The 142,817-nt window shown below is 38.5% G+C and overlaps 9 protein-coding genes and 1 pseudogene across 11 annotated transcripts; 6 read left to right on the top strand and 4 right to left on the bottom strand.

Annotated features, from left to right (window-relative positions):
* Positions 1-6,754: 6,754 nt before the first annotated feature.
* On the top strand, positions 6,755-11,487 carry LOC146332002 (elastase-1-like). The gene is made up of 8 exons (XM_084737965.1): positions 6,755-6,893; positions 7,145-7,239; positions 8,397-8,497; positions 8,926-9,051; positions 9,947-10,083; positions 10,177-10,319; positions 11,065-11,214; positions 11,351-11,487. The coding sequence occupies exons 1-8, from the start codon at positions 6,854-6,856 to the stop codon at positions 11,360-11,362; spliced, it is 804 nt and encodes a 267-aa protein (XP_084594091.1). The 5' UTR covers positions 6,755-6,853; the 3' UTR covers positions 11,363-11,487.
* Positions 11,488-12,741: 1,254 nt separating this feature from the next.
* LOC146332001 (elastase-1-like) lies at positions 12,742-17,919 on the top strand (annotated as a pseudogene). Its single transcript, XR_014772387.1, has 8 exons — positions 12,742-12,781; positions 12,928-13,031; positions 14,149-14,246; positions 14,456-14,581; positions 15,463-15,603; positions 15,661-15,800; positions 17,340-17,489; positions 17,902-17,919. The product of XR_014772387.1 is annotated as an elastase-1-like (transcript).
* A 4,100-nt stretch (positions 17,920-22,019) lies between these two features.
* LOC146332000 (elastase-1-like) lies at positions 22,020-27,227 on the top strand. The gene is made up of 8 exons (XM_084737955.1): positions 22,020-22,127; positions 22,234-22,337; positions 23,842-23,942; positions 24,291-24,416; positions 24,939-25,075; positions 25,251-25,393; positions 26,831-26,980; positions 27,122-27,227. The coding sequence occupies exons 1-8, from the start codon at positions 22,088-22,090 to the stop codon at positions 27,131-27,133; spliced, it is 813 nt and encodes a 270-aa protein (XP_084594081.1). The 5' UTR covers positions 22,020-22,087; the 3' UTR covers positions 27,134-27,227.
* Positions 27,228-38,818: 11,591 nt separating this feature from the next.
* gls2b (glutaminase 2b (liver, mitochondrial)) lies at positions 38,819-57,657 on the bottom strand. The gene is made up of 18 exons (XM_084737945.1): positions 57,231-57,657; positions 54,989-55,088; positions 54,765-54,886; positions 51,689-51,818; positions 51,278-51,357; positions 50,515-50,678; positions 50,176-50,234; positions 49,237-49,269; positions 49,043-49,101; positions 48,808-48,874; positions 47,345-47,395; positions 47,030-47,206; positions 46,742-46,873; positions 45,379-45,471; positions 45,232-45,293; positions 44,577-44,653; positions 41,650-41,713; positions 38,819-40,286 (listed from the first exon to the last, which is right to left on the bottom strand). Exons 1-18 carry the CDS (start codon positions 57,413-57,415, stop codon positions 40,130-40,132), a joined length of 1,812 nt encoding a protein of 603 aa, XP_084594071.1. The 5' UTR covers positions 57,416-57,657; the 3' UTR covers positions 38,819-40,129.
* A 1,677-nt stretch (positions 57,658-59,334) lies between these two features.
* rdh5 (retinol dehydrogenase 5 (11-cis/9-cis)) lies at positions 59,335-64,633 on the bottom strand. Of its 2 annotated transcripts, none has more exons than XM_084737933.1 (6): positions 64,125-64,633; positions 63,143-63,230; positions 62,681-63,003; positions 62,319-62,577; positions 60,841-61,004; positions 59,335-60,092 (listed from the first exon to the last, which is right to left on the bottom strand). In XM_084737933.1, the coding sequence occupies exons 2-6, from the start codon at positions 63,172-63,174 to the stop codon at positions 59,872-59,874; spliced, it is 999 nt and encodes a 332-aa protein (XP_084594059.1). In that variant the 5' UTR covers positions 63,175-63,230; positions 64,125-64,633; the 3' UTR covers positions 59,335-59,871. The 2 variants fall into 2 exon arrangements, with proteins under 2 accessions (XP_084594059.1, XP_084594051.1); XM_084737925.1 differs by having other exon boundaries at positions 63,143-63,233; positions 64,125-64,632.
* A 1,461-nt stretch (positions 64,634-66,094) lies between these two features.
* bloc1s1 (biogenesis of lysosomal organelles complex-1, subunit 1) lies at positions 66,095-69,316 on the bottom strand. Its single transcript, XM_084737912.1, has 4 exons — positions 69,123-69,316; positions 68,930-69,002; positions 67,682-67,814; positions 66,095-67,098 (listed from the first exon to the last, which is right to left on the bottom strand). Exons 1-4 carry the CDS (start codon positions 69,181-69,183, stop codon positions 66,988-66,990), a joined length of 378 nt encoding a protein of 125 aa, XP_084594038.1. The 5' UTR covers positions 69,184-69,316; the 3' UTR covers positions 66,095-66,987.
* Positions 69,317-70,554: 1,238 nt separating this feature from the next.
* itcha (itchy E3 ubiquitin protein ligase a) lies at positions 70,555-88,118 on the top strand. Its single transcript, XM_084737900.1, has 24 exons — positions 70,555-70,682; positions 72,555-72,634; positions 72,881-73,022; positions 73,528-73,652; positions 75,163-75,294; positions 76,335-76,383; positions 76,516-76,694; positions 76,901-77,138; positions 77,428-77,523; positions 77,790-77,964; positions 79,928-79,997; positions 80,144-80,228; positions 82,081-82,209; positions 82,324-82,396; positions 82,599-82,670; positions 82,780-82,868; positions 83,003-83,162; positions 83,353-83,486; positions 84,999-85,139; positions 85,570-85,690; positions 85,822-85,926; positions 86,542-86,638; positions 86,741-86,813; positions 87,998-88,118. Exons 2-24 carry the CDS (start codon positions 72,610-72,612, stop codon positions 88,095-88,097), a joined length of 2,610 nt encoding a protein of 869 aa, XP_084594026.1. The 5' UTR covers positions 70,555-70,682; positions 72,555-72,609; the 3' UTR covers positions 88,098-88,118.
* Positions 88,119-93,486: 5,368 nt separating this feature from the next.
* On the top strand, positions 93,487-96,394 carry pxmp4 (peroxisomal membrane protein 4). Its single transcript, XM_084745438.1, has 4 exons — positions 93,487-93,668; positions 94,072-94,134; positions 95,231-95,429; positions 95,750-96,394. Exons 1-4 carry the CDS (start codon positions 93,556-93,558, stop codon positions 96,017-96,019), a joined length of 645 nt encoding a protein of 214 aa, XP_084601564.1. The 5' UTR covers positions 93,487-93,555; the 3' UTR covers positions 96,020-96,394.
* A 4,023-nt stretch (positions 96,395-100,417) lies between these two features.
* Positions 100,418-107,310, top strand: tgm5l (transglutaminase 5, like). The gene is made up of 14 exons (XM_084737888.1): positions 100,418-100,565; positions 100,737-100,919; positions 101,025-101,261; positions 101,674-101,792; positions 102,709-102,837; positions 103,304-103,481; positions 103,708-103,843; positions 104,529-104,632; positions 104,725-104,964; positions 105,061-105,123; positions 105,216-105,428; positions 105,517-105,674; positions 106,146-106,282; positions 106,759-107,310. Exons 1-14 carry the CDS (start codon positions 100,559-100,561, stop codon positions 106,910-106,912), a joined length of 2,058 nt encoding a protein of 685 aa, XP_084594014.1. The 5' UTR covers positions 100,418-100,558; the 3' UTR covers positions 106,913-107,310.
* A 1,306-nt stretch (positions 107,311-108,616) lies between these two features.
* On the bottom strand, positions 108,617-134,941 carry eya2 (EYA transcriptional coactivator and phosphatase 2). The gene is made up of 15 exons (XM_084737876.1): positions 134,819-134,941; positions 133,981-134,022; positions 133,135-133,259; positions 130,631-130,747; positions 125,835-125,911; positions 125,392-125,575; positions 124,083-124,219; positions 123,882-123,965; positions 118,404-118,493; positions 114,605-114,663; positions 113,670-113,830; positions 111,399-111,513; positions 110,487-110,608; positions 110,199-110,299; positions 108,617-109,816 (listed from the first exon to the last, which is right to left on the bottom strand). Exons 3-15 carry the CDS (start codon positions 133,235-133,237, stop codon positions 109,736-109,738), a joined length of 1,431 nt encoding a protein of 476 aa, XP_084594002.1. The 5' UTR covers positions 133,238-133,259; positions 133,981-134,022; positions 134,819-134,941; the 3' UTR covers positions 108,617-109,735.
* Positions 134,942-142,817: the final 7,876 nt, after the last annotated feature.

Below are 142,817 nucleotides of genomic sequence, written 5' to 3'. Positions count from 1 at the left end.
TCCTGGAGGAATGGTGTTTTGTTTCACTGTGCGCTGAGCCGTATATGGTTGAAATCACAATTACAGTCTGCAGACTAATAATTAATCAGATCACAATATCTTAGTTCCTAAATAAACAGAGTACTGCTACATGTTGCTATTTAATATTTTTTTTTATCTTAGGTTGACAAAAGTTCTAAAAATTTGAGCTAACTAACTGACTAATGATTAGCTAGCTAGTTAGTCTGCATTTTGCTAACGCTTGGCTGTCACATGTAACTGGCTAGCTAATGACTGATGTAAATTAGCTAACATCAGCCATCAGCGTTAAACGGCTAGTTAACAGTTGATGTAGACTAGCTAAGCTTGCTCAACTGTTACTGGAGCGCAGAGCAAAAAGAGGTGGTGCTAAGGAAGGATCAATTTGGCGTTCTGAACCGTTGAACCTGAAGGCAACAGCTGGAATTCTGTGTTTAGAATGTACAAAAGTGTCTACTTTTAAGAATCTTTTAATCTTTCTACTTTTAAGAGATAGTTGTTGCCAGAGGGTGAAGTAGAAGACTTAGGAAGAAGACTCAGGTTATTCAGGTGAACAAAAAAGATTTAATTAAAAAAAAATCTATGATATGGAAAGTAACAAAAAATAAATTCTGTTAATTTAACAACAAACAATAAATACACCTAATAAAACTTGTCCATGTGTTACTTGAACATGTTCATGTACATGAACTGTAACCAAATATAATGCAAAACACCAACAAATCAAGGTACAAGTGAACGATGGAAATATGGCTGAAGCAGATTTATGTAAGTAATACAGCAGTGCGATATAAATAGGGACCCACTTTGTAGCCTTTGAACACAAATCAGAAGTTTTCTTAATGTCAGGACTGTGTCGTAAAACTCCCATTATCTTCAGACATCAAACAGCCCAGTTTCCCCTCATTAATTCTTCGCTCTAACATATCTGACTCATATGTTACCTATGATGTTTTATTATATTGTGAAAAAATGTGTCAGTGGTATGAAAGAATTTAACAATTCATGCAGTGACGCATTAGTCCTCACATTAACAAGTTATGTTATCACAGCATACTCACTCAAACTGACTGACTGCTCGTTCCGTTAAACTGTGCTAATTGACGTATAGTTATTTTCTCTCCGTTCCCTAGGGGAATAATTATGCTGACAGCCAGTGACAGGTATAAATGTGCAGTGCAATAAAAACATGCTTGACAAAACAGCTGCACAAGCTCCCATCACTGTTGTATGTGGTTGTTTTAATTAGATTCCTGTAACACTGACACCACTTCACATTGCCTTTTACTTACTGTATCACTTAATGTTTTATATACAGTTCAGAGTAAAGATCATTTGCTTATTTCTCATTGGGTTAAGTAATGTATTCCTGTTTTTTCAATCAGGAATTTTAATGAGCATTTGTAGTTTAAGTGTGAGTTTCTGATCCTGAAGGCCCTCCAATGGTCCAACCACCGTCACACACAGGATGAGACAACACGGTATGTCAGTTTTTAATCACTTTCTTCCTTCCTCTACCGCTCAGTGAGGGAAGGCCGGAGCAGCAGCCTCCTTTTCCACTCCAGCAGACCCTATCACTGCTGCAACCGAGGGCGAGGACCCAGCAGCACAGCGGCAGCTGAGACCAGGGCAGAGGGGGGAACAGGCAAGCAGCCGCAGGAGGACGGAGATGGATGAACAGTCCTCCGCAGGATCAATCAGGCACTCGTAGCCACAGCGGATCATCTTTCTCCAGCAGCACGTTAGTTAACACCACCTCATCCCTGCCCCCCATAAACCACATCACCTCACAGCCTATATGGCACCTTTTTCTTTGCCACATATAGAGATGAGTGAGGAGGGAAACACGAGAGGGAAAGTAAGCTGATGAGGGAGATCCAGAGAGGTGGGGGGTAGTGGGAGGATGTATTGATTGTTTTCACTGTGGTATAATTGCAATTAAAGGTTGCAAACAGGCCAGTGGATCAGTTTCGCTGCTGTCACCCAGCAGGACGCATGGCAGCATCGATGCATCCCTACACATTTCCTCAGCCAGCAGGGAAAGTGCTAATACACTGCTGGTCCCTGCAGACTGTGTGTAGATTAGTGCCACTGTTGTGCAGCAATTTAGTACTGCAACTTTGTACATGTAAAGAAAGTATTTTGCACAAACAGATGAAAGAAGAGCAAGTGGTTTCTGGATCAAGAAAAGTGCATTTCAATGAGAATTTTGCCCTCAAGTGAACATCCACATATGCCTTTTTCCTTATGTTTTTCTGATGTTGAAATTGTTGAATGCTGTATTGTAACCCTTCACCTCATATTTATTGTCTGTATGTATTTTGTCTCTGTGGTTTTGTCTGGTGAACAGAACAAATGCATACCGAGGGCAAGAGAGTGCTGCGAACAAAGGGCCTTTTGTTAGTGCTTAAGGTTTCAGGATATTTCTTGTTTTCTCTGGCAGTCTACTCAACTGTCTTGTGCAATTTTGGCTCATGAAGAAAGAAAGAAGAGAACAGATCATCTTCAAAATGACCAAAGTAACAATGTAGAGGCCTTATGAGAAACAGCTGGCTCATTTCTGGAAAAAAATAACTTTATTCTGTGATCTACAAATACAAAATGTGTAGCTTAAAGCTTCAATGTGTAAGATTTAGAACAGGGTTTCTTAAACTTCTAACACCATGTACCACCTCAGAAAATATAAGGCCCTCCAAGGACCCTTATGGTTGTCATTAAAGGGATAGTCAGCCCAAAAATGTAAATTCAGCCATTATCCACTCATCCTCATGCTGACTGAAGGCTGCTCATCTGGCATCTCATAAGCCACTTGCACATGCACACCATCAAACCACACACACCCAAGCTATGGATCTGCAGGGAAAATTTAGGCTAAAGTAAATAGCATCTTGGATTCTACCAGATGAGCAGTATGTACTTAAATTTTTAGATTTAGATTTTTTTAGATTCTGCAACATTGTTTTCCTGTGAAACTGCAGTTTTGTCGACTAAAAAACTAAATCTGACCTTCAGTCGGCATGTAGAAAATTAAAATGAGTGAATTTTCATTTTTGGGTGAACTATCCCTTTAAATTACCTACTCTACCTACCTACCTAGGATGAGTTATTGTTAACTGTTGTCAGGCACAGCTACACTGTCTTCACAGTAAGGCAGTGGCCTCTGCTATCACAGTTTACTTTAAGTATGTTTTCAATAGTGTAAAGTCACCTGAAAGTAGGAACTGTTTTGTTTTAATTGTCTTACAACAAGACATTTATGTCCAGAGGATGCAGGTTGTCTTCTTAACAACTGATCAAATGACTAAGGGCAACGCGCATGGAGTCGTCTGTAGAGATGAACCCACAGATATTTATCACCCGACTCTGCAGTTTCTTCATCGCTACAGATTATTTTAGTGTTTTGTTTTTTTTTTTATTTTACAGCCAGCAACTTTACTGTTTTGTGTCAGTCTCACTGCTCTCATCAATGTTATTTCTAGCAGCAGCAGGCAGAAGTTTTCAGTGAAATCTGATAAAAGTTTTCTAAAAAAGTTTGGCATGTCAACTTTAAAAGACGAGAAGTAAGTGTTGTATTAAAGACTCCCTCTGGGGAAAACCACATTTTTAACCTTGTTAACATGCTCTTGTGGTTTTCATATAGCAGCAAAAACACCAGTTAACACCATGTCTGAGTATTTCTTACTTTGAAGTGAGCAAGGGCCGTCTCAACCCCCCCCCCCCAAAAAAAAACGGATTCAGTCAGGCTGGGCATATGACGGCCTAAGGAACCAATTCCGTTAATCGAGGTTGTGGTGCTATACATACCATTAACAGTGATGTCCAGCCCACGGGGGACTATTGGCATAATTATGAATATGTGAATACTAAATGAAGGCAAGGTGTAGAGTTATATGTAAGCCATTATTACACAGTATTTGAACTTATTTTGAAAAAAAAAAATCAGACAATTTATTTCTTCTTGCAGATCATTTCACATTATTTAAAACATGACTGGAGAGGGACTTTAACAGCTTTTTCTGTTGCCTCTAAGTGGCTAAAAATCAATTAATACTGCTTTAAAGGCACACTTACCTGGATTCCTGATGGTAACGACACCACATGGCAGCACTAATGACAAATTTTGCTGGAATGAATGACTGGATACTAACAGCAGTGGTAGTTCCTAATTTTAATGAGGTTTAAATCTTGTCGCTCCACTCTGGCAACAGTTTGAGCTTTTCAAATAGTGTCACATTGACATAATCAACAGTTACGCAGTGATAACCCTCCCTGACTTTCTATCAAACACCCAATCAGTGCATCCCATTCATTTTTTTTTTTTTTTTTTTTTTTTTTGGAACCTCAATTTCCTGCCCATGTGTGTGAGACATCTTTATGGGAACCAAATCGACTATTCATTAACGAGGGGAAGCTGTATCAAGAGCAAACATCTTTAATTAACACATCCCCAGCACTTCCTGTCTTTGATCTCCCCATTTGATTTATGCTTCTGCAAGAAAAGGTTGGGGTGGCGGCGGCGGAGGGGTACACGAGGAGTTTGGAGGGGACGAAGACGCTCTATGAGAAAACAGTGAAATGGTGGAGCCCCTATTGATCAGAAAGTCTTGCAGCATTAGGACCTTTTCCCCGTGTGTCATGGGGCCAGCTCAATTACCAGTCAGCTTGGCTATCTCTTTAATAGCCTGATAAGGCAATAATCCAAAATCCACACAGTCTTAATGACTTTCTGTCTAATTAAGGACTGTTTTATAAAAGACAGACACATCAGAGGCCTTCCCATTGTCCAGAAACCTATTGTTGGAAATATCAGCGTGACCAGTTAAGAACAAGTAAAAGGCTTTTAAAAACTATTTAAAAAAAAAAATTTTACTCAGAGACTCGCTGTGCATAAATCATCAAGTAAGCCATCTACGATATAACTGTTCAAAGTCAAAGGGGTCAGAGTCAAGAAGAGGAGAGAAATCCTCTTCAACTCAGTTCTCACACTGAATTTAAATCTTTCCAGTTGGGAATGCAGATTTTGACTTTGTCTTCAAGTGTTATTCTTTTTCTTAATGTCACTTAAGTACTACACCAAAATCTGTATTTAAAACTGACGTGTATTAAGATTTGGGTGTTGAAACGGAAATCCCAGGACTGTGTCATCTGTCTGTCTTTATAAAGCGTGTGTCCCTTTATGGCACAGTAGAGACTCAGTGTGTTTGTTAGTCTTCAGCACCATCTAGTGTTGGGCTGTAATCCTGTAGCAGAGGTGCTCTCCTTTTTTTCAGCCAAGGACTCCTAGGAAGAAAGAAAATATACAGGGGACTCCTTCATGTATGGAATGATTTTAAATAGGCTATCTTCTTTTCAGTAAGACTTAAATGAAATTAGCATTTTCTTTGTCTTTTCTTCCTTTCAGAGATCCACTTGAGACAACAGATGGCACACAAACATGTTTCCTCACTCTTGCTTCGTAAATCATGCTGGTTCAGATGGACATTTTGTGACGTAAGGATCACAAGGACTTGCACTCTGTTACATCAGATAATTCATTTTAAAGGGATAGTTTGTATTTTTTGAAGTGGGGTTATATGAGCAATAGTCAGTGTATTACATACAGTAGATGGCAGTCGACACGCCCCCAGTTTGGAGAAGCAGAGAGGAGCACCAGCATGGCAGCTGTGGACAGGGTCAGCAACAAAAAGCATTTTAGCATTTTAGAAAATAGGTCAACCTAAGAAAATCTGTGCCAGTTTGAATACATGCTATAATTAGAATATTTTCACTGCTTTACCTTCACCATCACCACCACCTTTACCATCAGACAGCCTCTTCCGACAGGAAATGGCTGTTATATAAGCAAAACGCCACTTTCTCCAAACCAACCAAACTCCATGGGTAAAATCAGTAACCTAAACTCACAGAACACAGGAGATGCTGGTATACCTCTGCCTCGATCTAATAGTTTGTTTGTATGACTTTGGTGTTGTAAAAGCTTAGTTAAGATTCACCTAAATCACAAAATAAGACAAACTAACAAATTGAGGCAGCAGCACTCCTGCAACCTTTGTAATTTGTTAAGTAAATTTACTGATTTTATCCATGGAGTTTGGTTGGTTTTGAAAGCGTGATACCTGGCTTGTATAATGTCAGTTTTCTATTACAAAAGGCTGTCTGATGGCATATACTATATAAAGCATATACTTAAGTTGATAATGTTTTTCTAGGTGGACCAGTTTTACAGCAATACATTTCTTAGCTTCCGTGCTGGTGCCTCTCTGCCCTCTCCAAATTGGGATTGAAATCTACTGTAGGTAATATACTGACTATTGATAAGTACCTCTAAATAACCCAAACTGTCCCTTTGAAGTATTTTTAGTGTGTGTAAATAGTGTAAATAAATAACATTCACTGAATTACCCTTTTGCCATCTTTGGGTGAGAATAAAGTTAAAAATCCATATGTCCAAAAACAAAATTATGCTGTCTGACCGTTTATAATTTGGTTTGCACAAACATCAGTATCATTCAAAAAAATTGTTCTGGACTTTATCAAACATGATAAATACATAAATACCCTTCCAAGTCCTTTGAATCACTGTGACTCATGTCTTCCAGTGATATACTTCTCAGTCTACGTGTCAGTCTTCATTGTGGACCATTTTCTACTGGTCAAAGTAGAAGGTGTGTGTGGTGAACAACTGATAACACAGTGTGAGACAGACCACAGGTGCATACTTCACAGGGGGAAAGAACAGCCACAGTTTTTTCCACACCAGCAAAGGTCAAATAGAGGTATAAAAGAAGGAGGGAAGCATTAGCTCCTTGTAGAGACGTCCTGACGTACTGCAGACATGCTCAGGTTTCTGGTGTTGACAACTCTCGCAGCCGTGGGTAAGAAAATGACAGTGCTGTATAACCAGTCATTATTGATCTCTTTCTGTCTCATTCACTCTCCTACTCTTTATCAGTCAGTCATTCTCTCTGTCATCAGTCAGTCACTCCAGATACGCTGCTGAACCGGCACACTCTCGCTGCCCTTATTTCTCATTTTCGCTTTCTGTAGGTGGACAGCAAATGATATCATGAGGCTTTTGGGAAATAAATGTATAAATCGCAGCCCCTCTCTTTATGTTTTTAACCAGTGCTGGCCCTGGAGCCCCAGCCCAGGTACCTGGAGGACAGCAGTATGAGGGTTGTGGGAGGTGAGGTGGCCAGTCCCAACTCCTGGCCCTGGCAGGTAATCTACCTTGGCTCAATATCAAAAATTAGAGGGATAGTTTTTTTTTTGTTTGTTTGTTTTTTTACTTACCATAGTCAGTGTATTATCTACAGTAGGTGGCGGCTGACACATCCTCAGTTTGGAGAAGCTGCAGGAGTTCCAGTGTAGGACGCTAAACAATGTACTATTTTGCAAAGGGTCAGCAGCAAAATGTATTTTAGTCACCAAAAAGAAAAGCCCGCATAAAAAAAACATCATTAGTTCAAGTGACTGCTATTTTTAAATTATTTTCCCTGCTTTAGTTTGTGATCAGACAGCTTTTTCCTGCAGGATACTGGAGTTACATAAGCCAAATATTGCTCTTTCCAAAGCCATCAGACTACATTTTAAGTCACAGAACACAGGAGTTGCTGGTCTACTGCTGCTTCAAATCTGTTAGTTTGTTTGTGTTATTGGGTGATCTTGCTATTTGGGCTCACCTTACAGCTTTTTTTACATTCTTATGTTTTAATTTTTTTTAATTTAAAAGAAAAATAATCCTACCAATCACAACATAACAGAGCGACACCATACAAATATGATACAAAACTTACACGCTTTATTTTTTTCTCTCAACTCATCCGCCACATTCTATCATGAAAAATATTTTTATTTTTCTGATTTATTATTTGAGTAAATTAACCTTGTGAAAAATTAAAAGTAGGGTACATACAATAGAAAACAAAACACATTTAAAGATACCCATCAAACAGCTGGTTCAAACTAAGGTCCCACCTCTCAATGGATAGATAACCAATTATACTTAATTTTGCCAGTGGAGTCGGGTGGCTTTGGAGAGAGCAATATTTGACATTTATGTTGAGGGGATGTGAGGCTGTCTGATAGCAAGGTAAAAAATATTCTTAATATAGCGTACACCTGAACTGATATCACTCTTTTTTACCCTAAACTGGGGACATGTCAGCCACCATCTACTGTAGGTAACACGCTGACTATGGACCGGTACCTCAAACAAATCCACTTCAAAAAATCCAAACTGTCCCTTAAAGTGCACTCTGTTAGAGGAAACTTAATCAATGTTTAGGGATCTTCCGACATCAGATTGATTAATTCCATACAACCAATTCATTAATTTCTTTCCACATATACAGAACTCTGGTCTTTTCCCCCCTTAGATCTCTCTTCAGTACCAATCTGGCAGCAGATTCTACCACACATGCGGAGGCACCCTGATTGAGAGAGGCTGGGTGATGACCGCTGCTCACTGTGTGGACAGGTAAGATAATGATTAACCAGAGCAAAGACTCAGAATTCTTTGAGTTTTAGGTGTATTTGTGCACATTTTTTTGGATTACTTTGACTTGAATATCTGTAGGCTGCTCTTATCACAGCACTGAGGTATGATTTATTTCAGTGTTTCTAAATGTCACCAGTATGAGTAAACATCTCACAGCCACATATGTATATCTGTCACATAGCAGCCACTTATTTGATTCAGAAGAAAATAAAATCTCCAAACAAAGGAAATGAAACATATAGAACACCAGGGTTCATTTGATGTCTTGTTGTGTTCTTTACTTTTGTTACATCAGTCTACTGCAATAAGAATACCAAACTTGCAGTGAGTCATTTGACTCACCGCTGTATCCAGTCATCGATTGTTAACAATCTCATCTTTTTGCCTCTTTTTCTGAAATATTGCAGAAATATGGTATTCCGTGTCGTTCTCGGCGAACATGACCTCAACAGTGACAGTGGCAGGGAGCAGATCATCCCTGTCAGCCAAAAATACATCCATTCCAGATGGAACCCCGGCAGTGTGGCTGCTGGGTGAGGATCACATATTTTCTTAAATTCATAAGCTTTTAAGGATCTTTAGTTGGTGTTGAGCTCAAGTACCACCAGTGGTACTCGTACCACAGTTTGTAATCTGACTCAGTGGATGCACACTGCGGGTATAAGTTCTGCCAATGGTTGCTTGCTTCAAGCAGCAGTGTGGTATGATTTATTTACTCTGTCTATGTTTTCAAAGTCCCTGGGAAGCAATGACAACCTCTTAGTTGGTAACCTACATGCTGAAAACAGTAAATTAGCTCCTGAGACGCTATTAGTACAAATGTAAATAAGATATTATAGATTATAGATGATTTATGAACTAATGAACCACTGATGAAGTGTTTACCTCTGTTAAATTATGACCTTTCGTTATGTCTCTGTCTATGTAATGATTTTTTAAAGGTTTACAAATTATTTGGTATTGATAAATACTTAATATAGTGTATGTCGCTGCCTAGTGAAAAGAATATATCTTCAGCTCAGCTTCTCAGGATCTACACTAATAGAAATAGACATGTTTTAAACTTTGTGGAAATGGACTTTTGAGATGATGGCTTTGAATTTTTTTTTTTTTTGGCTTAAGAAACACAAGAATTGTCATAACAAAGGATGCCCTCTTTCAGTGTTATCAAAAAAGTTGAAAATCACCAGTTGGGAGATAAATGGTTTTCACAGGACAGCGATGTTGTGTGCAGCTATAAACTGTTAGTTTACTTATTAATCAGAATGTAATTGTGATTGTCTATTATCTGCTATGGCACAATATATAATTTATATTTATAATTATTTTACATTACACTGTAACTAAATAATATAACTCTAATAATGATAGCCATTATAAAGTGTTATTTTTGGTTCCTCCTGTTTGATTTGTGAATTGCCACCTCAGGTATGACATTGCTCTGCTGCGTCTGGCCCATGAGGCTACCCTGAACTCCTACGTCCAGCTGGGCTCTCTGCCTCCCTCCGGCCAGACCTTGCCCAACAACAACCTCTGCTACATCACCGGATGGGGACGCACTTCCAGTGAGTTGATCGCATGATCCTTCTGAGCACCTGTCGGCTTAAATGTCTTTTCTGTAAAGCTCAGTCTTACCTTTTCAATTTCATCCTGTCTAGCTGGTGGACCCCTGTCTGCCCAGCTGAAGCAGGCCTACCTTCCTCTGGTTGACCACAGGACTTGCTCCAGCAGCAGCTGGTGGGGCAGCACTGTCAAGGACACCATGGTGTGCGGTGGTGGTGGCTCTGAGTCTGGATGCAATGTGAGCAAAAGAGAAATGTTTGCACACTCTGTAACTAATATTATGTAAGGAATAATGTACACTGAGCGGGTTGTTATTGTGAAATAAACCCTGACATGGTGGTGCAGGAGCAATAGCAACACACTTAATGTCCATTACCCCGCCTATTACACAGCCTCTTACTTAAAATCAATGATGTCATGCAAAATATTTAAGATTTTATTGATTTAAAAATTGGTTTGCTATTGCTATGATCAGAACAACATCCATAGCAATGGTCTGTCAGAAATAACAGACTGTAGAACGCTGTAATCGACGAATTAGAACCAAGTGTTTAAGAAAGCCATGCAACAAGTGGGATAATGCACAGTGAGCAGGCCAATATTATGAAATAAACTCTGGCAGGGTGATTTGAGTCCTACACCAGCCTGTCCAGATTTATTTTGCAATAATGATCCACTCGCTGTACATTATAATGCTTAATATATGGCTGTTTACTTAAAAAATCAAAAATCTCACACAAAATATCAATTTACAAATTATTTTATTGCTCCTCTAGAGTCTATGATCAAAATTGTGTCCATAGGTATAGTCTGTTCCTTAAAGCAATGATCTGTTATACAGAAATAACAGACCTTAAAATGCTGACCAATTGAATATTTAAGAAAGCCGTCTAATAAATAAATAAATATGTCTCATCTATTTGTGTTTTCACTGAATCATTAAGTTCACTATACTGATGATATTCTCTTTTATCTCCGCTCAGGGTGACTCTGGTGGTCCTCTGAACTGCCTTGTTAATGGACGGTACTACGTCCATGGCATTGCCAGCTTTGTGTCTGGTTGGGGATGTAACTATCCCAAGAAGCCCACCGTCTTCACCCGTGTGTCTGCCTACATCGAATGGATGGACTCTGTTAGTATTATCAGTCATACATAACAGAATAAGCAGTAACGCCTTCTTCATAAGTGTGTGAATGCCACTATGGGTTTTATGGACTTTATTGAATCTTTGAGATGTGTAATCATCATTTGCTTCTCTTCTTTTCTAGATCATGATGTAAAGAGAAGACTCACCTGTGTTGCAGCACACAAAGACAGAGACTGAGTTCAACCATGTCTTCGTCTGCTGTACTGCCTCACTTGTCTGGTTTCATTCAACCAAAAATAAACTCAATTAAAACTCTGAGTGATGACTAATTTCTCTTCAGACAGTGCGCAGCTTGCAACCCAGGTTATGTACGTCATTATGAAGGTTTAATTTCTTTTTTTTTTTTTTTGCTATATCCTCCCATTCTGCAACAAAACTTGTATAAAGGACACCTTAAGGTAGCATAGGAGGACCAGGAGGACCTGTGTGAAAGATTTAGGGGAGGTATTAGTAGAACATAGCAGAAGTGGAATATAGTATTCATAAATATGTTTTCATTTGTGTATAACAAATCACCTGAAAATAAGAATTATTTGGTTTGTGGAGCATGATTTTTTTGTTCTGCTAGATCTTTGATGCTTGCCAGCTGTGTTTTCTGAGACTCAAAGTAGGACAGATGATAGATGATAGGCTTCACTTTGTGCATATTGAGTTTTGCCAAGTGATATTACACGTTACGGTTGTGCAGGGTTTTGAAGTATAGGCTATTAACTGATACAGAAATAATTAACACGGTCATTTTAACCACAGGATTGTGGATACACTTGGTTTAATTGATTTGCAGTGTAAAAACTCCCAAAAGGTTGCTCTGCTGCATCACATCGCCTCTGGTACAATGAGGTATTAATTTTAATCATTTTTAAACAGATTACACTTGTTTTCTTTTTTGTTGTTGTTTTTGTTTTTACACAGAAATATGTAGTTTACAGCTGTTGGAGGATCACACAGCCTTGTGTAGATATAAAAGAAAATGGACTAGTAGACCAGACCTTAAAAAGCACAGATGAGCTGCACAATGCCTGCAGCGGGTCAACTTTAGCTAATTATAATGCATGAGTTCTGCTGTAACGTGGTGTGTCAGTGTCCCACGTATTTTTCGTTGTTAGATTGAGCTGGCGTGGGCTCTCTTCCGTGGAGGCCGCCATGCTGTACCTCCATGTTTCGACAGTAGCTCAGGATGTTTTTCACAAGTTTCACCGCCACTCTAGGTTCTCCCAAATGGAGAGGCAAGATATTTCCAATCTGCAATCTGCTCCTTTGAAGTGTGGCCCCAGACTGGAAATAAATTTTCAGCACTTAAAGATTGTTGCCGATTCCTAGAAAAACTTTTTCTATTTCAGTAAAGCCAGTGTGATGTGGCAGCGCGCTATCACAAACTGTGATAAAGTCTGAGACGGACCACAGGTGCCTTTCTGACACTGCCAAGCTCAACAGAGGGTCCACAAATGAAGGTCAGCTCAGGATATTTAAAGAATGAAACCTGATTTTTACAAATGTTGAAATGCTGCAGACATGCTCGTGTTCCTGCTCTTCACCACACTCACAGCCACAGGTAAGAAATATTACTGCTGTAAATAATCCACTGCTGAAAAATGGGAATTTTCTCGCTTAGAAACTAAAAAAAATACTGTGGTTAGAATTAACACAAGAGGAAACCATGTGTAAACGGCATTTTAATGAGTTTCCTCTATGCCTCAGTGCAGGCTGAGCTGGAGCTTCGGTCCAGCGACACGCTGAGCAGCACAGCAGGAAGAGTTGTAGGAGGTGAAGAAGTGCCTTCACACACCTCCTGGCCTTGGCAGGTACAATATCACGTAGCCAGAAATAACATGTAAAAATAGTTGTGTAAATGCAGCTCTGCATGTGCCAGATCTGTTTTTGAGATGGTTATAGGTCAATCCTATTTCTGACAATATAGCCTTTCTTATGTTATCCCCGGGAGAATGATGATACAAAATTGTTCTAACCGGAATAATTTGGTATTCTGGGAAAAATGATTTCTTGCTGAGAGTTAGTAGAGAAGATTGGTACGCCTCAGATGTCTGTCCATTAAATATGAAGCTACAGCCGGCAGCTGGTTAGTTAGCTGGAAAAGGGGGAAACAGTTTGCCTAGAGCTGTCAGAAGGCAACAAAATCTGTCATATTATCGTTATGAGCAGATTAAACAAGGTGATATAAGGTGATCTGTAATGAGATGCATAGGCTGAGTTGCACTAACATGACTTTTTAATCATGATTTAACTTTAAATTATGCTACCCCAAACTTTAAAACTAGCTTAAAATGAAGGAAGATTTCCTTTATTTAAACCTCAGTTTAGTTTTTATTCTAAACCCCGGATTAATTCAAATTCTGTTTATTTTAATCAAAGATAAGAAATTGGAGCTTCTCTTTCAAGCCATCATGAGCAGGCTAACTAACTACCAAATAATGCGAGAGTTCTGTTAACTTTTTATCTAGCAAACAATACAATGTTTTGTTGTTATATTTAGGCCCTAAAAGCACTCAGATTTATTTTTTTATTTAGCCCTTTTTTTGTTTTTTTAATTTAGATAAGCAAGCATCTGTGTACTAAAACTCTTAGTTATGGTGTACATCAATAAAATCTGGTCTTTTGGAGCTAACAACAGCCAAGATGTTGCCTGTAGCCTCATATTCAGCACAAATATGAGCAGTATTGATCTTCTTATCTAATTGCAAGCAAAAAGCACATTTCCCAAATGTCAAGCGTAAAAATCACCTCCTTAAGGCCATTAAGTGCATCAGCATGCACTGCATTTTTTTGTAATTTTCAAAACTACACTTATCATCTGCTTCATTATATTTCGAAGATTTAAGAACTTTCCTTTTTTTCCTTGTTTTTTTACGCTGGAAGAAAAGGCTTTTTCTTGATAAGAATATTTTGTGATTCCTATTTCAGGTCTCTCTCCAGTACTACTCTGATGGCTATCACCATTTCTGTGGAGGAACACTGATCAGGAGAGGATGGGTCATGACTGCTGCTCACTGTGTGTACAGGTAACAGATTTTGTAAACCTTGTGTTATTCTAATCTGCTGTACTGCACTGTTACAGGCCCCCACACTTTTTTTTCCATCACATTACACACCACCTGCACAAAAAAGTGTTTTCTGTTTCCTTTCTTGTTTTTGTGTCCTACCTCTCTTGTAATGCTTTTTTTTCTCTTTCTTTCTGTGGAAACAAATGCACTAATCCAAGCTAAAACAGTTCCAGGTCCATGCATGTGGTCCTCGGTGATCTTGTCCTGCACCGCAGCCATGGAACCGAGCAGTTCAGGACTGTCGTCAATGTTTATATCCACCCTGAATGGAACAATAACAGCATCTCCTCTGGGTGGGTCTGTCTGTTATTGCACTTTAGTATCTGTCCAGTTCTCACAGACCACATGCAGCAAACATTTTGGGTAAATATTTTGACAGATCTTTATTTGACAGTATTCAACCATTTGTTAGACCCTTTTTAGACTTGAGGATATTCCTATTAAAAGGCTGCTGTGGGTCATGTAAAAGGTGTCACTTCTTCTCAACCTTGTCTTCCCTTCCGACTGCTTTGATGAGGGGAAACTGTGAAACTTTGCTGAATCAGAGCCAGGGTGAGCAATTTTTCAAGCAGTCGACACATTACTCAGCCTGTACACTGACATATGGAGCAGGTTAGGATATCCTCATTTAGGAAAACCGAAGCAATCAGATGTTCACTTGCTCGCTTGTTCGCATCACCTCCGGTTAGGAAGTGGTGTGAGCTTGGTGGTGTGGTAATTACAATTAGGCCAAACTATGTGTGTGTTAAATTGTAATAATGGTAATGGTATAAAAACACTTTAGTTTACAGTAGAGTTATGTTGTAATGTGTGCCTAATTACCCTCTAATGAAGTATAATAAGGCTCTAATAAAGGCTTTAATAATGTCTGATAAGTTTTTTTTTTCTAATTTAAAGTGTGGATTGTTACATCTTATTAGTGTACTGTAAAATGAAGCGTGACCAACATTTTTATCTCATTTAACATATTAGGTTCACAGTAGTTTACACTTGCTTTTGCATTAGAGTTAATGTTGGATTTTGATGGATTTGATGAGCCTTAGAACTGCCTTTAAATTAAATTATGACTGCATGATGTCTTCTATTTGCATCATTATTTAAAAGTCATCATTACAATAGGACCATTTTGTGTTGCGACTAAATGATAATTATAGTCCCATTCTTCGACCTGTAGTAATGACATCGCTCTGCTGCGGCTCTCATCTGAGGTCTCATTGACCTCTTACGTGAAGCTGGCCTCTCTGCCTCCTTTTGGCGAGATCCTGCCCCATAACAACCCCTGCTACATCACTGGATATGGGAGTACCTCCAGTGAGTCAGATGTGACCGGCCACGCTCATCATTTTGACTGTAAATTGTGCAGTCGTCACAGTCTCGCTTTACACGTTTGTCTCGTCTCTGCGTACCTTCAGCTGGTGGGGGCATGAGACCTGCATCAGCTCCGGCTGGTGGGGCAGCACTGTCAAGACCACCATGATCTGTGCTGGAGGAGGCGCTCAGTCAGGATGCAACGTGAGTCTGCTCATATCAAACATATGAAAATACAACAAATACACTGGAGAATAGATTTCTAACTGAGCATGATAGTACAAACAATTCCATCCTGTTTTCTATCAGCAGCTGAACAAAATTTTCCCAAACTGAATCAATCCTGTGGGCGAAAACAAAACACATTACATCTTTATACGCCTGTTCAAACAGATACAACTGAGACCAGTGTTCATCATTCTACATTTAAATATAATATTTTATCAAATTTTATTTGTGGTCAAGATTGAAGAACAACCACCGTCTTTGTGCGAACACAACCAAAGTTCAATTGTGCCACCTCATATTGTGCTTTGTTTTAAGATTCACACAATTTACAAGGAATAAATAGATGGGAATAAGCTCTGGGAATAAAATTGTAGCAATAAAAATGACAGAAAAGCACAAAAATAAATAATATAAAGCATACAAATACAACTGACAATAAAATACAAGGTGCAAAAGCATTCAGCAGGAAATATTTTATAAGGTGCTGTGTGACAGATATGGAGTGATGGTGAGCTTTGTGGGATGTTGATGATGTGTGGTTAGTGTAGAAATATCACTCATATTCAGTGTTTAAAGTGACACGTGAGAAGATATTGCACAGTACATCGGTCTTGTCGGACTGAGGAGATGTCTGAGCTCAGCAGCTTTGGGGAAAAGCTGTTTTTCCACACAATTCATTAAGGAAACCGGAGCTTTTTAATGGTTTTTGTTGACATGTAAATGGATTCAATTCCCAATTAGGGGTCGCCACAATGAATCATCTGTCAAACCGAGCCCTGCCCAACTCAGCATTAGAAACTCATTGTATGATCTGCGTATTTAATTTGGCATAGGCTTTTACAACGGATGGCCTTCTTGACACAACCCTCATCATTTATCTGAGCTTGGGACTGACAGTTAGGAAATACACTTGCTTGTGTGTCCACAGTGGCTGGGCAACAACCTGGATTTCAGTGTCTTGCACAAGAAAACTTTGATATGGAACAGGGGGAGTCGGGGATCAAACTGGAAACCCTGCAATAGATGGCCTGTCCTACCTCCTGAGCAGGCAGATTAAAGTGTTAGAATTGAATACAGTAAAATTAGAAGTGTTTTCAGTGTATTTTTTAAAGGTTTTATATATATGTATATGAGATTTTGAACATTCTTTTAGTTTTATTCGACCAAAACAGAGGTAGTAATTGTTGGAATGGTGGAAAAACAGACCAAGCTTTTTCTAGTGAGTTATTATTTTGTTTCTGTTGAGTTTGAAATATGTTTTACAATAATCCGTGAGGCAAAATTACTGTATTTGTCGATATAGTCTGGCAAGCCAACGCTGCTTTTAATTTTGGTCTGAGATTGATGAGCCTTTAACCATTGTAAAAAAAAAAAAAAAGTCACAAAGTGAGGCTGCAATAGAGAAGGGCAACCACAAAATATCTGCAAATCATTCACCAACCTTGTTACAACAGAAGTCTATAAGGTAAAAAGATGTATTATATTTGACAAAGAGTTGTTTTTGTTTCATCCTAGGGTGACTTTGGTGGCCCCCTGAGCTGCAGAGTTAACAACAGTTGGTATGTCCATGGGATAGCCAGCTTTGTGTCTGGTATGGGATGCAACGCGCCCCAGAAGCCCACTGTGTTCACCCGCGTCTCTGCCTACATCACATGGATGAACGAGGTCAGAGAAACTAAAGGAAAAGATCAGATACTATAAAGTCTCGCTTGATATATGAGTTGAATTCACTTTTAAAACACTGTAGTTCAGCAAGTCAGTTAATTTGAAATAAAAGGGATAGGTTGGATTTTTTAAGTGGGGTCCTATGAGGTATGCAGTCAGTGGATTACCTACGGTAGATAGTGGTTTGCATGCCTCCCAAGTTGTAGAAAGCTAAGCAATGCACTGCTGTGGACAGGGTCAGCAACAAAACATATTTTAGCTGCCTAAAAAAGGCCCAATTAAAAAAATTGAACGCAGAACGCCATCTACAGGTAATACGCCGATTAAGGAAAATCCCACTTCAAAAAGTCTGAACTATTCCTTTAATGTGCAGTTGATAATATACTGAATATGTGTATGTTTGCTCTTCCAGGTCATGAGCAGTCCGTGAAATTGATTATTTTATTGCTACAGAAACTTCCCTGAATTGAGCTTGCTCTCCATCTGGTGAAATCTTCTACAAATAAACATCTTCAAAGTCAATATGTGTGTTTTCAACTATTTTTAAATGCCTCATGTTTGCATTTCTCAGGGTTGACCACTTTTGAGGTCATCTCTTAATATTTCTCTGCACTGATGCATAGATTGTGCACCAGCATCAAGACAAACCCTGAGATTCAGAGATACACCTGACAAACCTCTGTCTCATCTGGCCTCCTAAAACTTCACATTTGCCATTTTCTCATTCAGAGGCATGTGAGCATTGTCAGCACTCAGCAAAGTTAACTCAGTGACAGAAATGGGACGAATACAGAGGCGAGCAGCAGACGGTGCACTGAGGGGACGTACCGGGGACATGAGGGTACACTTTTTTTTTTTTTTTTTTGACATAATGCAAATTTGATTTGATTCGTCTCAGTCCTGACAGCCAGCAGTCCTGAGGAAATGCTGACATTCATTTTGCAGCCTTTTTGTCTTTTGGTTGACTTGTCCTTTAGCATTATTCCTGTTATTTTTTCCAAATTAAACTCTTGTCCTCTTCTCACTTTTTGGTCAGATAAAATTGGTCGGAATGGTGTTTAATAAACAGGAGGTTTGTGTTACCCTTTCTGTGGCCTCTCTGGGGGTTTTGTGACATTTTCGGAGGAAATGGCTGCAGCGAGCATGGAGGCACTAATGGAGGGTACATTAAATGCATGATAAGTCTATCTATGATGGGAACCACACACATGTCACAGCTGTGCTATAATCAGAATGGAAACAGTTCTGACGTATAGAAAAGTGTGGAGAAGAAACTGATTGCACTTTGTGTTTTATGTCCTTTTCCTTCAGACTTTTATTCCCACAGCTTTTGATGTAAAATCTGGTAAATGCCAGTGAACGTAAAGAATTTATATTACTAAATGTTTCATTTTGACCTTGAAATGCTGGAGTTTCACCCACAAATAAGTTTAAAGTAGGGCCTAAGGGAAGGTTAGAATCGCCATTATTTAAGCAGACGTATCAGTTAAATCCTCCCAGCTATACTTTTGCTAATGTAGGATTGCTGTAGTGGATGTTGAAACTCTTTAGAGCTGAAATAAAGACATTTCACACTACAGTGTGCTCCATAAACTAAATAGACACTCTTTTTTGCAGCTAAATTTAATCAAAGAAACTGTGCAATGAGTTTTTGAATGAAAAATCTTGTTATGCAACAAATAAGAGTTAACACGCCTATAACAATTGTGTAGAAATTTAATTTAAAAGAATAACAAACAAGATAATACATGTTAATTAGTGAGCTGTAGGACTGCTGGTAGGTGGATTTTGTTACATTTGGATGAAGCCTGGTTCCAGTCCAGCTGAGCTAAACTAAGCTGAGCAGCTGCTGTATATGCATGTACACAGGTGTATGTAAAGTAAATGCAGTGTTCGGGATTTATATTGACAGTGACAGTGCATGATGATATATGTATATATGTTAAAAATGGTGCATTTTAAACTGTGATGGCCTGTGATGGCCTATGGGAATAAACTGTTCTTGTATCTGGTTGTTGTTGAAGCACCTACGAGAGAGGAGAAATTGAAACAGGTTGTGTCCAGGGTGTGATGGATCTGCAGCGAGGTTTCCTGCCAGTTTCCTGACTCTGTACACATATAAGTCCTGAGTGGAGGGCAGGTTGGCACCGTTGCGGGGGTTCCTGCCCTGTTCGGCGGCTGATCCAAACCAGACTGCATGTCCAAACACGGACATGCAGAGAACAGACTGGAGATTTTTCCGATGATAAATGGCGATATTGCAGACAGAATGATTCATTGTGAGGCGGACGTCTGTGGATGCACAAAAACCTTTTCAAAGGTCATGTCTACATGGCTACCCCGCTGTGATATTGTCAGAGAAGAACAGATAACAGGGCTCAGATCATACGGCATGTCATAGATAAGTTGTCAAAGTGTTGCTCAGCAACTGCGGGATGTGTAGTTGGTATGTGCAGCCTGAATAGTTGAGCCATTCAGAGCAGCACTGTTAATCATGTCTACATCCTTGAGCCACAGTAATACTGGCACACAGATGGTGAAGTAAAGCTACTGTATGCCACCACACAATACACACTGGGACACAGAGTTATAATAATACCTCAACTGCACCTCATGAATACTTATTAAAGGCTTCAAGTGGAATACTGTATTGTAGACTCAGGGTTATTACTGCATCAGCTTAAAGACTGATCTTAATCTACCTTTGCTGTATATACATTCAGCAACTTGCAACTTCAAACACCACAGTAGGAGTGATAACAAAATGCTGCAAAAGTCCTCTCTTTGATACCCCCATTGTAGATAAAACATGATAAAATTTCCTTTTCACATCAATGATCCTCACAGTGGATGCACATTTAAAAATTCCATCTGAGTTTTTTTTTTAATTTATTTTATTTTTAGGTGTGAAGATAATAAAGTTTTCATAGTCAATCAATGATCAAACACGGATTAATTTGAATTACAGAAAACGACCAATCAAATTTCTTCCCTTGTTCCAACTTCCAGAAAATGGGATTAAAGTTAAAATATTCTATTTCTCCTTTTGCTATTTTTATGTAGCCCACTCTGGGGATTATATCCAGAACTGTTCTACCTACCAATGATCCATCTAGAGCCCATCCAGGGGGATCTAAGACCAGAGCAGAGATGCAAGGAGCAGCACACTCTGCTCCACCTAATATCGTACGTAAGCATGAAATGATGGTAAAGATATCAACTATGGCAGAACACAAGTAAAATGAATTTATTACAGATACATGTGCATTAAAAAAAATATATACCATGATGATCTTTTAACACACATTCAATAAATAATCTTTCTTGCACAAAGGGTTCCTTGGATGAAAAGCACCCTAAGGTAAAAATCAGTAGGATTTGTTAGAGCTGTCATAAAAGCACCAGAACATAATACAAATACAGACGTTTTGAGCGGGTAAAGCATCCCGAGCACGGCAGATACAGTGACCAAAACACACTTTAATGAGTCACTCACTCACTCACTCCTGACTGTAGTTTTTTAAAAACAACTTTGTTTAAATTATACAAAACAAGACGGGGACCAAACACACAAAAGCTGAAGCCAAATATCAAATGGTGAAAATGATCCTGCAGCAAAGCCGAATACAAACCGCATACAACAGATGAATCATTCTGATCCTGTAACTCCAGACCTCCACATTCAGCCCACTGGCTACCTGTTGTGTCCAGAATTAAATTTAAAAGTTTACTTCTGGTCTACAACACACTCTGGGCCAGGTAAGCCTCACAATACATCTCAGACATGTTGTCAGCTTATATCCACAGTAGATCTCTCCGGTCACAAGGTGGAAATCTCCTCCATGTGCCAAGAGCTCTGTCAAAGTCCGCTGAGATGGCTTTCAGTATTTATGCACCCAAAGAATGAGTGTTTGCCTGCTGATGTTAGATTTCCTCCAACACTGGTTTCTTTTAAAACCAAACTAAATACTTTCCTTTTCACTGGTGCATTTTCTTAAATAAACACCCAGTTTGCTTGCATATATATACATGGATGTGCTTGTTTATTTGCACATTTTACTGTTTTATGTAATCTTATGTAAAGAACTGCTTTTGTTTGAGACAGTGCTGTGCAAATAAATTTTGAATTTGAATTTTGACCGTGAAAATAAGAAAGAGATATATGAAAATAAAAACAAAACAAAAGAAGCAAAAACAGAAAGCACAACTGAGGAAAGTAAGAATGGACCAAATAACAAAATATGTATAGTTTTTTTTAGTATTTCTTTTAATTTTCCCTTAATCTTTAGCAACTTAAAGTAGTTTGCAAAATTCTATACATACACTGTGTATGAGGGAGACATACCTGACTGTATATAGAGGCCAACACACATGGAAAAAATGGATTCAGTTGCTGAATCAGCTATTCCATGTATGAATTCCCCCGTGTCTACTGTGCTGATAACAGTGAGACAGACGCAGGTGGACATTTGCTGTTATTGAACAAGTCTCTCACATACACACTAACATACAGACACTATCAGCAGCGGGGGCCCTCAGGATATAAAAGAGCGGTGGGCGGACGTGGTGAGTTCAGAAAGTTTCAGGAGACTGCAGATATGCTCAGGTTTCTCGTGTTGACCTCTCTCGCAGCCCTCGGTAAGAACTGTGCGATTCTTCCTCTCTTTTGACATTCTGCACACATACAAGATTCCAAACACCCGATGTCTGACTGAAACGCTTCCTGTGTCTCCGCTTCGCTCAGTGCTGGCTGAGCTGGAGCCTCAGCCCAGGTACCTGGAAGATGACAGTGTCGAGGGGAGAGTTGTGGGAGGTGAGGTGGCCAGACCCAACTCTTGGCCCTGGCAGGTACGGTAGGCTTTGTTTGGCTCAACAGCAACGGTGGCTAAAGTGCTCATCCTTAACTTGAAGCTACTAGATGGAACTTTCACTGGAAAAAATGGGAGTGTTTCCATCAACATATCCACAAAATATAATGTCAAATATAAAATTATCTAAATAAAAATCTCCTCCTGCTTCCCTGTAACTGTACTCACTGTAAATTTGTCTGGGAAAATGTAAACACAAGCTCATTTCAACCAATGTCAAAGAGAAGACATTAGAGTACATATCAACATTTAACACTTATTCATATGGATAATTACCAGTGAGGTCAGTTGTCAAACAATATTTATCTTTGTAATATTCTTAAAGCTTTTATCAATATTTTTATTTTTATCTGCTTGTTCATCATATTGACAACAACTTTTAACAATAATATTCAGCTGTACAGCACTATTTATATTCAAATCTATATTTAACTGTTACACTGTGCAGATTCTCTTAGATCTACTCTGCCGCTCATATTCTTACTGTTTTATAATTCATTTTACTTCATTATTTATGATTTCTTTATCTATTCTCCCAACTTTTCAAAAGAACTGTTGCACGGATCATTGTTCTGACTTTTCTGAACTGTGTGTTTTACTCTGAACACTGCTCTCATTCCACTGCTCTGTCTACACTGCATTTTAAATGGCAGCCATCAAAGACCTTGTAGTTCTGTTGTCATCTGTTAATTACTATCTTTGGTAACATCTAGATTTATTCTGCTGTTTCATATCAAAATGCACTGTAAAAAAAAGTTGGGAAAACTTGTTGACTTTTGACTTAAAGTCAGACATTTTAAGTTTTGAAATAATCTATAATCTTGTTGAGATCATTAACTTTTCTTTTTTAGATAAACTTTAGATCTCTTGTTTTAGAGACCCCCCAAAAAATAGTATTTCAAGTGAGCTGTGAACCTGATTTGTCATTATTTGTGTGCTTGAAAATTAAATGCTTGCAGCTGAAGATTTTCGCCATTATTCACTTTCACTTCAGTGAATTTACTCAACAATTTTTGAAATATAATTTTATAGCTTTTAATCCAAATTTAGAAACGTAAAATATCTCAGCAAAGCATTATTATTTGATTAAGATTAAATTAAGATTTAGAGTTAGGCACTCAAAACTTTGAAGTTAGTTGTCTTGATATTTTTCTCATTTTTTTTATTATTTACAGTGTGACCACTGTGAAAATGATCTATTCTAAGTACAGCACTTTAGTGAATGTGTGTCGCTTCTTTCCACCTCTTCTCCTCAGCCACTTATGTCACATTTATTGAAACTTTTAAAATGTAAAATAAGTCAGTGCAACATGTAGGCCTGTTCTGCATACACAACAATATAGTTAAATTTACAGGTTAAGAGTGTCCTTGTGATGCCTTTAAGCATCTGTCAGTGTCAGGATCGCTGCCAAGAAGCATTTGGGAAAAAAGGTGAGTGCTTCAGTTTTTTGTAGCTGTAATGCTCTCTGCTGTCGTTTTATCAGATCTCTCTTCAGTACAAATCTGGCAGCAACTTCTACCACACCTGTGGAGGAACCCTGATCAAGAGACGATGGGTCATGACCGCTGCTCACTGTGTCGACAGGTAGGAGTTTCATTAATCACAGAAGAGCTGCTGAGCCTAACATGAACAGAAATATGGATGAAGTAGCAGGATACGTGTTCTGACAGAGCTGAATATTTACATAAATGTATTTCATTACTTATTTCCTGGTGGGTTAAGTGCATAGCCAAGATGTCTTAGGTTTAGGTTTGACAGGGAATGTTTCAATCCAACATTAAGTATTAAATAAAATCCACAATTCCCCTCCATAATATAGTTTCCATGTGAAATATTCAGCAGACGTCCTTGTCTTACTAGTTAGGACTAACTGCAAGGCAGGAAAAGCGTGAGCGGAGGAATGAAAATCTTCATGTTGTTGTACGTTCACAGTTCCAGGACTTGGCGTGTTGTTCTTGGAGATCACAACATCAACTCCCACGAGGGCAGAGAGCAGTACATGAGCGTGAGCCGCGTCTACATCCACCCCAACTGGAACCCCAGCAACGTCGCTGGAGGGTTAGTGATTTCTGCTCATGCTTTGACCCATTTCTGAATACAGAAATAGAATGAATAAGTATACAAAATTTTAGAAAACAGAATGCATTTAGTTATTTGAAAACATATTAAAGTTATGAAAAATGCCAAAAGGACAAAATGATAAATAATAAGATAAAAAAAAACAAAAAAAAAAAACGGACAAATTCTCTTTAGATTTATGAGTCTGAGTACAGTCTGTGAAAACATCCAATCATACTGCATAACACGTATAAAGCTGAAACAGGAATTTTAAAATGCCTATATGAAGATTTGATACTTTGCACTATATAAAAAACAGAAATATTTTTGGGTTTTGGACTGAAAAATTAAAGAAATCACCTTGGGCTTTAGCAAACTTAGTTGCATCCCCTAATATTAAAACTCCCATTAAGAAAGACAAACAGGACTCCACTTAAATAAAACCAATATTACAAGCTTTTATGAGTGCAGGAAAAAGATTTATTCCTCACTGACTTAAGGGCATGTTGTTGTGACCCTCAGGTGGGATATTGCTCTCCTGCTTCTGTCCTCTGATGCTTCTCTCAACAACTACGTCCAGCTCGGCGCCCTGCCTCCCTCTGGCCAGGTCCTGCCCCACAACAACCCCTGCTACATCACTGGATGGGGTCGCACCCAGAGTGAGTCTGACAGAATTAACATTTGCTGGATAAATGTAATGCCAGTATAGATTACAGCATTTAAATACAGACTGAAAGTAATCTGTAAGTAACTTAACATTTTAAAGAGATGGTAGTGTTTGATGTTGGTGTTACAGGCTTTATTTCAGCTGGATGATTTTTCTTGTTGCCCCAGCTGGAGGTCAGCTGTCTGCCCAGCTGAAGCAGGCCTACCTGCCTGTTGTTGACCACAAAACCTGCTCCAGCTACGGATGGTGGGGCAGCACCGTGAAGTCCTCCATGGTCTGTGCTGGTGGTGGCAGCGAGTCTGGTTGCCAGGTGAGTTTCTGAGGTCTTAAAAAGGACAGTGCATGCCCTCACATTCAATATTTAGACTTAGAGTTGTTGTTGTTAAAAAGATAGGATCTTTTTTCTATTTCACATTTCTTCTTCCTTGTCAAAAACTGGTGCCTACATTACCCACAATGCAACTGTGTGGTGCAATGCTACACTAATCACTAGGGTCAAATTATCAGACTTCTGCAGCAACAAAAGGCTTTATTCTATAGAGATTTTTTCACATATGCAGTAGTACTCCCCAATACCCGTAAACAGACCTTGATGTGTAAATTGGTGGAGTTTTCTGATTTACTGATCCTAGTAAAAGTCCATGCACAACAACAATGATAGCTAACAAATAAAATAACTGCATGATAAATAATAATTAAACATTCTAGCCCAAGGCAATAGCAGATTTATCACCACAACAATACTAACAAAGACAGTAGCAAATGATATAGTTCACTTTCAGAGCGATTTGATGAATAACTGAAACACTGACATCCAAATCCATCCAGTTTTTTAGCCTACAACTTTTTTAAGGCTAAGATAAAGTGATATTAGGCTGCATAGTAAACACAAACACAAACACTGGCAAGCAATATTCCTCAACCTGCCAAATCAATTTGCTCTTGTTGAAGATGTGTTAGGTATTATATTTTTGGTGTCAATGGGCCAAAACTTCCATAGTAGCCTGCATTTTGTAATTCAAGTGGTCTGAGACAGAAGTAGACTTTTGTACTTCCTCTTGTCTCTGTTTTCAGGCTTTAGAAAATCTGGCCTGTGTGACAGAGTTTGGTAAATCACAGAAAGTGATTCTGTTGATAGTTGAGTCTCATTCCCAGGTAATCAAACACAGACATTTTAGGTCTGTGGCAGTGGCAGTATTTGACAACCTGGGAATGAGATTCAACAATCAACTATCTTTCTCCAGAATCGATCGCTGCTCCTTTAATGGCTTTCACTGAACTCATTTTCTCCAATTGTCTCCCAAACCACGGTGTCACCCTGCGATAAGGACAGCAGGAGCAATGTTTGGGTGTAAGCAGACTGAAGGAAACAATGAACAGAACTTGTCGGGACCAAGTCCCCCTCCACCATGACAAAGTGAAATTGAGCATCTCCCACTGAGCTGAGGGCTGACCCCTTCCTGTCAAAGGAGATATTTCGAAGAGGACACTGGCGGGATTTCTTGCTGCATCAGCAGGGGCATAAGTCAGATACAATGATCCAGGCTAGTGCTTAAGCTGCACAAAGTGTCAAACTCTTGCAACTTCATGTTTTGAACAAACTTACTTGAGGCTGTCTGAGATGAGAAGGGGATACGAGAAGGAAGCGGGAAGGAGTTAAGTTCATTGTAAAAATGGGCCATTTGCTGTGAACTCTATGAATTTTTGGCTCTGAGGTTTGTCTGTGATGTGTTTTCTCTGAATCCAGGGTGACTCCGGCGGCCCCCTAAACTGCAGCGTCAATGGCCGGTGGGTTGTCCATGGTGTGACCAGCTTTGTGTCCTCCTCTGGCTGCAACGCCTACAGGAAGCCCACCGTCTTCACCCGCGTCTCTGCCTACATCAGCTGGATGAACGGCGTCAGTATCACACATTTGCCCACATGAGAGTCACATAAAAGAGTTCAATATATCTTGTAATTTTTGCCTCACATTCAGTCGTCCTTTGTTGCGATCTTTGAGGATAATCATGTAATGATCGATTTGTCCTTGCTTTGCCAGATCATGGGCTGAGAAGAAGGATGATCTCCATGGAGACAAGAGAACACTCGAAATCCATCTCAGTTTCTGCACAACTCCATCAGAATAAAATGTCATATTATGTGCATTCAGCGTGCTTCATTGTTTGTGTTGTATTTTGCGTGGGAGACAAAAGGCATTTGTCATCTTGATTTATATGAAGTCATAAGTGAGTGGAGCTGAAATGTAATTTAGGTACAAGAGTCGCTCTGCAAATATATAATAAAGTAGATCTTGTCAGACAGCAGGGTTAATGAGAAATTTTTCATATCAGAATTTGCATGCAATGACCTTCATATACTACATTAATAAAGTAAAACAGTTGTCACAAATAGGGATAATTAAATTTTAGTGGACTTTCTGTAATGCTGCTTTTTATTGGGAAGGGTAAACAAAAGGATGTGATTAGACTGTGATCCAGGGTTCCCGAGAGTCTAAAATGAGCTGACTTCAAGTGATTAAAAGAGGCTCTAAAACAATTAAGAAAAGCACATTACCCTACTAACAGTTAAGAAGTTGTAAGTAGTAGTTTAATGTGGAATACGGAGTCTCCTGGGCCCAGCTTTTCAAGCTCCAGGTCGCTTATCAGGGTGTCCGATGTCTTCAACATGACTGAGTTGTTTTTTAAGCTTGAGAGCTGTGTTAAGTTTGTGAATAAACTTAGACTGAATTGAACTCGAACTGGATGGAAAAGGCTTTAAATGTAAGTTTAACACTAACTCAAATTAAGACTAATTAGACTAAATTGAAACTGATTCTATGTTAGAGAGAAATTTTAGCTAACAAACTCAGCACCCACTTACAATGTCAACTGCATAAAAAGGTAAAAATCCAGCAACACTTGCAACATGCTTTGTTTTGTTTTATTCTTATTTTGGGACTAGCTGTCACCAGGATCATCATGAAACACATTACAAACAAGACTTAAATTGGCTATGAAGCAGAAAAAAACACCACGAGAAAAAAAAAAGAAGAAGAAGAAGAAGAAAGAAAAAACAACCAATTATACAAACCCGTACACATCAGCCTGCAGGGCACATTTGAGTATAGGTTGGACATAATGTCATGTGGCTAAAGGCTGATCAGTCCAATTAGAGACATGGCTGATACCATATTTGCTCCATAAACTGGGGCATCTTCTATCTGAATAACAGTGTGCACCACACTGCGAGGGTTTCCAGACTGAATGGTGCACAAAAATGGTGCAGCATGTATACATGTCAGATTAAAAAGCGACTGCAGTGCAGTCTGCTTGTGTACACAGCAGGGTCTTCAGTGCACCACTGTATCTGTTTAAATTAATGTTTTGGTGCCTTTTTATAGGGTCGAACTGGCAGAAGTATAACCAATGGGTGGTATCAAGTTTGTACAGGAAAGACTGTAAGGAAGCAATGTGTCTGTTCGATGTTCAGTGGCATATTTATATAACAGTTTAATTTACAGACTGTTATATAGTGTCACAGAGACTAAAAAGAGTAGAAAGATAAATCTTAAAAGAATAAATGCATCAAAAACAATATAACAAAAAAACACCATAAAGAACCCCAACAAAACCTCATAAATGAGGGATATTTAGGAGCCTCCATAAAAAACTCATGAATTGAAAAGTCCTGATTTGTGCCCAAAAGCAACGATATGACAAAACTAATAACAACCTGATGAGTTTCAGTATCTGCATACCCAGGTGCTGTGTGGATACAAACAATAAACAGGATAAATTCATTTACACACGTGAATTAAGTCAAATTAGATGATTGAAAATCAGAAATAGTTTGTACAGCTCTAATATTTCAGACTGCATGCAAATATACAATTAATAATATTTCTTTAGAGCAGTGGATCCCAACTTTTTTCCTTAAGTGAGACTTTTTCTGTGATTGAGTAAACTGGGTAAACCCCTGACTAAGTGGCATATTTTAAGGTTGTTATTATTATCATATGATGACATACATGTGTGGATGTGTGTATGTATGTGTGATCAACAGACCTGTAGCTTGTCTGCAGTTAATCTTGAATACTACTGGTACAATCAGCCTAGTTTTTACTGTGCATTCATGACTGTGCGCTGAAGGGCCTCTGCAATTCACAATTTTCAAAAACCTTTCAAAAGAAAACTTTTTATGGCTCCACAGCAGCAATGCATATGGCCAGAGGCATCATGTTTTCAGCTCATCCCATCCTCATGAATAAAATATCTCAAGAAGTCTCTGAGGAAATTTCTTTAAGCTTGGCATAAAGGATCACTTGGACTGAAGGGTGAATGGATTCAATTTGGGGGTCGAAGGTCAAGGTCACAGTGACCTCACTAAACACATTTTAGCCATAACTCAAGATTTCATACATTAATTATGACAAAATCTTACAAGAATGTCCAATAGGATAAAATGATGAGGTGTAACATCAAAGGTCAGCTTCACTGTGACATCATAATGTACTACTCTGTAAAAATAGTCGGTATGTGAAAACATCATGTTTCTCGCAGGAAATTATTCACTGGAATCTTACATGTATAGGGATTACTTCCATTTTGCCAAAAAGAAAAGAAAAACACTCAATACCTTTTATTGAATTCCTTCTAAGTTACAGGTCAATATAGTGGTAAGTTCCATATCAAATTCGTTCACTGCATATATTATATGAATCTGGACAGATACTTCTACTTTTGACTGCGTCCTTTTCTAATGCAGGATGAGGCTGTTTAGCAGGGAGTGAAGGCTCTGTGAATATAATTTGTGTTTAGGTTCCCACCATGTCCTTATCCTGTGAGATTTAAAAAGAAAAAGCCCTGGAATCTCCAGTTTAGGGAGAAAACTTCACATTCTCATGTTTAACTGAGAGGAGTCTCTGCAGGAAACTCACGAAAATGCAAACATTCAGACGCACTGCTCTCCCTCATTACAGAGCAGATTCAGAGTACTGTGCCACCTCTCAGATGGATGCTTCATTCAAAACAAAAAATACGCCTTTATCGTCTCAAAATCAAAACCTAGAGAATCCCCTCAGCTGCCAAAAAATGATTTCAATCTGAAGTTATAAAATACATCAACTATAGTCACAGAGGGAGGAAATGGCTGTCACAGAAGATGAACTGGATATCAGATGAAAAACAAAGAATATCAAACAATGAAAAGAAGCACAATATTTCTTTGAAGGTATACTCACATAAACATGCACATAAAGGAACAGAATAATAATAAGATACTTCATGCAATATTACATATACTTCAGGATATATCTGCAGTTAATCTTAGGTGCATACCGATTCCCTGATTAGATAGTATTCAGTGCCATATTGTGTGTGTGTGTGTGTATATGTGTGTGTATCTGTGAAAAAAATGTTATTACGTCTCAACAGCAGTGTGGCCATATGGTGGCGATGATGGGTTTACATACTACAGTAAATGGCTGTCATGTTGTCCTGCTGTAACACAGGCATCTGGTGTAAAAATCTAAGCTAATTGAAACACCAACTGCATGTCTAATGAGAGAAAGGAACATCCAAAACATTTAAGTCCTTTAAGATTTTGGGCATTGTGTTGGGAATTGTGATTGATTATTTGCCATTTTTGTAAATTCGTCATGTGAAAACAGTCCAACAATTTCATTATCAGCATGAAAAATCAACTGATGATGATGTTCTCAGGGACAGCAGTAATTTCATTGTTAATGCTTGGTCTCAAGCACACACAGTTGTAAGCAAAACAGAGCAAAAAAAGAAAAAGCATTATCATTGCAAGAGAACACATCATGTTACTTAATTTATCAGGCTTGTATCTTAATTAAAATAGATAAGTTTGGGAATTTATTACATGTTAATTTAGTCAGTGCAAGCTACAAATCAAGGTCATAAACTTATTGTAGCATAATTGTGGATCTGAGCCACTGTGTAAAACAGTTTTGTCAAAATGGAGGCTGTTGGGTAAAATGTGCCAGTGATATTGGAAAAAGTTGAGTCAATCTGCTCAATTCATCACCAAAAATTTAAACAGGCCACGTAAGTGTAAGGAGGAAAAGGAGAAGAAAAGGCTGGATTTTTTTTAAAAGGGGGTTCTTTTAAATGAGCAAACACAAAAACATTAATATAACCAAACAAATGAAACCGATACATCTGGTGTGTGACATCCCCCAACTATTTGACGCTGGCAGTCTGTGCATCATTAAATCAGTATGTTAGTTTCTCTAGCACACTGGGGGTTGGAGTCCGCTCTCACGAAGAAAATACAAAACGATTTCTCAACTTGGTTCCTCTCATTGTCCTATACACACTGAGCTGGTGCTTAGCTTTTCCTGCAAGCAGTACCCAACACAATTTAAACTGTCCGTGCGTTGTCCTAACTATCCTCGAACACGGCTGCTCACAAAACCCAGTCCTGCTGACAACACCAAAGGGAAGAAGGAAAGGGGAGGTTGTTTTTTTTTTTTTTTTCAAAAACCAATACTTCTGCTCTGTGACACCCCCCATTGATTTGTTGTTGGCAGTCCCTGCAACAACAAATCAGTACATCAGTCTCTGTAACGTGCTTTGGTTGGAGTCCACTCCACCTAAGAAAATCTAAATACCTGGGTCCTTCTATTGTCTGCTAATCACTGAGCTGGCACTTAGCCTCTCCTGCTAGCCCTACCCAACACAACTTCAACTGTTTTGGCTATGTATCCTTCCTGGTTCGTACAACTGCTCACAAAACCCAACCATGCTGACAACGCCAAAGTGTATGTATGGTTGAAAGTGAGGAGAAAAAAGGGATGTTAGATTCTTTTAAAGGGGTTCTTTTAAATCTGGTGGAGAACAAACACTAAAACACAAACATAACTGAGCAAACAAAACCGATACGTCTGGCGTCTGACATCTCCCCACTCTTTAAAAGTTGGCAGTCCCTGCAACATTAAATCCGTGCATTAGTCTCTGTAGCACACTGGTGGTAGGAGTCTGCTTTCCCTATGAAAATCTAAATAGATTTTTTTTTTTTTGCAAACTTGGTTCTTCTCATTGTCGTCTAAACACTGAGCTGGCACTTAGCTTCTCCTGTTAGCACGACCCAAGGGATTTTAAACTGCTCTCGCCTTGGCCTAACTATCCTCCTACACAGGTGCTCACAAAACACAATCCTGCTGACGACACCAACTTTTATGTAAGGTAGAGAGGGAAGAAGAAAAGGGGAGGTCAGATTTTTATAAAGCAGTACTTCTGTTGTGTGATATCCCCCTACTCTTTAATGTTGGCAGCCCCTGCAACATTAAATCAGTCAATTAGCCTCTGCAGCACACTGGTGGTTAGAGTCTGCTCTCCCTAAGAAAATCTAATTACAACAAAATGAAACCAATCCAACTTGATTCCTCTCATTGTCCTCTATAACACAGTGATGGTGCTGCCCTTCTCCTGCTATCACTACCCAGCATAATTTAAAATGTTCTGGCCTAACTCCTACACAGCTGCTCACAAAACAAATCCTGCTGACAACACCACATTTTACATAAGGTGGAGAGGGAGGAGGAAAAGGGGTTCTTTTAAATTGGGTGGGGGAAAACCAATACTTCTGTCGTGTGACGTGCACAGAAAGTACAGAGTAATCTGTTTATTTAAGCATTATTTTCTGATATTCTACAGATAAAATCAAGATGGCAAGGCAGTGCACAGGAGGCTCATCTTCCTCGGATCGTCTAAAGAGAGCAGCAAGGCGAGTGTCAGAGGTGAACTCCATTTGGCCTGTGGCAAAGGGCCACAAGATAGACAGAATGACACTGAAGAGGTATGCCAACAAAAAAAAAAAGTGAAGGAGAAGTTCTTAGAAAAGGATATGCTGGGCTGGCAAAAGCTCGGCCAATCTTAGATGATAACATGGAGTTTGAACTTGCCAACTGCATCAAGAAACTTGAAGACCAGGACTAACTCCTTTAAAATCCAGGGAACCTTGAGGTCACGAGCAAGAATTATGTTTCTGTTCCTGACAACTGGAATGAGCTTACAAGTTCATTTTCAACTTCGACTTTATTTGACCCTGAAGGGCGATTGTTTTTATTTTACCCTTACCGTCACCTCCTTACCTTTTTTAAAACTTTTTTTTTTTTTAATAGTCCAGCTCTGTTCCGACCGTCGTGTTCTCTGACCACAATCCTCTCGTGTTCAGTAATCAACACCTTATCCAAGACTTAAATATTGAGATTCCCTGTAAGAATGGACATGAAAACATGACTACTGATACAACCCTGTGAGTTATTTGTGTCATTTTGCTTCAGTTTCTTCTCTCCCCTCAGTATGTGTGTGAGCGATCTCTCTCTCCCGAGTGACTGAAATTGTGAACGGGTGGTGCCACGCGATTGGCTGATCCAGCGTGATTGCTGACGTGGGATTGGTCACGGGGAGGGCATCAGCATATTTGAACCTCCAGCTGGCAGCACTCTGTCTCCCTTCAGCCTTCCCATCTCAGAAAAGTGCCAGCTCTTCGTTGTGGTTTGTTTAGTCATGTGCAAGCTGAGTAGAAAGCCTCTTAGGAGAGTTTTGAGGGGGCAATTTGTTGTGCTCTGCAAATTTTGGTAGAAATGTCAGAACTGTACCTTAAGTAGATGTTCTTACTTAATTTCCACACTGTCTGCAATAAGAAAACAAATAGAAGTTAGATATTTAGTGTCAGAGTGTAGTGCCTCTGACCTCACACCATATTTTGGATGCAAACTCTTAAAGGTAAATTATTGATTCTATGTTGTAAAAAGGTATTTTTTAATATAATGCATACCTTGAAGGAAGCTCTAACTGTTGTCAGATGCTCTTTGAATTCTCATGTTCTTTCCAAAACAACACAATGAATATTTAATCATCTCTGCACATCACTTTGAGATATCCAGTCAAGATTGCGAAACTAATTACTCATTGTTACATGAGTTAATCAGCACAAAATTAATGGCTAACAACATTTTTACTGCTTTCTTGGCTGATGGAACTAAATCAAAATGTTAATGTGTCTGTAATATCTCTATGAGGAGGTTATGTTCTCTATTTAAATGAGAAACAGTTCACTTGTAGGACTAATTACAACTCATTCATCATGTTTTCTGCCTGATTAATCATATTCTTGTGATGAAAAATGTTCATCTCTCAATAACACACTGTCAGGGGTAAGCTAGTGAGAATACAAATTCTGCCTAATATTCTAAGGAATGCTCTCACAGACTTTGATGATACCTTGATACTGTTATACTGAGTTTTGACATTTTCCGTTTGGCTCCTGGGTGCCCACCGAAGCCATCCTTAACTCCTCCAACAGCTGGGCTCCCTGCCAGTTGACCACATCTTGTCCCACAACAACCTTCACTAAATCACTGTACACACCTCCAGTTAACCAAATAAATCATCACCACTGTCAGGGAACTGGCAGACAAAACACTAACAAGTTTTGGGCTGTGAGCTGGGAAATGTGCTGGTTGATTACCTGCTGCTTTTTTCTTTTTCTTTTTTTTGTAAAATCTTCATGTGAAAATAATTTCATTATCAGCATGAAGCATCACTTCCTGAGGCTGTACTGAGGCACAATGATGATTGATGCTGAATGTTAATGTCAGCCTGCTAAAATGCTCAAAATGTTAATGCTGATGTTTGACAAGTATAACCTAAGTTTAGTGTGATAACACAGTGGTTGCCAACCTTCAGAAAAATCAGGTTTGTGTTCACGACGCCTTTTGTTCTGGTTGACAGGTTTAACCATCAACGAGTTGGCTGTTACATTTCTGGAGGCCAGATGTATTTTGCATATTTTTAATCACTTATCCCTTGTGTTGAATGTCTTTGCTGTGACCTCATCAGCCATCCGCCAGTGTTTTGTCCATATATATATATATATATATCATATTACACACTTTATTTAGGACAGTTTATTTTCTATTTTGGGTGCACGCAATTTAGTTACCATTCTGCCACATGGTCTTTTGAGATGCAATAATACTTATCTTTTCATTTGTCCTTGAGCTTCACTGGCAAAAGATCTGAAGTTTGGTAAAATGGCTTTTTAAAGAGCTCAAAGGAAATGGAAGTTAACCCTTTTTTGTACAGTTTCTTTTGATAAGTTTATGTTTAGATATCTTTTAGTTTGATACATGTTTAATGTTACTGTTAGTCAGTCTTTCCCTTTGTGTTTGTTTGTAGTCTACTTCTCTATAACCCTCCCTTGTGTCATTTGTAGTTCAGGTCTGTTCAGTTATGCTAAGGCTTTATTTTCCTTATTGCTTAGTTGACCTCCTTTCAGTTCTGGACCATATTTTTGTGGCACATTTTTGGGTTATTTTGGATCCAATTCATTTGTCATTTGTTATCAACTTTTTTTGGGGGCTTTATTGAAAGAAATTAAGCTTTTTTGCACCTTTGTCCCTAACAATTTAGGGACATCTGATATCGCTGAGAGGTTACTGGCTCTCACTCCATGCTTCTTGCCACATTATGCTGAGTATATATATTATACTTTATTCTAATTTCTACAATTTTCTGATGACCCCTGGAAATCATCTTGCAATATCTTTGGGGTCCTAAGCTTGAGAACCACAGTGTTGATGTGCTTTTATTTGCTGATTACACTAAACAAAAAGTACAGTTCATGCTGATGGAAATGTTATGAGCTTTTCAGGTATCTGATCATTACATAACAGGAATAAATGTAATTTTGGACTTGAAGATGGCGTCTATCAAAAAAGTCAGTGCATCATTAACATTATTAGAGTTCATCCAGGTGAAGGAGAGATATATGTGCACCAAATTTCTTTCATGGCCTGCTTGGCAGACCGTCTTTTGGCTCTATATGAAAGCTCCCTGAACATAAGTAAAACCAGGGATGTGTGTTGCAGGGGGATGCCATGCACCTGACATCCTGTGCACTCTCCCTGGACCACTCAGGCTGGAGGGGCAGATGGAGGAACAGGTCAAGATCGATCATCACCGGTCCTTCACACAACACGAGGCTGAAAGTACTTCAAGTCAGGAAAGGCATGTTAACAGCAGCGCAATGGTCACTCGTTGAATCAGTCCACATTCAACGTTGGATCCTGGTACAACTTCCTCACAAACACACTTAAAAAAAAAGAAAAAAAAAACAACTCACAAGAATCATCAGTAGAGCATCCAAAATCACTAAGTCTCAGGCGTTTACAGACATGCAGTAAAAAGGAAAGGCAGACACCATCACTCAGGACTCCTCACACCCTCGTCACTGCTCCTTTCAACTACTCCCATCAGGCAGCTGCTTCAGAGCACCTCTGGCCAAAAACACAACAATTTCATTCCCACTGCTTTAACCATTTTAAACAAAGCCAAATAGACTGTCACTTCTTTCTTATTGCAGCTTTGCACACCCACTCTTATTTATTTATATGTTTTAATGTGTTTTTGTGATTTGTGTGTTTTGAATGTTTGTGATGGTGCCGGAGGAAAAGTCGAGGGATCATTAAAGTCATTATAGGATTCTTCCTCTGGGGATCATGACTGTCTTTACAAAATGTCATGGCAATCTATCAGATATATAAATACTTCAGTCTGGTCCAAAGCGATGGACCCCCGAATTTTACAGACTGAACCTTTAAGGCAATAACAAGTTTGCTTAATCTCAGAGTTCTGCTTTTTTTTTTCTACTCAAGAGCTTGAAAATTTAGTTAAAAAAATGTGGGGTTCAATTACTTTCCAAATTCAGCTCATTAAGGTTGTTTTTTTCTCATTAAACCTCCCACACACCCACCCAAATCTACACCTGTCTGCCAGGGTGGAAGAATTTATTTTGTCTAAGAGGAGTACAGGGTCCAAGTCTGTCATTATGGTGGAAAGCAACACACATCAGCAAACAGCTAACTGCCTCCCCGTCAGATGGCACAGATTGATCCCTCAGCTGCTGTTTTCCTTCAGGCAGACAGCTGCATTAGCTTCTATAACGCAGTAATTACCCACTAATGGTCGATTTTTATTGAATTCTTTTAAGAATACTGCACCATATACGTTCTTATCAGTCGGCTCACATCATTAATGAGGAAATGAGTGGTAGATTCCCCTTTAATGTCTAAATGCTGGGCCATACTGGACAACAACACTGGCCTTTCCTGCATTTGTGTGTGAATCCATGTAGCTGATGTGTTTTAATATGTGCACTTAGTGAACACGCCTGAACATGTGTGTTAATTTTTATATTGATGTGTCATTGCTGTCATGAGTTATTACAATTTTTTGAAAATTAACTGTCTTGATAAAAAATTGATTGGCTAGTAAAATCCAAGATTGACAAGTCAAAATTTCTTTGATAACTTTTGATCAGCACTGTCAATAGATGATGCTGACTTATTTTCAGGATGATTGGCCCAACAGTCTGAGACAAGTTCACAAAAATAGGATTTTGATTCCCTTGGAATAATTTGAATATTTTTTTACACTTAGTTATGTAATTCTTTTTTTTTTTTGCTTGTAGACAAGATTATTTTAAGATAACAAATACTGTTTTTGTTTTCATACATTTTAATAAAAACCTTTATTTATTTATTGTTTTTCCATTATCAAGTATTTAAATCAAAATGTGAGCATTTGTTGAAAAATTGCGGCTTAAAATGTAGGACATGGCTACTAAAATGTTCACAGTGAATTCAAGGCTCATTGTGGAGCTGAGAGAGCAAAAATTAATTTGCAAAACAATTAACAATTAATTATTTATCTTCCAACAATTCAACACATACAAAAACAAATATATTACTAAAATAACTGGAAGAATTTGCCTGATAATACTCTGAGTTTTGTAAGCAGTATCTCTATTTAAAATGAACATAAAATCTGTAGCAATGTTGTCAGAATTATGTAGTAAAGATTTAATGTGGGCCTGTTCATAAGTATGTTTTCCTCACTCACCTGAAAATAAGATTTGGGATGCCAGGGATGCTTGGGGATCCCAATGACATTTATCAAAAAATGTGAAGTTGAGAGCAGTTTGAAAGACTTTATTTGACAATGTTTTCTTATTATCTGCTGGTGTCTTGACAGCTGCAGCAGGACGTCCTGCCTGTCGCTACAGCGGAGAGATATGAAGGATCTGTCAGGACCACCCCGGTCTGTACAGGTGACCACAGTCTCTCTGGACATCAGGTGGGTCTTATATAACCTCTTGGCTGCTTCATAATGTTCTTTTTCTACAGAGATCTACAGCTTCCACCAATGATGCTCTGCCTTTACCAGCTGAGATTACAGACACTTCTTTGATGGTGGCACAGTGCCATCTGGTGGAAGTCAGGGAAACTGAAGCACGCGTGTTCGCCTTCATCTTAGCCTGTATCAGCTACACGAAGCAGGTCACAAAAGGGACAGTCTGTCAACACTGATTAACTCTTAAATCTATAAATAAAGTAGAGGGAAAGTCTTTTAAAATGAGCTGCTGGGACTCTGCATATAAAGGTTCATCCTCTCACTGCTGAATGTCTCTTACATTATGTTTTTCACTGTTTCCTAAAAAAAAAATAATAATAATTATGCGGCACACACTCTTACACTAATAGAATTTAAAACAATTCTATTCCAACCACATCCTGACAACCCCAGACCTCGCCTGCTGCTTCTTCATTATGTATTCCTACATTCGGCTGATTTAGTACGTGCTGCTTAAAATTTTATAACAAATTACTGGCTGCATGACGCATCCGCTACCAAATAAAATCAAAACAAAATGAAGCAATGGGTGGCAGATAAATAAAACATGTTTTAATGAATGTCTTCAAAAATGTCAAAATATTTCACATAATAAATCACTCTTTGGAATTTCTTGTTTATACAGAGTTAAAAATGCATACATGTGATGATGCTGTGTGTAAGAATGTATTTATGTATCAGGAATCCAGTGCACTTGTATTTACAGCTGAAACACATGATATATACAATGTATCTGATGTTACGGTTGTTGGGATCGGGACAGTTCACTAAGTTTTATGCCAAAACTGGGATTTTGCATCCAAACATAAATGTTGGTTTGACACAGTTAAAGGTTTCAACAAGGCACAATAGAATAATACAAGGCAGATGCTATTTGCACCCAGAGTAGAATACCAAATGTGTCTATTTGCACCTGTGCTGGAATAGCCACTGTTGCTATTTAAACTCAGGGTGGCATAGCCAATATGGCTAGTCGCAACCAGGATGGAATATCCAATATGGCTATTTACATCCGGCTGTATATAGCTGGGTAAAGCAGAGACAAGCACACAGACGTCTGTAACCAACAATCCTATTTGCACCCAGGGTGTAAATCAATGTGGTTATTTGCAGCCACATGGCACAGACAAACCATGATCCTAAAGCCAAGTAGTGTTGTTGCCTAAACCTGACAAATCAGCAACTGTGGATTGGATAATAATATTAAAAAAAAAACAAATGTCTAAAACTAAAAAGTTAACTCTGCCTTCAAATTTCTGACCAGCAGGAAGTCCTGTGCATAAGCCACTGACCCACCACAAACTTACTGCTCTTTAGAGCTAAACCAAGGGGGTTGAGTGTGAATAGGCAAATAGCTGCTATATAACTATTCTCACCCAAGTGCAAATAGACACTCATATAAGATAGGCAGATAACAGTAAATGTACTGTTTAGTGTTTTGTGAGTTTATCAAATCTGCTCTGCTATATATAAGCCCACAAGAATCTTCTATAACATGACTGTGTCCAGGTTAATGGTGTATCAGCAGGACTGATCTGACTCACAAATGTTGTATTCTCTTGGCTTGTTGTGTTTTTTTTATTTCTTCTCTGCCTATAGTCTGTATTACATTTTCTTGCCTACTTTATATTCTATTTGTGTGTTCCTACCATTTTCCTTTTAGTTATAAATATCTTCCTTTACTGCAGTTTGCATAGCTCATTTATATTTATATAGTCATTTTCTGTTCTTTGTTTGGCAGTTATTTTATGTGCTGCAGAAGGCGCTTCATATTTCAGAACTTGACAGATTGCACAAAAACCCTGACATGTTAAAGTCTGGGGATTCTGTTTACAGAGACATCACACCATGCCCTCGATGGTGTCCAGCTTCGGGGGATGCTCAGCCTCAGTGTGTGGTGTTTCCTGCTGCCTGAAGACCTGCTGGTAGTCTTTAAGCACCTTCACTATCTCGTCATGTCCGAACTGCAAGGCATCATCGACCGGTAAGTTCCCCCACCTGTACAGCAACGGGTAAAGGTGAACATGGAGAGAGAAATCGGCAGATAAATTATGGAGGAGAACTCTCAGCGGTGCACCTTTAAATATTTATTTAAGGATTCACAATATGTGTTTTCTTCTTAGGATGTATTAATACATTCAGACTCTTGGGCTCATCTGTTATTAAAGGAAAATTCTGGTTTATTTTCAGCTCGTGCATTTCCTATAAATGCTCCAAGCTCCACTTGGAAAAATACCAAAGACATGTACAAAAACTTTGTGCTGTTCAACATGAAACAAACTGCAGTAAGCAGAACAAGGGGGTTGAAAATTACAGGCAGATGCAACAACTTACAAAATTGTTCAACAACTGAAATTGCACGAAGAATGGTGAGTCGAGGGTCTGCTGTTAAAATGACATTACATTTGGTATAGAGAACATTATGACTTGACTGGGACTTGAAACTCATATTTTAGGACTTGGGGCTTAACTTGGAACTAGCCTGACTAGGAACTTGACTCAGGACTTGAGACTTAGACCACCTCTGCTCCAGAGGTCAGGCTAACTTTGCACTTGCAACCTCCATTGGACAGATTTGAAGAAACAAGTAGTTAACTCTCCAAAAAACACGATTTTTACATAAATAATAAAAAACATTTATGGCAAATATGCCATGTTGAAATATACTCAGATCCATTATTTTTCATTCTGTAGTTTCCAAGTAGTGCTCCTCATATATTCAAATCAGAACAATCATTTTTTTTTTGGTAGACGCACATATGTTTTAGTGTCAAAATGGTATTTTCCCTAGCCCTCCTATTTTCCCATCTGGCTTGATGTAGCTTTCTACATAATGACACAAACGGAGTCACCCTTTAATAGCATTATTTAGTATGATTCAGGGTAGATATAAAAAAACATTGCTTTTTAATATCATCCCTATCGTTTTATCCCTCCGAGAACCTTGTTAAAATAAAATTAATACCACCAAAAAGATGCAGATGCAGTCAACCTTAAAGTACCTACTCTGTGTAGCTGAGGTTATGTTTGTACATTTTTTTTCTAAGAGATAAATTGTACATTTTCAGTTGAAGGTAAAACCTTTTACTTTCATTCAAACATTTTTTTTAAACCAGGTAGTTCCACTAGGAAATCACAATCTCAGGGGACAGATGGAAAAGAAGAACTTCTCCGTGTTGGTTATTCTGAGCAAAAAGAGCTTGCAACAAAAGGACAGGAAAAAAAACAGTTTTATCTGAAAACAACAAAAACCGACAAGAAGTTACAACATTTGATCGTGATCAAAGGCCAATCATATGGATCTGTGAAGAAATTCAAAGCCAAAGAATGAAAAGACTGAAGTTACAGATGCCGATCTCACCTGTCTTCTACAAATGGATCGACCTTACAGGTTTCAGTGAGGAACTTCACCACCTCTATGTGACCTGAGAACAGACAGAAACAACAACAGTTTCCCCCCAGAGAATCAGACAGAGACAGTCTTCTTCTGATAACTCAGACAACACAGTTTACACTTTGCGCATGATTCACGATTTACAAGTTTATCTAATAGCACGACACACTGTGGGTGGAGAAAATATAAAAATGAACGACAGGGGAAAAAAAAACTGATGTATGATTAATCCCTCCAGAGCGCAGAAGCTCTGCCTCTTGCATTAGGATGAAAACAGTTATTACTCCCATTTTTATCCTGTAAACAAATGACTTGCTTACAAGGCTCTTTTTGAAAAATGTTACTGTTGAAGACGCTGCAGTGGAGCATTAAATCTGTGCTGTGAATAAACTCAAAGACCACAGCAGAAGAGAAATAATCGACCATATGGTGCTCTGTAAGGGTGTGCGAGCTGATTCATTAGTGGTTTTGTATAATGGGAGCCAAAGGTACTGTGTCTCTACAGTTAATCACAAAAACAAATGAAGTGAAAACTAACTTAGCACTAATTACTGCTGCAAGTGTTGAAACAAATAATTTAACAAGCCCAAATATTTCTCTGTGTCAGTCACAGATAAACACAAGAGCTCTAGTATTTTTTCTTATTTTACAAATTGAGATAAAAAATAAAAGTTAGGAGCAGAAAATATGTGTTTTTTCTACATAACTCCTGACAGACTGAATGAAACAATGTGGACATAAAGGACAGCAACATACAGAAGTGTCGACCTGCTGTACAACACAAATAAAATACGGTCATCCTTTCAAGTAGGTTTAGGCCTAATAGAGGTTTGTGGGTTTATGATAGAGGTGCTCTTCAGTTGCCATGTCAACCAATCCTCATTGTTTTAAGGCTGAAGTCTGTAACTTTGCTGTCATCTTAGAACCACAGCGACCATGTTGGAGCATGTAGTGACAGTGTTGCCTCACCTTGTCACTGTTGGTATCCAGCTGTCAACCAGAATGAAATGTAGGTGTTTTATCATGTGTTCCATTAGCCGGGGCAGGATGGCACATGTGTGACAAGCCATCAGTATTTCCAGCAGAATTTAAAGTGGCAGTCTTGAAGATTTCCGTTTCAATAAATGTCTGTTAAGCCACTATCGCTGATTGATGTAACACCATGCTGACTGGGCCTATGGCTCACTGATGAAAGTACTGCAATATTCATATGGCTGCAGCACTATGAACTTAGTGTCTGTGCTAACATTCCTACAAGAAAAATGCTGTATAAAATTACTGATAATGTAATGTATATAAACAGATATTTACATATAAATGAAGAATGCTAAATCATTGCCAGATGGTAGTCGATGAATGCTGACATTGCTGCAAATGCAAACAGCACTTTTCCTACCAGTGCAGCTTCACATTAAAAGCATTTAAAACTCCAGCGAAGTCAAAATCAACATTTAAGTATTTTTACTCACATATGTATTGTGCAAATACGTCACCTATAAGCCAGAATCTAGCCCAACAATGACAAAAAAGTCATTTTGTAGATATTCTTGGGTATAACAGAGGAGAACGAGGCTCACTGAACAGAACCACACCTGTGAAACTTCATTCACTGAATTGTGTGAAACTGGATCATATTTTATGGAAAAAAAATCTGATTTTAATGTCTAACGTTCTCTATGAAACAAATCAGAGTCATAAAGATTTTGAGCTTGTAAAACAATGGGCCTCATGCAAGAACATTTTTGTATTTTTCGTACGAAGGGCTTGTACAAACACACCACATCAGATTCAACAAATACTTGTAACTTCAGAAAACCGTGTGTTTATGTAAAACCGTGAGTACATATGCATGAGACTTGTAAATTAGCATAGTTAACGCCCCAATAATACCATATATGGCTGCGCTTCCTGCTCCATATGTCAGGAAGTGTTCTTTCATGAAAATGGCATCAAAGAGTAAAAAGAAGAACTATCAGAGATCCATAAAGGAAAAACTGTCATTTTAGCAGGGCCACTGGCAGAATTAAAAAACCTGCGTCTTCATGAGACTTCATAAACCTGCATGTGCAGATATACGGCCAATACACCTGAAAGCAGGTAATAGCAGATTGTTGAATGAATGATGATAGGCTTTATAGGTAAATTTACAATTATATTATAATTTGAAACAGTCAAAGAGTAATTTACTTTCCAAAATCAAAATGTCTTCAAACTAATGAAATATACAGTAGTGAAAAACTTGAAAAATTGGTGAATGCCATAAATTCTCTTAAGTCACTTGTACGCACCACCTACAAACAAATCTGTTCGTACGAGTGGTTCTTGCATGAGACCCATTGTTCACAAATAATTCCACAGCCTGCAGTTGTATTTGGCAATACAGCCAATCATGGACAGGAGTAAAAACCAACAGGTAATGCCAGCCACATGCGCTGCTCAAGCATGTAATGTGAATTCGCTGTTAGATTAAGAACTGCAGATGACACAACTTCTCAGCCATGTAATCAGCTCCTTTCACTGCACACTGCTGGTCACAGACTCGTGCTGTGCAGCATAAAGTCATATCAATGTTGCTCACAAAAGGGAAAAACGCAAATTATTGCCTGATTCTTCATAAAAATGACAACAAAACTAAAATGTGGGACAGATGTAGCCACCCACAAGTGTTACTGTCTGTCACTGTCTCGTGTTTTACTGGAGTTCATATTTTTCAGCTTTTTTAATGCTGCCTTTGACCTTTAACAGCTGAGGATGTCTTTGTGTTACAGTGTTTATTTTTTTTTTCCAAGTGCTCATTCAAATTTGCTTCCTGGCTGTTTTATAGTTTGCCTGATTTAGTGCTGCTCACTCAGCAAATATCAGGACCACAGATGAACAGATCGTGCGGGGCTCACCCTCTGCTGCAGCGATATGTAGCGCTGTTCGAGAATCATAGTCTTTCAGGTCCATGTCCATGGATGAGAGAGCAAACCTGAAGGAAAAAACAAATACAATTCACCAATGCTTATTGACAGATAAAATAAAAAAAAAAAACACTGAAATGAACATGTAATTTTGTCCAGATAGTAATAAAAATATAGAACTACAATACCTATTTTAGCATTGAGCCTCAAATTAAGGTAACCAGCGTGCAAGTACCAGTTTTATTGTTTTCAGTTATGTAGATAAGCTTTATGTGTATGAGATGTTTTACAAACCAGACAGAAATAAATTACAGAAATCACTCTTAAGATGATTAATGCCCAACTGTGGGAGACTTTGAACTGAACTGTTTGACCATTACCATCATCAAGACCCAAGCAAGAGAATATTTTGGATAAATGGTGTTCATCCCACCAGTTGAGCTCCTGAGACTTAAAATGAAAACCGTAAAATATATAACAAGTAGGATTTTTTTACTACTGTTTTTTTTTAGACAGCTTTGTTTGCTTTTCACTTAATTTGCCACCCATCTGTATTGTACGGTCCTCAGCACCCAGGCGTGGTGTTAACATCCTGAGGGCCATCTGTTCTCCAGGAAAACAATAATCAGGTTTGTTGGTGATGTACCTTCTCAGCGCAGACACGTCTCCACTGTAGGCGGCGAACATCAAATTGAAAACAGACTTGTTCTGAAAACACAAGGAAGAAATGTAAACACAGAGGCACAAAACACATTAAACATACCAGAAAGAACAAACTAACAAAACAACAAACCCTGTCGTCTCCATCTTGTCTGCGTGGGTCCTGCTTCTTCACAAAGTGCCTCAAGTTGTCATAATTGTGAAAATTGAAGAGCGACACGAGCTCCTGAAGACAAGATACAGTAGAATAGTTAGAGGGAGGAAAAACTCAGGAAAATTCTGCATTATTTCTATGTTTTAAAGGACCAGTGTGTAGAATTTAGTGGCATCTAACAGTGAGGTTGTGGACTGCAACCAAATGAATACCAATTGCCTCACCCTCCCCTTCCATGTGTGCAGGAGAACCTATGGTGGTTATGAAACCTGTAAAAAACACAAAAGGCTCTTTCTAGAGCCAGTGCTTGGTTTGTCTGTTGTGGACTTCTGCAGAAACATTGCGGTTTAAAATGTCTGCTTCTGTGGAAGATGACCCACACCTTCCGTAGATATAAAAGGTTCATTCTTACGCTGCGTTCAAAACTCAACTAAAAGACAGAAGATCCTCCTGAATTTTACACCCTGGACACAAGCTTACATCTTGATTATATTGATTATTTGTCCATTGTTCAAGAACTTAAAAGGACAGTTCACCCAAAAATACATATTTTTCTCCGAGCCTGCAGTGCCATTTATCCATCTAGATTGTTTTGGTGCGAGTTGCAAAGTTTTGCAGATATCGTCCATGGAGATGTCTCCTCTTGACTATAATGGAACTGGATGGCACATGGCTTGTGAGCAGTACTTACTCTGCAGTAGAATCTATCAGAACTACTTTCTTTTCTACAAGGAATTGTGCCTCCATGAAACTGCTCACTACAAGGTCTGCGAATCATCACAGACGCACTGTGAATTTTTCTAATGCATTTGCAGAAGCTGAGTGCTATTTAGTGCCATTATACGGTAGACATCTCTATGGCTGATATCTCCAAAACTGCAACTGCAACTCACACCAAAACAATCGAGATGCATAAATAGCACTACAGGCCAGGGGAAAATATGTGTTTAGATTTGTGGGTGAACTGTCCCTCTACACTGACTGTCTGGCACAACTTGTAAGATTTGTAAATTTCAGAATTTGGCGCCATCTGGCGGCAATATATAAAAACGATACTGTAGCAGAGGCATTATTATGGACCCAACTGCTTTTATTGGCATGACCCGTCCTACTCTGCCTCTGATTGGCTGACCCTGATATTCTTACCCTAACCATAACCAGTCTCACTCCTCACACACAACATAATCAATAAAGAAAAGCCAATGAGAGGCAGAGTAGGGCCTGTCTTGCCATAAACATAGGCCACCAGAATGATTAGATGCTGCAATAAATTCTGCACATAATGGCCTCAATCACAAACAGTCCAAATGCAAATGCACAAAAGAACGACTGCTGGTCTTGCCTCACAGAAGTGTATTCCCCGGACACTGTTTCCAACTCTGTCCAGCGGAGGAGACCAACACATCACTCCCATGACGTTGGGGATCACCAGCAGTATTGCACCGGACACCCCGGACTTGGCCGGCAATCCCACCTGGCAGACGAGAGCGAGAGGGTAGATGTTTGTTTGAAGGTGCATTTCCTTCACAGAGTAGGTTAAATGATCACACCAGATACCGGTTTTAATTAAATGTCATTTCTCTTGTGTCAGGGTGGAGTGATGGTACAGTCACCTTCTAAAGTTACTCACATGAAAAGCCATCTGGCCAGAGAAGTCATACATGCCACATGAGTGCATGAGACTCAAAGTGTTTCGCACGGCCTCGGCGCTCAGGACCCGCTCGCCTGTGATTGGACAGATCCCTCCGTTGGCCAGCGTGGCAGCCATGATACTTCCTGATTCACAGGTCACTTCGATGGAGCAAAGCTGAGACCAAAAGAGGATCATATCTTGTTTAACACCATTGAAATGATTTTCAATCAATATGAGGCTACACAAGAACAACTAAAGGTTGCGTAATGATTCTTCATAAAAAGCTCCATTCAAGGCCGAGCAGTTATTTACCTGGAAGTAGAAGTCCAGGGCATCGATCATGTCTGCTCCCGGAGGAAAACACTGGTGAGTGAAATATGATCATCATGACTGACTGACTGAAGTATGCTGGCCTTGAACTGTTCAGATACACTGAAGCAGATGACTTCACAGCCACAAAATTATTACACTCAGCACAGCTTCCAGGATCAAAAAGTCATACAAAACCCCGCTAACATGATTACGAGGTGTGTGGAAGATGTATGGAGAGGTCGTGGAGAAAGAATCACAGTCGGCCTCAAAGATTATTGGTCTGGATACGTGATGATGGTGGCCAAAAATGGATGGAGGGATGAACGCTTAATATTTTACTGGATATCTTCAAAAAGAACGTTTTAGAAATGATGTAATTGTATTTTGTGGCTGGAGATGATTGTAGGCATGTCCAATAGACTGACAAAATCTTTCAAATAAACAAGAACAAAACAAAATACAATGGAAATTATGTGTTGATCATGCTGAGAACGCTGGAAAAAAAACATTTAGAAACTGTATTTTTACCGATCAACATTGTACCATTGTAACAACAATCAATCAATTATTATTTAGTTTCAGCTTTTCCAATGTGGGGATTTGCTGTTTTTCTGTCTTTATATCACTATAAACTGATAGAAAATCAGATCTAGAGTTGTCATGATACCAGAATTTTAAACTTTGATACAATAGTAGTATTAAAAAAATACAATATTAAAAGTAACTCTTTTGATACCATCGCAAAGAAAAAAGTCCTAAGCACATAAAATCTTTTTTTTTTTATTAACAACCTGCAATCAGTGCTGATACAGAAAACACACTGTCTGGTTTTGCTGTTGTAAACCATATTTCAGACAGGACAATAAAAGCTGAACTGAGGTCTTGAATGAGCACTTTAAACATGGCGATCAGGACATCTCAGGCTGTTCATCATCTGTTTTGTGAATGAATGGTTCATTAACTGTGAACATTTTCAGACTGTACACTAAAAAAGGGAAAGATTTGGAGGTGTTATTTATAGGTTATTATGCAATGGTTTTACTGCTCTGGCCCACTTGAGATCAAATATGTGGTCCATGAACTAAAATGAGTTCCCCTGTTCAAAGGTAAGGAAAAGACAACTTTTCTTATTTTCACTTGTTTTACATTATAATTCTGCATTTGTGCCAAATTCTGCCAATAAGGTCTAGCAAACTGTACATACTAGACCTTTAATACGGCATTTTCTGCAGTTTCTGACACATTATAGACTAAATGACTGATTGATTAATTAATTAAGAAAATAATTGGCAGATTAGTTGTAAAATATAAATACAGTAGTAGTTTGTTGCAGACCTATTGATGTGCCAAAGCTAACATGTGATAAAAAAACACAAGTGAATGCAAAATCTTTATCTCAAACAGATGCAACAGAAAATAAAAAGCATTTATAATCCCACACATTTGTGCTTTCTGTTACTGACCTTCTTCTCTTTCATGTAGTATCCAATGGCAAAATTTCTGTCGCCGGTTTCTTTTTCTGACTGGAACCTGAGACACAGAGGTAGAATGGGTCAATACTGAAACATCAATAATGCAATACACCAGTGGACAGGCAATTTGCCTAGCGCTGCTTTCAACCGTCTTTGAACTTAGCCATGCTAAATGAAGATATATTAACATAAAACATCAGAAATGTATTTGACAGAAAAAACTCACGTGGCATTGCTGAATCCCACGTACTCTTGTCCTGCCATCTTTTTCACAAACTCCATAACCTTGGTGAACAAAGACAAACAAACTGTATGTGTACTGCAGCACACACGCATCTCTGACCGCTGAGGTGATCGTGCCACAGTTTCATATTCATGATCAAACAGAGAAGAAACAGAGAAGAGGCTACTTGCACTTACATAGTCAAACTTCTCTGCCTTATTTGAACGAGGCTGAAAACAAAGAGAGAGTCATTTGCTTTTGTAAAAATATGCTGATTGTAATTGAATATGACTCCAGTGGTACTCATTGCACAGTGTGAGACAATACATGAACGCATCGCTGATTGCATAATTTAGTATCATATTATCAGCCGGTACAGCAGGAGGAAAGATATGCAGTGATCATAAACCACAGAGCTCAGCTGAGTTCAAAACAGGACAACAGACAGCTCTTAAAAAAAGCCAATAAGGTAAGATTTCTCAATTTTTTTCATATATTATGTTTTAAAGAAATATGAATAACTTGCTGCTGCCGTTTTATGACATTTCCCTCTGGCTCTGTCATAAAGATCATCATCACATCAACAGACTCACTAAACAAGCTGCAGGCTCTAAACTAGAACATACTGCACATTACAGGGCCAGATGGGGCTGGTGGGACTTCATTATCTAAAACAAGTCACTGTTGTTCTGTAAAACATAAACAAGATGAATATTTCTGCAGAATCAGTTTGAACACATTGTTCTAGTTAAAGAAATCTACACTGTGGTGAGAAATGTGTCAATGAAAGTTAAAAAGTAGCAACAATAACAGTCTTATTTGTTAACTAAATGTGTTTACAACAGTAAAACATTAATTTTGTGTGTTCACATTATGTGAAATGTCATAATCAATTATTTTTGCTGACTTTTATGTGCAGAAAACAGCAACATCTCCATGACCGGTGAGAATCCTGTCGTCTTCTCAATATAAAAAAATCTAAACAGTCGCAAAACACACGTGTGGCTCCGAAGTCCAAGTAATATTTGGTCAAATTTTCTGTGTCACTAACCTTCAACTAAGAGGAGAGTGTTTTACAGTGCGGTATGTGTTGACTCAGCTGTCGCACAACTGTCCATACGTGTCGCCGTGTTTACCTTGATAAGAGAGCTGATCACTATGGCTCCAGCGTTCACCATGGGGTTGTGGGGCTTATCTGGAAAAGTAGTTCAAGAACAGTACAATAAAAGTGCAACTTCTGACATAAGCTTTATTGGAATGCAACTAACAATTATTTTACATTGCTGTTGTGATCAACCAAATGTTGCCTTAATTGCTGTTTTCTGGCTGGTTTTATCTAACTGATAATCCAAAACCTCAGAGATTTAGCAGCAAATCCTCATTTTTGATTTAAAAACTCTACAAATGAATAACTGATCATCAGAATAGTTGCAGACATTTACGTTCCTTCACAGTGATGGCGAGGCCTTACACACCTTCATCATCAAGCGAGAGCATGTTGAACTTGAGTCCACTGGGCTCCATGCCGACGTAACGGTGAACCTTGTCTGTCCCCGCCTCGTGGACGGCGATGGCGTACTGCAGGGGCTTCACACACGACTGCAGGCAGAACGGCTGCTTGGTGTCTCCCACTGAGTGCCTGTAGGAAGAAGGCAGAACAGACATTTAAGAGCCAAAGAACATGGACTACCAGAGACTTCTCTGTTGGCTACTCAGCAGCAGCCCCGAGGCGGTTTGAGGGTGAGGCGTTTTTGCTTGAGGGTATTTCAATGATAAAAATAGGAGAAAGTGCAAGCATTGCTTATAGCTTGTTCAGATTTATCCTCCGCTTTTTAAGGTCTAAAAACTGCAATGATCGAGCTTAATAATTTGATAAAGAATTTATCAATACCACAAAACAGTCTCACACATTTGCATCCATTCATTAATTTACAAATCCGTTGAGAGTGAAAGTTCATTCCTGATGTCTGAAACAGAATCTGACATAACAGTCTCATCACAAGGCAGTGGTAGCTGTTCTCGAGCTTTCAATCGTATCACAGGGTCTTCCTCAACATCAGTCTAATCAAGTCAATCACAAGATAGTGTTTGACTGCTCCAAATATTTTTTATTTGAATATCAAGAACTCAGCAACAACCGGAAAACTCAATCTGCTGAGGAAGATCGTGTGCCACAATCAAAAGCTCCACAATAGCTACTAAATGGACCTTTGTCGAGTACAAATCTTTAATTCTGACCGTTGGCCATCCACTGTACACAGAGACACGCCCCACAGTTCTGGGTTAAACTTGGCCAGCTGGGGGATGTAGTCTGCAACCTAAAGGAGGAATACACAAGAAAACCAGAGTGACAGTCAATTTAACATGAAGGAGCTCAGTGTCACAACTAGAAGGATTGCAGCAGAGTTATTCCAAAATTATTTTGCATGAACAGAGAAATGGAGAGAGGAAAAGCTGAAATGAAATGTGATTCCTATAGTTTGCATTATCTGGTATATACAGTAATCAGTAACCACATGTCCAAGGCTTAGACAACAATGTTTCACTTATGTTTTTACACTCCTTGTGTTCACTCAAGAACTCTGACAAATGATAAAACCCATTTTCCATTTATATACAATGAGGAGCAAACAAACAGCACATGCATACCTTCCCATCACCTTTGTTCTGCACTGTGTTGTAGATTTCGTTTATCTTTTGTGCAAACACATCAAACTCAGGGATGATGAATTTCTTTCTGAAAGCCTGGATCAGCAGGACAATGTTTCCACCGACACACCTGAAAGAACAACAGCATAACGCAGGAGCACCGACTGAAAATAAAACACTTTTTTTGATTTTACTTTTTTTTTTTTCACAATTGGTTACGCACGTTTCTCGATACAGATTTCACTTTTCTTTAAACTTTTCATACAGTCAGCACAACTGAAGTCAATGTGGATCACTTTTCATTGCAACACTAAATGCATTCAATGACCACGTCTTTCAAAGTTCATGCACTGTTTTCTGATGGCCCACCAAAACTGTATTCACCCTCCGTTTTGCACGTTTATATACTTTATACTGTTCTAAGACTAAGACAGTCTAACTGTATTGGACGATGCAGCATTTAACTGTTCTCTCCCATCACTCACTCTCCAGTCCTCAACCGCATAGATGAACTCTTTTCCTCACGGTGGTGTAAAGTTTATTACTACATGCAGCCACATGATCATATGTCTCTCTTGGACGGAACGACTGCTGGATGCCTGAACGTATCTGCACAAGACTGCCAGAGGTGGATCAGATCAGGCATGTAAAAAGTTTCTCTCCCAGGTGTCCCTCTACCAAGAGAGGACATGCCAAACGCAGAAGACAGCGTGACTAGCTACATCTATATCTGTAGCTAGTGGTTTTCAAACTGGGGTCAGAGGACTACCAAGTTGGAACAACAAGGAAAAAACAAGGTTGTCCCTTTTGATTGTAATTTATAGTCATCCTGGTTTGATCATTTCTGAATTATGAATACTTTATCATCTTCAAACCTGAAAATAATAACAGTACTTAGGGGTCCTTGATCTAATGTGCATTTATTTTGAGGGTCCTTGACTTGAAAAAGTACGTATAGTGAATATGTATAGTTTAATTTTGCATAGCTGGAATCACATTAGTTCATTTTTGTGCACTTGGAATTACTCTGTGTTAAAGTGTCAACAAAAAAAAGAGAGTACTGAAGCATATTGCAGCATTTCTGATTCATTTTTGAGACATAAAGTATACTTATGCCCTTATTTCTGTTGCAATGGAAGCTTGTTTTGTGCTAAATAAATAAAGAAATAAAGATATTTCAGGAGACAATTATTATACCAATTGTAATGCTTTCTGATGTTAGTGGGTTTTATTTAGGACAGCTGTTACTGTTGGCAGACAGATGTCAGTGTTAGTGTAATAGATTTGATCCTGAGACGTGTGTCAAGTGTTATGGTTGGATTTTGGATGTGAAAACTGAACTCGGTGTAGAGAACTGTGTGTGTTACCAGTTGTAAATGTGGTGTGCGTGTGTGTTCACTGGTGAGAGTGGAGAGCAGCAGCTGTCAGCTATCAGTCTGAGCAACAGGCCTTTGCTTTGATCAGCATGACAGTAAATCAGGTTGACAGGTCCTGACACATGCTACTCTGACTTTTACACCTCCAGGTTCAGGCTAACTAATTTAAAGAAATATGAATGATTAGTGGCTTATTTGGACAGCTATACTGCTGTGTTTTTGTTCACTGTTATATGTTATTAGCTATAAGGTAAATACCAGATTAGTTTTGGTTCAAGAAATTTACAAAAACTAACAAATTATCTATAATAACCAGGTGAAATGATTGACACTGTATGCAAAACATTGTAATCCTGTGCAATTTCTGTACTGAACTTCATTATATGGTACAGTGTTATACAACCTACTTTTCGCCCGTCAAATACCTTGAGGTGAGACTGGGGGTTAATTACATGACCACTCTGCACAAACCAAGCCTTAAAAGCTTCCTTAGACCATTCAGCCAGTCTTAAAAAAAAAAAACAATTAACGTTCACAACAGTATCAGCTGCATTACAGGATAAAAGTGTTCACAGCGCTGTGCCAACCTCCTGCACTTCACACTTCACCGGATCACATTCTTGTTAAACTTGTCATAAGTTCCTCACGAAAAGCAATGTAAAGTATGTCCTGAAGACGAGGGAGGAATAAAGGTAGAGACAGGCAGAGAGACAATCATGCAGCAGGACACATACAACAAATCCTTCATTACAAAGGATTGTTAGTGGAAGGTCAGACTATAAATAGTTTGGTCTCATGCCTTCACCGGGCGGCGAATGGAAAAAGAAACACACACAGAACGCCAGAGTTGAGATTCGAGTCCATTTTGAGGAGCATTGTAGAGGAGCAACACTCAGAATCAGGCAATCTGATCTAATCTGTTGTTATATTTCTTCTCAACTCTGTGATTAAATCCATATTTCTCAGGCAGTGTCGCTCATTAAAGCTGTCCAAAAGTTCTGTCACTTTGTGAGAGTTGCTGCTCTGCTGTATTAGAATTCATCAACTTATGTAAAAATTTAAATCCTTACATAATTTGCGGGGTTTCGACAAAGTACACACAGTAAATAAACCCACAGCACATCAATATCTGCTGTGTTTATGCTTCTCAGCTCTTATATAACGTGTGAGTGGCCCTCAGGATGAAGATGTAACTGGACTGAGAGTTAATTTCCAGGTGCTGCACATCGTACTCAAAGAGGCAGTTCACCTCGAGTTTGTAGATACCAACCTCGAAACCAATCGGCTATCGTCTCATGATGATTTAGCCTCTGAGGGCCATGGCCAATGTTTCAGGTGCTCTGCTGTACCCAGCGGATTTCTGGATTATGGCCAAGACCTCCTCCTCTGTGCACTAATCATAGTTTTCCATCCAATTAGTAACTTGAGACGCAATAATGGAGTTGGAAGCTAATCTCTATAAATGGGTATCTACTCATGAATGGAAATAAATAATAAAAAAAAGCTAATAAAAAGTCATACTGTCATCATACTATAGCCACTGGGTTCTGAGATGGTATTTCAGTCAATGCATTCTGACTCCTCTGGTCTTAGAATCACACGTCATTATACAACCCAAACTGATAAATATATTAACCTTATAACCTTACGCATGATGTGATCCAGCTCTAACTACTTGTCCGTCTCTTCCACTGTCTCACCTGTGGAAAAGGTCTCTGTCCATCATCACCTCACCAACAGACTCATTCACAGCCTGTCGAAGTTTCTCCATGCAGTCCTTCAGACGAGGGTCCGACGGGTGAAGGCCTGTTTTCTTCAGGGCCTGAAAACAACAAAGGACCACATGAAAACATGACGACGGATGGATGGATAAATAAATAAATGCTCATTTTTGAGGCTGGTAGGCGTTTCTTTAGCTACTTACCGTCGTAAAGTACGAAATAGGAACCTGCTCTTTGCCGTCTGTGATGGTGTAAAAAAGCATGTCTTCCACTCCAGAGCTGGCAGGCTTTGAGTGGACATTCCTGATGAAGTGAAGAATAAAGTCTTGAAAACAGGAAAGCGATTCTCGTGTGTTATTCACTTACACATAGCTGAAATTACACTTTACTATTTTTTTTTACTATAATTAAGTTAGTTCTGTACATGATTTATGAGTTGCAGGACTGATCTGGACTGTTCCTCTTAATATAGGCAATTTGGATTAAATAGTTCTTACTTTTATTTTTTATCTTTATGTTTTCATTTTGATTGGTACATCTGCAGTGTGTATGCATGTTTGAAGCTCTGCTGGATGTCTCATGTTGCTTTACCTCTCATATTAAAGTGCTGATTGCCTCATTTATAGCTGACACGTGCTGCTAACTGACACCTGACCGGATGTGACCATGTTCGTAGCAGTGAATTCAACGCTGAATTCTCCTCCGTTACCCGTTTACACTATTTAATCTGTGCATCCCAAGTCCATCATAACTACTATTACATTTTGAAATTCAGTGTTTGAGTGTAACTACCCGTATTTATCAAGTGCAAATGTATTTTGGCCCAGTTTTTGGTGGATTACCAGGAAAACCAAAGCAAGTCAAGCAGAGCTGAGTCGAGCTGTTCCACGTAATGGAAATCCACCACGAAATCCTCTTTCAGCTGCCTCAGGTAGACAGGGTTTCCTACCAGACACACAGTCTCTGCCACCTTTTTTCCCCTTCACTCGCCTCTCTAATGTTGACTTTGCCACATTCCATGCCCCCGCCAAAAATCTAAAAGTTTTGGCCTTTGTCCCATCTCCATCATCTTCTTCTATTCGGCTGTCACACTCTTCATTCTTTCCTCCCTCCAGATTATACAACTTTCATGTGATTTTTCTGCTGGGTCATCCTTCTTCTTTTGCTGCGTGTTTCCTTGCTGGCATATTGTCCACAATGAATATTTAAAAAAAATGATAATGTTCCTATTCATATCTTTGCTCTGACCATCCCAGGTATCTCAGACCAAATAATGACTGGTTCATGTAAAGGACATTTGTAGCATCAATGCAATAACATGTTTGGGGATTGACTGCTAAAACTTGAACAGCCCAATATATAAAATCTTATATTTGTCACATTTAGTCCCAAATGACCTGACTTCATCCTACAAAAGTACAAATCTGATGTTCAGGTACTCTACTTGTGTATTTTCTTTTCATGTAACTTCTCTTTTGCATCTCAGAGGGACATATTTCACTTTCTATGTGCATTTGACAGCTTTACTAACTTTAAATGTGATTTTTGCATATAAAACATTTGAAGAGCTCATTAAATATGATGCTTTGTTTAAAATCAAACCACATAACAGTACATACAAGTAGGCTAGAGCTGAATGGTTATTGGTTATAGTTTGCTTATCATTTAAGTCTTTTTTGTGCAAAAATGACAACCATTTTGGTTAAAGCTTCTCAAATGTGAGGATACACACTTTTACTTGTACTCAGTGATGGAAGAATTATTCAGATCCTTTCCTTGAATAAAAGTACTAATACCACACTGAAAACACTCCATCACAAAGTAAAGTATGTAAGTATTCACAGCAAAATTTACTTTAAGTACTTGTTGTGAAGTAAAACGGTGTTTTACCATACATATCTTAAGTTTCTGGATTAATATAACTGTTGCATTTTACTGCTATAGATGTTTAAAGTTTACCTAATTCTAACTACTTCATATCCTGTTGGGTAGTTTAATCTATAACAATAAAACCATCATATGTTTGTAATGACAATACATTTTTCTGGCCAATAAAAGAGGGGTTTTTTTTAATAGTTTATAATTTTCTAAACTCGTAAAGGAACACTATATTCTAAGCTGAAGCTGCCATACAAATGTAGTGTAGTCAAATGGGCCTAATGTATCATAAAATGGGAATACTCGAGTAAATTAGGGTACAAAGTAAATGTACTTAGTTACTTACACCACTGCTTGCAATTGAGTATTTTTTACAGTGTGGCATTACTTCTTCTACTTGTGTAAAGAATCTGAATACTCTCACCACTGGTGAAACGTGTCTAATATACAGTACGTGTGATAATTACAGGTGCAAGTAAAAAAAAAACTCGTTCAACACTGTGGGTGAGACGTGACCCGGCAGGAAGACGTCGACGCTGAGCTGTTTATCACACAGAAAACACTCACATTTTGGGATTGAAATGATCCAAGTGCGTAGGAGGAGGCGGTCGTCTCTGGGACGCCGCGGTGGATTTGGTGCTCAGACAACATGCCGCTGCCGGCTGGATGATAAACACCTTCTTCTTCGCTTCTGTGTTTTTGACGATCAGCTGTAGAGAGTTTGTCAGACGCAGCGCTCTCAGACAGTTCATGGCTGCGATAAACGGCAGCCACAAACCGCCCTGACGCTCTGATGTGCGGCAGATATAAACACTGACGGACGCTCCTCTGAGCTGTTCAGTCGGCTGCTCGGCTCCTGAGAGGTCACTGACTTTCAAATGACAGGGGGGAAGTTTTGATGCCTTCAAGTGTCATCGGAAATTTGGCATTTCAACTTGAACTTTTTTTTTTTATTATTGACCTGGGATATGGAAGCGTATTGGTGCCGCACTAGAAAAAGTAAAAAGTGATCAGTGTCACCTTATAATGTTAAAAGTTTTTTGTTAAGATGTTGTTTAATGTTATAATAAGATATTTTAATTAGAACCTGACTGATATATTGTTCAACCAATATTATCAGCCTTATCACAGCTATATTGGTATCTGCTTGTTTTTTTTTTCCCTATATGCATCTTTTGAGGGATCATAGCAAAAACGTATCTTTACGTATATATTCTATATTCTGTATAAAAAGTATTGGCTGATATATCGATGTGAGAGTTTTTGTACTCCTAATATCTGTATTGGAACTGACCCCATGAATCAATCAGTCAGGCCATAGTTTTGATTTGTTAAGAATGAATTTTCACATTCGTAAGACATACAAGAAACATTTCTTGTTTTAAACACATACTTTTTTATCTGGTTATAAAATTAAAAGTGTCAGTTATAACATAAACTTCTAGCGTTATACGTCATAATATTATAACACCACCAACAACAACAACAATAATAACATTAATAATAATAATAAGAATAATAAGAGCATGTAATATTAAATGTTTCATATTATAACAAGATAAATAGTATGTTATAATAAGTATTTTTTGTTATAATGTAGGTTGAAGGCTGTATTTCATAAAAATGTGAGAATATCTTGATCTAACATAAATTAACGCCTTGTAACAATAAACTTTTCAAATTATCAAATTATCACATTCGTACACTTCAGTGTCCATAAAGTTGCTCTGCACTACATTACTTAAAAAAATAAGACTATATCTGCAAGACACACTCGTTATTAAAGACCAAACATGAGCAATAAGCTGTATTTAAAAGAGAAAATATGAATTTACAGGGGATACTTGAAAGCAGCAGGGAGTCTAAAAGATAAATAACAGGCACGCCCCCTTATCTGGCAGCTGTCACGTGACTGACAGTGCCAGTAGCCAATCAAGAACTAACAATGTGTTTGATAACAGAGGTCTGCCATGAGGATGTGTCTCTGTCCACCAATAGGCCTGGTAAGAATAAAACACATCAACACAAGGTTTGTCTGAGCAAGTCTTTGACCTGTTGTGTAACATGTTCATTGATATTAATGAAGAACAAGTTATTATTATGATCAGCCTCAGCTGAACATGTTCAGTGCATTCAGTCACTTCTCTGATAACTAACTGAACTGGTAGCTTTAATGAACCGTCCAAGCAACAAAAGGTTCTCATCATGAATGAAATTAAGTGCAGACTAAGCAAACTGAAACACAGGTGTAACAGCTCATTTGTGTGAATGTAATATTTCATAAATCCCTTGAAGAAATTTCTTCAAACTAGGAAAAAAATAACCGCTTGGACTCAAGGATGAACTGATCAAAAATGGCCTCAGAACAGTTTCAGCCTGAGACAATGTATGTGGGCTTCATGCTAAATGTTGGTGGAACTTTACAGATCTTTGCTGGTTGCATCTGGCAGTTATGGTGGCATTGCAGCAGGCGGTTCACTATCTGTTGCCAGGTGGGGAACTGCACTGTAGTGAGTGACCTCTTCTAGTTTTAGACTGCTTTAAAACAAACAAAAAAAAGTGTTTGAAAAGGTTTCATAAGCCCCAGGTCATACAGTGTCTGTCTCACCCCATAGTGGAGTGGAGTACTTTAACAAAACATGAAACAAAACATGAAAATTACCACCACGTATCTGTTTTCATGTTTCTTTATACATCTGTTCACATTCAACATTTTAGAAACCATCATGATGTGGCTACACATTGTTGTAGCCTACAGTGTAGACATTTGTTCATGGTATTTCTTTCATTTATGTCCACGATAAGCTGATCTTTGCCTTCTGAGAAATACTGTTTCTTGATAGTTAAATCCAGTTTATTTAGCCTCTGATGGTTCACAGCATCCATATCAAGGAACATAAATAAGTGTCAAAAGGCACGGCATAGTGTTAACAAACAACAGTAAATTACATAATACAGTATCATTATTTTCTTTCATACTGTCTTACCTTCTCAAGCAGACAGCACTGTTACATGGCAGATTATGCACATATAAATATAAGAATTGCAACGTCAGATCATTGCCTGGCCACTGTAGATAAGGAATATGGGTGCTTTGAAAGGCAAAGGATTAATTTAATTGAGTCAACCTCCACGCCGCATTGAAATGACACAAAACGACACAGAAAGGCTGATAACTTTGAAGACGTTTCGTCAAAGTCGTGATGAGTTACACGCTCTTTGAAGGACGAGGCAGCACCAGCTTCAGCCCAATATCGACGACACAGGAAGGCATGTAAGACAGGGGGATCCAGATAAGCTTGGCATCCCAGCCGGCGCTGTATCTGGTGCGTGGGTGAGCAGCAGTCAGAGCGTGCTCCATGCAGTTGGTCACCTTGGTGAGGTCGGAGTCGCAGACAGCGTTCATGATCAAACGCTGGACCTTGATGTCTGAAAGTGAGGAGAAATGAAAATATATACTCAACAAAAAATAGAAACAACATTTTTCATGAGTTGAAGTAAAAGATCTAAGACCTCTTACGTGCAAACAAAAGGTGTATTTGTTTTGTTCACAAATTTGATGAAATCTGTGTTAGTGGGCACTTCTCCTTTGCCAAGATAATTCGTCTACCTGACAGATGTGGCATATAGAGATGCTGATTAAACAGCAGGATTACTGAGGAGAGCAGAGTCATGACCGGCCGTGTTCTGCCTCTGATTGGTTCGTGCTCGTTGCCTTTGTTTGGTTGGGAGTGATTGAATGGGGTAAGAATATGACATGACTTTGTCCTCCTTGGGAAAAAGTTTGGCATCTGCATCAATCTATTTATTTATTTATTTATTTCATTGGCCTTTTATGACAACAGGGATTGTGAATGTGATCAAAATCATAAATGGAAAATAGACAGACAAAGAATTTTGTGTCACATGTCAAGTAAAAGTTGACACATCTAAATGTGATATGTACTAGGTGCTGGATAGAAGTGTTTGTCTAAAAAGAAAAACAAAAGTCCACAAACTAGACAATGCTTCCACAAACATTTATTAATACTCATGATTACAACTTTTTTGGGAGCATTATCTAGTGTGTAGACTCTATTTTTCCTTTTTCATGTCTCAAAAAAAAAAAAACAAGTGAAGTGATCCTCACTCATAGTTTGCACTATCAGTCCAAATAAAATGTGGCACTTCTACTCACACTTATCCAGGTACTTGTCTCCATAGCTGGCTTGTACTTCAGGGCTGAGCTGGTTCCAAAGGCGATGCAGCTCCCTCTCGAGGGGATCGAGGCTCGTCACCGCAGTCTTGAAAAAACCTGGCTCAATGATGCACACGTTGATTCCAAAGTAGTTTATATCTCTCCTGAAAACAGAAATGTGATGTAAAATAGCATTTCACAGACCAGTTCATAGTGTTTTATGAACATTTCAAACAGAGCTTGAAATATGTTTGTGGCACTGGCTGCAACCTTCTGCATAAATTTCTAACGTCATAAATGGACTTAGTGTAGTTGCGTGAGTGTAAGAAAGGAATCAGCATTCAAGGGATAGTTTGCATCATTTGAATTGCGACTGTATGTGGGACTTATCTAAAGACAGTAAATTAGATGTCATATGCTATACATATATAAGTGTATGCTATACTTAGATAGACAGATAGACTTTTCCAGTGGAAACCAGTTATACAAGCCAAATATCACTATCTCCAAACCAACCAAACTCCATAAGAAAAATCAATAATTTTACTATTGGAGTACCTCTGTGTCAGTCTGTTAGTTTGTTTGTGTTATTGAGTGACTTCTGTGTTTTAAAAGAATAGTTCATAGTTCATAGTTCACACAGTAACACAAACAAACTAACAGTAGAGGGCAGCGGCAGCTACCAAGTTGACAACTAGCTGACCAGCAACTCCTACGTTCTGCAAGGAGAAATGAGTGATAGAGTTTGTTTGGTTTGGAGAGAGTGATTTTTCGCTTACATATCAGCAGTTTCCCATCAGAAAAGGCTGTCTGATGGCAAAGAAAGCAGTGAAAATATTACATATATAACATATAACATACACCTAAACTGGTATAAATTTTTTAGGTGAACTCGAGTGGATGAAATAATTTTGGTTCAATCAATCAATCAATACATCAGCTTCGTATACCGGCTCTCCTGCTGCTAGGTATCTACTGTAGCTCAGACATTTACTATCATTGTGTATCTCATGCAACCCCACTTCAAAAAATACAAACTATACCTCTGAGGGTATTGGTTTATGGTAAGTACCGCTAAATTAAATCTTTGAGAAGCAGAGAGAAAGACCAATATTCTTATCTCTCTGGTCTCATCAGACAATATTTGTCTGCCTGGCATCTGCTGAGGCAGTTTGTTTTGTGTATTGCAGCAATTTTGTGGTTGGAATGTGTTTTACTTCTCTAAATGAGCCGTGTATTATTGTTTGCCTTTTATATTATTAGGAATATTAAATGTAAAACCCAGTCTGCAGCCCAAATCTCCCTCGTGGGACAAAGACAGGAAGATTATGACTTGACTATTTGTCCTCATAATTAGAATTTAGGTCTTATGAAGAAGAGAAAAACACTAGTGGCTCCACAAAATACTACTTTAATAAAGCATGCAGGTTGTTGCCGTACAGTCTTCTCTGATGTTGGTGAGGCTGTGTAAGTCTTACCTGAGGCAGTCAGAGAAAGACTCCACTGCAAACTTGGAGATACAGTATCCACCGCCGTTTGCAGCCACCCTGCCCAGCACCGATGCTACGTTCACAATACGGCCGTGAGCCTTTTTGATGAGGGGCAGGAAGGTCATTGTCATGGCAATCACTCCATTCATGTTGACTTTCAGCGTGCTGTGGAAATCCTCCACTTTCATCCACTCTGAAGGGCCCATGGGTAATGAGCGTCCAGCATTGTTCACAATACCCCAAAGTCCTACAAACGGAAATGAAAGACAAAAGGTGGAAGAACACATTTTGTGTTATGATCTGCTTTGTGGAATTTGATTAACAGAATCACATGCAACATCATCTCTCACCCTTCTCGCCGACCTCCTTCTTGGTCCACTCCATGGCTCTCTGGATGCTGTCCTGATTGGTCACATCCAGCAGGGTGGTCTTCAAATAAGGCCCCGCCACCCTCTTCAGGTCATCGGCTCCCTTTTCTGTGAGACAACCGGCCAGCACACGAAAACCTTTACGATCCAGCTTCTTACACAGCAGGTTTCCGAACCCCGAGTCGCAGCCGGTCACAAACACATATTTCTCCGTGATGTTCTCAATCTCAAGGCTGTCTCTGTACAGCCACACGATAATCCACAGCACCACAACGGTTCCACTGATGTACAACCAAGCATTTTCCCTGAAACAGACCAGAGTTTGGACAAGAGAAAAAGCAGGGAATTAACCTTTAGAGATGTGTATAAACCTGGAGGTCCAAAGGTCAAGCTACAGCTGCCAAATTAATGCCCAAAACATAGAGTAGGATTGGTATTTCTTACCCTAAAAGGTCGTAGACAAACTGTGTATCCATGCTGCTCCCAGGATTTGAAGTGAAGTGGGGTTTTGGTCACCTAGAGGACTTAGTGCCTGCTGAAAAAACATGTTGAGCAAATGTTACTAGGTATTGACGTGGCAAGCTGCCAAACTGATTTTTCAGAAATGGAATGGAAAGTAGAAATACTTATCACAGGAATTCCAGTAACAAAATCCCTGCTCGATTTCATAATATTCTCAGTTTTACTAAAGCATTGTCTTGGTTTATTGAACCTTTTTTGCAAACTTCGGGGATACAATGGATTTGTTCATTGAGGGCCTTAGCAGAGGTGCTCGTAGTACAGGACTGCTCTGGGCACATGAGAAATATTTGGATAATACTCTTATGGAGGAAAGAAAGAAAGGCATTTGTAGGGGAGGCAGCCCCGAGGAGGGAGGGGTGCATTGTTTTGTAGCATAAATTTAATGCCCGTGACAGAGCTGCTTAAGCTTCTCATTGCGGAAAGCCAATTAATTTTCTCTGGCTTGTTAGCAAGAGAAAAGAAAGAAAAATACATTTCAATAAGTTATGTTATCCAGGATATCTAAATTGCCTGCAGAGTTGAATCAGATACCCATTCTGTTGCTCTTGGCATGACAGCATTCATTTAAAATAAATGATTTTGTAAAGTTACAGGTTAAGAAAATTTAATTTACTTTCAAACCAGTTAAAATATACCTCAATATTCACATGTATCAATATAATCTCATAGAAAAACTTATCAAACTTAAAATCACAGTTACTGTTTGCTGTAAATGGTACTAACATATATTTAAACTATTTTTTGTGGATTAAATTGCACTTTGTACCAGAAAATTGTGATTATTACCAATATTACAGAGGTTAATCAGGAGAAAAACCTGACCCTTAATGTGCAAGACAGACAAAGAACTTAATTGTAATTCAACGGTGAGCGATATAATGCTATAAACTCTATTTGATCCTACCTTTTTCACTTTTTGAGAAGTGATGGATCTCCACGAGTTATCCGTCCTCTTCCTTTTCCCTTTCTGGTTTTTGTTCTAGTCTTAACTCAGAGAGGCTGGTCAGGGAGAGGCTTTATCCCTCCAGTTTATCCCTTAAGACAAGTCCACAATTGGTAATCCCCAATCCGTAACCACTTGGTTTGTGCATGTGTGTGTGTGTTTAAGAAGAAAATGCAGTGGTGGGAATTACAGAATTTTCTGTACACAGTGTGAACTTGGATATCAAATAACTTTGTTTTTTTTTAGATATTTCATCTCACAGTACATGATCTACTTTCATATCACGTCAGGCTATTTCAAGTATTTCACAAGAAATCTAGCCAGTTCCTTTTTTAGAACCTGCTGGTTCCCAGGGCATACCAAGTACTTTATGTTTTAAGAGTGTTAAAACAAACTTAGAATAATCCCACATGTTGAAGCCTTGTGTGCCCTTAAACACATGTGAACAATCTCACTGGCTTATTCAGTTCACTGACCCAATATAACAGTTTTATCAGTGTAACAGTATAGCCACTATATTCTATAACTTGTTAATAATAGCAATGCGTGTCTTAAAACTAGTCAGCTCACACTGCTGAGGTTGACATTGGCTTATCAATATACAAAACCCTCATGCAATCAGGAAAAGTATTTTGTATAAACATGACTTGTTCCACAATTGCAACTTCCATAAAAACATTTATGACTTGAAACTTTGTCAAAATGTTGTCTTAGATTAAGCTATATTTTACACTGAGATTATGAGAATTAAGCAAAGAAGAAAAGGCACACTTCTATGCCACGGCAACTGTGAACTGAAGGATCAAATGTGTTACCAAGTGGTTCTTGACACTGGTTTAGTACGCAGTGAATTGGTTACCAAACATGCCTGCAATTACGTGATTTAACTCAACTGCCTCGTGTGTCGTCGTGACATAACTTTCCTTCACGTCACACATTCCACCAACTGTCCAATCACTCCAGCCAGGCAAATACTTATCCAGCTATCGTATTTAATGGTTTAGCAGTTGTTGCAAACCTTTGACCCCAGCTTTTAAGTTCTTAAATGTTGATTATTATTTTGTCATTTGTCCTTCTGTCTTCCACTTTTGTAACAGTCATAATTAGACCATAAGTCAAAAAATAAATACAAAACAAAACAATGCCTGAGTATCTCTTTTTAAGGTGGAGGAACACCACAGAGGTTACAGGAGGTCTTTGTGACCAGCGGCCATCGAAGTGTACAACTCCTACCTCCTTCTGTAGGAAGGAGAGTTGAATCATCAGACACTGGGAACAATAACACCTATAATCTGCGCAATAATATTTACTGCAGTATTATTTTTGTCAACATTGTGTGCAACATTACACTATTATTTTCATGTACAATATTCCATTTAATATCACATATATGTTCATTATCATGTGCAACATTACTTTTTGTTGCTTCTCAATGTCACTGCTAATACTATTTTTCCATTACTTATCTTCAGTTTTTTTTTGTATTTACTCCTTATGAACTTTATATTTTATGTAATTTACTGAGAAATCTCTGACACAGAAAAAACTTCAGAAATATTTTTTTTTATCTTAAGTAGTTTGCTAAAACTTCCCTTTTTCAAATAAAGTCATTCATAAAGATTTTTCCTTGTACATTTTCTCCTCGAACAGCTGTAGTGAAGCCTCATGTACATATACTCACACTTTAAAGGATTTATTCATCCTCATTTCACAAGAAAAACACCAGTGCATTCTTTAAATACTTTATTAAAAATAATGTTCCATCACTAAATGTTAACAAAATTTGTAGTCAAGTTGTCTAACAAAAACAGTCATCACTGTACGCAGACATATAATACATAAAGATAGACGTACATAACTCAGGTATCAGGTGGTAACCCCACATTATGTAATAAACTTGAGAAAATGTTAAAGAAAAAAGTTTCACCACATTACGTAATAACATCCACATTGTGTAATAAATTATTACATTTTGCAGTGGTTATGCAGGATTTGCTCTTTTGTTTTGATGAAAATACATAATAGTACAGTACACCAAACAAAATGGATGTCTCCATTCATAAAAATCATTATAACATTATAAAAACAATTTTTATTTCATGCATTCTAGCCTGAATTGTACAGAGTCAAAATCCATTTTAAAAGATACACTTCATTAGTTCAATAGATTAGTACTATCTTTCTTTGGCCACAATTTACTACACATTGCATTCAGGCTGATTATTATAAAATGTGACAGATTATTACAAAATGTGGGTGTTATGACATAATGAAGTGAAAATTTATCTCATTTTCTCAACTTATTACATAACGTGATGTTACAAGCCTTCCTATAAAATGTTTTTAGGAGATACTGCAGACAGGGAGGCAGGTGGCAATTTGTCTGTGTCGGTTTTTACGTGTGACGTCTTCAAAAAAAAAAAAAAACCCTACATACTTTTAGCTTTCCCCCCCTTTAAGTTATCAATTGCCCAAGTGTTATTTGTTAACTTTAGTCACTACTAAACAAATGTTAGACCTATTTCATTTTATAGTCAAGCTTCATCTTTGAACTCCAACATCACTGTGTGTGCTGGCACCAGTTAATATTGTTTCTCACATAAGAACTTAAACAGTGATGAAGGTGTGCAGTTAACTATTAACTGTCAAATGCAACAGACATTCAACATTTCTTTGAACAAAGAAACCATCAGCATCAGTCCACTCAGTGGGGCGTGCAGATGAGCAAAGTCACTGCTGTTTGCGTCTTTGCTTATGGGCTCAACTGGATTTCTTTTTCATTCCAGTGTATTTAGTTTCAGCTGTAAACGTCCCACCATGAAGTTTATGAGGAAGCAGACTGAAGTTGACCCTTGTGCACGTACTCCAGAGCTGTGGCGATGGTCCTCATGTCCATCTCAATACTGCGGGCCCAGTTCTCCACATCCCCAATTTCCTATTCAAAACACATTATAAGAAACAGAGTTAGTATCACACCAGTGAACATCTACCACTCTAACCTATGAACAGGACATCTTTCACCCTTTAAGGACGATTTATGCTCGGCAACAGCAGAGGGAATGGAAACTCATTCATGAATTACTTTTCCCACCTGTCAAATCCGCTCAGATCTAGGACCAGTGTCACGGCCCTTAAATTACACTAATCTGCTTTTAGTAAATTTTGATGAGTCACTGTGCTCGCTGCTTCTGAAGAGACATTTTTTGTGATATTATTTTTTATTTGAAGAAGGCAGACAGTGGGATTGAAATGGTATTAAAAAGCAATATTTTTTAAACAGTATATGTATAATGTAAGAGGGTCACACATAGTGCTGAAGCCACTCAATATTCTTAATAACTAAATTTGATTCTGTCTAACATCCTTTACACAATTTAACTTTGTAGTACAATAAAAAGTAAGGGGACTTATTAATGTGACAGCTGCAGGCTTATGAAATGTAAAAGGTTTAACAAATTTTATATTGTCAGAAAAGCTTTGTTTTTAGATTAATTTGTTGCTCAAACAGTGTATCCCACCTTTAGGGCTTGATTGAAGCCCTCCACCATACTGATCCACTGAGCAGTCTGTTTGGAGAACTGGCTCGCCTGCACTTGGAGCGTCTTCACCTCGTGGTCGAGCTTACGCTGGTTCACATATGCCTGGGCAACTCTAAAGTAAAACAGGAAACAACAATGAGAATAGTTAGTATAGGATAAATTATTTATCCACTGTGGAATGTGACAGTGAGTCATTAATTTCTCCATTTAGACTGAAACACACTGTAATAATCAAATGAGACTAAATCTTACCAAGTCACTAAAGGATTTTGGTCATAATCCTTTCTATAATGGAACAGTGCAACAATGCCCTTTGCATCCCAGTCTTGCTCTTTAAGCTGATTGTCTCTGTTTCATCACAACTTTCACAACGTTAAGAATCTTGATGTATTATTTGTGGTTGTGCCACATATTAGACCAACTCTGCCCTGCAAAGAATGGATTTATTCTATTGGCTAAGAAAGAGGTGCTGAGAGGGGGTGGGAAACCTAGATGGATCAGCCTGATTGAAATCTATTAGGGACTCTAACATACATCACCTGTGACTTCAAGGAGCATGTTTATGATGCACAAGAATTCTTTGATACATATGTCAACAGGAATCTATTTTGAACACAAAGGCAATCACAAGACACTGAGCCAGACTTTGGACTGTAGTAGTGTATTATACTATACAATGTGTAGCCATCTACAAGCTTTTTTCACTATGTACCACCTCAAAAAATATTGAGTTCTCCAAGTACCACCTTACTGTTTTTTACCCCCACTTGCTATCTTGCCAACACAGTTTAGCTTGTAGCTTCCAGATGGATGACGTACACACACATTACATGCATGTGTGTGACTACATATCGAAAGAGTTCAGTGATGCTTTATATATTTCAAGTAGAAATGCTGTGGTATTTGCATAGTTTACATGGTTTTAAATTAATTTATTTCATTTAAAAATATATATATATATATTTCTGATATTCCTTCGTGTACCACTAGAGGGAGCTCGCATACCATCAGTGGTACATGTACCACAGTTTGAGAATGTAGGTGCTGTAGTATAGTAAAATAGAGTATGGTATTTGAAGTTTACTGTACAGTATTATTAAAGATGTCAACCCATCCCAGGACAAATTCATGAACTACCACTACTCGACAATTATGACAGATAACAACAGACAGCAGGAGCTCAGAAAAAGGAAAAACAGCAGAGGGAAAGGAGCAAAATCTTCATACCCAACATTGAGATGGTCTACCAGGGCTTCTGTCAGACAGGTGGCTGCAGCAATGGCTTCACGCCTGCGTCTCTCTGTGCAAATAAAATCATCAACACAGTTAATACTGTGGTGAACGACGAGCAATTTCACAAACTCAATCAGCTTTGTTTTTAGCTTCTGTTAGCATGACAGCTAACCATCTGTTATCTCACCCTGCAGCTCCTTTCGCTCATTTTGCTTCGCCTGGTGCTCCTTCAGTAAACGAGACAACATCTTGAATGGTAGTTGAGATTTTTTCGCAAATGTTTTTTTTCTCTTAGCTAGCTAAATAACATGACTTTTATATGTCGAGACGTTGGAGATGCTAACAACTGACTACTGTAGCAGATATCACGAGACCAAGCTCGAGGAAGACAGAAGTGGGCGTGCCCAAAAATGGCGTCTCGGATAGCGCCATGTATCGTCGTCAATCTAATGTTATTATAGTTGTGTTATTAATTAATACAGTACACAGTGTATAATGCATGGTGACACACAATTTGAGGGAATGCGAGTACTCTTTATTTTATAATTTAATTGTGAAAATTTGTGTTGATGATGACGACAAATGCACCTTCAACGTCATGCCGGTATAGCCTTCAAAATAAAGGTCTAAATAATATAGTTTTTCTACTTGCTGCTACTGCTGTTGAAAAAATAATAATAAGTAAATAGTAAAGTTGACTACTTGCAAAAAGATAACTATTAAGATAACATATAATTACTCAAACATAGGCCTACTCATTAGGCAAGAGAAGAGATGGAGTGCAACATCAAGAGTCAAGAGTGGAAAGCAGTGAGGCATATTTCTTCAAGCAGACTTTGGGCCTGTTATTGGTGTTATGAATTATGATTGAGTACAGTGGCAATAAAAGATGAATGGTAAAGAATTATTTTACAGAACAGTCTGAACAATGGAATATAAAATCACCGATCTTTGCTCACTACATTGTGCCTTTCTTACCCCCAGGTGGACATAAACTACAGGTTATATTAATTTAGTTTTATTATGAGTCCATGAGAAGTAAGTAATTATTGATTATTAATATTGGTTGAAAAAAAAAAATAAAATGCTCAATTTGATAAAACATTCACACAATCACAATCAAAGTGCCATGGATACAGTTCATAACGGCTACTGAGCTTTCAAGTTAGATCCATAAGACAGTCAAGACTGAACAATTTCCATCACAGCAGAGCAAACTCTGCCCACTGATGAACACCCTGCAATTCTGTTGAAAGCAAAGCAAGTTAGTAAACTTTAAACTGAGTTTAGGTTGGGAATGTTTTGTCAAACTACAACTATTTTTAATATTTTTAGTACACATCTTGTTTTTTATTGTCTGGATTTTATGCTGTTTTGTGTGTGTGAAAATGAAAAGAAATAAAATAAAATAAAATAAAATAAAATGAAATGAAATGAAATGAAATAAAATAAAATAAAATAAAATAAAATAAAATAAAAATAAAATAAAATAAAATAAAATAAAATAAAATAAAATAATGAATGAGCTTTCACGTTGAAACTGTAAAAAAAAAGGATCCAAAAAGATTGGTCAATGTTTGAGTACTGTAATTCACCATTTTATTTTGAAAAGTTCGTACCGGAAAACCTGGTCGTGTTCTGGCTAGCGGAACACAGGTTTGTGCTGATGGCAGGCGGCTAGCTGTCAACAGGCTAGGGATAGCTGAAACTGAAGTCTGTGTGGCCCTTTGTCGCCGTCTTCTTTCAGGTATGGACATTTAGTCTTTCACTGAATGACATGCGTGAGATTTCCTCGACGGAGCGATCGAAGCTGCGCACAGAACCAGCTGGTTTTAGCATTAAAAACGTTAGTTAATGCATGTTAGCTAGCCTTGCTGGTCAGGACGTCGGCGAACAAAGTTGCTCCCGGGTGGTGGAACTTCTCAGTATCGATCAATGATTCACATAAAAACAATTACACGATAGTTCATAAAACATGTTAGCAATATCACATTCGAATCAGTTAGTCTACAAAAGGCTGGTGTTTGGAGTTGTCTTGACTACAAATCTCCTGTTGGCTAACCCCCTGCTAACCTGACACATAAAGCTACTAAGCTTCAGTTGTAACGGCTTCATGTTGCAGAAAGCAGGGAACACGTCGCCTCTTCGGCAACTTTGTGTTACTGTCCGATACACTCAACATATTTCTGATGAATTATATCCTATATGTTATATAATATAATATTTAATATAGTATACTTGTAGGGCATTTAAACTATCCTCTTGCCCTGTCAAAGGATACTGTCAGAGATTATCCAGGATGGTTTAGCGAGACTTAATTTAGCCAAGTTAAAGATGGGATTTTCAGTTATAGAAGGTGGTTCCTTGAAATAGCTGTGACAAGGTTAAACCTAATTATTGTGCGAGTTGCATTTTAGTGTAGTTTGTATGTCTAAGTATTAAATGATATGTTTTTCACATTGACAATATGATACTGCATAGAGGTTTCAAATAATATTATATAAGACAGGGGCGACCAATATCGTTCTTTCAGGGCCGATACTGATTATTAATAATCAAGGAACCCCATATACATTTGCAGTTAATGTCTTTAAGTGGTGCTGCAAAATTATTGAAATCACATATTGTCAATATCCAGATCGCAGAAGCTGCAATTTTATTTATTTTGTTGTTTTTTGATGAAGGAAAATTGTTTGACAGAACAGCATTATTATGAAGTACTGTGGTGCTGCTTAGGTACCCTGACCTATAAATCTTGTTTTCCAGAAGTAAGAAAATATGTTTGTTTGGTACATACGTCAACAAATGTCACATACTTGTGTTTATGATATGATTTTTTTTCCAGTGAAAATGAAACTAGTGCATCAAAAGTTATCACCCCCACTAACTGTGAATCATTGCGCAATATCTGTCAAAATAATTACAGTATTTTACAGCATTTTTAAATTAATTTGTCTTATTGGCAACCAGATTAAAAAAGCAAAAAACAAAACAAAACACAGACTCTGGTAATCGTAAATCAATAGCCAGTTCTTATCGCTTACCAGATCTGATAATTGACTAGGATGATCAGGCAGATAATCACCAATACATTAGTATAAGAGAAGTATAGTTTATTTCTTTGAGTTAGCATCACTACATAGGGCTTAACAAAATGACGTGTTTGTATTTAATACCAGGAAAAAGGTTGAATTTAGCCTGTTTATTTTGAATTTAAGGGTAGAATAAGTAGGATTTGTCCAAGCTGTTTGTAAATGTGCCAGAAATATATTTGATTGTCACGTCTCATGATTGGGTTGTTCTGGGTTGGGTCGTGAGCACATCAAAATAATAACAAAATAATACTCCTGCTGGTTTATAAGTGATTATTGAAAGGGATTATATCCAATATGGATACTTTAATTTTTTAGGAAATTTTAGTATGTTATGCCTTTAACCACTTTAGCTGAAAAACACACCTGTTGAATGATTGGCTGTTTAAATGTCACATGTAGCATGCTCCATTATTAAGGGAGGCTGTACTTTCCACTCACTATAGCAACCTAATAGCCTAATCACTCATTAAGTAGGTTACCTGCAAAGAGTGTCCCATGTTTACATCTGATGTCCCTGGTTGCAGTTGTTGCAGGTCCTTTTGTTGCAGCCAAACAAGGTTGCAGTGTTATGGATGAACCATGAAGGCCCAATTGCAAGTCACCGGTGAGTCATTATTGCAAGACATGTAAACCTGTCTATTATCCTGCTTTAAAAAAATAAATAAAAAGCTTTCACCGATTGTTGTTAGTTTTAGCCCTGGGGGCTACGCTGAGTGATAGTTTATATTCATAAGTTGATAATTTTTGCAAGTTGTAGTATCTTGCTACCAAATTCAACTTCTAACAAAGTCTTATCATCTCTGTTAAAGGTTACTTTACGTGCAATTTTACTGTGTTCTTTCTCCTGTAGTTCTTTCAGCCAAGCTGAAGGAAAACAAAAAGAACTGGTTTGGTCCCAGTCCATATGTGGAGGTGGCTGTGGATGGCCAGTCAAAGAGGACTGAGAAGTGCAACAATACGCACAGTCCCAAATGGAAGCAGGCTCTCACAGTGTGAGTACGACTATTGTGTTTGTCATATGAGAGGAACCAGTTCAACAAATAGCTGATTAATTATTTAGTTTAGTATTTAGTCAACATGCAACATTGCCTGTCTTAACGTCTATGTTTTAGTTGCATGTTGTAAGTAGAGAGTATTGCTGTATATATTGTAGACATTTAAGAGCCAGGACTGTTTTGGGTGTGATGTTACTCAGCTGGGAACTTGGTAATTATGTCAACAAGGGTAAACTAACTGCTTAAAGTAGATATTCTTGAATAACTATAATGTAGTAATAATAATAACTTGAATTGGGTAATAGAAAGAAAAACAATTTGACAAGAGAGGTTAAGAATCCACAGCTTTTTTCAGTGGATCTCCCTCAACTTAAGCCAAAATCATCACTGATTAATTATTTTCTCAAAGCTTACTAATCAACTATGTATCCTTTCATTATCACCTCAGATAATTCTTTATTTTAATTTGCCTATATTTTGTCACTTTGTCACTTTTCTAAAGAATTGTGACTCCAGTCAGCAAGCTGATCTTCCGTGTTTGGAGCCACCAGACGCTGAAAGCAGACATCCTGTTGGGAATGGCCACACTGGAGATCAGTGAGACTCTTAAGGCTAATGACTTAAAATGTGAGTTCAAACTACTCTGTTTCTCCTGATAATCTTGGATTTTTTTCTTTCTAAGATATTGCATTCCAAAGTTTCCCTCACTTTTCCATTTACTAACCTAAGTGTGATCTTGTCATAGCACAAGGCTTTTTGGTAGAGTTTGCTCCTACTGTCATCTGAATATTGATTATGGAAAACATTTGAGCAGAATGTGGAGCTAATCTTTCTAGGCTCAGTGGGGGTGATTCCCCTAGAACCCTTGCAGAGGTATTCAACACAAACTACCACTGCATGGCTTATTTATTTCAAGATAAAAAGAAGTTATATCCCTTGTGGTCTCACTTTCAGTATTCATTTTATACTTACGTGTCTGTCCGGGGCGTATTATATTTGGTAGATGTTGCACACACTGTAGACACTTGACACAGTTGTTGCGAAATAGTGCATATGTGCCTGTGTTTATAATAATAATCTTTTAGTGGGCTTTCATAAGCTTAACAATCAACATGCACATCACTCACTAGTTTTTTTTTTCCCTGGAGTCCAGGGCTCACCTAAGCTTAAGACCTTCTGCTTGGTTGGAGCATGTTTACAGCCTAATACAATGGCTACCCTCAGACCTGGTCAGCATGCTCATAACATGTGACAAGTGTAACATGTGATCCAGATTCTATATGGCTGCTTAAATTTTATTTGCCAGGACTGACTGTCTTTGTGTAATGAGTTTACTTGAGGTGTGTTGTAGTGGTCGACCCATTATTGGCCCAGCTGATTATCAGCTTGGATATTCAGAGTTTTGACTATTATCAGAATCAGTTAACTTGAAATGCTGCTGGCAGCTCTCTGTACTTTTTGTTGCAAGATAATGTGGAAAAGTTCTATTTTAATTAAAAATACTGTCTGCTCAAAGGAAAGTTTTATGTTGAAGTTCATGTTATTGAAAATTTTGACAAGATTTTTTTGCTGTAAATTTATATTGGTTCCAAATATAAGTTATTGCTTTTTTTCATTACTAATACTCTGTATTTGCTCTGAAAAGCATTGGTTGACCCCTAAATTCCTTTTGCAAAGGACAAAAAAACATAAACATTTGTCTGTTGTCAATTATTACATTGTTTTGCTCCTTTTTCATACACACGTGCTGTTAGACTTGACTCTGTTTGACTGGGTGTGTCCACCCTGCACAATGGAGTTCGTGTCTGCTTGAAGGTGTGCGTTTAACTGATGACTGCTTGTCTTAAGTCGAGTGTCTGAATGATGGATTAACATTGTATTTCCTATAAATTGTTCCCAGTAAAAGTCCCCCATTTTTTGTTATCTAAAAAGGTTTGTTATGTAGCAGCAAAATCGGGAAGTGTTGGGTTTTCATCAGCAGTAACTTAACATGACTCCTATACAGCTAAAAGCGAACATGAAACATCAAAATAAGGAAGATACTACATATGCATATACATAGGCGTTAATTTTGATGTGAAACTATTCCTGTGTTGTCATTCTTCCTGTTTGACACTCCATTCTGTGCTCTCTCCAGTATGCGAGGTGGTACAGACACTGCAGCTGTGCTCTGACAGAGACCCTCGGGAAGTTGTTGGTGATCTGTCAGTCTGCCTGGATGGCATGCAGGTAGACCCAGAAACCTTTGCCTCGGCAGAGCGAGAACATGGTGAGGAACCACACGAAGACACAAGCTCACTATATCCCACTAAGTTGACCACAGTGACAGTTTGAGAATGCTTTCTTCAGACCTCCAGATCTTTAAGACAGACAAGCTGCACTGTTCTTTGCAAGTCATTACATCGGATTTCTGTGTCCAGACATCACCACCCTATCTTTGCATGTCTCTGTGGTAACGATATAGGTGTAAGTTATTACATATTGCTCTCTAAGCAGTCATGCTGTCAAGTTAGGGTTCAAAACTCAGTCACACCAGAGAAACATCTGCCCATGAGCTGTTGTTCTCTGTGTTGTCCTCCATACTGCTCTGTTAATAGCTGCATGGATTTTGCTCTGCTGCTCTTAGGCACTTCCATCGCTTTGGATTTGACTCTAAATCCTATTTGAGCTACCAGAGCGCCTGGACTCGGACATATCTGTGGAAATCCAATAGAATAGGAATCACTTTTCAAAACATCCAAAATGTTTTTATTACGGTCCAGACTTAATGAAATCAATTTGGATACAATCTTTGTATACCAAAAATGGATTTGATCTGGCAGTCTGAACAAGCCTAAGAGATTTTCCTGTTCTTTCTTTCATAGTTTGTTCAATAGTCATAAATATTTAGTGGAAACAGGCTGAAACAACTGCAGATGTGATCTTAGTCTTACTGATACATTGATCAACTTATATGCAAGCTGTTGACTAACAAGAAATTGTAGTGTAGTAATGCCAACTATATGTTTGAGGTAATTTACTATTTCGTACTTTAAACCATTGTAACCAGAGGGAACTGGTTACAATTATTTAATAATCAAACTTAAGGGATCCTTATCAAAACCGGTTGTTTAGGTTTTGTGTTTATATCAAATAAACAATATCAGCTGATGTGTGTATATATATAAATATATATATATATATATATATATATATATATATATATACATATAAAAATTAGAAAGTGTTCTTTATTGTGGTATACTAGTAACACCCCAAATTATTTTACCTAAATTATGTAACTTGTCTTCTTTTTCTCTGTCTTTCTAGCTGTTCTTCCAAATGGGAATGTAAGACAAAATGGAGACACTGGCAACAGGTTTAATAAATTTCTTTTTATAAACCTGTACATGCATTTTTAAGTCTTGGATTAGTGTTAACTGTAAGACAAAAGCATATTTCTAATGAAGTTTCTTTGTTTACTTACTTACTTACTTATTTTGATCCCCAGGTCAAGCAGAGATACCTCCCCTTCCAGTGACTCAGAGGAGTGGGTTATTGTACCGAATGGTCATGCTGTCAATGGAAAGGCTTCTCCTTCAAGATCTCCAGGGGGCTCCAACGCCTCACGCCCTCCCAGACCAGCCCGACCTCCTCCTGCTACGCCTCGCAGACCAGCAGCCTCACCAAGTAGGAAACGGAAAGGACATCAGAGACTTTAAAATATAATATTAGCTCACATACAGTTCGACATACCAGTCATTTCACATTTCCACATACCATGTTCATTTATAAAAAAAATATGTGTGTGTAATGATGATGCAATCAAAGCAAATACACCTCTGCAGAGACTTAAAGGTTTTCTTCTCTGTCGTCCTCACTGCTCCTCTTCCCAGCCTCCTCTAGCAGTTCCTCCCCCAGTGAGCTGAGTGAGGGTCCAGCTTCAGATGGCTCCTCTCAGGCGTCAGCTAGTGGGTGTTCAAATCAGCAGGATGACTCAGGTGCTGGAGCAGCGGCAGCAGGTTCTTCACAGACAGCAAGTGGCCCAAAACCAGGGAACACCTCTGCATCAGCAGCTCTGGCCACAGCAACACCCAGAATCACACCCATGAGCAACGGCCCCTTACCACCAGGGTAAAAGAGCAAGGAACTAGTGTCAGAAGTTTTTCAGTAACAAAATCTGTTTGTTCTCTAGTTATTATTAATTTATTTGTACTGTGTTTTTTTTTTGTGTGTCTTGCCTGCAATTCTGTTGTGTTGAATATATTCATATGTGTATATGTGATTGTTTGTCAAATCAACTCTGATTAACCCTGACAGTACAGTAATTCTGTTATAGGGATGTTGCAGGGGTCTGTTTGCTCTGTATGAATCCTGTTTCCTACTCTTTGTGTTTGCTTACTCATCTCTATTGTCTCTGCAGGTGGGAGCAAAGGGTGGACCAGAACGGACGGGTGTACTATGTGGATCACATTGAGAAAAGGACAACCTGGGACAGACCTGAGCCTCTGCCTACAGGGTACCAAACCCCTCGATTCATCTTTTATCTTTTTCTGCTTGGTTGGACTGTGCAGTCATAATACCATAAAAATTATCTCATATTAGTACAGACATATTTTATAACGACTTGTCTAATGTCACTGATGTTGAAATACCAGAACAGATTAAAACAACTTGTATCTCTGGTGTTGATATCAACGTGAGGTGGAGCCCTCAGGCACCTCTGACATTTGGCCGACTTTGTTAACTCAGCATTGCCGTCTTTCCATTCTCCCTTTTCTGTAGGTGGGAGCGCAGGGTGGACCCGATGGGTAGGGTGTACTATGTGGACCACATAACCCGAACGACTACATGGCAACGCCCCACACAGGAGTCAGTGCGTAACTATGAGGAGTGGCAGCACCAGCGCAGCCAGCTGCAGGGAGCCATGCAGCAGTTCAACCAGAGGTTCATTTATGGGGTAAGAGCAGTCACTGTCATAGTGGCTGGATTTGTCACAGGCACTACACATTAGGGCTATTGTGATAATTGCAATGTTGCAGTAATGAAATACCGTGCTATTGACAAGCAATCTCCATGTGACATCACATCATGTCATGTTCATTGAAATGCGTGCACACAAGGAAAAGCAAAAGTGTCTGTCTTTTTTTTTTTAAAGGTTTATTTATTCGGGGTAGGTACACTACGCTACAGTGCTCTCTTTTGCAGAACACCCTGATCACATTCACACAGTTACACATTCACACCTGGAACCTGCACTGTGCAACCACAGTCTTGTCTGCCAGCCACTGAGCAGCTCCTCAGGTGCAGCTGGGGCTGGAGCCTTGCTCAAGGGTGGTAATGAGGGAGGGGCAAGTGCTGCCTTTTTGTCCACCCCCCCCAACCCACCCACATTTATCCTGCTGGTTGGGGGATTGAACTGGTGACCATCACAAGCTCGCTTCTCCAACCTTTAGGCCACTACTGCCACTCAGTATCCACAGAATCACAAGCGCAAATGTGTCCCATGATCAGATTTTGCCCGGGATAACGGAACCACACAGGAGAAAATCAAGTAGCTTTTAATTAACTCACTCGCTCTGGAACTCCAAACTGGACACACCAATAGTGTTTTACTAATAACAAATGCTCATTGGTCCGGTAATTATCACAATTTGCTACAGCTGTGGTGTTTGCGCCCTGCAGCTTGCCAGGAGACCTGAGAAGAAGGAGAGAGGGTGCAGGTGATGAGTACAAGCGGGGAGTGAGATGAAACATTATCCCTCTCTACCACTTATAAATTAATTAGCAAAAACAACATAAAAAAGGTGATAATAAGCCTGACGCATACTGTGCTGTTGAGCCACTCTCAATTGCCACAGGGGAAATTCCTTCCTTGTTGCATGTGGAGCACAGATGGAACATTTATTTGTTTTGATTAATTTAAAAACCCCATCCGGACATAATTTATGACCTTTAAAAATGCTCTGTTTTGAATAATAATTTGAGTCTGTTAAGGTTTTGACTCTTGAAAATTCAATTGCCTTGTTAAAAATTCTTAAAAAGTGCCCCTTCCATTTCATCCGGAATCTGTGAATATGAATCTATTCTTAATTAAATTTTTTTACTACTGGACACAAGATGTCGAATAATAGACTGAAAGTCTCTGTGTCTCAGCACTGGAGGCTTCAAGATTCCACATCAAACTGGTCACGGTTGTCTACATTATTTACTGGACACATTTGTCTTCCAAGCTAAATAGCTAGTTGATTTAGTGATGTCATAAAATCATATTTGTACATCTACATGTTAAATTTAGATTTAGGGTGACCACAGAGAAACTTTACACCTTCAGCAGATGAATGTGAAAACAGCCTTTTAGTGGCAAACTCTGCACATAATTTAATCTACACAGTGAAGCTCAAACATCCAAGTGAAGGTTTGATAAGCAGAGCACATTTTGAGGGCGACTTGACCCACGTTCATATTTTAGGCTGGTTTATTTAATAGGCTATGAATGCATTACGAAAATTCACACCTACTATGTTTATTTTGTTTGACGCATTCTCTGAATCATCTCGAAACAAAAATAAAAGAAAGCCATAAGCACCTTAAGGATTCCCCAAAATAGGAAACTCTGCTGTGAACTGCTCCAGTCTTTGCCATTTATCTACTTTTTGAAGTCTACTTTGGCTCTCCGGTCTGAAATAGACTCAAATGAGGCTGACTGTGCATGACCCTGTATGATCCTAATAGTGTTTAGCTTTGGTTTGCATGCTTTAATCACATGGTTCACATGGTTGGAGATAAGAAGGCTATGAGGTTGATTAGATTTGCCTCATGAGACATTTGAACTGTACTATAGTTCTGTGGAAGGTTGTGTTTATGTGTTTTTTTTTTAGACTTTATCATCATGTGTCCTACTCTCTCTCTCTCTGGCTCAGCTCCAGGACCAGTTGGCAGCCACGGCCAATAAAGAGTTTGACCCGCTGGGACCTCTGCCTCATGGCTGGGGTAAATATCACTGACCATTTATTTTAGCCATAACTGCTGAAATGTTAGAAAAGCTGTTTTCAGGCCTATGGTTGCAACATTAGTAGAAATGTAAGGAAGTGAACTGAAATTGAATTATATATCCATTTTTTTTATATAATTGTCAGAGAAAAGAACAGACACCAACGGCAGAGTGTATTTTGTTCATCACCCGACTCGGACGACACAGTGGGAGGACCCCAGGACACAAGGGTGAGTGTATGTGTGTGTGCATGCACCATGTAATGTGCTGCATTCATATCTTCAATTGTATGGAGCTGAGTAGTGATTCAGCCTAACTTTTCTGTAGTTTCGTTTTGATGTCTGTAAGAGGCGCTACAGTGTCATGGACTTGCTCAGTTCCAGTATTTCATACAGATCTGAACAGAAAGTCAGTGCTAACTGGTGTTAGGGGGAAGTATGGAGAATGGAGTGACACATATTTGGCATTTGGGCTTCGGTAAAAATGCAGTCTTCTTAAAGCAGGAAAGTAGTCCTGTCTGCTCCAGGACTGTAATAATGAGTTACCAGCAGGTGGATAATGACAGGACAAACTTTTTTTTAAGTTTTATTTCATAGGAACGATGCAATTTAATATTCCAGTTCGGAGCATGAAACTGATGTCCTGCACACAGAGAGTTTATAGCTAATTTTCATCTCCTTTCCCTAATTGGACTACATGTACAGTGTACTTTAAATACCTATCAGCATCAGCATGTAAAACCATGATACGCTCCAGATATACAAAATACAACAAAGAGCATACAGTATACCACAATATACCAATACACTCCAGGTAATTAGAGGACAGTTAGCTAAAAATGGGTACAGCTTTAGTTTGCTTTTAGCCAGTACTTAACCTTTGATGTACAAGATTTTGTGTGTAGAATTAATTTGACTCGAGCTGGTAATATAACGTGTTCCAGTGAGTTCGCAGTCCTTAACATACCTAAAAGCTTCAACAGATTTAAACATGACTGTTTTTGTAGAGGATTATTGCTTTAAACTGTGCCCTCGCTGAATGATTAATAAACTGCTTCTGAAGAGGAAGTTCTGTGTATAAAGGAAAAAAGCATTTTTTTAAACTATTCTTGGTTTATATTCCTGTATGTTGGATATATAATGATCTTGACGCATTAAGTTAAGATGTGAATTTAAGTAGGGCATACTTCTTTATTCTGTTTTCAAAAGAATAAATAGAGCCCTTCATTTTTAAAATGACATTTCCCAGTGCTTTAGATATTTTAATAAAATGCATTGCATATTAATATCAGTCTGAAGATGTATATATAAAATGATTTACAGCAGTTTTTTAAAAAGGTGCTAAATAGGGACCTCAGTTCAGTTTTTGTTGTCTTGCCTGGCATTTTGCTTGCAGTGTTGCAAGACCAGACAGTGTTGAGTGACTTTTTTGTGCCAGCACTGTATGTAGGTGGTTAGGGAAGAAAAGAAAGAAAGGAATTGTCCTACTTTGTGTGCTTAGGATTTTTTTTTTCTCTTTGCAGTGGTATCGAGGCAGGTACTGAGTATCACGCTTTTGTCTTTTTTAATATATACTGGTGTTGTATCAAGGTTTGAAATTCTGGTATCGTGACAACTTTAGTTCAGTAACTGTAATGGGCAATGCATCTCTTTCCACTGGTCATTTAAGTTTTGAGTAAGAGTCAGGCAAAATAAGATTATGTTTCTTCTACCTGCTCCTTCCATTACATGAATGAAACAAATAAAAAAATAAATAAAGTAAAATTAAATATATGAATACCTTACAAATATCCCGTGACCCTGCTTATATCAAGAAAACCTCAGTGTTGAGAATTTCTGCTTCTGAGCAGTAATATAAAATATATAGTAATAATATAATATTCTGAAGAATTCACAAACATAGTGTATATTACAATCTCTGCTGTTTTGATATTTACATAAATCATTCATGCTCCTGTTAGTGTATCTTGGTTATTGGTGCACATTTACTTGCGTAATTTAATTCCCCAATTTCACTTGCAATGTAAATGTTGTGTTTCTATTTATTTATAAACAGCTGGTGTGATGTATTTGCATTTTTCAGGCATCTGAATGATAAGCCGCTGCCAGAGGGCTGGGAGATGAGGTTCACTGTGGACGGTATTCCCTACTTTGTAGACCACAACCGGCGAACCACAACCTACATCGACCCTCGCACAGGGAAATCCTCACTGTGAGTTCTTGTTTGTTCTTTTCAAGAAATAAATGTGAATAAAGAGTGGCACACACAACATGTGCAAACATTATTTAAATTGAAAATGGTTCTCCTGTTTTTTTTTTTCCACAGTGAGAATGGGCCACAGATAACCTACGTCAGGGACTTCAAAGCCAAAGTGCAATACTTCAGGTTCTGGTGTCAGGTATGTGCTGCACAACAGGTGCTGAAATGTTTTGTTATCTCCCATTATGAAATCCCTCTTTATCTTCATGCTGCTTTAGTGTGAGCACTCATGTCTCTAGTACTTGAATGTGCAAAGATAAAAGTTAAAGTTCACTGGTGTACAAAGAAGTCGAATTGTCTTAAATGTAAAGTCTGGTTGTTGTTTTGTTTTTCCCTCTCAGCAATTGTCGATGCCACAGCACATAAAGATTACCGTCTCCCGTAAAACCTTGTTTGAGGACTCATTCCAACAGGTGATCATTTCATTATATGTCCTCTTTCTTTTCTGTTCTCTCTTTAACAATATTGTCTTGTCAGTGATTGAGTTGTGTAACTGCTCTACTTTTTTGTCTGCATTTAAAGATCATGAGTTTCCACCCACAAGATCTGAGGCGGAGATTATGGATAATATTCCCTGGGGAGGAGGGTTTGGACTACGGAGGTGTGGCCAGGTAATTTCAACTCGGTTTTATACAATTAAATCGTGTTGTATAACTCATAAGGTCACCACCCAATCCTCACACAACTTGTCTCTCAACCAGTATGTCCACTTCCACTGAATTGTCTTTTGTGGTTAACTTTTTAGGGAATGGTTCTTCTTGCTCTCCCATGAGGTACTGAACCCCATGTATTGTCTGTTTGAGTACGCTGGCAAGGACAACTACTGCCTGCAGATAAACCCCGCCTCTTACATCAACCCCGATCATCTCAAGTACTTCAAGTTCATCGGACGATTCATTGCCATGGTACCTGCACTATTTTTCAACACAATTAAAGTACATAATGTGCCATCAGAATTTGAACTGCATAATACATAATTATCGTGCGTAAATAATGCGATGTCTTATGCAATCGTCTTTCAAATGTCTTCGTCCTGATCAGATCTCAAACATGAAACTCAAATGACAGTGACTGTCCTGTGTTGTTCCTTTCTAGGCCTTGTTCCACGGCAAATTCATAGACACGGGTTTCTCCCTCCCCTTCTACAAGCGTATTCTGAACAAACCTCTGGCTCTCAAAGACCTGGAGTCCATCGATCCAGAGTTTTACAACTCACTCATCTGGATCAAGTAGGTCTGGGGATACAAACTTTAATTTGGTGGGTGGGTACAGTAGCTGATGCATGATTATCTGAACAGGCTGAACAGGAGTGTTTATGGCACTTTGAATGTCGTTGTGATAGTTTACTGTGGTGCACCATAAGCTTTTTTTCAAGACATTCATTAGGACATTTCATGGTTGAATTGCAGCATATAAGCACCACATTTTCCTTACAAATAAGATGATTTTTTTCTCAGGCAACACAAGCCCAACATATTTGGGTTCATATAATCTGGTGCCGTGTAGCACTTCTACTCCCGCCACATTTGTTTTTCTTAGAAGTGAAGCGTGAATTCTTTGGAGGTTTTAAAAGAATAGCTTACTTGCTTTCTTGCCAGGTGTTAGGTTAGAAGATCAATAGCTCGATTATGTGCCAGACTATTCCTTGGACCAGTTGTCAGGTAACCAGCAGAGACTCCAAGAAGTTACTGGTGACAGCCAAGAAATAGTCTGGCATTTAGTCTCCTGTAGAATGACAAATTTTCACTTGAATTGTTTCTCTGCCACCAATTCAACAAATGAGATGCAACATATTAATTAGTGAACTTTAGAGGTGCTGGGATGTGGATTTTGTTACTGTTGGTAGAGTCATGCTAGCTGTTTTCTCATAACATATTTATTATCAATAATTCATATTTTTGTATAATTTTCAATATCTCACAGAGCATTATGTTTTTTTAATGAATAATTAATATGACATTACAGTCTGACAACAATGTCTGAGATCAGACATTGAATGGGCTGCCTTAGTTAGAGTTCTTTAAATGATTGATAAAGAATAGATCATCTTTTACAGACAGGTGTGTTAGAATGTTTTATGGGCTTACAGCTGCAGCTTTTACATGAAATGTACTGTCAAATTGAATTAATTCTAATTCTTTTTTGTCTATAATTTCTGTGTTATACAGTCTCATGCCAGTCTCATATGGGCATTAGGGGTGCGTTTACCTACCGTAATTAGGAACAACTGGCACTTACAAGGAAAGTAGGATTCATCATTACGAGAACACAGATACGAATAATTCTTCAGTTTACTGACACCTTCATGAATTGACTGTTCTTAAAAACAAATTTATGAAAAAACTTGCAAAAATATCGATGAATGAGGCCCAATATTTAAAAAAATAAATAAATAAATTATGGGAAGCAAATTTAAATGAAATGTCCACATATATATGGCAAGTGATTGTGCAAGATGTTATATTGGTGCTACAACTACTTGGTAAACTTTAAGGACCATGTTTCAGTGGTCATGATTCATCCTAGCGCCCCACTGTTCCTCGTCTGGATTGGTGCATTTAAATAAAAAACCATGGCTGCCATCAGCATAACTCTCTTTCAGTAAGCATTGTGATGCAGATCCAGACCAAGACTTTAGACTAGCGTGTTGCCTGGTGGACATACAGTATGTGCACTTTGATTGCTTCGCAGCGTTTCTATTTAAACCGTGTTAATAATGGTAATGATTCTCTGGCCTGCAGGGATAATAACATAGAGGAGTGCGGTCTGGAGATGTTCTTCTCAGTTGACAAGGAGATCCTGGGTGAGGTCACCACCCACGAGCTGAAACCAGATGGAGGGAACATCCAAGTAACGGAGGAAAACAAGGAGGAATACATCAGGTACAGCTGCCACCTCCTCTGCGGTTTCTCATCCTCCATCTGTCATCAACCTCCACATTTACATTCCCTTTTATATCTGAAACATTTCACACAGCACTGATACTATCCAGGCAATAACTGCAACAATATAACGCATATATTATGATATTTACCATAGTAAAAATGTGAGAATATTGCATGGGAACCAAGTGTTCCTATTTTCCTGTGAGTAATAGCGAGATAATGGTCATCTTAACTGCATTGTATATAGACACACATGTTAGAATGACAGCTTTTAAAGGAGAATTGATTTATATTATTACTTTATATTTACTGTTTTTATTTGATGATTTAACAACTTACTCATTGTGAAACCATGAATGATCATTCCTTCATTCCTGTTGGATGCTATTTTATTTCATTACATTTAACATGACCTCTTTGTATGAAGGTTGGTGGCAGAGTGGAGGCTGTCCAGAGGTGTGGAGGAGCAGACTCAAGCGTTCTTTGAGGGCTTCAATGAAGTTTTGCCCCAGCAGTACCTTCAGTACTTTGATGCTAAGGAATTAGAGGTACTGAAGTAACCAGACCTGTTCTCTCCAACATTTACAAGGACATGAAAGTTTGATATTTGGGGTGGTGTTGATCCTTTGATAAAAGCGTTGATTCTGCAGGGAAAATCAGACTTCCTTCTTGCCTGTAGGTGATGCTGTGTGGGATGCAGGAGATTGACCTGGTGGACTGGCAGAGAAACACAATCTACAGACATTATGCCCGCAGTAGCAAACAGATCCTCTGGTTCTGGCAGGTTGGTACATGTACTGTTCAGTCAGCATGCAAGATCAGTACGTCATTTCTCATGCATTAGTGCACAACAGTAGTCCAGTTTGATGTTGTCTTAGGATTTAGTTTTCCTTGAGCTCATCACTAAAACGTCGCGACTAGATCACCTTTTGCTGTTTCCTCAGACTGTGAGTCACTGGACTCCAAAACTAAACCGGACCTTGAATTCAAATTATTTTTGGATGAACTATCCCTTTAAGGATATAGTGAAGACCTAGAGCCGAGCTGTATTCACAGAGTGTTCAGTCTCTGCTAAGCAGCCTCTCCTGCATCAGTGAAGTGCTCTATTAAACCAACCAAAGAGCTCATCAAAATTCATCTCCCCCGAACTGCTTGTTTTACATAAACCTCTTGCAGTTATTGCATTCACTAATTGGGTTGATCAGTTGTTCTGTGCGTTTATTTTTATGCACTTAATATAATATGAAATAGCCCTAAAATATGTCACTCAGTCAGGGGTTGTCAGTCCCTTAATGAAAAGGGTTGTGTATTTTTTCATTAAAATTTCCTTGTAACATGAAGAAAAAAGTGTCATACCAGATTTGCTCAGTGCTTTTAACACAGAATGATTTGCTGACAGTTTGTGAAGGAGATGGACAACGAGAAGAGGATGAGACTGCTGCAGTTTGTCACAGGAACCTGTCGTCTTCCTGTGGGTGGCTTTGCAGACCTGATGGGTATGAAAAAAAAAATACATACACACATGCCCACACTGTATGTCACAACCAGAATTGAAGTCTTGATTTGATTTTCTGTATCCTCATTATTGATTAATATAGGAAGCAACGGACCTCAAAAATTCTGCATTGAGAAAGTGGGTAAAGAGAACTGGCTTCCACGAAGCCACACATGGTAAGACCTGTTAATCTACATCTAATGTCAGAGAAAGACCTTTGGCCTCAGGTATTTTCACCTGATGTCTTGTTAAAACAAATGTAGGATTAAACTTTCATGACCAAGCCCTCTTAGTCACTTCTGATTCAACTAGGGACTGACCTTCCTTTATTGTTAGTCTTATATTTGGTATTGCAGGCTATACAACACACTGTGTGAAAATGCTTTGTTGCTGCGCATTGTTTTCAAAGTGTTTATTTAGCAAATGCTTCTGTGCAGCGTCACATGGAACAGTGCAGCAGTAAAATAATCACAATTTCATTAATGACACTGAACAAAAAAGCAAAGAATTTCTTACATCAACATCAATGTTCAGTGAGCGGAATGATTTTAAGTACTTTGTTTAATTTTCGTGTGTTTTAAGTGATTCAGTGTCAAAGTGCTTTGGCGATTACACAATAAAGGGATGGTTAATCTCAATATCAACAGTACATATTTTTCTTCTGACCTGTAGTGCTATTTTTCCATCTAGATAGTTTGGGTGCGAGTTGCAGTGTTTTGGAGGTATTGGCTGTAGAGATGTCTGCCTTTGCTAAAATATAATTGAAGTATCAATTGAAGAGCCAAAAAAGTTTATTTGAAAAACTCGACAGCAGTGTCTCTTCAGAAATCACGACCTGGTTACTCAAGATAATCCAAGACCTTGCTGTGAGCAGGTTCACGTAGGAACTATTTTCTTTCTGCTGAACTACACCTACCAACTCTTATCACTGCATTAACCAGCTCAGTGGTGCAAACATTACAGCTCAGCTATGTAGGACGCCATGTTTACATCTAACACTATCACAAGCACGAGCCTCTCATCCATAAGTAGATACATATTTCTTTCTGCGCGGTGATACGGTTGGTGGGTGTAGAAAGACTAGTTTGTACTAGGGATGTAATGGTATGGCATTGTATTATGGACAATTTTTATTCTAATTATTAATTTATTTATCTATTTATTTGGTGCTATGCAAGCTTTGCACCACAAGCTGAGTGTCATCTAAAACTCTGAAACTTGCACAACAAAAATCTTTATAGATAAATATCACTGCAGGCCAGAAAAGCACATATTTTTATTTTTGGGGTGAAATGAAATATTTATAAATCTAATATTTCTAGGAAGAGTCATCTAGTGTCTGTCTCTTTTCTCCACGTAGCTTTAACCGACTGGACCTCCCTCCTTACAAGAGCTATGAGCAACTGAAGGAGAAGCTCATGTTTGCTATAGAGGAGACTGAAGGTTTTGGGCAGGAGTGATGCAGCAGGAGCAGGAGCTGGGCCTGGAGGAGCCATATCCATTGCAGACAAGAGCACTTTTCAACAGATTCTACTTGCAGCCAGGAGCTGCAGCTTATAAACTGGTAGATGGACGGACAAATCTCTATTTTCTGTCACATTATCATATGCAGTAAGAGCTGTTTCATCATTAATTCATTCATCCCACAAGAAACCTGTGAATCCTCCTCACCCTGTTTCACTTCTCACCTATATGATGAGTTCCACCCCGATCCAGCTGATCTTGCTGATCGCCCCGCTCTGCCCGCTGTCGGGTAATGGCAGCAGAGACGCCTTTCTCACCCGGTCATGTCTGCACTCGCTATCTGTTGCGCAAGTGCAGTTTCTACACGTACATCTGTGAATCTGTGCAGTAGTGATTTCTTAAGAGCCGCCTGGTCGGGTCTATGCACTAGAGTTAATCATTTCAGAGGGAAAAACCATATTTGTGCTTTCTGACTTAAAATAAAAAGCTTCATATCTAAAAGCAACATCAAAGGCACATATATGGCTTTAAACTTCTGTTTTTCTTTTCTTTTGAAAGGATGGATGAATGGATGGATTTTTTTTTTTTTTTTAACAGCTGACAGGACTGACTCCCGTAGCACATATACACCGTTTCTTTAGTAACTTTGATAAATATGACCATGCTGATTGAAATGATGATTTCTCTTCCGTTGACAGTTTGATTTCTTAACTTTGTAATGAGTTGAAACTTTGAACTAGTTTGCACATAGTTAATGTGAGCAGTAAGACGGCTGTGATTGTTCTTAAGAGAGGTTGTATTTTTATGTGCAATAATTTTGTAGAAAACATTTTTGCCAATAATAGAGCCAAACAATGATTTGTTTGATCATTTTATAACACTTTGGTAAGTTTCAGCATTTACTATTGATTTCAATTCTGAATATGAAGTAGAGAACATTTGTTTATGGTGAAACTGATTTGGTTGTGATTTGATTTGACAAACTTTGCCTTCCCTAAATGGTCTGTGCTGTATGTAATATCAGCCTGTTTGACCCTGGATGGTCACGTCTTTTACCAGTCAGGGAGACTGACAAGTCTTTTCTTGATAGCTATGAGCTGTTACTAATGAAGTGGGAGAATTATGATGTATTGTGTAATAGAGAACTATGATTTGTTGACAGATTCCCACTGAATGGTGGCCAGTTCTAAGTCATTTTTAAGTATTATCCTAGATCAGAAATGAAGATGATTAATGTGTTAAGTGACTAATGAAGTTTATGTAAATATACTTAAAAAGTAGAAAGTGTGTTTAATATCTTAATAACATTTAGTTCACCCAGGCAGTGGACCCATTTGAGTTGCAGGCAGAAATTGATAATTACAGTTTGGATTAATATAATAGAGAGTGGCCCTAGTTTTATAGGGTGTTAGGTATTCAGATTTGTACAGTAGTCGTGTATTTCATGTTTTTTTTTTCCATAAATAGCTCAGCTGGCTTCAAACTTAAAGCTTCGTTTTAGTATCAGATAGAGTATGTGTTTAAGAAAATGATTATGAAACCAATTTACCAAAGGATTATTTTAAATTATTTTTTGTAAACTATTTGACTTCAAAGTTAACTGTAGTCATTTCTGAACATCCCCTAAGTGATTACACATTTCACATCAGTGTAAAGGGAATTTTTTTTCCATTTTTCATGTGAAAGTCCAGTCAGTGTTGATGGTGAATGTAGGCAATTGAAGCAATAAATTCTGCAGTGTTTGCTATTTTATTGACTGTGAAAAAGAGTTCTGCTGCTTTCTTGGTCTTCCTGCGTCCAGTGATGTCACCAGATGTAAGAACTACAGGTTTGGCCAGGGAATGTGCGACATGAGTATTTTTGTCACCGAACGCTATGTTTTGACCCACAGAGTAATAGCTGTAGGTGAGGTCGGTGATAACACTGCAGCATGGGTGTTGGAGTCAAGTTTGCCCGCAGTGCATCCTGGTACATGTCGACACTGCTGTGCAGCTCCGTAAGCAGAAAAACTCCTTTTCTTGGTCAATAAAGCATATTGAGGAATTTATTTCTACAGCTGACTATGCTTAGCCATCAACATTGATTGGACATCCACATGAAAAGTGATGAGTTTTCCCTTTAACTTGTTAGTTCTTTATCATAAGTATGGTTATGAGGTACAAACTGTAAACAAAAAGTTATCTCAGCTACTTCAATTTTACATGCAAATTTGAACATATTTCAGTCTGTAAAAGTGATATTTTTCAACAAATAGTAACTGTCCGAGCATCAAGCTGTGTAGTGTGTGTGTAGGCAGCGTGGTGTAAATTGTGTATCACAAATCAGCGAAAAATTTGTAATCACAAGTTATTTTTCAGCGAGTTCCCTTTAATGTCCCGGTAAAATGCTAAAGCACGTATCCACAAATATTTTCATTTCATAATTTCAATGCTGGTAGAACTAAAAAAAAAATGCTGATTGTTCCCAAGTGTCTAAGCTCTCCCTCAGTCAGTACTAGTTAGCGCTCACTTTATACTTAATTGTGTCAGGTATCTCACATTTCTCCCTGTAACTGGCAGTAATTCAGTACACATACACCTTCAAAACTCAGTGTGTAACCACTGGTGTGCAGACTTGTGAAGAGATTATTGTTTAAAAGATAAAATAAAATGAAACCTTGATTAAAAAAGAAAGGTTTTGTGATTAAAATGTTGACTGTTGAATATTTTAACAGGTGACATCTCATGATATAGCACCTTGACACTCCAAACTGGCTGAACGAACCACTTCACTGTTTGATCTCTGCTGTGCTCCAGAACATGGGGCAATTATATGTATAGAAATATGCAAACTAGTGTTCTAGCTGTTCTGATGATGATTGCATTGTAAATCATGTTGATAGTGTAATCACTGTTTTTTGAGGCGCTAACTTTTTTGATAAGTGGAAGTCAGTGGTGGATTACTATTTATTTGGAGGATGGGTTTCATGTAACAACGGACTGGATTGATTGAGAGAGAAAAAAAACAGTAATAAAATGATTAAAACACTGGGCTCCTGCAGGACACGTGTGGAGTGTTAATTATCACCATTACATTTTTTTTTACATTTGTTTGCAATATCCTACACATAGTTCATCAAGTTTGTTAACTATATGTTAATAGTTTCTCCTATGAAAAAGAAAAGAAAGAAGGATGACATAAGGTGCAAAGCAGTATAGTTTTGCTTAATTATCTAATCATGAATGCTGACTTAGAAACTATCAGAATACTGTATATGCTCAGTCTGATAAATTATGGCCTCTTTAAAATACTCCATTCTGAACATTTGTGCCACCTGACTGTAACATCTCCTGCAGTATATATTAATAAATAATAATAATAATAATAATAATAATAATAATAATAATAAAAACTATACTTTTATCTTGGTACCAAAAACACTACTATAGTTCACTACACTTAATTTACATAGAGGCTGTTAACATTTTTTGATGAGTGGAAGTCAATGGTGGAACGCTATTTATTTGGAGGGTGGGCTTTATGTAACAATGGACTGGATTGATTCAGGGGAAAAAGTGCAATAAAACAATTAAAACACTGGGCCCCTGCAGTTTGACACTTGTGAAGTGGTAAATATCATTACAACATTTTTCACATTTGTTTACACAACACACAATTCATTATTTCTGTTTGCGTGTTTCTTCTACATAAATATAGGGTAATTCTTCTATATTCGTATTGACCCTTTGAAATATGAAAAATACCTTTTAGAAAATTACCAAAAGGATGTCAGCACTTAGTAGATATTACTGATCAACACTTTTACTAATAACAGTAGCGGTGATAAGATGAAAAAGAAAGATGACTTATGGTGCAGTGCAAAAACTACTTAATCACATGTCTTTTGATGGGCATGGATGTTGCACACTCTTAAATCTTGCTTCATAAAAAAAGTTCTGTTAAAATTTCCACTTGGCTGTAACTTCTCCTGCAGGACATGACTCAATCTTACATTTCTTTGTATTTCTTCTGAAATGTGTAATAACGTGTCTGTACTCTTCATATGAGGCATCCAGTCTCACATTATGTAATATGCAGTCGCCGCATTACTAATTCAATGACCAAAATTACCATAGTCTGGTATGTAGCTTTGTCCCACAACAAAAATAACAAAATAAACATATGTTATAACAACCACGTGCCTGCAGTGTTTATATGAGGTATCCACTCTCACATTATGTAATATGCAATATGCTAAAAATGACTAAGAGGATTACTTAAGTTATGCACCAGACTCTGGTATGTAGATTTATCCCTCAATGCACACAGCAAAGAAAACAACAGTAACGAGTCAGTTTTGCATCATCTTGCCTACATTTACATACACATGAAGGGACCTCTGAGTTAAAATACATATTTTTGTTTATTCTCAAAATGCACATTTTTTCTTTTGATCTTGGTACCAAAACACCACACAAATTCACTGCGCTTCACTGTGCTTAATTTACATAGGATATAGGCTCTAATTTTTTTTTATGGGTGGATGTCAATAGTTGATTATTATTTAATTGTAAGGTGGGTTTCATGGAGCAGTGGACTGATTTGATTGAGAGAAAAACAGCAAGAAAATGATTAAATGACTGGGCTCCTGCAGGATACTTGTGAAGTGTTAATTATTATCACTGAAATATTTTGCATTTGTTTACAAAGTTCTACACACATTGAAAGAAATGAAAGCAGTATTATGGACCAGGTACTATAATTATGGGCTCTCCCTGAAAGAATAGCCCATTGTCTGCGCTCTTCGTATCACATTATGTAATATTCAATAGATAAATGACTAATGCAGTGACCAAAGTTACTCAGCAGGTATGAGGTATGTAGCTTTACCTACTACACCCATAGAAAACTATACACAGTAACACATCAGTTTTGCAGTCACAGCTTGCTTTCACTTTTCTATATGTTTACATCATGGATGTAGTTTACATACAAAGAAAAGGGTGCTTTGGAATTATAATTAGAGCTGCAATGATTAATCAATTATTAAATTAATCGATAACTATTTTGATAATTGATTAATCAGTCTGAGTTATTTTTTAAGTAAATAAAAGTTAAATTATCTGGACATTTGAGGACGTCGTCTTGAGCTTTGGGAAACACTGATTAACATTTTTGGTAATTTTCTGACATTTTATGGATCAAACAATTTATCGATTAATAAAAAATAATTGGCAGATTAATCAATAATAAAAATAATCGTTAGTTGCAGCCCTGGTTACAATACATACATCATATACTTTTTGCTTTTTTGTTTATTCTTAAAACACACGTTTAACATTTTGGTAGCACTTGACTTAATTTAGGTCGGAACTTACGTTGTAATGCTGCACTACGGTGAATTTTCACTGTGACACATGACTGGCGCTCGTGTGTGCAGCACGTATTTGTCTCCTACCAGCCCCGTTGAAAGTCATGGCAGGTCCTGACCTGATAAAAACTCTTCTGTACACAGTCAATAATCTGCTGCAGCAGGAGAAATATAAAGCTGCTCTGGCTGTGGTGAAAGGTTTCAGAAACGGCGCCGTGTGAGTAAAAAAAAACAGTCGATAAACTAACGTTAGCAGCTCGCTAAGCTAAGCTACGATTGTTTACTTATGTAGCACACAGTTGGTGGCTAACAGCAGGTCTGAGGCTAATCAGCTGGAGTTCATAATGGTCACTAGCTTTAGCTGTCTGTAGACACCGTGGTAATTCCAGGCAACAAACAGTATTAGAAGCAAATTTTGTTGACTAAATCAATTAATGTTTTTAATGTAACTATGTTCATAAATTGTTCTGTTTTACAATTTAAAGTTTTCCCATCGTTACTCATGTAAAACGTACAAAACTAAATGTTTGTTGACTAAATGAAAATAGCTGAGTATGTTTGACTTTATTTTGAATTCAGTTAAGTTTGACAGAACTGACATTAGTGTGTTTGTTTCTTAGATATGGGGCCAAAATCAGAGCACCTCATGCCCTGGTCATGACATTTCTGTTCAGGGGTGGCAGGTAAGGTTTTTTTTGTTCGTTTGTTTTTTAAGTGACAGTTCACCCCAAAATACAAAAATACATATTTCCCCCCTTACCTGAAGTGCTATTCATCCATCTAGTTTGTTTTGGTGTGAGTTGCTGTGTTTTGGAGATATCAGCTGTAGAGATGTCTGCCTTTTTCTTTAATAAAATCGAACTAGATGGAAGTCAAGATAATCTACAGAATGTGTTATGAGTAGTTTCATGTAGGAACTATATGCTTCCTACAGAGCTACACTGACCAAATGAATCATTGTGCCAAGGGAAGTGTGCATCTAGTCATGGATGAGAGGTTACTGTTTAGCTGAGGAGGACATCATCTAATATAAGATTGGTTGCCTGAAAAAGATGTTGAAATGGTCCAATGCAATTTTTATTTTCTTGTAAATATATCTGAATTTTACATATTGGCCAATACCAAATACTGAGCTGTTAGTAGTGTGCTAAAAAATAAATATTCTTTTTAACAGCTGTATCCTACTAACACTTTATGGATGTAATATGATTGTTATTATTGTTATGTGGCCTGGCTCATAAACCCCTTGTAAACATACACACACAAAGAATGAATGCTATAGTGCATGACTTCTCCATCCTGTGAGGGGGTGGGGTGTGGTATCAAATTGGTGCATAGACTTTTAGGCAATTTAGATTATTTCCGTTACTGGCATCTGTATTGGAACAACTTGAACAGTGCCATTTCTGCATGCATTTCCTCATTGGGAACAATTAAAAAAAGACACTGGCATGCAGAAAAAAGCACTTTATGGACATGTGACCTAACTGGATCATGAGTTCTGGAAAGAGAAATTGCTGCTGAGTTTTTCATATGTATGTTTTTTCTGCAGAGTGCCATCTAGTTCCTTTATATTCGTGAGAAGGTAGACATCTCTGTGGCCGATATCCAAAACTCTGCAACTCATACCCAAAACTATCTAGACTGGTATGTGGTGCCACGGCTAGGAGGACAAATATGTAGTTTTGAGTTTGGAGTGAACTGTTCCTTTAAGTACCTTGCTATTACAATACTCCCAAAGCATCTGAAGTATGACCATGTTTTTGTTTCCTCTGATAGTTTGAAGGACAAACTAAGAGCCATTTTGAAGGCAACATACACCCACTCCCGCAACCTGGCGTTCTTTGTGTTCACATACAAAGGACTGCAGGCCCTGCAGCAGAGGATGCAGGGAAAAACTATGCAGTCTCACTCCTTTCTGGCTGCCTGTGTTGGAGGATGGTTGGTGTTTGGAGATAACAACAACATCAATAGTCAGGTATCATCATCCTGTAGTACAAAAAGTCCCTGTTGTCATGTTTGCAGTCTGAAAACAGTATTTTCTGTTTTTGCATTTAAAAGAATACTTTAACAGTTTATCAGTTGTCAAAATAGTTTAATAGCTTAATTCTTTTTTACCTCTTGCCTGTTTGAGCATATGAGTTGTCAGATTTACTTGGTCAACATTGCACTTGCTCCAGGCAAGCGGGCGATCCTTTTTGTTGAGCCCTGTGTGAGTCAGTGGGTGTGAGTTTTGGTTCAGTTCACATGGATGTTCTTCGTCTCCATTTTAAACATTCAATTCATGCCCTTCTCTAGATCAACATGTACTTGCTGTCCAGGATCTTGTTCGCTCTGTCTCGGCTAGCCGTAGAGAAAGGATTTATCCCCCAACCTAAGCACGACCCTTTCCCACTCTTCGCCACGCTGGTGTGGGGCATCGTCTTGTGGCTGTTTGAATATTACCCCCACACCCTCCAACCCTCCCTGCAGTCCTCGATGAACTATCTGTACCATGACAGCAACGTGTGGCACGACATCTCAGACTTCCTCGTTTATAATAAACCAAGGACTGCTGCTCAGGAGTGAAGCATTGGTTTCTTTCAGTATGGACCAGCTCTGTACAATACCATAATTGTATTATTTTTTATAATATATTAATATTTCAAATATCATTGAATGATGCCTTTTTTAAAATTATTTTTAGATTGTGAGAAGTGTTTTGTTAATGTTTGATTCCTTGATATATGTGTTTTCTTGTGTGTTCTGCAGCTGTCTAAGCTAACTTTGTTTGTTTGACACCAAACTTCCAGCTGAAGAGATACACCAGCATATTTGCATATGCCGTATGATTTTTCCTGCTGATATTTGAGTGATTGTATAATTGTCTGATTTTAATTTCCAGAAATGTGTCACTAAATACAGCTGCCACATAATAAAAGACAAAAGATGTTAAATGCAAAATATGCTGAAATGCTGTGATCTGTTGTGAACCAGTTGTTAGGAAAAAAGTTAATATCAGCATTATGATCAACTGATTTGATTTCAAATGGAAAGATTTGTGGATCCATCAGCCTCTACTTTATGATACACGTTCATAACAAAACTAACTAAAACTCCTTTCTTTTTTTAAAAATGGCAGCTGTTGATTTTGTTAGTTACAAAGTGTAGCACTGCTGAGCGACTTTTTCTGCAGAGTATGCAAACAAGGAGCATTATGACTCATATTTTATGTTATTACTAATGAAGGGAGGATTCTCTCATACTTAGGTTTGTTTTTTCTGCAGAGTGCCATCTAGTTCCTTTATATTCGTGAGAAGGTAGACATCTCTGTGGCCGATATCCAAAACTCTGCAACTCACACCCAAAACTATCTAGACTGGTATGTGGTGCCACGGCTAGGAGGACAAATATGTAGTTTTGAGTTTGGCGTGAACTGTTCCTTTAATTACCTTGCTATTACAATACTCCCAAAGCATCTGAAGTATGACCATGTTTTTCTTTCCTCTGATAGTTTGAAGGACAAACTAAGAGCCATTTTGAAGGCAACATACACCCACTCCCGCAACCTGGCGTTCTTTGTGTTCACATACAAAGGACTGCAGGCCCTGCAGCAGAGGATGCAGGGAAAAACTAAAAAAACTAACTAAAACTCCTTTCTTTTTTTAAAAATGGCAGCTGTTGATTTTGTTAGTTACAAAGTGTAGCACTGCTGAGCGACTTTTTCTGCAGAGTAGGCAAACAAGGAGCATTATGACTCATATTTTATGTTATTACTAATGAAGGGAGGATTCTCTCATACTTAGGTTTGTATTAATTTACTGATGTTTATCTTTGCAGAAGGTGTGCCATTATTAGACAATATTGAATGAGGAGTGAATCAAATCCTGTTTCAGTCAAACCTGTTTCCATCTTTTCTTTTATTCAAATGCTTAATCATCGCTTTAGTAATTAAATGTCCATCTAAAATGAATGGAGCTGCAACTCAACCTCTGGGTCCAGAAAATGAATCATTGTCACACAAGTGTGGTCAGATGTGTAAACAATGGTTATAAACTTATAACAAAGCCTGTTCTTGACTAATTAGTGATGGAAAATACTTAAGTCTGTACTTTGTAATTTGTAAGTAATTGCACTTTAATTGAGTTTTGCCATTTTCAAACAAGTGAACTAACCAGCAGTATGTGAAGTAAATAAAGGGAACACTAACATAGTCGCAATGACAATTTTAACACGCCAGGGACTGCTGAATGTCATTCAGATGTTTTGCAGTTATGTTGTCATGGGGGAAAATCAAATTGTGATAGTGCCAGAGGAAAGGGCAAGGGATCACAGAATTAGTACATGTTAATCCTGAGGGGAACATGATTATTTGCACCAAATTTCGTGTCAGTCAATCTAATGTTTTGTTTCCCTCAAAGTCAAAACCAATGTGGCACTGAAGGATCACTCAGTTCAGGAGGATTCATCACCTTGGATTCATGAATGTCTGTAGTAAATGATATGCTAGTATATTGTATAGATATTAAGATATTTCACCAGATGAATTAAAATTTTGACCTGCTGGTGACTTCAGGAAGTCATACAAATTCATCCTCTAGATATCTGCAACAAGTTTTGTGTCAATTCATCCAATAGTTGTTGAGATATTTCAGTCTGGGCCACAGACGTTGATATTGTTATCCATGGATTTGTGCGGCTCCCAGCTAAAAATCATAAAATTGTCCATTGAGCCAACTGACTGAAACTTTACTTGTGGGATATAATCAAAGACTGGTCTTACATGTCTTCAGATTTAGTCTTTTACATCTGACTTCCTGGAGACACCCAATACTCTGGTCCTTGTCGTGACTTAAAGGCAATATTCATTCTCAAAAAATTCATCCCACCCAGGTAACCTACTGTACATGCCTAATGGATGAGTGGGTAGCTCCCCTTTGAACATGAATTATGTAACTAAACTATTTTCTGTTGTGGGCAAGTCTAAACATCAACGGAAACACTATTGAGCTCTAATTAAACTCCCACGCCTCTATTCTGGAGTAGAAGTTACTGTGTCATATGCAACACTGTAAAGGCCGCAGGCAGTGGCCACACTCTGTGTGTTTGCATGTTTAAAATCTTTTCTTTATTATGTACTATTATAGTACTATGATTGGCATTTTTGTCTGCATGTTATAACAGTTATCATAACTTTTTGCTTAGCAGACTTGAGGCAGATCTGTAATGAATCAAAATGTTCAATAAAAAAACATTTTAGTGTAGCTTTAGACATGAACATGATCTCAGTAAGATAACAAGCTGCCTAAACTACATTAAATTTACTTCTGTCAGGCCAGTTTGAGTTTTACTGCATTCAACAGTGCAGTCATTTACTGATCTGTGACTGGATAAAGCGTCATGCGCTAGGTTTTCTAAAGCCTGGAAACAGAGCCAAAAAGAGGAGCAGAAGTCTGTTTTTTTTCTCAGACCACTTGAATTAAATCATGCTTGAAGGTAGAGTCAGTAAGATTTGTTTGAGCTGTTTGTAAATTTCTAGAAAGAAGCCAGGATGTCAAACATTTAACATTAGTACTTGGCGTCTCAAGCACCACAAAGCTATGAGAAAATTAGGAAATACAGACAGAGGACAGGGTCTCTGCAGGCCGAGACACCGCCACACAGACAGACACACACAAAGCAAAGACTAACATAAGAACAGCACTCGTTAAAAACAGGAACTGAGGAAACACCAGAGGCAGGATAAAAACTCAAAATACAAAAAAGAATTGAAAATCAATCAATAAATAAGTAAATAAATAAGTTAATAATACTTAGTGGATTCAATGAAAGGATATGCCAGCTAGAAAAACAGATCAATGAAAATAAATAAATAAATATGCGATAATAATAAGAACTACACGTTAAATAAATAGATAATGCTCAATTAAAAGCCAAAAAGGTAGGCACTGAGTTTGCTTTTAAAAATATCAAGGCACATAGTACATAGCACAAATAGTACACAGAGTGCATAGTTGTTGTGGGTTTTACTGCTACAGTGATATCTGAGGCTCAGCATCTATCTCAAGTTCATAACCCAAACAGCTGAGTGTGTCATTGGGTTTGTGCGGTAACACAGTGATAGATAGTGCATCAACACAACAGGCATCTATAAATGCAAATCATGTAAAATAACCAATCAACATTGATTAATTCTTTTGTCCATGTCAATTTCTATGATACATGCAGAGGTACAAAGGAGTTCATGAATGTTTTATTTTGGAGTAAAAGATATAATAATAAATTAATATATAAGAAAATTTTAAAAAGGATAATTAATTAATTAACAAATTAAAAAAAATTTGAAGCTGTGTAAATAAAGCTAACACTGAAAAACAAATATGGATGTAAAAACACAGGATCTGAGTCATTTTACTTGGAAGAAAATGATGAAAGTCTTTTCCACAGTAAGGTAAGTAAAAGATGACGATAAGAGATGACCAACATTAATCACTTCTAAATATTCTAAATTTTGTAATAATTCAGTTTAAATCTGTGACACAAAAGGATAGACGTGTGACATGACGCCAAACTCATCTTCACCAAACAGTGGTACAGCAGCACATAGTATGAAATAATACTATCTGTAAAGCACTTTGAATTGCCTTGTGCCTGAGTGGTACTATATAAATAAACCTGCCTTGCATTACAATAAAAGTTTTTGATCTGTATCAATAGATATTAATCAGAAATGGCAATTTGCAGTTTGCTTTCCATTCGCTAAAAAAAGTATAGCTGCTTCTGCTACAGATCTTGTATCTGTGTTGCAAAACGTTACAGCGTGTTCCAAGTTTTCACACCCACTAACGTAATCCTCCCTCACTGTACGCTTCAGTTGCACTGGGCGGGCCTGATTACTCAAGGCTTAATTTACGTCTGAAACTGCAACTTAGTTGACAAGGAGGGGCGTACCATTCTGTGGCATGTATTTTGATGCACATAACTTGAGGGCCTTGGTAACTATTGAGTAAAACCTGTTCACTTTCTCACCTGTAGCATGCTTTCAGAGGGTTGGGCAAAGCTTTATATACCCAAGGAGGGTGACAGTGGGGTCATACCGCAGAGAGCAAAAGCAACAGACACTAACAAATGGAAGGTGAGATTTGTCTCCAGAAATGCAAGCTCTTTTTCATGGCTTGTTTTGTTGGTTTACCACATTTAATCTTTTTTTAAGATTGTGTACAGACTGATTTTTTTTACTGCAGTCTAACTGTTGAATGCATATTTCTGGAGCAATTTCTTAATTTTTTTTTTTCTTAATTTGCAGACTTGAAAATACAAGATGTTGACCTGGAAAAAACTGAAAACATGGAGAGACACAGGACAGAGGACTTCAGCAGCTCCAAAACCCTTGTGGTGCGACGAGGAGCCCCGTTCAAAGTCACTGTGCAACTGGAGGGCCGACCCTTAAACCCTAAGACTGACTCCATGAGGATCAAAGTCATGCTAGGTAGTCTAGATTTAGATTTAGTCGAAAGAAACTTTTGTATCCAACCAATCTGAACCTGAACTTAAAATTTCTTTGCCTGACTGTCTTCGATTCTGCTCTCCTCAGGCCGTCTGTATGTGGTAATGCCCGTTACCTTCTCCAAGAAGGCTTCTTCCTCCCGTTGGAGAGCCTACGTGGAGCCAGAGGGCCTGGACCTCCAGAGCCCCTCCATCTTCATCTCCTCTCCTGCCTCCGCCTCGGTGGGCTGCTACAGATTTCAGCTCTGTGTGTTCACTCAGAACAGCATGAAGAGGAAGGCCGCCTTTGGAAAGTTCATCCTCCTCTGCAATCCCTGGTGTCACGGTGAGTCCAAGTCAACCCAATGAACTGATCAGAAAGTTAAGAAGGGAATATCAACTTTTGCAGACTCTGAGGGCTTTTGTAGCTTATAATATGTCAGCAGTGAGCTAACCAAACATAGAAACGTACTTGAGTTCACATATTGCGTCCGTTCACCACTTTTCACTTATTAATTCCTTTTATGGGAGTCTAATTTGACAGTACAGTGGTGATGTGCTGTGTGACTGGCTTTGTGAATCATACCCGACAGGTAAGGATTCATCAGAGCAAATGTCTGGCACCAGCGTAACAAAACAGAAGAAAAATTAACGTCAGTTTGGCAGCAGAAGTCTTCAACTTTTTATGTGTATACAGTAATGTATATTAAAATGTAATTACATTAGGATATACTAAATGTAAGGATTGTTTCTTGCAGAGGACACAGTGCACATTCCCTTTGAGGACCAGAGAGAGGAGTATGTCCTGAATGACTCTGGGTTGCTGTTTATGGGGACAGCTATGAACCTTATCTCAAGACCATGGTCCTTTGATCAGGTATGAAAACCAAAATCTGTTGATCAGAATTTGATTCAGTAAGAAAAAAAACACTTCTTTGGTTGTTGTTTTACATTAAGCCTCATAAATGCAGTATTGTACTGCTGTTGTGTTGGGTTGCAAGTATTGCTTGTATCTGTAAGAATCCGTATCTGTAAGAAAATGCAAAAAAATGTCGGGTGCTCTTGGAAAACAGTGAAAACTAACAATAAGAAAGGAAATATTAAAAAGCCAACATGTTTAGACCGCTCTAGGTCTTTGTCAGGGCTTATGTCCAACCACAGTATTTATTTTGTTTTATCTTTGAGCTGGATTAAATCCTTCTGCCAGAGAGAGACTGAAACAAAGTCAGAAAAAAATGATGGCAAAAATAAGAAAATAGGAAGGATAAATGAGGGAAAAAATGGTAATAGGTACATTAGTAGAGGTAAAAAAAAAAAAAACAGCAAACAGTAACTGCATAGTCAAATATGAACAGATGACAAAATCTTGATCTTCACAAACCCTAATCCTTAACCCGAGATGAAATATCAGCTACTGGTCACTCGAGAGCAAGTTAAAGATGCAGTAAATGATTCTGGAGAAAGACAGCTGAGCTTTTAAGTGACCAAGAGCTGTTGTTTGAGGCCTCAAAGAGACTCAACAATGAACTATCTTACGGACCTATGACTGGCCAAAGTCTGGGCCACAGGTTAGATTTCCTAAAGCCTGAAAATAGAGCAAAGCGCAGGTGTAAAAATCTAGTTTTCTCTTGAATTCCATTATGCTGACAGTTATTGTGGATTTTTTTTTTGTTCAGTGATGCCAAAAATTAACCCCCTACCTCATCTTTAAGGGTGTTTTCATTACAATATGCTTCAAATGTCAGGAAGAGTTAAGTTAATTCACTCATGTCTTCTTCTCTCTCTGTGTTCAGTATGAGCCTAGTGTTCTGGAGACATGCCTGAATCTCCTCCAAGTCAGCCCTCAGCACCAAAAGAACAGAAGAATGGACTACCTGAACCGAAACAACCCCGTCTACATCAGCCGAGTCGTATCTGCCATGGTGAGTGCCAACAGATTCAGAACATGTAAACTTTAAGATAAGAATAAATCGCTTCAAGTTTCAGATTTATTTAATTTATATAGCACTTTAAAAAGCAAACAGATTTTGCACCAAAGGGTCTCACAAAGACAGAGACTGCATGTTATGACCAGTTTTCTGTTTCAACTATGTTTTTATTTACTTCACATGAAAACATGAGTGTCGGTGCTGCTTATTAAAAGCATGTTGTGTCTTGAACTGGCTCACCGTGTTCTGCACATTGTTAAGATAAATACACACCTGCTGCTAAGTTCTGAACTCTAAATGAGGCGTTCAGGAACACTGCAATTATTGCAGTAAAACATTTGATCCAAGTGGTTATTAAACTGCCGCTGTGCCTGAGAATCATTTCAGAGGATGTGAGACGCCCGAGCTTGCTTTACGATCTTTGGGAACTGACGTTATTTATCATCTCTTTTATTGTCAGATCAACAGTGAAGATGACCGCGGAGTGCTGAAGGGAAAGTGGTCAGGCGACTTCAAACAGGGAGTGAATCCCTCAGTGTGGACGGGCAGCGGGGACATCTTGAGACAGTGGTCTCAGTCTGGTTACAGCCCAGTCAAGTATGGACAGTGCTGGGTGTTTGCAGCTGTCATGTGCACAGGTGAAAACTTTTTAAATGAATTAATTTACAAAAAAAAAATCACTAAGCTCCCATGATTCTTAGTGTACATTCTTCAATAATCAGTACAGGCCTAAATCTGTAAGCTATGACATCATGTTGTCTTATCAGCCTGGTCCACAGTGAATCATTTTTTCCATGACACAGTGTTCAGATATTGTCGCCAGCATGTTAACGTCTCTATCTGTGTTTTAATCGTGTCTGTCAGTCATGAGAGTCCTTGGCATTCCTTGCCGCGTCGTCACCAACTTCAACTCTGCTCACGACACCAATGACAACCTGGTGATTGAGGAGTTCTACAACGAGATGGGCCAGAAGCTCAACCGCAGCAAAGACAGCATCTGGTTAGTGCTTTCACTTCTGAACAGTTTTTTTTGACACTTTTTCTAAAGCAAGCCTGGTTTATAAAAGACACAGATGACATTTATTCAGTTTTGTGAAGCAAAACTAAATAATAAAACACAATTAATAAAATTTATTAACCTTTATTTAACCAGAAATGTCCCACTGGGATACAATGTTTCTTCTATCAATTCAACATTTGTTGAAAAATTCATTAAAGCGAAAAATTAATAATAGTTAATTATTTAGTATTTTCAGTTGCAACCATTTAGTCTTCAAGAATCCAAATAATGACACATCAAGTTCAAACTCAAACTCTTCCTTTCAAAAAGTTTCTCAACCTGTGATCTTTTGTTGAGGTGATTTACTTTTCTTGTTGAAAAGGTCTAATATTCTAATAGTTAATAGTTTATTTTGTGAACAGTTTATCAAATAAGCATTTTTTTAGTTTTCTAAAATTCAAAGATTCAAGTTTATCTAAAGAATAAAAAACAAATTACCTCAGCAAAAGATTATAGGTTAAAAATTCACAAAATCATACTAAAACATAAGAAGCCGATGTGAATCATAGAGAGACCAGGAGATAAAAAGAATCATGACAAAAAATGGTTCTTATTAAAAGCAGTATAATATAATACATTACTGTTTTTATGATTTGTGATATCTTATTTTGACTCTTCTTAACAGGAACTTCCATGTCTGGGTGGAGTGCTGGATGACTCGCAGGGATCTGGGACCTGGAATGGACGGCTGGCAGGTTCTGGACCCGACCCCTCAGGAGAGGAGTGGAGGTGTGTGAGAAAATGTCTCGCTTCTTTGGTCTGGACTTGTTTTCTCGAGTAAGCATGACCATAACCGCTTTATCTTCCTTCTTTTATTGTAGGAGTGTTCTGCTGTGGCCCGGCCCCAGTCAAAGCAATCAAGGATCGGCGTATTGACCTGTTTTACGACATCCCCTTCGTCTACGCCGAGGTGAACGCCGACGTCCACACGATCGTCATGAGCCAGGGGCGAGTGGCCAGCCACACCAAAGACACAGAGAGAGTGGGAGCTCTCATCTGCACCAAAGCTGTCGGCCTCCCCAGGCACCAGATCATCACGAGAGACTACAAATACATCAAAAGTACGAGCCAAACACAGAGAATACATTCAGAAAGTGGCTTGATGTTCTCTCTGAAGTCACTCTGCTCACATTTGTCTTTCTATTTTTACATTACAGGCCCGACTTCTACTCTTACATCAAGGAGCTCCACAGTCTCAGATGACTCAACAACAAGAATAGGTAATTTTAAATGTTCAATACCTTAATCAGACTGGTTAAAACTGTTTAAAGACACGTCATCACATGCATTGTATTTCTTTATGTTTATTCAGCAAGCGCATCAAAGGGGGTGGTCGTCTTCCTGACCCTGGATAAGTCTCCTGTTGCTGGGCAGCCCATCCTCTTCACAGTCAAAGTCATCAACAAGCACAGGGTCGCCAAAATGATGAAGGTGCATCTCAACGCTCAGGCGAAAGAGTACAACCACAGCCCCTCGGACACCTTCTGGGAGACCCACGGAGTGATCCAGCTGGCACCCATGGAAGGTAAATTCACCATTCACCACTCATCCACAGACTCAGGTTTTCACTTCTGAAAGACCGTTGTGGTTTTTATGTCTGAATCTCTCTCCAGTCAAGGTGATTCGGCAGCAGATCCTCCCAGCTCAGTACGAGGATGTGGTGGGAGACGACCTGATCAACCTGGCAGTGGTCCTGGAGGACATGAAGAGTCAGGAGCGGGTCCTGGCCTCAGAGGAGTTCAATATCGCCAGCCCAGAGCTCAACATACAGGTACATAAGAAACAGAGATTCTGAATGTTTAGGTGGCAAAATCACTTCTATTGAGGGATTTAGAAAATAAAAGATATGCTTTAGGTTCTTTAAATATGTGACGATAACATTCAAGATTTGTTAAGTGTTTACAACCTAATTATGAATCATTTATTAGTAATTTATAAGGGCAGTCTTAAGTCTAAGTCTAAAGTCGTAACGAGACAAAAAAAAAAAAAAGACAAAGAGTGATAAAAAGTCATTTGAAAACAGTAAAAAAGTTTTACAGCAATAACCAAAAGTGGCTTTATGATGAACAGTGCAGTAAACAATAAGCAATAGGTTTTAGGTTATTCATTAGATGTATTTGACCTAAAACTCAGTAAAATATTCTAGATTTTCTCTTTCTTTTACAATCTGTAAAACAGAGAAATGAACAATGCATCTTTGGTTTGATAATTTCACTCCATTAAAGTGAATTTTCTTCTTCAGATTGCAGATGAAGACTCCATCACGCTTCTCAAGGAGCAAACGGCTACAGTGACCTTCACCAACCCATTCTCATACCCAGTGAGCGGAGTACTGAGTGTAGCCGGGGCTGGACTGATCCAGGGCAAGATTCACTTCAGGTAAGATTGATGATTTTCATTGTTTATATACGTGTTTGCTGCAGGCGAGTCAGTGATCTGTACGCATGATGACTGATCTTATTCAGGAATGTCACTGTGCAGTACGTGATAGTACACTGTGTATTTGGTGAAGGAATGTAGGCTTGTTACACCTGTATTGTTCTGTGTATGTTTGTGTTCTGTATTTAGGCAGGTGTGGCTAAAAAAAACAAACGTTCCACTGCTGGGAACAGATTGGCGCCAGTAATAATTTGCAAGCACAAAAGGAACATTGAAAGCTTGTTATTAGTAGTTATAGACAAAAGTATAGCTAAATTATTGTGCTAAGTTTAGATTAACTGTTACAAACAAAGTTGGTCTGTTGCAGTCAGCAACTCCACCCAGATGAGAGCAGGTGAAGCCAAATGCGATCACTGTCGTAGCATTAGTGCTTGAACATTTTGTGAACTCTCGTATATCTTTTTGTCTTCCTGCAGGATGCACCAACTGCGTCCAGGTGGAAAAGTGCAGCAGGACATCAGCTTCACCCCGAGCATGGTGGGAAGAAAGATGCTGCAGGCCAACCTGTCGCTCACCAACATCAGCTCCACCATCAGAGGCTTCAAGATGGTGTTTGTCAACAGAGCTTAGGGTCCTGCGTTTTTCTCAGGTGTCACATTTGGACACAAAACTTACATTTCTGGTGTCAGCACTGTTTTGCTTCAGAAACATATTTTTATTTATGCTGCGATGCAGATAGCAGCACCAGACATAGAGGAAAAACAGAGGTTTCAGCCATCTAACCATTATGTGTTTATATTGTTGTGTATATAATGTGATATATATAATGTGAATGTAAATTATATTAATTTATTTGATTATTTATTTTACTGTTTGAGTATTTTATGTGTTTGAGCCATGAGAATTAACACAGCTGCCTGAAAATCTGATTTATTACTTGAAATTGAAAAGTTGCAAGAGATGATTTTAATGGATTATTGTGCTTTTTGCTTTGTTTGAAAATAAAGGTTTAAATCTGCTGAACATCATATTTCTTCTGACTCTGAAATAAACAGTTATGAATTCATATTAGTCAGGGTTCATACAGGTATTACATAATGAAATTCAAGGGCCCTCAATTCTTTTTTCTGCACATTTTTTTCTCATTTTCAATGACTTCACTCTAACTTTAGTGGAGTTTAAGATATTGGGACTGGAATTAATCTGCAGCAGACTAGGTTAGTGGTTTTCAAACTGGGTTCTGGGGACCAACAGGGTAGTAGGTTTTAGAGAGTTCCCAGCAAAAGGAGGAAAGAAGGCAAGCAATAGGGTTGGTCTTTTTTGACTGATTGTGATTTATGGTGATCCAGGTTTGATCATTGATTGACTATGATGACTGAATTATCTTTAAAACTAAAAAAAAGAAAAGAAAAAACAAGCAACAACACAAGGACAAAACATATTAGGACAAAATCTTTCAAATTGGGGGTCTGTGGTCTTATGTTCATCTATTCTGAGGGTCCCTGACATGAAAAAGTTTGTGAACCCCTTGACCAGGAGAGCCCTGTTTTCAGCCTAGATGTTTTGAGGATTTGCCCCTACTGGCTGGTTAAGAGGAGTGAGGAGTCAACAGTTGGTGTAAAACAGAGCAGTCAATAGTATTGTTTTTTTTCCAGGTTTTGAAAGAAATGTGAATCACTGCCACCATGAGAGGTTGTTGAACATTCGGTCATAAATGTGCACAAAAAATAATAAGCAGCCTGGTCCAGCAGTACACGAGATTAACTGGCAGATGCAAAGACGGACGGACACACAACCAAACTCATAAAGATCATGTGACAGACGACGCTCAGGGCTCAGAACCCCACTACAAGCATCTGAGTGATTTCTGGACTTACTTAAAATGACTTAATTAAGAAAACTTTGATAAAAATATAAGACGGGGTTATGTGGTTAATTTGAACATCAAGGACTTTTTAAGCACTTTATTAAAAAACAGCTATTTTCCCAATAAACCAAGTACTTTAACCACTACTTACAAATCCCGGTTACTGTACACTTAATATTTCACTTTATATTTAATACTCTATTGTTTGCATTCTGTGTAACTATAATTTTGGAGCAACTCTGGCACAAGAATTTCTATTTTTCCTCTTGTAGTTCTCCTTTTGCCCTGAAGAGGGAGACCTTTCCTCAAAAAAAAAAAGGTTACTTAAAGTTCAGTCTGCATGAAATGCTTCTTAAACCGCTTGATAATTACATGTAATTCACACAAGGATCATTCATCATTCATTTTTTTGTTGCATTCGCCTCTGGGTTCAAATTAAATGAAACTCGACTCAGTTTTCCCCACAATGCAATTAATTTATCTTTATTAATCTATTTTAACTGTCTGTCAAAACAAATCGACAATAAAGCATTATATACAAATCATAGCTAAGCTGACAGGCAGTGTGATCGGCACATGCACATCCATACCAGTTCATCTATATTACAAACAGGTTATTAGGAAATTAAACAAGGACAGAAAAAGAAGGTTAAACCATGACAACATTTACAACCCAGAATCAGAAGAAAGGATTCAAGCACCAGCCTATAATACAGCATCTTCAAGACAACTTTTTATCAAAACATTTTTACAAGAGCATAGTTTAGGCCTTTGAAGGACAGATTTTTTTTTTTAATGACGAGCTCCCAAACTGTTTATACCTCATTGTGTTGTGAATTTAACTAATAATAAATAGCTCACATTTTAATGGTAAAATACAATCAGGCCATTTTCAACAGCCTCTACCTATGAGGAAAATATTATCTAGCTGACATATGAATAAAACAATTCTAAAATAATAGTGAAGGCAAAATCTATCCCTTTAAGTTTCTAAATTTGTTTTTAAAATATTACTGGTCAGTGGAAAATGGGTTAAGTCTCACAACAAATAAAAAAAGACACAGCAGAACAAACAATCTAACAAGAACGTGACCTTTTCATCCATGCAGACATACTCACTGTGTTCAATAAACAGCATGTAAAAGTTTGCATTCAGTGCATCACTTTTTTTGTGTACAAAAGTGGGACACTTTTAATAAAGTTGAGATGAATTGAATTTTAAAAAAGGAAAAAAAAAAGTTTTTTTAAAAAGTATTTGCAGTATTAACCATACATCCCTGTGGTTAGTTATGAAGCTTTGGTCCCTTATTTCACTTTGGTCTTTTATTTTGGTCCAGCACTTTTGGCTTCATGTTTATACTGCAGCCTCGCTTTGAAATCCTCACAGTTCTTCTGGCTTTGGAGTGAAATCGTCCACCTGGGTGCTCATTAGGGGTCAAATCCCCCTTGTGCCAAACCTTGAAATAGCAACACTGACTCACTGAATCAGTCTCTAGGGTGCATCTTCACCTACTAGCTGCACTCAGGAGCTCAGGAGCTTCTCATGATTTGGGTGGAAGAGCAGAAGTGTGTCCAGCTGGCGCCCTCTAGAGGTAGTCCAGCTCCAGTGCATGGCTCAGGGCCTCCAGATCGGCCCGACAGGACACCCTCCAGAACGGCATGTTCTTCTGAGAAAACAAAAATAACATAAAAATTAAATTCAGGTTTAATGTAAAACATGCAAACTTAGGGCAGACATACTTGTAATGTTCCTGCAGATGCAGTGCAGATGTGAAATATAGACTGTGGTTTGGAAGAGGACTGTAGTATGTGACAAAAGTACATGTGGATAACATGTTAGCCCATAAAGTACAAAGGCATTATGTTAAAAAAAAATGATTTGTGGGAATGCCAAATCCAGGACAAGTTCTGATATTTCAATGCAAAGATTAGCAAAAAAGAAGAGAGAGACACAGAAGTTGCAGAAATTGAGAGTCTTTTAAGGTTAACTGATTAGTTGAGGCCCGTTTTTCAGCGGTCAGAATCATAAAAAAACAGATTGAGTTATACCTTCTTGGCCACAGCCTCTTCTTCTGCTCCGTCTCCTATCACCACATACACTGCTCTCCGACCAAACCTCTGAGAGACGCGCTCAAAACAGCTCTCTTTGCCTTTGAGAAGAAGGAAAATTAGAGTTTAAAATATTAAAACAGTATATTAACATTTACTCTATTTTTATTTTTATTTATGTGCATTGAAAATTGAAGGAGACAGTAGTAGAGTGTAAGGTTGATTGTGTTTTTTAAATCATGATTGTCCTTTTCTCACCGAAACCTCCTTTCCCTAAAATTTCCTCACCTGTTTTGGTGGCGCTGTAAATGTTCTCTATGGGAAACGCTGAACCCAGACCATACAGTAACACCTTGGAGAGGGCTGGGATGAGCTGGGTGGTGGTTACCAACACATTCACGCAGTTAGGCCTGGAACAGGAAAGGACAGACATATTTATAATATGGTTTAGTCATGACACCTTAAATGACAGTGCTGTATCAGAACCTGAGATTCATTCAACTCATAATGGGATATGGAGAATAAAAACTAAGACTAAAACAACTAGGATTAATTTTTAAAACTGATTAAGCCATGGATTAACTTTGCACCAAACTAACTTAAAATTAAGCCTCTTTTTAAACCTCAGTTTAGTTTACACTTTAAATGTAGATTAAATACTCCATGCTCCCTTAATTCGGCCAGCATGTTTCTTAGAGTGTCTCTTCTGAGCCATTGTGAGTATGCTAACTAGCTAGCAAACAATTTAATGTGTTGTTGACAAGTAAACAATACCTCTAAAGTGTTGTTAGCTTTTTTAGCTAGTTAGCATACAATGTAATGTTTGTTCATGATTTTAGCTAGCTAGCTAGCAAGCAAAGAATATTTAGTTTTGTTAACGTTTTAGCTAGTTAGCAAGCAATGTAATGTTTTACTAAGGAAAAGAACAGCTGAGAGTTAACTGTTACCCCTCTTGTTTATATGTACTATATTAACTAAAATTTATTTTTTATCTATTTTAATTTGGGTAAAGTTAAGCAAATAGCTCCATACTGATTGCTTAAACACATTTAATTTGGGTTTTCATTGATAAATAAAAAGGTTACATGAACTGAGATTCATTCAAGTCATAATGGTACATGGAGAAAAAAATAGGTGCAGCTAACAGCTAATGTCAGTTGACCTGCTGGAGTGAATCAAGCCATGGTAGCATGAACCGACCTGGAGTTGATGAGTGCCAGGGCTTTGAGTGCTTGAGTCAGCCACAGGTCAGTCAGGACCTCCATCTCTCTCCTCAGCTGTAACCATTCCTCTCGCTTGGGGCTGCCCAGCAAACCTGCCATCAGGGAGAAGCACAAGGATGATGGTCATTCTCTGGAACAAAACAGGGAGGACATGAACCCCGATAGCTCTAATGCATAAAAGATCTCATTTTCTGAAACAATGCAAAACCTTATTTTGACAGCAGGACTGTGTGCAGGCCTTGGTTGGACGATTCTCACACAACATCCTCCAGCCAAAACCTCAGACACATGGTTTCCAGCAGCGTTAAAGCAGCCAGCTGCAATCAGCAGTGCACAAGGATCTGTACTGGACAACAACTTATGACTCATTGTCCTAGTTGACAAACAAACCTGGATCCTTCCTCTCAGCTTTTTTTTCACCACATCAGGATTCAATTAATCCAATAGGTAATACGTCAGTAATGAACCATATTTTTCTTCTTGGACAGAGCAGGTGTTTATTGTCATATGCTCAACACATTTTCTAACTTGGTAGAAGTTTGGCTGACGCACAAAATATAGCCTCAAAAATACAAAATACACTTTTTTCTGAAGCAGCTAATACAAAAACTTGATACATGAAAAAACAAAGACAAAACCCAGAAAAATCACTGTGGTCTGAAGCTGTTCAAATTTAACTTGTGGTTGAGGAGCAATTCAATATTTGCTGTAACTGTCCATACTGTTATTAATCACGTTTTCTGTCATTATTTGTTCTACTTTTGTTTTGAGCAAATCACATGCAACTCTCATCCAACCTCATAGAGGAAAACCTGATCTAAATATCTAGGTTGTCCGTACAGAGTGTTGTGAAACACACAGTATATAATTTCTTCCGCTAGGGGTCTTTCACATTAAAGTCTGTATGAATCGGAAATGATATTTGTTATATTTACATGTTTCCTGTCCCCTGGGAGGGACTGATTCAGATACTGACTGGTGTTTACAATTGCCAATAGTTCTGAATGAGCGTTAACACCAGCCTCAGCTGCAGCAGTCCATTAGCTGACTCTTCTTGCTCTGTGAGCTCTAACTTAACACGGCCAGACTGCAACCAAACATTGCGTCCGAGACTGACGGAGGTTTGATGACAAGGAATACAGTACGAAAGCGTTTTTCTTGCTGGGTTTGGCTTCTGGCACCTCAGGACTGAGTCAGGCAACTTAGCTGCACGGCTAGATGAGCTAACTACACAGTTAGTGGTTAGGTACTTTAGCTACAAGTAAAGCTGTCTTTTAAGGAATCTCAGTAAAGGGCCTTAGTGATGTACTCTGTTTGTTGGTCTCAGAGGCTGTGTTTCGTCCCAGTCAGGCCGCTGAGCCCCGTTCGTCGCCTGCTAACTGTGTTAGTTAGCAGAGTTGAAGGTGAGCTGCTGGAGGACATCAGAGCTTGTGTTTCTGAATCGTCATTAATCAGTTTTGTTTCCTCCCAGCCCATGATAGGCTCCATGCAGTTAGCTAGATGTTGAGGAAGTCTACTGTAAAATACCTTGTGCATAATCTGCTGTCACAGATACCAGATATTCTCCACAAAATAAATAAATTCTAGCTTGTGGGCTGGTAACAACATTTACCATGGTATTTTGGGGAAACAGGAAGGTTGGTGGTGGCGAACACCCAAAGACACACTGACATACCTTACTGTTACTCACCTCTTCAGTGCTTAACGTTGAAGACTGATTGATGGGGGGATGTCAGGGTATTATTGGCTTTTTTGTATTTTTTGGGCATATACTGCCAAATAAATGCACAATATGACTGGAGTTATCATCTAAAAGGGTTAAACAGGAATTTTTAATTTCATCTCGACTTTAAAACAACTACAAAAGACGTAGAGTGAAGTAGTGTATAATCATAGGAGTTGTTTTCTTCTTTGTTAAAAAGGCTTCATTGGTGGTGAAATTCTTGCCAATCTGATGTGACTGACAGAAGTCATGTTCACAGATGAGGTAATATAGTTTTATACATGCTACATTTAGTCATTTAGTTTGCACACTCCCTTCCTAACTCTCTGACGTATCCCATGTTTTCCCAGAAGTTATAGAAACTAGCGGCCAGCTTACAAGGAACAGTTACCTTAAATGCATACAGAGTTCTCTGTGTAAGACCACAGCTCAACAACATATGTAACACAGGTCTAGCTGTTTTTGACATTTTAATGCACAAATGTTACATATTATAGCTTTAAATAAAATAAGAGCAGAGCTTACCCCCAACATTATTCTTGTATGTGTTGTAGATCTCCTTGACTCTGCGGTATCGGAAAGCCAGCTTCCTCATCCAGTCCACCCCTCCGTGGACCCCTGACCCCAGGCACAGAGAGCCGGCTCCTGCTGGGCTCTGGAAGCCGTCCGATCCAAAGTTGTAAGTGCTGCAGGATCACAATACAGGAAGCAGTCAGGGTACAGATCATAAAGATACAAACTGCATTTGCAGAGCATCTTATAGAAGCACTATCATGTGTGTTTCAGTGGGGATGCAACCATATTCACGGACACATCTTCTTGCTTTAGGAATCGATTCAAACTATTCTTGTTATGAACAAGAAGGCAGCGCTCAAACCATTCATCAAATTTAGGGAGGTGATCCAGTGTGACCACAAATATTTCAGGGACAAGAAACTCTTTAAAATTGAACATCGTAGACACTGACTTATGGCCATGAATGAAGCTTTGTCAGTATGAAATCATGAAGTATATACATTCAGCACGACTAGGATAAATATAAAAACATCTTTGAGAATGAAAAGGGCCAAGTTCAATAAAATAAATACTTCAAAAAAGTACTTTGGTACAGTCTGGCTCCTTCTAAAATCACTCCTAAAAGTATCCCAAAGTGCTTCAACAAGTTTATGCAATAAAACGTCTGGGCTGAGGGAGACAGAGGGAATGATAAAGAGATATTTTGATGAGAAATGAAAGCGTTGGATAATCCTGTGACATATTATATGGCTGTGGAAGTCGGGAAAATAAAAGACATGCACATGCTTGCATGCATGAACACACACAGACACACACTCTTCGTCTCATCTCGCTGCTTTTTTCCTCCCGTGCACTAAAACCCAGAGGGCAAGTCTGGTTCACAAGCCGCAGCAGAACTGGTGGAGTTTCAGTAACTCAGTACAGTAACAGAGTAGAAGCTTTACCTCAGGTCCTGTCCGTTGTCGTCTGAGGCCACGTCATCAATGTGAACCTGGTCACATTCCTGGGAAATGAAAAAGAGAGCGGATATATCAGGAGATACATTTCAGAGTTGAGCCCTGTACAGGCAGGCCTGTCCTCTTTAGGGAAGCCTGCGGGACTGATAGCAGCTACAGAAATAAAAAAAAAAGAGCTAAAATAAAAGATGAGGAAGGAGGAAATAAGGTGTCAGGACACGGGACAGCGAGGCGCCAGAGGTACAAGACAGTCAACATCACTGTGCAATTCTACTGTAACCACGCAGTAAATTTAAGAAAAGCAAATCTACATTTTTTACAATGCGTCCAACATTTTGGTTAAAAAAAAAAATAAAGAAAGGACCATTGTCTTTGACAAGCACAGTGGTGTGCATGTTGTTCTTCTCTACTGGAAGTTAATGCAACCAACCAAACCACAGAGTTTAAATCTACACTGTAGCTTAAACATATGGCTAATGTTACAGCCAAAACACCTTCAGCAATATGTAGTTAAATCAGAAACTCGAAAACAGTTATTAAGATTGGATATGTATGAAAATAAAAACAAGGAGCATAAATCCATCCTCCTAAGCCAGGAGAAAATACAAAAGTGTGTCGAGCCAAGGTTATAATGGCTAACTAAAACTAAATTGAAAACTAAAAGGAGGTGTGAAAAAAACATTTTAGTTAAAGGCAGAATCAGGATTTGTCCAAGCTCTTCATAAACACACTAGAAATACAGTTGTTTGTCGGTTCAAACACAGCAAAATAATGAGAAAATACAGGCAGAGGTCAGTGTCTCTGCAGATACAGACACCATAAGTGATGATTGACAGGGACTGTGTTTATATGAGTCTATTTGTTAAAAAATATAATAAAATTATGTAGGAAATGTCCTTAGGTTTAGTCTTGGTCATATGTTTACTGAGATCACATGACTGAGTCAACTGCCCACACAAAGTGTTGTGTTTGTATTGTAATACCTATTATGAACTTGTTAAATCTCAACCCTGACAAATACCACCCTAATATAATAATAATAAAAGACTAACTAATTAATGAAAACTAAACCAAAACTAAACATTGTTTGAACAATAAAAACTGACATGTGCAAACCCACTCTGGAAACTGAATTTAAAATAAAAAAAAATTAGATGAAAATAAAAACCACTCTGCATCTAGCAGTAACTGTCTTCTGAAAATCCCTGAGATCTCTCATGTTTTTCTGTCTTCATCCGCAGTCCAGATTCAAGCCTCTTTGTCTCACAACCCTCTGTCTCTCACATACACATAATACACATGCAGTGATATACACACACGTGTGTGCAAAAACAGAGTGCTAGTATAACTTCTAGTTGTCACGCAGTGACCCGGGACAGACAGGTCTCCTATCACCTTTCAGCTGTCTTGAACCAGATGGAGACACTACCTCATCTTCCCTCCATCTCCACATAACTCAACTCCCACGGGCTGCAACCCACCTCCCTCTCAGGTGCCATCCACGCCTGCACTACTGACCAGACCGTACAAATACAAAACAAACCCCTTTAGCACTTCACATATACAGTGAAACTCAGAGCCTGCAGAGTATTCTCATTTTAATCCAGTTTTATGAGCTGGAAATTAAGTGGAGTTCAGCCATAGCAGCCTACTTACATGTTTTAATAGGAAAATTTCAACTGGAAACTCTGACATTGATTAATCATCCAGCCACGCAGGCCAATTACAATTATGCAATCTTCTGGTGGTATTACAGTTATGACAGCAGCGATAACACTCGTAGCCACTGATGTAGCTACTGACATGGGAAGGACAAGATAATTGTAGCTCAAGACTTAACAGCAGTTGTCAGCCTGCTGTGGCCTACTGCTTTAGAGATTTACTGAGCCCTGACAACAAAAGACGGGATAAGAACCGGGTTTGCAAATGGCTTTCTTGGCTCCTTTCCCTCCTCTCGACTGTTCCTCCTCCCATTTGACTAATTTTCCTCTCGGATACTCAGACACACACCTATAATTACGGCACAAAGTGTACTTGTTCTCTCTCTCCTCTCTCTCTCCGTCCCTCTCTAATCTTTTTTCTTTGTCAGAACAAGGCCGAGGAATGTGGGATGAAAAACATATGAACTTTTCAGTCACTAGCGGGTAGTAAAACTGCGTTTTAATGACCACTTTTTTGAGGAGTCGTCCTCTTTAGAGGTTGCATCAATGTCCACATTAACTGTGGTGGATTTTTAAGCAGCAGGTTAGGTCTGACTGTGAGAGCACTTATGCCAGAAGTTAACAACCACTTCTTTCAATATTCCTGCTCAAGTGAGGAGGGCAAATTGTTTGGAAAATGCTGCTGTAGTAAGAATTAATACTGGATAGATGTTGTGTGAGGGGATTTCTACAATGACTGCCACTGTGCTTTATGCCAGGTAAGAAACAGGCACCCAAATGTCAAACCTCTTGCTAGGCTCTTGCAGGAAAGGGTTTCTGGTCAAGAGTACGCCAGCTTATACTGTTGGATATGTCCTCGCTGCTGCTATTTTCCACCTTACTGGAAATAATTCACAGTTTCACAATTATTACAAAGAAGCCTGAGTTGCAGAGTGCCGCAAGGGGAATATGAAATAAGTAAGTACTTAGATTTGTGTGAAGTAAGGTAGCCCTGCATCAATTAATTCATTAACTATTTTAATATTTAATTTGATAATTGTTTGAGTCATTTTTTAAGAAACAATATAAAAATAGTCTGATTTCAGCTTCTCAGTTGTGAATATTTGGTCTTTTCTTTACTCCTCTGTAACAGTAAACTGAATCTCATTGGGTTTTGGACTAAACAAGACATTTGAGGAATTCACCTTGGGCTTTGGGAAACATCTGTCAACATTTTCCCCATTTTCTGACATTAATAGACCAAACAATTCGTTTATTAATTGAAAACATAATCAACAGATTTGTCAACATTGAAAATAATCACTTGCAGCCCTACAATAAGGCATAATAGATAACAGATATCAGTTTAAGAGGACAAAAGCTAGCAAACCACTTTCATGGCTGTAGTTTTTTAGACATGTTCCCCCCTGCTACACTTTCATCTTGTCTACTAGGAACTACTGTAATAATAGGAACTTTTTGAGGGTTAAAATTCAGTGCCTGGAACTTAATTTAGACCCTGGTCCCTGTGGTGGAAAAGCACTCAGATCCTGCAAAGGTTCCTAAAAGTTCCTGTTGTAGAAACACAGTTTAAAGGGTTCTCTGTGTCCGTTGTTGTCTGCGTTCCCACTGTGGTCTAAAGATCCGCGATGTTTAGGCAAATTAGTCTGCTTACGTATGAAAGACGATGGCTATTTTTACATGTCATTTTTGCATAAAACATACTGAACAAAAACCAAACCTGTTTGCGACTACAGGTTTTTAAAAATGGTAGCTGAGTGCTCAGAAATGTTGAGCTCTGCAAGCCCCACCCCCAAATTTCCTGTACTTTTGGAAAGTGCAACCCTCATACGAGAAGTTTTCAGTCTTGCAGACCTACCCAAGTAATTTTGGTGCCTAAACCTACCCATTTCGAGGGGTGTATCATCTAGTTGGCATGTCCTGTAGCTATATGAGTCCACAGATAGACCTACTTCCCCCAAGCAGGGACTTTCTGGGGTGTAAAAAACATGTCCCCAGAACTTAAATTAGACCCTGGTCCCTGTGATGGGAACACAACAAGTTCCTCCAAAGGTTTCTAGTTCATGGAGAAAGCTTGCAGGGGAAACACGAGTTATTAATCACTCAAATTTACAGTAAAAACTCACCTCTAAGTCATTGAAGAACAGTCTTGAGTCGGCCAGATTGAAGATCATCTCCTCCATCCATAAACCCAGGGACACTGCTTTTGAGGAGTCCTGATGCACGAACACACAGAGACACACACATGAATCACAGCATAATAACTGACTATGAGACCAACATAACACAGTTCTGCTTCAGGGTTAAAAGTAGCTGCATCTCTTACTTTAATCATCACAAATTAAGTTTTTAATTGTCTGCGGCTTCTTGAACCAAAACAAGCAATTAATTCCCCAACACAATTTATTTCCCGTCAGTCAAATGTGTGTTTCAGTGTGGTAGCACTGTTCGTATATGCTTATGTCTTTATGCATGTGCAACAAACTTCCCCTCATGCAGAGTAAAGACTCTCATCTCTCAGTCAGCCAGAGGAAAACACACTCCAACAAAGAAAGAAACTGGTCTGTTAACTGCAGCTAGAGGTTTGACCTAGTTAATAAAAATGATGGCAGAAAAACAGCTTTCTATCACTCCAGGAGCTGCACCCTCATCGATGAGTAGTAAATAAATCATAAAAATCATGAGCTCAGGCTGAGGTTGATGGCCTGGTGAAGAGATTTTGTATTGAGAGAATAATCAGTTAAATCAGATTATTGAACACCATTACTCCTGTCATCATTCTCGCCTTGTCAGCGCAGCCGCCTGCTTGTCTCTCCAAACAGCTTTCCTTTCACTTCCTCTGCAAACTCATCAACTGGATTGACATAAACAGGTTTCAGGGAGAGGCAATTGTGAATATCTATCTGTCAATCAAACACTCAGCTCTCGTTCTTATCTTTACAATCTCTTTCGTGATTTATTAACTATGGCTCTCTTGAATCCAGTCCACCAGTTTTCCCAAAATCATTCCACATTATTGTTTTCCTCATCCATAAGCTTACAGTAAATTAAGTGCAGCCTCTTTGCATTAATTATTTCACTGCTGACTCTCTGGTTAAACTTAGTTGAACATCTTTTTTTACTAAACTTATGCACAGTCTGTTCATTCAATCAATCATCTTGCCTTGATTTTGGACTTTTTGGCTTGTTTTATGGCTGTTCAATTTGTCATCTACCCCTTTGGATTTGTTTTGGACACGTCTCTGGTTTAGACCTGTCCTGCTTGACCTTAAGCCTAAGCTGACCTGTAAGCCTTTTTTTTTTAAATAATGCATTCTTTAAGTTATTAAATCTCTAGCCTTAAACTGAACTGGCCTCCTAGTCTGTGTTTCAGGCCCATCCCCTCTGTTTCTCTGACTGACTAACATGACAGTGTGGACATGAACCCAAGTACTGGACAAATTAGAATTTTGACGTGATCATGGCGCTAGTTGAAAAGTGAAAGGATTGCTTGCATGACTGAATGAATGCTGACTTGTTATTCAAGGTAATGGATTACACAGTTCTAACAGGTTCCAAAAATCTCCCGTTTGATCTTTATATTTATTACAATATAAATGAGTGGAAATTAACGACTGATTACAATGATAAAACAGTACATTGATAACTCTAACACACAACAACAACTAGTCTATGTGATTTGCGAGTCAAAACAGGTTGGTTGAGTCCATAAAAATGTCCCCTCCACTTTATTTTCCCTACATAACTGTAGTGGATTTCATAGTTTAAAAACAATATGGCATTCAGTACATACAGAGGTGTTGACTTGGACTCGAGTCAGACTCGAGGCACAAATATAATGATTTTAGACTCGATTTGATGACTTGCAACTCAACTTGGACTTTAATACTCAAGACTCGTGAGATGAATGTTATGTTACTGAGCTCCAGTAAAAAAAAAATACCAAAGAAAATCATTTGAATACAAAAAGTAAAAGTTTTAGATGGCCAACAAAAAAAAAACAAATTGCAGTATGCATAACAAGAGAGTCGAAAATTACAACAGATGCAACAACTTCCAACTTTGTTTGACAGACTTACAAAAACAATCACTAGGTCCTATCTCTGGTAAACTCAGTAAAAAAGGTCAGGTCTCTTTGATATATTGTGCTCTTTGTTTATATCTGTCTTTCACCTTTTTCACTTTCTTTCAGTGTTTTCTTTTTCAATCAACACCTCCCAGTCTCTTGTCTCCTATTCTTTCCCTCTTGCATGGAAAAAAACTCAAACAAACACACAAGTGCTGCTTTTCACCAGGTTTTTGTTTTCCAATAACCAAAGTATAAATCATCAGCAGAGAGAAACACAGAAATCATAATATGTGGGCAGTCAGGCTGACAAACAGCGTAGGTGTGTTGTTGTTCGAGACTACAAAAGCAGGTGTGTTGTATGCATGTGTGATGTGTTGTCTTGATGGCAGCGTTCGCTCATCTCTGGCTACGAGTCAAGAGCAACAGCGGAGTGTCAGCCAAAGGTGAATGTTAGATTAGTGCATCCGAAATGACAAGCAGAGCTGTCTTCTGGCGCAAAATGGTAGAAACGCACTTGATGACACAAGAGAGGTTAATTATCACAATTACAATAAGTCCTCCTCCACAAAAAAGGTGTTAAAAGAAGAAGGTAATTGAGGATAAAGGGCAGAAAGAGTTCAGAAGGAGGAGGAGGATGACAAGGTGAAAATGATGAGGGGGAGGATTGAGAAACACTGGCGAGAAGAAAAAGAGATGAATGGAAAGGATGAAGAGGGTGGGGTTAAAGGCTTAAGAAAGGATTGTGCCTGTCTAATAATTGAAATAATTATCTGTAATCACCTTTCTCCAAAAAACGAGCCCTGCTCTACACAGAGGGGGCAAATAAAAGCCTCTTTCTGATAATCCCAGAGAAGAAGGACATAAAAAAGAAGGAGGAAGCAAAAGCACCCACAGCATTCAGTTCCCACCTTTTGAGCTGGGGGAAAGAATTCACACACTAGCGGAGAGAGAGGGGCGCTGTATGATAGATGAGATAATGGAAGAGCTGTTGGAGGGGAGGGAATCAGCTCCTCATGTGGATCTCCGTTCACCTCTGGCTCACCAAGCTGGTGAAAACAACTGTCTTTCAACACGCCCATTAGTCTTTCCTGCACACTGGGCCCAGACTTGCCTTTACGTATAAGCCCAAACATTTGTTTATGATAAGAGTTTAATAGGCTGACACTTATGGGAAGAGCCTGGGTTGTAAATGCAGACAGAAGAAGCGACACAAAGCGGTGAAGATGTGAAAAAAAATGCATTTCTGGTTGTCAGAGCAGGATGAAGTCCGCGAATTTGGAAGGGAGAAAAAAAAAAAAGGAAACACGTTCTGCTTGTACTCTTAGAAATAAAGGTCCTATAAGAGAGCCATAAAGGGTTTCTTGGCTTGTTCCCATGGCAGAATCCTTTTTGGTTCCTGAGGTTCCTCTTATAACCCTTTTAGGTGGTTCTACCTAGAACACAACATGAAGGGCCCTATCTTACAACGGGCACAAAGCCGTTGCACTGGTGGATTTGCTATTTTCCACTGGTGCAGTTGCCATTTTTGCCATGTCTGCAAGACAGCAAATGAACTTGCGCCTGGTCTGTGTGGCCTTGGGAGGTCTAAAAATGAAGGCAAAACAAAGGCGTGCATTTGCTGTCTTATGCCCCGTGCATTGGAGTAAAAACCACTTGCACCTTAGACTGACTAAAACCTGGTTGAAGTGCAAAGTCTGTGGCGCAATCGGTCTGCCTGCACAAGATTGCACTCAGAGTGTTTGGCCAAAGCACACACACCATTTCCCCAATCACAAAACACCTTTATTTAAGTTAAGTCTTTTTCTCACAGGAGTGTGGATTAGTAAAGTGTCCTCTGAACGTATCTATTATCAATATCAGCAATAAAGCATTACTATTGTCACTCATAAAGAATCAGGAATTATTATTAAAATTATAAAGCCAAATAAATTCCTGTAGACACGTAAAATGAGCACGAGACGGGATCAGGGCTGTCAGATAATCTTTATCAGATCAGTCAGCAGACAGCTGGAGCAGCTGTAGTGTTTGTGACTGTGTGTTTATTTAGATCCAGAAAAACAAGGTTTGAACAATTATGATCTTATATTTTTATATCTGACCACGAGAGCAGTCCGACCCGGGGAGAAAACATGTGTTCTTCTGTTAGAGCCTGATGCCGGATGAATAACCTGTGTGTAATCTTGCACGTGTTGAAGCTGCAACTCAATCCGGCTCAGTTGGGTGGGTTGAGGTGCAGCTTCACAGCGAGTCTCTCCTCTCTCTTGCTCCTCACTCATCTCCCCTGCTCCCGCGCACCGACTCCTTCTTCAGGAGCTTCAGCCAGCGGAGCAGCGTAATAGTGATGATGATAATAATATATTATGAAATATAATTTCAAGGAACTTTAGTGTAAATCAGAGCCACTTACATATCTGCGTGACATTCACAGTTCAGGTGTTTTATTACATTTTGAACCTTTCTGCTTTGTAAGGGTGCTAACAAGAACCCACTTAGGGAGTTCTACTGAGACGCCTTTTATATTCCAAGGGTTTTATCTAGAACCCATGCAGTTGGTTCTACCGAGAAACCTTTTATAACCCAAAGGTTTTATCTAGAACCCAGCCAGTAGGTTCTACAAATAGCTCAGTTATATAATGGAACAATGACCCTTCTTCAAAAAAGTTTTCGGTTCTGGGTATAACCTCAGCCCTTCAGGGAGAACCCTTATTTCTAAGAGTGTAAGCTGTCTTGACGCTTTGGACTGTTAATCTGTTTTTCCGCTGTCACTCACTCGATTCCTCCGCTGCATGTCTGAGTTTTGATGTCAGAGTCTGTCCAACTGAGCTTCCCGGGATCCAGCAGCGGGGTGTTTGGGTGGTGGGAGGAATCAGGAATTTTTGGCACATGAGTCACATTTCAACACATCCTTCACTCTCTCTCTCTCTCTCTATCTCTTTCTCTACTCATCTCTTCCTCCCTGTTTCTCCTCACCCCCCCTTTCCTCTCTGTGGCAGAAGAGAAAGAAAAAGAAACAACAGCGTGCATGGCCTGCTGGGGGGCTGAACCGATCAGAAACGCTGCTCTCAAACTCCCATCAGCCTTGTGTCAACCCGCAGGGGGACCGTGAGAATTCAAAACACAGATTCTCAGCCAAGACTAAGAAACGCACCGCTGTCCGCCCCTTGTCAGCTGCCTGTCTGTTATGTAAAGGTCCCGCTGGCTGTCAATCACGCCACAGGATGCCGGCGTAGCTAAACAACCCCGGCGCATTATGAAAAGAAACAAGAGGGCAGAAAGGCAAAACAGTCAGCGTGTGAAAATGCTCAGGGATGAAACCTGAAGGTCGTGGACTCGGTTCAGGCGGCCAAACCTTTGACTGTTAGTCAAATAAGCACTAAGCCAAGGGGTGATTTGACTAAAGCAAGAGTACACTGGTTTGTTGTTGCGAGGGTTTTGTGCTAAACTGTGCCTACCTGTTGTATAATTTTGATAAACGTGATGAGCTACAGAACGTTCTTTCAGTAAATATAGGGAGGGGTCGTATGTATTAGCGTACCTTGCCAAATCGTGAGGAGAAGGTTCCCGTGAGGAGCGAATGGAAAATGATGATGGTTTCATCCAGGTCCCAGATAAACACACGCTGCAGTGAAATAACAGATATGTATTGTTAACCTCAGGACAGTTTATGTGTGTGTGAAAGATAAATATTGTAGAGAAATACTGATAATTTTTCAACACTGTGTGAGTGTGTGTTTACCTCTATATCAGAGTCCAGAGGTGGAGCGGGGTCACTGACTCTTTTCCTCCCCCTCAACTTCCCATCTGACCCCCTTCGTGCCGGGACCCCCTCCTCTTTACCTGGTGTGGGGGGGCTGGGCGGCGGGTGGTACTCTCCTAAAACACAAACATCCATTAAACAAAGTCATGTCAAAGTCAATTTACTAGTCAAAGAGAATACAAAAGATTGTTATTGCATTATGGGGGTGGAATTTTGGAGCCATACCTGGTAGTAAAAGTTAGGATACCTTAGAGCCTGTTTACACCTTGTATTAAGATGTGTCTTGGATGGACAGGTCTAAGTACAGGTGTGAATGCACCAAAGACGCACCGAGGATGCACTCAGAACCAGTTACTCAAATCATAGTCGAATGTGTCCTGGATCACACTGAAGGACTGCCTACTCAAATGATGTCATGTAAGTACACTATTTGGTTCACTGTATTGCAAGTAACATATTTATACTCTCATACCTGCCAAGATAATCAGTCGGTTTGTAAACACACTGTCTGTTTCAACTTATTTCAACATTGAACTAGTAACCGCAATGTCCCTTGAAAAATTGTGCAATGTTTTTGAGTTGCTGAGTGAGGCGAAACTTAGACTTGGACTTTAAGTCCAAGAAACAGGCTTTGCGAAATGGTTACAGCAGATAACCTTCTACCTTCTTGCCATTTAATGTAAAACATTAAGTTGTTTCTTCCCTTGTAAAAAAACCCACTGTCAGTAACGGCATCGCTGTACTGTTGGCTACCTGTGTCTACCTACCAACATTTACCAGCTGTTTGAACACACTTCAACTGATTTCACCATTTACACTAAATTTATGAAGGAGGGCAAGATTTTATTGATGGTAAACATATCAAATTTTACAGTGAGTAACCAATATAAGCTAGTTATTTGTAACCAGAATTTTAAAAAAAACAAAATGCCCTATTTTGTGAATTGTTGAGTAAGGAGAAACTTTATAAAGTTTATGAAACAACGAATTCTTAATTATTCGGGCCGACTTGTAAATTTGTCAAATGTTATACATGAAGTTATTTCTTTATTTATGTGAAAAAAACATTGTATCCATTTTATTACTATTATCATGTGGTCCTTGCAAACAGAAATGATGTAGCTATGTGTTAATTTGCATAAAGATATGAAATAGTTTTGACTGTTCTTTACAAAAAGACTCCTGACAGTAGATTCAACATGCCTTACTAAATACTTTTTAACATTAATATTATTTTTTATTAATTCAGTGGTTTGCAAAGCAAAAAAGGTGGTTTGTCACTTCTTACCTGTGTGTGACTCTGGGCTGTGATTGGGCAGCATGACGGGGTGTTCTGGATGCTGATAGGCTAATGGACCTGTGATGGCAGCGGGGCTGATGTTGCTGCTGGTTAGGTATGGGCTGTTGTAGTGATGTGAGTTGTAATACGGAGGGTATTGGCTCTGGCTGTAGCTTGAGTATGCTGAAAACTCCTGTCAACATGTAAACAATGATTTTAATTAGTCCTTAAAATATGAACATTTTAATTCCAAATTTTAGAAAGTCAATAATAAGGTTAATATTATACAGCTCTAACAGCTGCTGATTGAGATGTAATTTGTCAAAATGACTAATTTTAAATATAAAAATAATTTAAGTTACATTTTTTCCTTACATAATGACTATATCCTATTGTGGAAACTCTTCAGATTTCTTGGCAGTAAAACTTCTTCTTGAATTTACATTACTCACTTGTTGGGTAGGGTTGAATGGGGTTGAACTGGATATTGCATGGGTGCCTTGAAAAATTCCAGATGAAATACCACCACCTGAGAAGTGAAGGTAAAGGTCAAACTTTCAGGTAATAATTACAAGAACAATTACAAATTGTAAACAGGTGGGTGATTTGACCGTGTCCCATCTTGTATTGATTAATCAACAGCTCAGATGTAATTTCACAACACCTGATCTGATCTGCGAGACTGCGGTGGAAGTAATAAGCCGTAAACTTTGCCTCCTTCCTCCGGTGACAGCTCAGTGCTGCAGGGGCTCGGAGGGAGATTTATGTTTGACATAACAATACAGGTGGGAAAGTCTGCAGCTCCTCTGCTGCTGCTGCTGCTGCTGCTGCTGCTCGGGGAATCTTCTCAATCTGATCAAGCCAAGGCAGGAATGTCTTTCTCCGAGCGATTTTCCCCCGATTTTCCTGCCTCACCCCGCATCATTCTGTCAAGTCTCTTCATACTGTACTGTTTGTTTGTCTGGTTAATCACTTCACCCCTAATGTTATTAACTCCACCTACAGCACTAGACAGACTAGACAGCATTACTAATTTTCATTCCATTCTTGCAGTTTGTCAGTTAGCTGGATATCTCAACAGATTACAAATAGCTGGCCACAGACCAAGGATGAACAGATGAACTTTTGACATGATCTGGACAACAGAGTGCATTATATCTGTCCTCTCATAAAGGGTATATAACCTCTAAATGGTTTCATGTGAAAGTATTGAACTTTGAGAGCTCATTAGCAGACGGGACATAATTTACACCTCCATTATTTTTTTTTTTAATCAACCAAAAAGCCTTGGGGCAACAGAAAGCTCCTTACTGGTTTCTAGTACGTGGTACAGTGGTTAGTCATCAGTGAAAAGACACAGTGCTTAATGTGGTGAAGTTTAAACAAAACTGCTAACAGCTCTAATGTTGCATTCACATGCTCCTCGGTTGGTCCCATTTCCCAAGTTGGGAAATTGTTTTTTCTGACTGTTCTTCCAGGCTACATTGCAATAATGATAATATTTCAATTAATTGTGCAACCCTAATGGGCTGGACCGCAATAACACAGCTCCAACCATGATCACGACTGTGCGGACTCTGGCTCCGTATTTTTGCTCAATTTTTATACAGTGAGAGGAAGTGGAGACCCGTCGTCCATCTTCATTCACAGTCTATGATGTGGACCAACCAACCGAGCAATCACGCAGCGTATCATTGGTAAAAATCGTTGGTATAAATGCTTCTCAGTAGCCACAGACTGAGCACACACAGTCTATGTAACGGCTCACTTCAGGTAAAATAATAAACATGTGTCACTCAGTGTCAGTCGGGAACCTCAAGGAGCCTTGAACTCATCTACAAGAGTAAACTCTGGACGTTTAGCAGCATTTATTACAGACGAGAACAACTTGGCAGTTGCTTAGTCACAGATAATTGTGTGCACTGCAATTAAAGTATCTGTATTCAAATACAAAACGGGTCAAATAACATGTACAAATAATTGTTTTGTTTCAAAGTGTTTACTAAATGGGTGTATTTTCTTATATACAAAATGAAGATACAATTATTAGGATGTAATTCAAGTACTCAGATGGTTTGAAGTTGATTTAGTTTTCTTTTCTCTGTTTGTTTTGACTGTTAGCCTTACAAGCAGTTCACCCTCAGGGGATAATAAAAATGTACTCTCCTCTCCTGTGACGTGACCTGAAGTGTCCCTGGTATATTTTTGAAGATTCACTTCCTCATGGCTACCTTCCATCATTCCTTCAGTTCTTTGCCGCTCTCTCTTGCTCCCCATTTCTTCTTCTCGTCCTCTTCCACAATGCATGACAAACAGGAGAATAATGACTCAATGGAAGAACCACAGTGAAACCTCCCCGGACAACACAACAATCTTCAAAGCGACTGAAGGAAAAATACAGGAGGTCTCTGGAGTAAACACAAAAAGGCTCCCATAGTCCCCATTTGGTTTCAGTTGTACACACAGTGTACAGTACGTGTTTCGATGGCCTTTTGTGGTGTGTGTGTGTGTGTGTGCATGCTTGTGTATTGTGTACAGTATAATGGATGACATGGAAACATTCTGAAATCCTACAAACATTTGGTTGTTGTGGCAGTTTATTACCGTTTGAAGTTTGCAGTTAATGATTTATGCATAAAAATATTCAAACAAATTTATTTTGTTTGGGAACAGTGTCTCTCAAACTCAAACTACACTCTGTTAACAAAAAACCCTTTTTGTCGTGCTCCAGCAGAGCACAGTCATGTCAAGGCTTTGCAGTTTGTTAGAGGTTTCATCAAAAGTGTGTTTACATGAATATTTACATTCCTGCATAATGTCTGACATCTGAATATTCTCTTAAAGAGGAAGCGATATGGAAAACTAGACATTCACATCCAACGCTAAAGACCATCCTGGAACAGAGGTGCAGATTAGAGACTCCTCCTCACATAAAACTACTTGTTGTCATGTGACCAAAGTTTGGAACATCATCTTCATGACAACTAACTAACTAGCAAACTTAATCAGGATGATTGCTTACTCTGGAAAAAGCAAGCAAGTGGATTTTTAGTATTTTGTCAAATGGCTACTTTAAGGTCAAAAACAAACTGTCACGCTCAATAATTTTGTAGTTCCTTAGTGACTATTAAAAAAGTGCTTCACCACCGCATTGACACAGGGAAGTATTATATTGCAACCTTCTGATAATTCAGTGTCTGAATCAAGCTACTACTGGATAAGGTCTCTACATGTGATAAATGAAGAAAAGGTAAGGTCAGAAATACTGACAAACAATTCTGTTGTTATGTTAAAGGTTAATTTTAGTCAACCTCAGACTTTCAGAACTCTCATTTTTATAAGTTATAAAAAAATTGCTAAAAAGTAAGTACACTAAAATAAGGTCAATCTAATAATAAATAAAACTTATTACGAGTTTGATACTTGGACATGACCTCAATAATTTTTACTGACCTAAATACTGCTCATTGTGTTACATTTGTAAACATGAGAATGTCATCAACACTTAAGCCAACATGATGTCAGAACAAACATCAGAGTTTTACCTTGGAGTCAATTTTATTTATTGTTTCAGTTGTGTGGTTTTATTTTATTTGTTTTTTTATATTGAGAATATTCTTAAGAATAGAATTATGTACTTGCACTTGTACATTATGTTATTGTATTATCACTATGTCAGAAGCATTAAATGACAATAATTTAATTTATCACGATTATTTCTGGGACAATATGTCATCCAAGAAATACAATTATTGTAACAGGCCTTGCAAATTGGACCACAGAGTTGTTCTGTAAACTGTGATGTATGGTTACATTGAACAGTTTTACCGTTTATCCTCATTTTCTTTTCCATATAAGTTTGGTTAACCTGAGGGTTTGTTAAAATCCTGTCATATGAATGGCTGTCACTATTGCCCTGTCTTATTTTTTGTTAACCTTTATTCATACACACACTGTTCCTGATAATTGATTATTGTCAAATTTTTGAGTTTGCTGACTCCCAATTTTACCTCCAAATTAAGTGGTTTAGACATTTTGGCTAAACTGTTGACCTTCTGAAAACCTGTGTCAAAACACTGTTCCTATCTCTCACTGACTTCATTTTAAAATCGCTGTTTTGTTCCCTGATCTTGGAAAACTTAAGTTGGTGAGCAACTCCAAACCTACAGTACAAGAATGAGATGTTGTACTAAACGAGATTTATCTTTTCACAAACTCTAAATAAGCTCTAACCGTGGTATGATGTGCAGCTGTGAGAATGAAATAACTTGTGGTGAAACGAACCTTGAGGGGAAAAAATGTCATCAGTGGTTTTCCTTGACATTAGGTCACACCAGTGTGGCACTAGAGCAGGGGAAAACTATCACTTTAAAGAGTAAATGGATGAGATTTGAACCTATTGGCCCAATATAATACAGGGATAGCTATTAGTAGACTACTGAGCATTTCAAAAAGCTGGGATATACAGTACAGTATGTAGCAAAATGGAGGAAAAAAACTTGTCTGTTTGCTGTTTAATCCCGTTTGTCTCTCCTTTGTCTCATCAATACAGTGGAAACAGGATCATCATCCCTCAGTCTGCAACTTTAAACCTCCTCACCCCTTCGTATAACGCACCTTAACCTCTCCCCTCTCACACACAAGGTCAATTTCATGCTGCTTTCAAAGCCATAAAGTCGCACTGAGCGAGTCATGCTTTGGGCGCCGGACGACTGAGGAATGTGTACAGCACAGATACACACACACACACACACACACACACACACACACACACACACAATCACAAACACTCACATATACACAGCCGTGCGTGGGCAGAGAGCTGCACACGCTGACAAGCATACCACATTTGGATTTTCAGTTTTTGTTTTTCTGCAAAGACCCTCTCCCCATCTCTTGTTCTCTCAATTACTCTTGTTTTTTTTTTTTTATCTTCCATCCTTTATTTCCCTTCCCCTCCATCTTTGTGTTTTCTAACTCTCACATTTTCCCTAACAGACACAAGCGCTTGCATGCTGTGTTGTTGGTCTGAGTGGAGAAAGGGGGCCTGACCCCGAGAAAAGAGGAGGGGTGGGGAGACTTTTGACGCCAGGAGTCCAGACCGCAGCTAATGGAGAACAGGTGTGGCCGAGGGAAGGAGAGGAAAAGAGAGAAAGAGGAGAGGAGAGGATAGGAGAGGAAAAGATGGATGCTCCATTCAGTAAGGTTGAAATCACAGATTTGTGTGATGGTGTGTATCCAGACTGACCGTGTGTGTGTGAGTAGCTGTAGAGGCTCTGACTGGGAGGAGTGCTGCTGAAGTTGGAGTAGCCGAGGAGTCCCGTCTGTCCTGGAGAGTGACTCAGACCGTCTTCTGTTTTAATGTCTAAGTATGGAGAGATGCCATGGAGAACAGAGGATGAATTTGGTTTCATTAAAGTATGGCAATTCATACAAAGGAGAAATGTGTAGATAAATTAGATTATGTATCATGTAATTAACTTATGAAAGTGAGTGAAACCGGATTGGCAGGCTGGACAAAATGTTCGGAAGAATTTGATTTGAACGTTGAAAAGTTAGAACGTTATGTCTTTGCTTGTAAGTTAATTAGGCTAAAGAAGAAATATGTAATATATTCACGTACTAAATCATAAAATGGCTGTGATATGTCATAAGAGATTAAGGAAACACTGGTTTCTTCTACAACAGTGCTACAGCCAGTATGTTTTCATTTGTTAAAACTGATGATGAATGTTTGCCAAATGAGTAAGTGTCTGTTTGAGTCACTTTCTACAGTAACAAAACAAATGTGCACAAAAAAAACAAGACAGAACAGAAGACAATACAAACTAAGACTTACTCCAACACCCATCAACTGCACGTAAATAAACAGGCTCATCATCTGAACGACTCACTTCATCTACTCAAATCTTCCCCAGCAAAACAGTCCTGCAGATTGTGACCAATAGTTACGTCCCCTTATCCTATCCTAAAACAAAACAAAAGCTCAAACAAGGTCTGACTACATAGACCACTCTTTTTTCTTTATGTCCACAATGGTTGTAATTAGTGCTGCCAATCAATTAAAATATTTAATTGTGATTAAATGCATGACTCTCTGTAGTTAATCCTGATAGATCGCAAATTAATTACACATTTTTTATTGGTTCAGCATGTGCCTTAAAGGGATATTTTTCAAGTGTTTGAAATGTAATTCAAATATACCTTTATTAAATAAAATACTTTAGCCAAAAACAATGACAAATACTGTCCAGAAATCCTCAAAGGCACTGCATTTGGCATAAAAAATATGCTCAAATAATATGTGTGTGGTGTGCGATATTCATGTTTTTGTATTAATGCAGCAGGATGATTTACATCAGTGTCACTCTGACAGTTTACATCAGTGACGATGTTTTAGACCACAGCAGACAGCAAACTGCACACCGACACACACCGAGGAGATGAAGAGGAGAGACAGAGTCTGGACTCTTCATCATGACTTACAATAACGCAGCACAGTGACAAATGATTTGTGGACGAGATGAGCGTCTGTCAGTTTGGCCTTTACAGAAACAGATGTTTTAATCTGTAGTGTTTAAACCAGAGAACTGTGCAGTAACATCAGTATTCATCACCAGTAAAGTTTACTGAGTTTACGGTACTTCAATCACTCGCTCCCCCTCCCTCCTCTCTGCAGCTCGTCTCTCCTCCCTCGCTGTTATGATCAATCAGCATGAAGTAATTAAGTATTTAAAAGTACACAAATCACGACTTGGATTAAAAAAAAAATCATGCACCACAGAAGTGTACATTAATATTATGATTCCTGATCATAAAACGTTTTTATATCAAGTCGACACATCTGTCCATATTCACACGCTTTCTCCCTCTCTCTCTTCTGTGGGTCAGACTTATTTTTTGTTTTACCTGGTTTCAGGTGGAGCTGAAGCTCGATCAGCACTCTCTCCTCTCCCTCCTCCTATATTTATATTTCTTTGCGTTGAGCCAGTTGCCTAAACAGACAAGCCTGTTTATATTGTTGGGTGACAGGGAGGCTCGCTTCTGATTCAAGCTATTGGTCAGACCAGTATAAAAAATAGTGGTGTTAAAAGAAATTTGCGTTAACATGTTATTAATGCGTTAACTTTGACAGCCCTAATATTTCTCACCATATGTCTTGTCTTTTTCGTATTCAAATAACACAATTTATTTTTCCACTGTAGTAGTGTAGGAGGGTATGTCCGTTTTCAATATTTAGATATGGGAGCAGATGTTTATAATGGTAGGGTTGAGCAGTATGTTTTCTGTTGGATTCTTCAAGTTTTCAGATTTTAGTGTGAAGCTTTGTCTATTTCTTGAAAGTGTGCACTTTCACCTCAAAAACCCCGACCACAAGCTCCAAACTCAGCATGCGTAACACTTGGCAATCTCTGTCTGTAAAACAATGTGCTTGTTGCTTGTACACATTACAAGACGGTTTGTTCCCTCTACAGTGCCTTCTGTGTCCCCTCTTTGTTTTGTAATGTCATTCTTTTGTAACGCAACTGAGTTCGTTTCCAGTTTAATGTTGATGTTGTTTGGAGAAAATAGACTTCCACTAACTAGCAGAATAAAATATAATATAATCAGTCAAATATAAAATCTAATATGAAAATCATATATAAATAATCTGAGATTTAGCTTTGCCAGCATTTTACATTATTTGCTATTGACATGGTTATGAAAATAATGCATGAATTTATGATACTGCATGTTTGTTTGTGTACTTACTATAAGATGGCATGCTGTAGCCCTGTGTGTGGTGAGTGTAAGGTGTATACGGCCCTGCAGGCTGGAGGGCGGGGCTGTACTGAGTCTGTCCATATGCAGCCATGACACTTCTCCTGGTCAGCTGACTGCAGAGAGGTAAGAAATAACAAAGAAAATTGTGAGGGAGAAGTCGGCTGTCAGAGACATGTAAACATTTCTTTCTATTACAGACCAACAGAATTAATGCCACAAACAGAAAAAAACAAAAAAAAAAACAGAACTGGTTTGAATTTTTGGTACTTCTAGCATGAAACAACAACGAAAAACACAGTTGGATTTAATTAAAGAAGAAGAAAACTTAAGAGTATCTTTTACAGCTCTTGCTCAAATAAACTTAAAATATTTAATATCACAGTTTAAGGCTTAATCACAATGATAGGATGTGGCAGCCCCCTCTTGATTTCAATCAACATTTATTAAAAGTACCAAATGCTACTGTAAGTTATATTTTTGTGGATGTAAATACAAAGTACAGAAGACTACTAGGGCCAGCCATGAGGAAAACAATGAGAAGAGAAAGATTTTTTTAAAACTTTGTGGAGAACAAAGTTTGCATAAGAAAAAATAAAACAGAAGAGGATGATTTTTTTTTACTTTGCATTTTGAAAATAAAGGCTAAGAATAAAGTTGAAATACCTTTTCCATATCAACTTCATGCCCGGTACTAATACAGAAAGTTCTTCTTTATTCTCAGCATTTCAAAATTACTATCAATGGGCCACCACCCCCCTACCATCCCAAATAAATAAATAAATAAATAAATAAATGAATAAATAAATAAATAAATGAAAAAAATGAAAAACTCACCTGCAGCTGGTGCAATGAGTTTGAAATAGATAGTAAGAAGCCCTGTGAATGAAACAAGAAGAGGATCTTTTAGAAGATTAACAGTGAAAGCATGTAGCATGAACAATGTGAATTAAATAAGATAAAAAAAATGTAACAAATTGAATTGTATTTAAGCACTTCTTGCTTATTAGCATGACATTAAATTCACTTTTTTCAAGAATATTCCCTAATTATGTTTGTTAAATTCCAGACAAAGTTCATAACGCAGAAGAAAACTCTCAAACTCTGACAAAAATGTGATAAAATTTCACAAAAAATAAATGTGTATTATCAAACCATACTAACAATGATTGTCTAATAAAAAAAAACTAATAAATGATCCTTTTACTTGAACTATTAACTTAGATGGTGTTGTACTTGATGCACATTAATTTTACTTAATTTCAGATCAGTTAGATAATTTAGGTATTTTTAAAAGGCCAGATCAATAAAAAAAACGAAAAAAAAAAACCAAATGTCTCTAAGAGAATTAGGTTTCCCACTGTCATCTTTTAGCCTTCTTATTTTTATGTTTAAATAAAGTCTAAATCTAAAAATTCTTTTTTTTTTCAATCAATTTTCCCTGTGGTATCGAAAATGGTTTTGAACATCAATATTATTTAAAGGTTGCATTCAAGTTAGAAATTCCTGAACTGTGACGACACCAGTGTGCAGTCCTTATGGCCACTTTTATCATTAAGCAAGAGTTTGTTTAAGGGTATAGTTGACTTCACAGGCAAACTGGATTTACTGAAACCAACAACCACTTTTCATCTTTCAGCACTTCGCTCTTTTCTTTGTAGTTTTCCCTTCTCACCTGGCTCCGTAGAGAGACCTTTATCCTCTTTATCCCGTCACACTGCTGTTAGTCAGGTTCGTCTCGAGCCGTCAACTGTCCTGTGGAAACAATAGCAAACAGACTCCATCAGGACACAGGTATGCAGGTGACTGACACATGGCGACGTGCCTCGGGCCTGTTGCGGTCGGAGGATGAGGGAGGAGTGAATATTTTCTACATGCACACAGTTCAAGAGGTGAAAATAGGTTTACAGATACACAGAGAGAAGGTGAACAAGATAAATGTGGTGTTGATGTGAAGAGCGTGCTCATTAGAGAGTCTGACGGCCAAATGATGAGTTACAGCAACCTGACAGGTAACACTGTTTGTAAGGAAAGTGTTATATAATGCTCCATGGTGCCACAGCTGACTCATCTGCTGTTTGGCACCTCTGCCATGCATACTGTGTCTACAGCTACTTAGAGGAAATAAATCAGAAAAAAAAAACCAAGGAAGTGATCCAAATGAAAAATAAAAGCAATGTGCGGGGAATTCTCAGTTCAGCAGAATTTCTCATGCACGTTGATTGACATGATGATACAACAGAGCTTTGTGAGACAGGAGAAAAGTGATGGGATGACAGGATCAGACAGGAGAGATTTTGCGATATAATTTGCTCTCTGTTTTCTTTCATTGGTGTTTCTCTGGTTGTATTAAGTTCAGTCTGAATGATGAATCGATACCAATTGTCTGTAATAAGGTTATTATAGTTACGTAACTAAAGCTCAACTGAAACTAGGTGTGGAAAAAAACATTTTAGTTGACTGAAATTAAAATGAAAAACTAGACTTCAGAAACGAACATCAACTGACCTGGCTAAAATAAAATAAAAATATAAAGGCAACGTCTTTAGTATCAGTCTTTGTCATTTGTGGTTGAATTTGTCAACACAACAAGTGTGAAGACGGGCTAATACCACCTATATTATGGTTTTAAAAAGAACCATATTAAAAAAACATTTAAACAATAAAAACTAAACTGAAAAGAGCAAACACACTCTGGAAACTAACTGACACTAAACTGAATTGAATTATTCAGTATTTAGGCTACCAGGTAGAACACACGGAGTGCAATGTGGCGAATTTAGTTAATCTAGAGATAACATGCAGATTTTCCCCCAATCAACCATGTAGTGTAATGAGTAGTTTTCTTTGGTTGACTACAGCATACTGCTTTATAGCAACACTGGATTTATAGATTTAGGAATAAATGTGATGAAATAAATTGATTTATTGGGCATTTAATTCACTGAATCAATAAAAAAGGACCTATATTTATCTATTGTTATTGTGTTCTTATTTGAATTTAACATTTCTTAACACATTTTTCCATTGTTATATAGAAGTTTTTTCCAGTATATATTTCCCACCCCATTAACAGAAGAAATGGAAGAATGAAAAGTGAGAGAGAAAAGGGTGAAAAGAAGAAAGGGAGAGGGGAGGTCCCGGCTCAGTGAGCTGGATGAATTAGTCTGAGCAGGAAGCTGAACGAGGTCAGTCTGATTGACGGCAGATCCTAAAGCAAACTCATACAAGGTACCGGTCAGTCTTAAGTAAGGTTGTCAAAAGATCAGTGTGTTTAAAACAATACAATATGTTTATAGTATCAAAAGTACAGAAATCATGAAACAAGTTATGTAAGTGATCATTCAAGACCTCAGATCAAATCTTTAGTGTCCTGCATGAAATTCGGCTTGCAACGCAGCAAAACCAGATAGTGTGACCTTCTCTGTACCAGCATTGTGTGACTGGGATTTTCTTTTTCTTTTTGCCATGGTATTAAAAGAGGTGTTGAGTATTGTTTGTTTTTCATACTAATATTTAATTTTAAAATTCTAGTATTCTGATACGTGGCAACATGTTGCAGAAGGCTCTCCTCTCCTCTCCTCTCCTGTTTTGGTTTGCACAAAAAGAATTAAAGATGGTTTTTCTGAGTCTGGTGTGAAAGAATCGATCAGGACACGGACCTCAACTCCATCCAACACCACTGGGACGAACTGAAACACAGCCTGTGAGCCATCTGCAAACATCACCGATACACTTGGGGATGAATGAGAGTAAATCCTTGCAGCCAGTTTCTAAAAAAAAATCATATGGAAATCCTTCCCAGATGAGTGGAGTCTGGTAGCAACAAATGAAAGCCCATGGTTTTTGAATGAGATGTTCAATAATCACACGTGGGTGTAACATTCCAGTGTTGCACTGTCCACATACTTTTGGTCATGTACTGCGTAAGAGGCTGAGAACAGCGACAAACGCATAAAATGACCTGCTTTTGCCTCAACTTGACCACTGCTGTTATTTATTTGCGCCATCTGATGATGCACGACAAGCTGAAATATTTTATCAGTTCAATCTCTGTCTTTCTCCTTCTGTCTCTTTCTGTCTCTCTGCCTCTCTTTGCCTCTGGGCCATTCCAGTCTGGCAAAGCTGCAGCTAACTGCCCGACCCCTGACCTCGCTGACAACACAACGACAGAGACAGATGACAGTCATGAATTATAGGGGCAGCGGGGTTTTACAGCAGCAGGGAGATGAAGGTGGGAGGAAAAAAAAAAAAAGAGCAAAAGCTGTCTGACAAAAAGAGACTGAAACTGTGACAGTCTGCTGATCAACAGACGCTTCACAAAACCTGAGACAACCCACAGAGCCTTTTGTGTGGTTCTCATGTCATCAACAACAACATCTTTGACAGAATCTTAGAGAAAACAAATGTTATGTTATACGAGCTCCAGCTGATGGAGCCGCCCTCCTGGCTTTAAAAACACCCGAGACAGCTCACGGTGTTTTCTGAGTAAATAAAAGTATTGACCACGAAGTAGCCACAAAGAATTTACAGCCAAAAATCCACCTGCACGTCTGTGTTATTGACCTTAACATAAACATAAATAGAACATGCTGCAAATGTGACACTGAGGATGTGATTAACTTTATAGCCTTCTGTAATGTGAGAAGACAAGTGCGAAAACAAAATACAAATTGAAGATATTTCTTTTTTAATTTGTTCCAAGTGAATATAAAGGCTGTTATGATTAAAGGAAAAACATGTAAAATATAGCCACCTATCACAGGTAACTCCAAACACACAGGGGGCAGTATATAACCAGAGTAACCACTTACTGTTGCTCATTATACTCTTGCTGTCTATCTTGGCTGTAGCTAGCCTACTTGCTGTCATTAGCCCTGCAGTTGGAGGCCCTATTATGATTGGAGTCTGGAGGGGACCTGCAACTTGGAGCACATGGGCACATCTATTTTAAAATCTTTAAATGTAATGGAATACAGTTACCTTAATTGTATCTCGATTATGTCATTCTGTTTTATGTAATCTATTACTCCCCAAGCCTGCATAATGTCATAACTGTTAACTTCATCACATTCTGTTGATAATGTTTTTTTTTTTTATTATTATTTTAAATTAAAATTATGGCTATATCTCACACATTGTAACTTTGAACTTCAACTCAATTTAATCTAAACCATGTGTTCATGTTTATCATTGGTTTTCTATGATTTTCCACTTCAGAAATGAGCTCTGAGACCTTGTGGTCATCAGAGACCCTGATCTGACCTCTATCACAGGCAGACTGTGAAGCTCCAGAGAGTGACACTGATCCTGCAGCACAGAGGAAAGTGCTGTTGTGCTTTGCATTTCCTAGTACTTTCCAGGGATCAAAAGTGAAAGCGACGCCTGTTCAGAGTCCTCTTGACTTCAGCTGCGTCCCTGCAACGGTCCTGTATGCACGCACACATGCACATACACACAAACACAAACACAAAAACTGTGTGTGATAGCGAAGGCACTTCCTGGTTCAGGGTGAGGCCTGGGAGGAGGGCGCACAAGGCCATGGGAACCACGGGACACCGGAGGGAAGATGAGCGGAGCTCAGCAGAGATGTGGAGGGCCGAGGGCTGAAACTAAAGCTAAAACAAACCCAGCGGGGCCACAGGGGGCCACAGGGCCACAAGGCCAGTCCCACCAGCTTCACCTGGGTCCCAGGGTTCTGCTCGACCACTGCTTCTTTCACGGATATCAAGTTCTGGCCTTTGAGCTGATGGATTACATCACAGGATGGTGTATTGTGCTTTAAGTTGAAATGTCATTTGATACAGTCAAAGGAATACACTTCAGTTTTGCAGATTTACCTGTTGTTCAACTGAGTTGTTGAGTGAAGGAACGATGACGGATGTGAAATTGATCCACATGTAACAATTAGTTTCATTTCTCAGGAGGGCGGCATGCTCAAAACAAGATAGGTCGTCCAAGCATATCTGTGGGCAATCTGAGGATGTTTATCAAGACGTGACAGATGTAGCAATCATTCAAATGAGGATGACAGCGCAACACTTTGCAATAATCATTTGTCAAAGGCATTCATAGTGTTACACTTGTTTCTAAGTAATGGAAACATCCGTGTGAAGCATTAAAAACGAGAGCTTGTGACAGAAGTTCAAATCCTGCTTATATTTTCATCTCTGGTAACCCTAAACGAAAATCTCTTGTAGATTTCGCAAAGTTTCAAGAACTGTCAGACACAGCCCCCACAGTTATGATGTCAGACATGTGCAGGGGTGATTTTAGTTTTTTTTTAGACAAACTAATGAACTAATTTCTTATTACACCACATTATTTTATTTAACTTTTTGATTTATTTATATTGCTTACCTTAGGTTTGCACTTCATGTTTTTTATGTTTATTGAATTTAAGAAGGGACAATGCATATTAATTAACACGATCAAATAAGTCACAGTCCTACGGTTACTCCTTGGTTTACATTTTTGTGGATCACGTCTTGTATTTGCTGGGATTCTTTTACACAGTTTTACACAATTTGCTTCTTATCTTTCTCTCACAGGTGTATTTCTGCTGCACTGTCTTATTGTGCAAATACATTTCTTTCTTAAAATCTCTTTCCTTCAACACTAAAAATGTAATTGCCCATCTTAAGAGCCGTCATGCCAATCACCATGATGAATTAGTGAAGAACAAAGAGAAAGCTTATTTTGCCCAGTGAGTGTGTACATTTTGAACGACGCTGTATTTTATGTCTGAATCTGTCAGTGGGTCATCACGGTAACAGTAGGCATAATAATATGTGAATTCCACTACAGAAGAGACTCAATGTTTACATGGAAGATATGCATATATGGGTATTGGTTATTGGATACTGACAAAAATCCAATATAGCGCAGAGTCTTCTACTCTGAATAACATCAGCAGAGTTTGGTAATTATGTTCTGTGACTCATCAGATGCAGGTGGCAGCTAAATGAATTTTCTGAATTTCCAATGAAGGGTGTGTGCCGTTTATCTTATTTACACTTGGCAATTTTTATTTAAAGTATTATGCCACCTGTCTGGTGTGTGTGTGTGGGGTTAGACGTGTTTGCAGTGTCAATATGTGTATTGTGTCTGAGTCTGGATATGACATGCGAGGGTCCACTCACACTCTGTGGTGAGCCTGTGATGGTTTTCGACCTTGTACTGAAACGCTGTGGTTCTCAACCAACTGCTCGACAAGGTGACTTGCTGGTCTGTAATCGTGCCATATGGGTCCCCACCTGGAACCCTCAATTTGGACAGTCAATTTGCCAAAGTGCCTGAGGGCAAAAGTAGGGGGTTGATTCACTGCTGCGCACAAACCCTCTCTCTCAGTGGCTGATAAAAGACACAGAACAAGGGCCCAGTATTTGTGTGACTTCTTGGTCGGTGCCATCTGCCATCAACTGCCCTCTTTAACCATTTTTTGGCACCCAAATGACAGTTCAACAGGCCACTACAAAGCAAAAGCACACTTTCATTTTAGTATCAGTATCACTTTTAGAACTATAATTAAAAGCTTTCATCTACATCCAGATTCAGAAATATAAACAACACCTCTTAAGATAAGTGATTATTATTACACAGCTTTGTTGTATACTCATTTCTGATTGGTTATTCATGGCATTCTATGGTCTGTTAATTCTGAATTGCACGCCGCTGCTATGGAAGTAGTTCTGATCATAGACTAGAGAATTTAGCAGAAGCAATAAAATAATTTTCAAATCAATAAAATCATTGTTACATCAATACTTTGAGTCACTTTATAGATTTTCTTAGTAAGGAGCTGTATAACAAGTGGGATAATGTCCAGCAAGTGGGTCATTATTGCAAAGTAGATGGTGACAGGCTGGTGCAGGACCCCAGCGTTAAGTGGTGGGGTCTTCAGTGATTTACATGATTAAAAAAACCCCGTAGTACCAGTGACAGAGCACCAGTCCATTCACACCCTGCAAACTCTGCTCTGTTCTGATAAGCCTTGGCTTGCTAATCTGCCCAGTACCATGCACAAAACATATTAGACTTGCAACAATTCATTGACTAATAGATTATCAAATTAATCTCTTGCTGTTTTTCTAATTGATTAATCTGTAATCCGAGTTTTTTTTTCAACAGGGACAGTTCCCAGATATTAAAAATACATACTTTCCCCCTGGTCTGTAGAGCTGATTATCCATCTAGATTGCTTTGGTGTGAGTTGCAGAGTTTTTGAGATACAGGTCACAGAGTTGTACTCTCCCTTTAAGAAAAAAAGTCAAAATTCTTTGATTCCAGCTTCTTAAATGTGAATATTTGATGGTTTCTTTGGCTTTGGAAAACACTGATTGACATTTTTCACAATATACTGAGATTTTATAAACCAAACAGAAACTGATTAATCAACAAAATAATTCACAGATTAATCAACGTTGAATATAATTGTTAGCTGCAGCCCTAAAAAGTATTTGTCTTAACAAATAAACACAGACACACAGTTTGTAATGTGTCTGTGTACAGAACTAGGGATGGTGGATTATTTTTTTAAATATCTTTTATTCTACAGATTATTTTCTTGATTAATTGATGAATTTATTAGTCTGATCTAAAATATTAGAAAATAATGAAAAATGCCCATCAGAATTTCCCAAAACTCATGATGTCTTCAAATTGCTTGACTGAAAAACAATCTAAAACTCAAATATATTCCTGTTTGCTATCTCATAAGACAAAGGAAAGCACTAAACTTTCATAGCTGAGTAGCTGGAACCAGGTTCTGTTTGGCTTTTTCAGTAGAAAAATGATGTAAGTCAACCATCAAAATAGTTGTTGATTTATCTTCGACTTATCATTTTGGCTCCACAAAGAGTTGTCAAACATCAAGTTGGGTATGATCATAATCATCACTCCAGCTGGCAGGTGACTGAACCTGTCTTTAATAAAAGAAGAAGAAGAGAGACAGTTTTCTTTGGCAGACTTGAAGCCGGTGCATTAGCTGTGCACAGACAGAGGCTCAGAGGCTCAGACGTGCCGGTGGTCCACTAACAGATGTTCAGCATTGATAATGTCAACCCACCACGACCTCAGCAACCAGAGAATTCATTAACAGGCAAACACATTCCAAGTCCACATATTTCAGCATCGTATAGGATCATGCAGCCAAAGTGTGTTATCACTGCTAGTAATGTCACTATAAAAGATACCAGCCGTATTCTGCCTGAGGTCTTATTTGTGCTGATCTGTTTACGCTGGATACACCACAACTCAGTGTTGTTCCCATGCCTAATTTAATTAACAGAATATTTCTTTTTACACACAGACAAAGGCATCCATCAGCAGAAAACATCAGCGGCACTGAGGGTCACTTTTGATGTTAATCTCAACAGTAACCTGTCACGTTTGTGTTGACTCCACATACCAAGACTGACATTTGCTGAGTCAGGAAAAAGCAAAAGATTTTTCCATGTCACCTGTCTGCTATGAGAGTTTCCCATCTGAATGAGGTTTGTCTCAGCTGCTGTGCAAAGAAAATCTATGTTGCTTTAGTGTAAGTTGCCTGTGGTTTTGGAGGTATCAGCTGTAGGGATATTTCTCTCAAATATAATGGAACTAAATGGCACTCATTTTGTCGTGCCCAAAACCAAAAAATGCATTTTAAAAACTCAACATCAATCTCTTTCCAG

The sequence above is a fragment of the Lutjanus erythropterus genome, chromosome 2 (assembly GCF_056507025.1).
Source record: "Lutjanus erythropterus isolate fLutEry1 chromosome 2, fLutEry1.hap2, whole genome shotgun sequence".
Taxonomy (NCBI): domain Eukaryota; kingdom Metazoa; phylum Chordata; class Actinopteri; order Lutjaniformes; family Lutjanidae; genus Lutjanus; species Lutjanus erythropterus.
Note: the sequence above shows the minus strand (reverse complement) of the source record. Positions and strands in the feature narration are given on the sequence as shown.

Bases quoted from the DNA above. Each gene is read 5' to 3' on its own strand.
- LOC146332002 (XM_084737965.1), top strand. From the start codon at position 6,854: ATGCTCAGGTTTCTGGTGTTGACAACTCTCGCAGCCGTGG. The intron at 10,084-10,176 runs GTGAGTTGATCG...CATCCTGTCTAG, and splicing joins CGGATGGGGACGCACTTCCA to CTGGTGGACCCCTGTCTGCC. The intron at 10,320-11,064 runs GTGAGCAAAAGA...ATCTCCGCTCAG, and splicing joins GCTCTGAGTCTGGATGCAAT to GGTGACTCTGGTGGTCCTCT.
- LOC146332000 (XM_084737955.1), top strand. From the start codon at position 22,088: ATGCTCAGGTTTCTCGTGTTGACCTCTCTCGCAGCCCTCG. The intron at 22,338-23,841 runs GTACGGTAGGCT...TCGTTTTATCAG, and splicing joins CCAACTCTTGGCCCTGGCAG to ATCTCTCTTCAGTACAAATC. The intron at 25,394-26,830 runs GTGAGTTTCTGA...CTCTGAATCCAG, and splicing joins GCAGCGAGTCTGGTTGCCAG to GGTGACTCCGGCGGCCCCCT.
- gls2b (XM_084737945.1), bottom strand. From the start codon at position 57,415: ATGAACTGTCTGAGAGCGCTGCGTCTGACAAACTCTCTACAGCTGATC. The intron at 51,819-54,764 runs GTGAGACAGTGG...TTGTTCTTTCAG, and splicing joins GACAGAGACCTTTTCCACAG to GTGTGTCGGTGGAAACATTG. The intron at 50,679-51,277 runs GTCAGAATTAAA...TTCTTCCTACAG, and splicing joins TGTACAGTGGATGGCCAACG to GCACTCAGTGGGAGACACCA.
- rdh5 (XM_084737933.1), bottom strand. From the start codon at position 63,174: ATGGATACACAGTTTGTCTACGACCTTTTAGG. The intron at 63,004-63,142 runs GTAAGAAATACC...GGTCTGTTTCAG, and splicing joins TTTGTCTACGACCTTTTAGG to GGAAAATGCTTGGTTGTACA. The intron at 62,578-62,680 runs GTGAGAGATGAT...TTCCGTTTGTAG, and splicing joins GAAGGAGGTCGGCGAGAAGG to GACTTTGGGGTATTGTGAAC.
- bloc1s1 (XM_084737912.1), bottom strand. From the start codon at position 69,183: ATGTTGTCTCGTTTACTGAAGGAGCACCAGGCGAAGCAAAATGAGCGA. The intron at 69,003-69,122 runs GTGAGATAACAG...TTATTTGCACAG, and splicing joins TGAGCGAAAGGAGCTGCAGG to AGAGACGCAGGCGTGAAGCC. The intron at 67,099-67,681 runs GTGGGATACACT...TGTTTTGAATAG, and splicing joins GCTTCAATCAAGCCCTAAAG to GAAATTGGGGATGTGGAGAA.
- itcha (XM_084737900.1), top strand. From the start codon at position 72,610: ATGAAGGCCCAATTGCAAGTCACCG. The intron at 76,384-76,515 runs GTTTAATAAATT...TTTGATCCCCAG, and splicing joins AATGGAGACACTGGCAACAG to GTCAAGCAGAGATACCTCCC. The intron at 83,163-83,352 runs GTACCTGCACTA...GTTCCTTTCTAG, and splicing joins TCGGACGATTCATTGCCATG to GCCTTGTTCCACGGCAAATT.
- pxmp4 (XM_084745438.1), top strand. From the start codon at position 93,556: ATGGCAGGTCCTGACCTGATAAAAACTCTTCTGTACACAGTCAATAAT. The intron at 93,669-94,071 runs GTGAGTAAAAAA...TTTGTTTCTTAG, and splicing joins GGTTTCAGAAACGGCGCCGT to ATATGGGGCCAAAATCAGAG. The intron at 94,135-95,230 runs GTAAGGTTTTTT...TTCCTCTGATAG, and splicing joins TTTCTGTTCAGGGGTGGCAG to TTTGAAGGACAAACTAAGAG.
- tgm5l (XM_084737888.1), top strand. The intron at 101,793-102,708 runs GTATGAAAACCA...CTCTGTGTTCAG, and splicing joins GACCATGGTCCTTTGATCAG to TATGAGCCTAGTGTTCTGGA. The intron at 104,965-105,060 runs GTACGAGCCAAA...TTTACATTACAG, and splicing joins AGACTACAAATACATCAAAA to GCCCGACTTCTACTCTTACA.
- eya2 (XM_084737876.1), bottom strand. From the start codon at position 133,237: ATGGCTGCATATGGACAGACTCAGTACAGCCCCGCCCTCCAGCCTGCA. The intron at 130,748-133,134 runs GTAAGTACACAA...CTCCATACTTAG, and splicing joins CTACAGCATGCCATCTTATA to ACATTAAAACAGAAGACGGT. The intron at 110,609-111,398 runs GTCGGTTCATGC...TTCCTGTTCCAG, and splicing joins CTGGCACTCATCAACTCCAG to GCCTAACTGCGTGAATGTGT.